Here is a 144,179-nt window from a genome sequence, read left to right as displayed (position 1 = left end):
AAAATTTCACTCCATGATCAAATTATTATCTTAGGTGGCAAAATGACGATTTTGCCCCTAAACATCAAAATTTTAAATTTTTTCCTAAATGAGCCCTCGAACTCCGAACAATCATTTTTAGTCATTCTTGGACTATAAAATATTAAATTTCATCCTACGATTCCTATTTAAACTAGTTCGAGGTTAAATCAACTCAAGTGTACCGTTAAGTACAATACCAAGTTTCGTCTATTCTTAGGTGCTTTCCTAGCTTAATAACATGCTACTCAGTGCATGTATGTCATGACATGTGTTTATAGGGTCGGGTTTTACAATAAGTCTTGTGTGGTCTGCATTAAGGAGAAGAACACGTTAGCATATGTGGTGTTGCTACTAACTTTGGACTTTAATGTGATATTGGGAATGGACTGGTTAACATCCTATTTTTCTAAGGTTGACTGCTACATAAGATTGTGAAGTTTAAGTTCCTAAGGGAACCCTCATTTGTGATTTATGGACATGATAGTCCGATGTCTGGAAGAATTGTGTCGAATATGGCCACTACACAAATGCTAGGGTAAGAAGGCCTAAGATTTCTAGCTATGGCAAGAGATGCTTCTATGGATGATGGGGGTGTGGAATATGTACTGGTAGTAAGTGAGTATTCAAATGTATTCCCAGAAGAATTGCTTGGATTGCCTTCCTAGAGAGAGATTGAATTTTGTATTGATTTGATTCTGGATACGAAGCCAATTTCCATACCTCCTTATTGAATGGCACCAACTGAATTAAGGGAGTTTAAAAAGCAATTGGAGGATTTATTGAACAAGGACTTTATATGCCCAAGTGTTTCACCATAGGGAGCTTTGGTGTTATTCGTAAGGAAGAAGGATGGTAGCCTTCGGTTATGTATTGACTATCGATAGCTTAATAAAGTGACAAATAAATATCCACTTTCGAGGATTGATGACTTGTTTGATCATTTGCAAGGTGCAGTGTGCTTCTCATAAATTGATCTACTCTCAAGATATCATCAATTGAGAATAAGGGAAAGCGATATACCCAAGATAGCGTTTCGCACACGCTATGGGCATTATGAATTTTTATGATGTCCTTTAGATTCAATAATACCCCTACTGTGTTTATGGATTTGATGAGCAAAGTGTTTCGAGCATATTTGGATGAATTTGTGGTTCTATTCATAGACAACACATTGGTGTATTCTATGGGCTCAAAAGAACTTGCACAGCATTTGAGAATCGTGTGCAGACACTAAGGGAGCATAGATTGTACGCTAAATTTTTGAAGTGTGAATTTTGGCTGAATAAAGTTAGTATTTTAGGGCACATTGTGTCTAAACTAAGGGTGCAAGTCAATCCAAGTAAATTAGAAGTTGTGGAGAGTTGGCCGAGGCTCGTCTGTAACGGAAGTTAGAAGTTTTCTACACTTAGCTGGTTATTACAAACGGTTTGTGCAAGACTTTTTTAAGAATGCATCCCCTTTGACAAGATTCACTTAGAAATAAGTAAAATTTGATTGGTCCAATGCATGTAAGGCTTGTTTTTAGAGGCTTAAGGCCTGTCTCACTTCTACACCTGTGTTAAGCCTGTCGTGTGGGTCCGGAGGATATACCGTGTATTGCGATGCATCAGGGGTTGGATTGGGTTACACGTTGATGTAACGTGAAAGAGTTATAGTGTGAGACCTTAACCTCTATAGGCTTGTAACTAGGCATAGACACAATAACACAAGCCAGGGGTAGTCTCGTCATTTTCTCTAATAAGCTCCCATAAGAAAGTTTGATGATATTTTAAGGTCTAAATAGGCATAAGACCGCATAAATGATGTGTAATGATGAAAACACGAAGAAAACTAGAAATGACAATAATTTTCACGATAGGGGCAAAATGGTCATTTTTCACCTCGAGTTAGAATTTTAAGTTTTCATGAACCCGAGCATGTCTAGACCATTATGGACCTTGTCCCAGTGTCAAAAGAACAAAAAGAGTGCATAAAAGATTGGAGGAGAATAAGCTAATTTGTGGAGGGGTAATTTAGTAATTTTAAGGGAATGGATAAGCTTGGGCTATAAATATCTTCTCCTTCCAGCAGCTTCTTGAATTTCCAGCAGCTTGTCTTTTTCTTCTTCTTCCAGCTCACGTTGCTTCCAACCTCCATGGAAGCTTGATATGGAGCTTGCATAATTTTCTCTCTCTAGCTCTAGTTTTCATACCTTTGAGCCCTTTTGACTAGAACCCTTGTATTCTTTCACTCTCTAACTTTAAAACCCTTGAAAAATTCTACTTCCATACTTTCTCTCACTAGCCAAGTGTTTAGAGAGAGAAAAAGAAAGAAAAGCCTTATAATAAGCTTGGTAATTGTTGGAAAGAATTTCAAAGTTACAAAGCTATCAAGGTGAGTAGTAAATTAGAATTGAGTTTTAAGTATTGATAATGTTTAGTGATTGATTTGTGAGTTTATTGTTGAGATTGTGTATTGACTCTAATGTGATTAGGTAGTGAACATAGATAGCCATTTAAAATGGCAATTGAAAGCTAGTTAAGATATAGCTTTTAGGGTTTATAGTGTGTGAATTAACATAATGCTGATGCTAATGTGATTTTAGGTTCTAACGAAGCCCCATTACCCTAATTGAATCATTAAGAGAATTAGAGTCAGCTAAAGGCTCAACAATAAATCGGTGAGTGGACTTGCATTTCAAACTTGTTTTGGGGAATGTGAATGATTTTATCCAACTTGTCTTTGAAAATGTACCTTGGGAACAAGCCTTTGGTGAAATGATTTTATATTGTGAAAATGTGCTATACAATGGGCTATGTGTTATCAAAATATGATAATATGCATGATATGCATTGGGTACTTTTTTGTATGTTGATGTGGACCCGGCTATGTGCGAGTAAGAGTGCACATAAGCTGTTGCTGACCCGGCTATATGCAAGTGGGAGTGCGCATAAGCCGTTGCATATGAGATGATGATGATGGAAAGGTGTATATGATGATTGATATATATATATATATATATATATATATATATATATATATATACATATATGGTATATGGTTGTAAATGCAAAAATGTGAACATTTGATTTATTGAAATTTGGGAATTTGCATGTGTTACATGTTGCTTTTGTTATTTTAGTAGGATGGCTTTGATTTAAGGGGAAAAGGAAACTTTTTTCTTGATGTTTTGATTCTCGCTGCAGTGAGAAACTCTCGGGTTTGGAGGGGTGGTGCTAGCCGGGAATCTCGCTGCAGCGAGAATGTTACTGTAGCTTCTCGCTACTACGAGATTCATTCTCGCTGTAGCAAGAAACTTTCTGTTTTGAAACCTAGAATTTCGTTGCAGTGAGATTGAATCTCGCTGCAACGAAAAACTTTTTGTTTTTCTCCTCATTTGGCTGGGTTGCTACCCTATTTTCCATTTCTTTGGTACCATAGTTGAGCATGGACTTCCAACATTAAGGAATAAATGAATTAAGTTTAAAATGAGGAGGTTTGGTGAGAAACCCTCGGCCAGTTAAGAAACCCTCGGTTAGATGATAATTAAAGTCAAGTGTCGCTCTTTTCGCTGCAATGAGGACCCGTCGTTTATTTGACTTGATTCGCATGAATGCTATCAAAGTTTTCACTCCCCAAACCCTTTGTTGAGCATGGACTCTTTTCATTAAGAGATTTACTCATGTGGGATTTACATGAGGGGTTTTAATAAGATCAAAAACAAATTGCATTGTTTTGAAAAAGAATATATCATGATTTCTTTAAACATTCCTTATGGTATGCTTGTTCCCTTCCTTGTTCACTCACTAGGTTTATACTCACCATTTTCAACTTCATGTTTTCAGATCATGAGGCAGCCGGTAACTAGGACGAGGTGTCCTCATAGACTTGTATCCATCTTTTGGTAGGTGTCTCGGCATTCAGTAGCTGTACATTCGTCCGAGTCCCTCCGCTGGAAGATGAGTATTCTTTTGTTGTGTATAGACAAACCTAATGTAAATTATTAAGATACATATTATAGACGATGTATATACACTTGTTTGGTATGCCAGTATGAGGTGGCAATGTTTAATATTATTTTGATCCTAAGTTATGAAATGTGACTTAGCAGTTTATGATGGAATGATGAACATGTCAGATTAATAGGCTTGCTTGGGCTTAGTGGACTACGTCCATTAGGCCCATGAACCGGTCATGGCCTGAAATTTGGGTCGTGACACATAGCATACGCCTCCTAATAATTAAAAAGGCATCAACAAAACTACCCTAAGCACAACCCAAAGCTAGCAGTAATTATATTTACCTTGAAAATTTGGCGCCATTATCTCTATGGTGAAACCTACAAAATATATACCAATCACAAGAGTCAAAAGTATATATTTCACCAAAAAGATTTGAATTTGAGACAGCATAGGTGATTAAAGTTATTGAAAGACTATGACTACACCATCTTTTACCATCTTGATAAAGCAAATGTGGTGGCAGATGCCCTGAGTTGGAAGTCAATGGGGAGTTGGAAGACAATAGAGAAAAGATCTTTGGTGCAAAGCTTGTATGATCCTACAAAATATATACCAATCACAAGAGTCAAAAGTATATATTTCACCAAAGAGATTTGAATTTGAGACAGCATAGGTGATTAAAGTTATTGAAAGACTATGACCGCACCATCCTTTACCATCTTGATAAAGCAAATGTGGTGGCAGATGCCCTGAGTTGGAAGTCAATGGGGAGTTGGAAGACAATAGAGAAAAGATCTTTGGTGCAAAGCTTGTATGATCTAGGCAATATGGGAGTACACTTTGAGGTTAATAATTCGAATGGCTTGTTGGCGCATTTTAGAGTCCAACCAATGATATTAGATCATATTAAAGCTGCCCAAGATTAAAATGAATATATGATGAAAATATTTGAGGACATGAGTGACGATAGAGCTTGAGACTTTGTGTACAGCACTGATGGTTTAATAAAATATCGATCATGAGTTTATGTGTTGAATATGGATGGCTTAAGAAATGAGATTTTGGAAGAGGCTCACATTGCAGCCTATACGATACACCTTGGAGCCACCAAAATGTATCATGATCTGAAGTTTGTTTACTGGTGGCTAGGATTAAAGAGAGATGTGGCCAAATAAGTCTCTAAGTGTTTGACGTGTCAATAAGAAAAGGCTAAACATCAAAGACCATCGAGACTGCTTCAACCATTACCAATACCCGAATGGAAGCAAGAACATGTAGCAATGGCCTTTGTGGTAGCTTTACCACGAGTTAGGGGTGGTTATGATGCCATTTGGGTGATAATCGATCAGCTAACTAAGTCAGCTCACTTTCTGCCAGTTAAGACTAAGTATGTAGCAACTCGGTATGCCCAAATTTACATTAATGAGACTGTAAGAGTACATGGTGTTCCGATAACAATAGTGTCTAATAGAGGACCATTGTTCACGAGTCAGTGTTGGAGGAAACTACAACAAGCCTTAAGCACAAGATTGGATTCTGGTAAGGCCTTTAAACCACAGATGGACAGCCAATCCGAGCACACCATTCAGACACTCAAGGATATGTTAAGAGCGATCACACTCAATTTTGGAGTCTCATGGAACTATTATCTGCCTTTGGCCAAGTTCTCTTATAATAATAACTACCAAGCCACAATTGGTATGGCACCCTATGAAGCATTGTATGGGCGAAGATGTAGATCACCTATTGGTCGGCTTGAAGTCAAGGAATAAAAACTCTTAGGATCGAAAATGGTCCAAGAAGTTGAGCAATGTGACCATGTGATACGAGAAAAAATGCTAACAACTTAAAGTAGCCAAAAGGCCTACATCGATAATAGGTGCAAACCTTTAGAGTTCGAGGTTGGCGACTATGTGATTTTGAAAATCTTGCCAACCAAGGGAGTTAAGAGATTTGGAAAGAAAAAAAAACTAAGCCCTAGGTACATCGGACTTTTTAAGGTACTAAAGCTCGTTGGCCCATGCGCCTATCACTTGGCATTACTGCCAAATTTGTTTAATGTTCATTCAATTTTTCATGTATCCATGCTTAGGAAATACGTTCCTAACCCTTCACATGTGATATGATGTGATGAAGTCTAGTTATAAGACAAATTTAGTTTTGAGGAGCAACCTGTAGCCATATTAGATTGGTAAGTAAGACGGCTTCGCTCTAATGACATTACTGTGGTAAAAGTGTTGTGGCAAAGCCATTTGATTGAGGAAGCCACATGGGAACTTGAAGAGGAAATGCAAGAAAAGTATCCCCATCTTTTTGAGGTTTAGAATATTTGCGACATGTGGTGTATGATATAAATTCGAGGGCAAATTTCCTATAAGGAAAAGATAATGTAATACCCCTGATTTACGTATGGCCTATATGTGATGTTGGCCAAGTGATTCAATGAATAAATTTCAAATTTGATGTGTATAAGTATGTATATGAGTATATTTGAGGATTTGTATGAAGGATTTTAGGTTATATGAATGATTTGAAGTGTGTTGATTGATGGAAGTGAATCGAGTGCCCACATGAATGAGATTAGAGACTTAAACAAGTGGACAATGTGCATTCTAGGCATGATCTATTGATAGATGTTCTACATCTATCGATAGATGCAAAATAGAAGGCTTAGGAAAATAAGTTGGATGAACATTTATCGATTGATCTTCTTAACTATCAATAGATGTCCACCCGAGAGCCTTGCAAAGCAAAAAAAGGCCTAGAAACTATCGATAGATCCATAAAATCTATCAATAGATAGCCACACGGAATTGAATGGGAAACAAGTTGACGAGCATCTATCGATAGATCCACAAAATCTATCAATAGATAGCCAAATGGAAAAATTGATAAAGGGTCTAGCACACCATCTATTGATAGATTCGAAGAATCTATCGAAAGATAAAGGTCAATGCTAACATAATTTAGTGGGCTTCAATTTAATCGAGTAATAATCTAAATATCTAATTTTCCAGATTTGGTGAATCCCCCTTGATTTTTGCTGGAATTTGGAGCTTAGATTGGTGCAATCTAGCTTCTAAGGTATACGTTTAGCTCATTAGTGAAGGATTCGAGCTTGAATGTTGGATTACTAAGAATTTAGTTATTTTTGGAAAAGCTAGGTATTTTTTAAAGCCAAGAATTTAACTATATTTGGATGTCTTATGTATCTTAAGGGGAAAGTTGAGCTATTTAACTCGTTAGTGAGCTAAAAGGCAATTGAAGATTGAAGTTGAATGATTTTCAGAGTATTTGAATAGTTGATACCATAGAGACTAAAGGCACTTAGAACTATATTGAGCTTATAAACAATTTGAAGCTCGTAAAAATGTGATTCGTGAATTTATGTGGATATAAGGAATGTTAAAGGCATGATGGCCTTATTTGTGCACTTGTATTCCGTCCAATTGATGAATTCTAGACGTTGATTTGATTTGAGGTTGAGTGGAGTTTTTACCCCTTGTGACTTTGCTTTGTGCCTACAAGGATGATCATAAGCAAGGACGGTGGTATTAATCTTGCCTGAGATTCCCACTTGTGGTGCATTGATGCCATTCCTTTGATAATACTCCAAGTGATGCCGTCCGTTGAGAGCTTACTGCGAACGATGATTCTGATTCTTCGCCTGTTGCTTCAGCACGTTTGTGATTAGTTTCTTCGTTAATAGCTTTGCCTTAAATGTTATTTAATTTCATAGGTTGGCCATCGTGCATGATTTGTTTGTGTCCAGGGAAGGACCACTCTAAGATCTGATTCTAGTTGTAAATGATATGATATAGACTCAAAGAGGTAGAGATGGCTTTGATTTGATGTGATGCTCTAGCAATTAGAGTATGCCTATGGAGAATGATTTGAAATGGCTAAAGGATAAGCATAAAGATATATATATATATATATATTATTTATGGATACTCTTTGGGGATGATGATTTATCCCTAAACTTGGAGATGTGTGATAAAATATTTGGTTGCATTGATAGTGCATTACATATATATATATATATATATATATATATATATATATATGTATGTATGTACGTTATTTTGGAAGAGAAAACTCTGCATTTTTCATTCATAATACATCATTTATATGTACAGCCTAAACATCTCTAAAATAGGAAAAGAATAAAGAAAATAAAGAAAAAAATCCTTATAATTATGGTGATTCATAATCCTTATAATAACGATGATTCCTAATTCCTATAATTACGTTAATTAATAAAGGAATATTTATAGATTTCCTATTCTATAACACTCCCCCCTCAAGCTGGAGCATAGATGTTAATCATGCCTAGCTTACTACGAATATAATCAACTCGAGTTCCATTCAACGCTTTTGTGAAGATATCTCCTAGTTGGTCTTTAGTTTTAACATATCTTGTAGAGAAAAACTTCCGCTGAATCTTTTCATGAACAAAATGACAATCAATTTCAATATGCTTAGTTCGTTCATAAAACACGAGATTGGAGGCAATATGGAAAAGAGTTTGATTATCACACCATAGCTTTGCGGGCAAAGAAGACTTAAGACCAACTTCACTTAATAGCTTATACATCCATACTACCTCACACAGTTTGTGCCATAGCTCTGTATTCTGATTCTACATTACACCAAGAAATTACATTCTACTTCTTACTTTTCCATGAGACCAGACTCCTTCTAATAAAAACACAATATCCCGTAGTAGATCTCTTATCAATCTTGGAAATTGCCCAATCTACGTCTAAAAAAACATTCAATATTAGTGAGCCCATTATTTCCATAAAATAGACCACATCTTGAACCCCTTTTCAAATAACATAGGATTTGTTCCAAAGCTACCCAATGGTTAATTGTTGGAGCAGACATAAACTAACTTACAATTGTAGTACCCTGTATTTTGATACGGTAGCTAATAAAGTTTACGGATGCCAATTGAGGTTGATTATTGAGTTAAAAGGGTAATTCAGAAGTGAACCTGTGAAATCTCGATCTCCATAGGCACATAATTAGAAGTAGACGCGATAATGCTGATCAAAGGTAATTTTGTAATTTCTCTTGGTGAGCTCCTACAAGTGGGTTTTTTTTTATGCTATTAAGGTCTAAATAGGCCTAAGGAATGAATGAATGATGTTTATGATGGTAAATAAATGAGGAAGATAAAAATAATGATAATTTCCACGGTAGGGGTAAAACGGTCATTTTGCATCTTGGGTCTAAATTTTTTTAGTTTCGTGAACCTGAGTACCTTTAGACTATTATGGACTTTGTTTCGGTGTCAAAAGAGTAAAAAGGTTGCACAAAGGATGGGAGGAAGACAAAACCACCATGTTAAGGGCATTTTGGTAATTTCGGTGGAAATTTGGATTAACGTGAAGCATAAATATCTGAGCTCGAACAGCTTTTCCTTCTTCTTCTTCCTCCCCTTTCACGCTCCTTTTATCCTCCATGGAAGCTTGCTTTGCAACTTCCATAACTTTCTCTCTCTAGCTCCAATTTTCATGCTTTTGTGCACTTTTTCATAAAACCTTTGTGCTCTTTCACTCTCTCACTTTAAAACCCTTCAAAAGTCTTTGTCCATCACTTTCTCTCACTAGTTGAAAGTTTTAGAGAGAGAAAGAGAGACTTGCTATAGTAGCTTGGAAGCTTTTGAAAAGGAATTCAACTACAAAAAACCACCAAGGTGAGTAATGAATTAGGTTAAATTTTTAAGTTGTTGACAATGGTTGATGATTAGAGTGGTGAGTTAATCTATTGTTGAGATTTTTTTATTCATTTTTAAGGTGACTAGAGTAGTGAGATAAATAGCCACCTAATGGTGTTTGAAAGCTAGTTAGGAATAACAAGTAGAGCTTGATTTAAGAAATAGCTTTTAGAAATGCATTTATGCAAATTAGGTTGGTAGTGATGTTGTGTGTGTGTGATAGGTTCCAACGAGGCCTCACATGTCCGTTTGAAGCAATAATCGAAGTTAGAATCGATTAAAGATTCAACAAAACCAGTGAGTGAACTTGCATTTCAAAACTGTTTTGGGAATGTGAATCTATTTGCACAAAACATTGATTGATTTTATCCAACTTTTCTTAAAAACGTGTGCCTTGGGAACAAGCCCTTGATAAAATATTTTGATGTTGTGAAAATGTGAAATGTGTAACAGGACGGACCTATGTGCTCCTATATTGTGTTGATATATATATATATACGAATAATGTTGTGTAATGATATTGACCCGGCTATGTACGAGTAGAAGTGTGCATAAGCCGATGCCGACCAGGCTATGTGCGAGTGGGAGTGCGCATAAGCCGATGCTGACCCCAGCCATATGCTAGTGGGAATACATATGAGCTGATGATGATGGGAGGGTGTGCATGATGATGAATATATATATATATATATATATATATATATATATACATATATGGATATGTGTGTTATAGAAAGTTCATGAATATAGTATATGGTTGTAATGCATGTGAAATTTGGCATGATGAATTTTGAGAATTTTCCATTTTATTGCAAATTGATTTTTATTGCAACACCAAATGGATTTTTAGTGCAAATGAGGTCCTTTTTACACTCAGGTGACCTGCTTCTCGCTGTAGTGAGAAACATTCTATTTTGGCAGCCAGTAACTCGCTGCAGCGAGAAACTCTAGAGTTCTAATGCAGTGCTTTCACTTCAATAAAGATTTTGACCATCTTTCCGTCCAAACTGGGAAAAGTGGTAAATAAAAGTTTTATCCCTTCTCTTAGCTTTCTAATGGTTCAAAAATCAGGTCAATTGGACTTCTATAGAGGGAGATATGTTAGAAAAACTGAAACACATGCAAACTAACACTGTTTCTCACTGCAACGAGAAACTTTCTGTTTTGGCCTCCTGAATCTCGCTGCAACGAGAATGAACTTCGCTGCAGTGAGAAACTTGTTGCCATGCTTGTGTATACATATAAGGAATGTCGACCACTAAGATTCATGTTAAAAATCAAATATATATATTTGATTATTGATGCCACTATAAGGTGGCAAATGAGTGCTACTATGTTAGCATGATATTAGAATATGAATTTTGACTAAGAAAATCGACTTATAAAACACGTGGTGTTTGGAGATGGTGCCAATTAGTGGTTGACTCTTGTATGAGAATGGAATATTGAAATCAGCTTTGTGTATTCACCACAAATGATGAGCATGATCTAACCAAGCAAGAGAAGAAATGATTCTAAACTTGATTGTTGGTTATTTTGGTTTTACAGATGGCTTATTGAGCTTGATATGCCGAAGGTTATTCGAAATTAAAAATTTTGGGAAATATATATATGTTGCATATTGGTATAAAAGCTCGTGCAGAGTTAGTTATAATTTGATTCAATGATGATATTCTATCAATGGTTATAGTTCTAGACAATGATTAAGATAATTTATTGCTGATTTTGGTAGTGAACAAGTGGATTATAATGTTGTTAGCTTAAAAGTAAATGTTTATACTTTTGGTATGAGTTCATCAAATTCTATTATATCGTGATAAAACTTGGTGTTTTGATATAGCTTGAGAGGCTTGGCATATGAACTAGCTTAATTGTAAGCTAGAAATTGATAGGCTATTATGAAGTACACAAATAGAGAAGTTGCCATGGATTTAATTCCCTAAAGGCTAATGGAATAAAACGTACTAGTATTGGTATAGGCCCAATATAAAGTTTTGACTTATGAAGATTTGGAAAAAAAAAAATTTGCTTATGCATGAAGGTGGTGCATTTGAGTTTATGTAAGGAAGGTTTAAAATTTGCCTTGTTTGACATAAAGCCCATGATTGAGAATGAATGATTGTAGATTTAATTTTCGAAGGTAAAAAAGCTAAAAGGAGTTAATATCAAAAGGTCTTAATAAATGATTCTTAAATTTTAAAGTGCACTTAAGGAGAGATAAATGTTTAATTTGATCTTCAGATTGATAAACTAATGAGGCCATGAGATCTTATGTTTGGAGTAAATTTGAGAAATATCAAGTTAGATATGTTGTAGGTGATTGATGACGAGCAAATTAGCTATGACATTGAAAATATAGAAATGATTAGTAATCAAAATGAGACTTGGAAAGGAACTTTAAAGGGAAAATTTTGAGCAACTTTAGTTTTGAGAGGTTGAGTTATTGATTAAAAAGATTGGTTAAGATTATAAGGGGGTATGTGGAATGTCATGATTTATTGAAATGCCTTGTGGTATAAGCTGAGACTTAGCTAGTAAGCACTTGATCATGAAAGTATTGGAGTTTGTTTTTGGGAATATGATGACTAATGGTTACTAGATTTGAATCATCTTTGATATTAAAAAAAAATTATGAAATGAATAAAGAGTTTTTGATCCTTATGTATTATGAAATGCTTGAATGGAATTTGTATGGAGGTATGTAAAACGGAATAGAGGTTGGTTGACCATTTAGACCCATAGTCAATGGTGGAATAAATGCTTGAATGTTGGAAAGTTTGATAAAAGATCAAGGTAGAGGAATTGTGGATGGTTAAGTAAACATGCATGATTGATGATTTACGGATGATTTAATTGAGGTGTGACCAAAATTAATAGCATATTTGAATTCTCTTCATAAGATAAAGAATTATATTGTTTTGATCCAACAAGAGTAGTATACATAATTATATATTATGACGTCGTCGACTTTTCTATAAAGATTGGAAGTTGATATGATGCATAAATCGAGATCTTATGTTAAGAATAGCCAACGAAAGTGATATAGAAGAATTTTAGAACTTTGGTTGTTCACCTTACTCCGATTTGAATTCGAGGACGAATTCATTTTAAGTGGGAGAGACTATAGTACCCTGTATTTTGATACGATAGCTAATAAAGTTTACGGATGCCAATTGAGCTTGATTACTGAGTTAAAAGGGTAATTCAGAAGTGAACCTGTGAAATGTCGATCTCCATAGGCACATAACTAGAAGTAGACGCGATAATGCGAACCAAAGGTAATTTCGTAATTTATCTTGGTGAGCTCCTACGAGTGGGTTTTTTCTTTTGATGCTATTAAGGTCTAAATAGGCCTAAGGAATGAATGAATGATGTTTATGATGGTAAATAAATGAGGAAGATAAAAATAATGATAATTTTCACGGTAGGGGCAAAATGGTCATTTTGCATCTCGGGTCTAAATTTTTTTAGTTTCATGAACTCGAGTACCTTTAGACTATAATGGACTTTGTTTCGGTGTCAAAAGAGCAAAAAGGTTGCACAAAGGATGGGAGGAAGACAAAACCACCATGTTAAGGGCATTTTGGTAATTTCGGTGGAAATTAGGATTAACTTGAAGCATAAATATCTGAGCTCCAGTGGCTTTCAATAGCTTCTCCTTCTTCTTCTTCCTCCCCTTTCACGCTCCTTTTATCCTCCATGGAAGCTTGCTTTGCAACTTCCATAACTTTCTCTCTTTAGCTCCAATTTTCATGCTTTTATGCACTTTTTCATAAAACCTTTGTGCTTTTTCACTCTCTCACTTTAAAACCCTTGAAAAGTCTTTGTTCATCACTTTCTCTCACTAGTTGAAAGGTTTAGAGAGAGAAAGAGAGACTTGCTATAGTAGCTTGGAAGCTTTTGAAAAGGAATTCAACTACAAAAAACCACCACGGTGAGTACCGAATTAGGTTAAATTTTCAAGTTGTTGATAATGGTTGATGATTAGAGTGGTGAGTTAATCTATTGTTGAGATTTTTTTATTCATTTTTAAGGTGACTAGAGTAATGAAATAAATAGCCACCTAATGGTGATTGAAAGCTAGTTAGGAATAACAAGTAGAGCTTGATTTAAGAAATAGCTTTTAGAAATGTATTTATGCAAATTGGGTTGGTAGTGATGTTGTGTGTGTGTGATAGGTTCCAACGCGGCCTCACATGTCCGTTTGAAGCAATAATCGAAGTTAGAATTGATTAAAGAATCAACAAGACCGGTGAGTGAACTTGCATTTCAAAACTGTTTTGGGAATGTGAATCTATTTGCACAAAACATTGATTGATTTTATCCAACTTTTCTTAAAAATGTGTGCCTTGGGAACAAGCCCTTGATAAAATATTTTGATGTTGTGAAAATGTGAAATGTGTAAAAAGATGGACCTATGTGCTCCTATACTGTGTTGATATATATATATATATACAAATAATGATGTGTAATGATATTGACCTAGCTATGTGTGAGTAGGAGTGCGCATAAGCCGATGCTGACCCGGCTATGTGCGAGTGGGAGTGCGCATAAGCCAATGCTAACCCGGCTATGTGCGAGTGGGAGTGCGTATAAGCCAATGTTGACCCGGCCATATGCTAGTGGGAGTGCATATGAGCTGATGATGATGGGAGGGTGTGCATGATGATGGATATATATATATATATATATACATATATGGATATGTGTGTTATAGAAAGTTCATGAATATGGTATATGGTTGTAATGCATGTGAAATTTGGCATGATGAATCTTGAGAATTTCCCATTTTCTTGCAAATTGATTTTATTGCAACACCAAATGGATTTTTAGTGCAAAGGAGGTCCTTTTTACACTCAGGTGCCTTGCTTCTCGCTGCAGGGAGAAACATTCTGTTTTGGCAGCCAACAACTCGCCGCAGCGAGAATAAATCTCGCTGCAGCTAGAAACTCTCAGGTTTTTATGCAATGCTTTCAATTCGATGAATATTTTGACCATCTTCCGGTCCAAACTGGGAAAAGTGGTAAACATCAAAGTTGTACCTTGTCGCTTAGCTTTCTAATGGTCTAAAAATAAAGTCAATTGGACTTCTGTAACGGTATATATGCTAGAAAAACTGAAATACATGCAAACTAACACTGTTTCTCGATGCAGCGAGAAACTTTCTGTTTTGGCTGCTTGAATCTCATTGCAGCAAGAATGAACTTCACTGCAGCAAAAAACTTGCTGCCATGCTTGCTACCTTGTTTATTTTGACATATTTTTCACCTATTTAACTTCATGGATTGATTTTGGGTTTTTGCAACACCATGAGGTTATTAATCAAAGTTTGAAATAAGGGGCTTTTAGTAAGAAACTAAATTAATTGCATTGTTTTCGAAACAAGTGCATCATGATTACCAAATTCTTCCTATTGATTGTTTGTTCCCTTCTTATGTTCACTCACTGAGTTTTATACTCACGTTTTTTTAAACTTCATGTTTTCAGATTTGGAGGCAGTTGGGACCTAGATTGAGTCGCACACATATGCTCGGCCTTCTTGGTAGGTACTATGACATCTCAGTAGCTGTACCTTCACCCACGGTCACTCCGCTGACGGTCAAGAGTCGTATGCTTGTGTATACATATAAGTAATGTAGACCACTAAGATTCATGTTAAAAATCAAATATGTATATTTGATTACTGATGCCACTATAAGGTGGCAAATAAGTGATACTATATTAGCATAATACAAATGTGAATATTGGATTGCTATAAAACGTTACTGAAATATATATAATTGAGAATTGTAATATGTGGTTTTAGAAATGACGGTTGAGAATGATGATCAAAATTGCATAAAGAGGTTTGCTTGGGCTTAGTGGGCTATGCCCATTGAGCCCATGCGTCGGTCATAGCCCGGAATTTGGGCTGTGACAACAACATTAACAAAGTATGCAATATTAGGATGAGTCATTGTAAGATAATTCAATTTTTTGACTAACCTTCTATACTTTCAAGGTCTTCAAACAATTCACCATATTCTTTATTAAGTTGCAAATTAGGAGTCATTGGTGCACTACACAGCTTAGCGCCTGATTTTCCTACCTCCATCAACAAGTCAAAACATAGTTTCTTGGAGACAAGAATATACCTTTCTTACTCCTTGTCACCTTAACACCTAATAAATACTTCAAAAGCCCTAAATCTTTTGTCTGAAATTGGATATGAAGAAAAGATTTGAGAGATGAAAAACTTGCAGTGTCACTCTTAGTAATGACAATATCATCACAATACATTACTAGTAAGATTATGCCAACCTCATACTGTTTATAGAACATTGAGTGATCACACTTACTGTACTTCATCCTAAACTCCTAGATTGCCTTACTAAATCTACCAAACCAAGCACGTGGGCTTTGTTTCAGACTATACAAAGATTTTTGAAGATGACAGACTTTTGAAGATGACAGACTTTCCTATACTCCCTTTAAGCAACAAACCCAAATGGTTACTTCATATACACTTCCACCTAGAGGTCACCATGTAAAAAACATTCTTGATATCTAATTGATGTAAAAGCCAGTCATAGGTAGCAGCCAAAGAGATGATTAAATGAACAAAGGTAAGTTTAGCTACTAAAGATAAAGTATCAGAATAATCAACACCATAAGTTTGGGCATACCCTTTAGCAACAAGATGGGCTTTAAGGTGAGCCATTGATCCATCAAGATTTACCTTTACAACAAATACCCATTTGCACCTAATAGCTCTCTTTTCAGTAGGCAAATCACCAATCCCAAGTACCATTACCATATAAGGCCACCATTTCCTCCACCATAGCAGCACGCCAGCTAAGATAAGACAAGGATTCATGAACAGTTTTAGGAATTGAAATAGAATCTAGAGATGCAACAAACGCACTAAAAGATGAGGATAAGTGATCATAAGAAACAAAAGGATGAAATAGGATAAATACACTAATGTTTACCTTTTCGAAGAGTAATAGAGAGATGAAGACTAGGATCACAATCACTGAAGACTAGATCCGACGACAATGGGACTGGTAAATGGCATATGCTCTGAGTCTCTAGTCTTCTGACTAGACATGGACAATAAGTGGCCAAGCAAGTGTAGGAATAGGTTACAGTATCATAAACTAATAGCATAAACTAATAGATCATCTTCCTCCCCCTAACTATCATAACTAGAAGATGAGGAAAAACAATGAGTATTTTCAAGGAAAGTGAAATCTAAATAGACAAGATAGCAGTTAAAAATAGGAGAATAACATTTGTACCCTTTCTAAAAATGAGAATACCCAAGGAAAACACACCTGAGAGATTTTGGATCTAATTTGGTGACTTAGGGACGAACATCATGAACAAAACACGTACTACCAAATATCTTACGTTCAATAAGAAACAAAAACTTGGAAAGAAAGAGGACAGTATTGGGAATATCACCATGAAGGATAGAGGAGGGCATTCGATTAATCAAAAAACAAGTTGTGGAGATAGCATCAACCCAAAATTGTTTAAGAACTTTCAATTGAATAAGAAATGCTTGGGCTACCTCAAGGAGATGTTTATTTCTCTTTCAATAACTCCATTTTGGGAAAGTGTGTCAATACATGAAGATTGATGGAGAATGCCATTCTGAATCATATAAGACTGAAATTTACCGAAAAAATATTTTTTGGCATTATTATTTTGTAATGTGCGCACAAAAATATTAAATTGTGTTTTTACTTTAGCACAAAAGGCACAACATAGAGAATAACTTGGTATGATTTTTCGTAAGTATACACGAGAATAGTCGTCAACAAAAGTAACAAAGTATTTACAACTAGACTTAGACAGAATAGGACAAAGACCTCAAACATCAAAATGGACTAACTCAAAAGTGGACACAGCTCGCTTATTGACTCCAAAAACTGAAAGGAGACAATGATGTTTGGCAAACTAATATGACTCACAATCCAACAATGATACATTTTGAAATTGAGGACATAATTTCTTTAAAAAAGACCAACAAGGATGTCCCAACTGAAAATGTACCTCGAAGAAGGTCAATACACTTGAACAAGCAATGGATCTCGACATTTGTGTGTCAAGATAGTAGAGACCTCCAAACTCATGACCTCTATCAATAATCCACTTTGTCGTGAGATCTTGAAATAAACAAAGATTGGGAAAGAATGAGATACAATAATTCAAGGCACAAGTGAGTTTACTAACAGAGATTAGATTAAAAGAAAACTCAGGTAGATTTAAGACATTAGACAGCAAAATTGATGGAGTTGGATTAACAGTTCTAGAACTAAGAAACAAAAGGTCGACCTATCTACTAAAGTAACATTAAAAGAGGTTGTATGTGATTGAAAATTAGAAAATAGATTTGAATTACTTGTCATGTGATCTGAGGCACCAAAATCAATAACCCATTTGGATGACGAGGAAATAAGACATGTAGTGGAGTTACCTAACTCAGTAATAGCAATGATAAAAGAAGTAGTGGATTTAATGAATCTCGGTATTGAAAGAATTAGGCAAATTCATCTGTAGAAACTAGAATAGTCTTCTCAGAAGATGAAGTATTAGAAGTTGCATGATAACTCTATGATATAGAGCTATTTGGACTTAATTTTGATAGTAATTTAGCTTAGTTCTTCGAGTAATGCATAGAAATTAGTAAGTTTTATTTAAATTATTTTAGGTAGTTAATTTAAGAGAGTTAATCTAAGTTTAGTTAATTTTATGCTTAATTTGGTGTTAATTGATTAAGATAGGTTGTTGATAATTTATTTACGCTTTTTTAGGTGTTTAATGAATGAAGAATTTTAATGGATGAAGGAGAGTAATTTTGAGGTGCAAACGTCCACTGCACATGTTTTGGTATTTTGATCATAACTTTCTCTACAAATATCCAAATAAAATAATTCTTCAACCATTGTAAAGCTAAGAAAAACAACTACAAATTTTATGTTTACCACTTCACCCAGTTCAGCCTGGAAGGTGGTTAAAAATCTTGTCAAATTTGGAGCATTGCAGTAGTCCTAGAACAAGTATGATTTATGCTATTTAAATGGTCAAGGCTGCAGCTTTAGAGGGGCTAGGCCACAACCCACGTAGTCTGATGAGGAAATCTTTATTGGAATTGACTTCTTTCTTCACCCAACTTGGCCTAACTTCAAAACCCTATAAAAACAACCTTTCGGAGGACTTTTAGGATTTAACGAAACACCGGAAAGCTAAGAATCAAGCCGTAAAGTCATTGAAGCTAAGAAAAATTTGAAGGATTCAAGGAGATTTAGAGATCAAGATTACATTCTTGGTTTTTTCTATCTTTTTGTTATTCTCTTATTTTCTTGGTTTTGTTTTTAATGTTTAAACTTTATTTGATGATGATGTGTGACTTGATGGAGAACTAATTCATTTATCTAAGACTATGATTGAACTCAATACGTAGTTTGATTTATTTATCTCTCTTTTACTTATGTTTTATGGATTTAAGTTGTGTATTTAATTTCATTCTTAATGCTTCTAGTTGACTGGCCACCAATTAGATTGAATTGGAAACCTAGGTTAAACCTTGACAAAAGAGATTTAGGTAGACCTTGAATATAATAGCTTATGATCGAATTCACTTAGTTGATTAAGTGTGTTGAGAGGTGAGCTTACCTTTTCAGATAAATATTCCACTCTCATTCTAATCAAAAGAAGCTTGCCTTACAAATCCTCTTTCTTGCACACAATGATTTCTTCACTCGTTGTTATGGAGCAGCTACTAGAGTCCTCCACAAGGAAATACACATTCCAAAACCCTCTGGCCTTTGATGGTGTCTCAAGAATGAAGAAAAAACAGAGAAAAGAGTTTTTGGTTTTTCTGACTTACAGAACAACTCATGTTCACTCTTTGTTTTGTGTAGAAACCAATACATCTGTTCATTATTTATAGACATATTTAAAGATATAGAGATAGGATATTGCTTTTAAATTTAAACAAATTAAATTTAAATGTAATTAATCCTTATTTAAATTTAAAAAAATTAAATTTAAATATAATGGATTGATAATTCTTATTTACATTTAAATAATTTAAATTTAAATTTATATCCTATCTCAAAAGTTTTTTTTTAATTATTCAATTAAAAAACATCATAATAATATCCAACATTAATTAATTGAATATTTGTTAATTATCTATAAATAATTAATAAAGTTGCATGCTATGTGGACGGATCACATTTGAATGTAACATCTCCCACTCGTACACATTGGCATCAACTTATACGATTCTCAATTAAACTTATTCTCCATTCATTGTCATATAGGAAAAATGGAACGTGTAACCAATGAGAAAATAAAGGTACCAGTGAGTAGTGAGATATTAAGTTACCATCCTACTAACATAATATTGCTCAAGTTCCTATCATACCCTAAATCATTTTAAGCACACAAGATTTTGCATCTCTAATCCCTCTTACATGTAAGAGCTATGCAGAATCACTTTATGTGTCTAAGCTAATGGTTATATGCAACAACTAATGTTTTTATAACTACTCGGGCAATGAGTTATAGACCATGTATGTGAGATGTATAATGACTCTTCCTTGGATACTTATGTCAATCCATTAAGATCTAACTACTTTCCTAGTCATGTTCTACTAGATCACATCCTTTTTTACCTTTGGAAATTATGCTAAAGTAGCAACACCAACTCTCAACTTCATATCATAGATCCAAGTCCCAAAAGGTATATAATTTGGACTACATAAGTCCTTAGGGCTCACACAGTGATGAAGCAGGGATATATTCAATCACTGCTTTCCATCGGTAGACTAATAGTGCATACTGTTGGGATGAGCCCTGTAGCTAATTGGGATTAGTTAAGGCTTGATTCCAATCATGTAACAATATCATTCATGTTGAATGATTAGAGGTTTTCATTAATCAATAAGATGTTAATTATAATGGTTATAAGTCTAATTAGATGAAGTCTATGAGATTAATATGCCTTGCAAGGGAACTGTAATGGGTTGCAGTTATGAGATCCCTATGCATCAGAGCATAATCTCTAAATGTTCTTGGTCGATGTATCATTGAGACTAGACATGTCACGACTCGAAACTCCCCATCGGGCTCGTGACAATCGTCGTGAAGCCTCGACAAACATTCTTTACCCCGAATGCCGATCGAAATCTCACAAGGCTCTCGTATCAGCTTTCGCACTTCCCCGGTGAGCAATAGTTATCAAATATCATAATTTGAAGGATTACGAGTCATTTCCAAATCAGAACATAACATTTTCTTTTCTGGCTCACAGGGGCATTTTCGTCATTTTTCGTCGAAAATCTCAAAACTTGCTAAAAATGTAGTAAGTAAGCAAAAAATATATATTTAGTGATTTAAAAACAAATTAAGTATCTAAAACATTCATTTGAAGTGAAAATTTGACCATTTGAATATAATAAAAATATTCAATAAAATAAACTATTTTCTTGTAAACTAATTTTTTATAAAGCTATCGGTAAATAATTCTTATAGCATAAAAGTTAATTATATTCATATATACTATAAAGCAAATAACCAAAGCATAAAATTACTATTACAGTGACACGTGAGCCCACATCTAACCAAAATGTATCGAAAGCTGAAAACCTATAGCTTTTGCCGATTCAAGTCCAAATAAAGGTCTTTGTCAAAGTCAGCTAACTATGGAATTCTCCGAGCTTGAAATGTGAGGAAATGAGGGTGGTGAGTTTATAAAATCCCAGTGAGTAAACAGACACCATATAAACTATCTACAGGCGAGTAAATGGAGACAAATTAAAATAAGTCATCATATTGTAATTTCATTACCTTTCAACTTATTTCACCTAAATAAACAAATAGGCTTATGATTTCCTGAAAAGCTTGGCTCGTGCCAAAAATCATTCTCATACTCAGTTATCAAGGATACCTTGATCGAGGGTTATCCCAACTGAGTCCGCCAAGGCTGTTAAATGTCTTTACATCCGAAATTTTAGCCATGCCTTGGCGTTGGCTGAGTCTCACTCTCACGCGGTGGTCCACATGAAGTGCACTCAAATCTTTACCTCAAGAGATACTTCATCCAACATCTCCCCCCGGAGGTAAATTATTGGGTTACCGTGCCCCTCTCATCGGCAGTCCACGAAAACCCCCACCACTGCAGTGACTATGGATTATTTTATCTACCACTTGATTTATAAATCTTTTTTTGCATGACATGGCAATTTATCGCAACCTAACCTCTCAAGGCTGAATACACAATACAAATAATTCTAACACTAAAAATCAGTTTAGCCATTCATGCTCATTTATTGTCATAAGCCATTTAATTTAAAACCATAAATTTACAACACAAGCAGGCAGTCTCCAATTACTCTATTTTCAAAACCAGTATTCAATTTTTCAGAAAATTTATAAAATCATTTTATAAAATCACAATTTCTCCTAAAACATAGCAATTTACCATTTAAACCCATTTTCTATAAAATCAAACAATTGTATAAAACTACTCTAGATAATAAGCTTACTCACAGTTCTAGGAGTCGATGTACTCCTAATCTCAGTCTCCAAGCACAATCTCTGTACTTTTACCAGTGTAATTTACTCACCACCTATCCACAATGTACAATACATAATTCACCACATCAATGCTTGACTATTATAAAATCAATTCAGGCTCGGTGTATATGCATGATATGATATGCAACTTATCCGACTATCGCTTAAATGCGGTGCTGACCTAATTTGACCTATTACCCGATTAAATGACAATTGTGTCCGATTTGGCTCCAAATTGCTCCATTTCATTTCTAATATTTCAATTCACTAAATACAATTCCAATAATCTAAAATTCAGCCTAACAACCCTCACAATTCTTCTTGAAATTTTCGGCCATTGTGGTGCACTATCACTAAAAATTTTTCCATTCCATTTTCTCACCATAAATCATCATTTCATCAATTTTTCAACCAATTTACTTGATCACAAAATCAATTCATTACTTCTACACTTCACATAGGGTTCTGCCATTGAAGGTTCATGGGAAAAATGGATTCTTTTCTTGTTGTTTTGTTTCTAAACATGCTTAACTAACTAAAAACACTAACATAACTTAGAATCAAATCAATCTAACATCATTCTCTCTCCATACCCATTCCAACCAGCCATGAATTCATCATGAAAACATATAATTTAACCATGAAAAATGAGGAGAAATGCATGGGAAAGGTAGATCACAAGTCAAAATCAAGAAATTTTACCTTTTGTCACTTGTTTCCTTGAATTTTCACCAATTTTCCCTTGAATTTCTCCACCTAGGGTTTTTTTTTTCTTTTCTCCCTTTGTTCTTCTTTGCTCTTGGTTTGGCCGGCCATATGAAAGAAATGGGCTGATTTTTATGCCTTTTTTATAAAGAAACAATAAAATAATAAAAGCATGACACATGGCATTTCCTTATTGGTTCAAATTTTAAATATTTGACTTTTAATTCTTTAATTCTCCACCACACATCTCTCATGTTTATCCATTTTCATGATGAATAAAATCCCTTGGTCTTGACAAGTGTCGGGGGTGAAAATTTATCGATTTGCCCCCGGGGTGGCAAAATTACCATTTCACCCATGTACTCCAAATTATACAGAAATTAAAATTTTTCACTTCTAAACGTCAAATCATACTCCAATACTCAAATCATACTCCAATAAGTCAAATGGGGCCAAAAAAATCTTTTCTAAAATTCTCATTTTGTCCCCAGGTGGCAAATGACCATTTTGCCTCTAGATAGTGAAAATTTCAGTTTAACTCCAAATTGATCATCGAACTCCGAATTACCATTTTGAGTCATCCCTGGACTGTGAAACTCTTAATTTCACCTTAAAATCCCTATTTTAATTAGTTCGACGTATAAATCGACTTACTTGTACTTCTAAGCACAATATCGACTTTTAAATATTCTTCCGGGGCTGTTCAAATATACAATCACTCTATCAGTCTCATGTGTAACATGGTAGATAATTTAGGGCTGGGCTTGACAAGACATCAATAATACCTAGAGACTAGTACATTCTATGTTTCTTACTTAAAAAGTAAGCGATCGATCTCATAGGTTGATGTATAGAGATACTTGGAACTAGAATGTAGGTGCTTGCCCAGAAAAGCAAGTTCACCGATCATGACCCGTCATGAGAAGTGCATTTAGTATTTCACTCAAGTGTCTATGCAATACTTCTCATGTATCAGTTGTGTAAATACTCCCTAAACTTGAGACACCAGGTTGTCTTATGTGTGGAGTGCTATGCTTTGATTTCATCCCTACGGGTGCCTAACCAAGGATGCCAAAATAGGGTGCTTCCGGGTATAGCATGAAGCATGTGAAGGCAAATGAGTGGTCAAGAAAGGTGTCACGACCCGGTACTCTCATCAAGCCCGTGACAACCGTCGTGATGTCCCCGATAGATATTCATTACCCTGAATGCCAATCGAAACCTCATAAGGCTTAATATCAATTTTCGCACCTCCCTTGTGAGCAATAATTACTAAATATCATATTTTAAAAGATTATAAGCTATTTCCAAATCAAAACAATAATAAAAAAATATTTTCTATCTCACAAGGGCATTTTGGTCATTTTTTTCAAAAATTTTGAAACTTGCTAAAAATATAATATATAGGGAAAAATACACATTTCATAACTAAAAACAAGTTTTTATGTCTAAAACATTCATTTAGGGTGAAATTGTAGCTAATAGAATAAAATAAAAATATTAAATGAAATATTCCATTTTCTTATAAAACAATATTTATAGAACTCTGCGTAAATAATTTTTATAGCCTAAAAGCGAAATAAATCCATACATACAGTAACACAGATAACCAGAGTATGTAGTTTAATTTACAATGACGTGTGGGCCCCCGAATGACCAAAGGTAACAAAAGCTGTGACCTATAATTTCTGAGAAGGCAAGTCCAATAATAACCCTCGACGTAATCAGCTATTTACGGACTGTCCTGATCCTGGAATGAGTGGAAATGAGGGTGGTGAGTTTATATAAACTCAGTGAGTAAACAAACATCATCTAAAATATCTAAAGTCGAGTAAATAGAGACAACTTAAAATAGTTCATCGTACTATGATTCATAACGTTTCAAACTCATTTCAACTAAATAAAATAATTTCATTTCACTCAAATAATCAACATGGCTTATGAATTTCTTAAAATTTGGCTCGTGCCAAAACTCATTATCAGGGATACCTTGGCCAGGGCATCCAACCGAGTCTACCAAGGCTGTTAAAGAAAAGTTCATACACGCAAAAAACACATTTTTACGTTTAAAAGCATAGTCGTTTCTTGGCGTTGGCTGAGTTCACCCTCACGTGGTGGTAGAAGTAATGAATTGATTTTGTGATCAAGTGAATTGGTGTAGTGAACTCTAAAGATTTATCTCAGGAGATACCCTTCACGCCTCTCGTACCGAGGTAAAATATAACCAAGTTTATCGTGCCACTCTCTAACAGACTGGTCTACGAAAACCCGTCACTGCAGTGACTAATCAATATCCCACCAAATCAATAAAAGTTTCGACAACATGACATAGCAATTATATCACTACCCAGCTTGTTAAGGCAAAACAAACAGTTCATACAATTTCAACACAATTTCCAATTTAGCCATTCATGCCAATATCACCATAAGCCATTCAATTCAAACCATCAATTTACAACATAAACAAACAGTCTCCAATTACTCAATTTCTAAAATCATCATTCAATTTCAAAATGATTTATAAACTCATTTCATTTAATCACATTTTACTTATAAAACATAAGGATTTACCATTTAAACTCATTTTTCTATAAAATCACAAAAACGAATAAAAACTACTTTAGATAATTAAGATGATAATAAGGTTACTCACAATATCGGGAGTCGAAGTACTCCTAGTCCCGATCTTCGGGTACAATCTTCTTACCCTTATCAAAAGTTTCACCACCTAAACATAATGCACAACAAGCAATTTACTATATTTGTACTAAACCGTTATAAAACTAATTTAGGCTCTATATGAATGCATGAAATGGGATGCGAAATGTTCAGATTATTAGCTAAATATGGTGTTCTACGTAGCTTCAATTATGTATCGAAATAAAATGGTATTGGCCTAATTCGATCTATACACCGGTTAATTGGCCAACACATCCAATTTAACTCCAATTAACTTGATTCCACTTCCAACACTCCAAGTCATCAATTACAAGTTATATAATATGTAATATCACAAAAATCCATCATCAATATCTTCCTTGTAAAATTCGGCCATTGAAGGTTTAGTGTAGAACATGTAATTTTCATGCTTGATTTTTACACCTTACATCATAAAATAACTAAAAACACCTAAATAGCATGAAATTCATCAAAGTCCATTATCCAATTTCTCGCTTGAAAATTTCAGCCAAGGAGTGTGGGTGAAGGGCATGAAATTTCTTGCTTGTTTTTCATGCTAAACATCACTAAACAACTATAAACACTAAGATACCTTGAAATATAACCAAATAAATCATCAAAGCTTCTCTCCCTAAATTCAGTCAGCCATGAATCCTTCATGAGATCTTGAATTTTAACCATGGTAATTGAAAAAGAATGCATAGGAAAGATAGATCACAAGCTAGAATTAAGAAATTTTACCTTTACTTGCTTAATTCCTTGAAATCCAATGAATTTTCTCTTGATTTTCTTCTCTAGGGTTTGTTCTATACTTTTTCCCTTTTGTTCTTGCCTTGGCCGGCCAAAAGAAATGAGATGGGAGAGTTTTAGTTGTGTTTATAAAGGAAAATATAATAATATTAAAGCTTGACACTTGTCACCATGTGATTGGTCCATGCATAAAACTTAATAATTAAGCATTTCTTCTCCACCACATAAAATCCCTCAATTATCCAAAGTATAAAATGAATTTCATGGGTTTGACAAGTGTCAAGGTGGTGTAAAATTCCAAAAATTCTAATTTCGTCCTTGTGGACACGTGAAATGACCTTTTTGCCCTTATGTTCAAAAAATTGTCGAAATTAAAATTTTTCACTTATCAAGCTCAAATTATGTTCCAAATAGTCAAACTTGATCAAAATTTCATCCACCATCCCAAATTTGCCCTCGGGGGGAAAAATGACCATTTTACCCCTACATTATGAAAATTTCAATTTAACTCCAAATCAATCCCCGAACTTCGAATCACCATATTAAGTCATTATAAGATTCAATAACTCTCAATTACATCTTAAAATCTTTATTTGAACTAGTTCGAGGCTTAAATCAACTTAGTTGTACCATTAGATACACTATCAACTTTTGATGATTTTTTCGAGGTATTCAAGTATGCAAGCATGTTGTCAAATACATGAATGACATGGCAAGTATATTATAGGGCTGGGCTTACAAAAGGAATCATCACTCCAAGTGATTTAGGAGACATATCCTAACAATTCTCGGTTGATATTAGCTTATTGAAGTCCTTGGCCAAGGCGACTTAAAGATTATGAAAAAAGTTTCATAAGTCTCTAGAAAGCTAATGATCTAATTACAGGAACGAATATGGAGGTCAATAAGAGTAGACACTGAACCATGCTCTTATCATCTCTTGGATATATGATGAGGGAATGAATTACACTGATAGACTGTACACTGAAAGGTTGTTGAACAATCCTTTGACTCTCTCAACAATTGGGTGGCCATGATGCATTGTTAGATGCCAATCTTGGCCTATGGAATTGAATTAATTGATTAATATTACAATTTAATACCATTTCCAACTTGTTAGGAACCTAATGGGTCACACACAAAAGTTGTACTATGAATTAAATTGGGAGTATGATGATTTAAGTTAGACTTAAATCATAGTCTAGGTTTTAACTTCTAATGACTGAATTAAAATAGTTTAATTAAGTTTAAGGTTAATATTATAAATAGTTATAATATTAGAACCTTAATTGCAAACATGACAAAAGGAAATTAATTTGATTTTAATTTCCAATGACTAAATTAAAGGGGTTTAAGTGTTGGACCAATATTATAATGGGTTATAATATTAGGCCCTTAGTTACAATTATGGGAGTTGTTTAACCTAAGTATAAATATCACCTTTAACTACTCACATATGACTATGAAAACCTAGTTGTCAAAAACAATAAAAAAATTCTTTAGCCGCCTCTTATGGTTGAGAGAAAAATCTTGTGATAAATTTCTCTAGAGTGATCTAGCTTATAGTTTGTGTGAAGAAAAGGACAACTGTTGTCCACTCTGCTAGCACAAAGAGTAGTTAAAAGCTTCTACCTTGCTGAAGGTTCAAGTGCAATTGTGTGGATACCATTGGAGGCCAAACGCTTGGGTAGCTTGGGTTATTCTCCTTTTATGGTGTAAACAGCCTTGAGTCGAAATAAGAGCAGTGTCGTATCTTCTCTCAATCAAGAAGATTTTCCATCGTGATTACGACATCACTTGGCTAGGTAATATTTTGTTTACACCTCTTAAATTTGTTTGTATTAAAACCATCAAGGTGATTCCTGGGTGGTGGCATGGCATGGTATGTTTAAATTTTATTTTTCACTACATATGATAATTGTTATCTCTGATTTTCATGCCATTCTAGCACATACAGTATGAAATGTACATTATGGTGGATCTTCCATTTAAGGCTTGTTACGTCAAAACCACCATACGGATCTTAGTCCAATCCTTGTAAAAAGGATTGACTTGAATCCCTTAAGGTTCAAATCCGACTACTAGCTCCATGGAGTGTGGATAATCTCCATGTTTGACTCTTACAAGCCTCATCTTGACTCTAAGTCAAGGTGGCATTGCTAAAATCCTTGCTCACAACTCATGTGACAAGGAGATCACAAAACACTTTGTACCTTGTGATTATTTAAGTCTCATCCCACACACTACCAAAGCATTAGGGCTATTATCCCATGTGAGAGGAATAATCTATAAAGCCAAGTGACAATAATTACCTTAGATAAGTGCCTTAATTAATTAACAACATTTGATCAAATGAGTCAAAATAGACTTAATTTATTAATTGTTCAAAAACAATACTACATGAATATCAAATGCGTAATACCTTAAACCCCTAATATGCTTTTGGAAAGAATCTCTAACAATAGGTTTAGTGAATGGGTCTGCTAACATATCAGTTGTGAAAATGTACTTCACCTCAAGAAGACTTTGTGCAATGATGTCACGAATGTAGTGATAACAAGTATCAATGTGTTTGGTTTTACCATGATACTTAAGATCTTTTGTATAAGCTATGGCAGTTGTGTTGTCGCAACAAAGTACAACAACTTTACTAAGATGTGAAGCAATGTTCAAGCTTTGCAAGAACCTCTTTAACCAAACCACCTCCTGCACTACAGCACAACATGCTACATACTCTGCTTCCATAGTATATAGAGCAATACAAAACTGCTTCTTGCTACTCCAAGAGATAGCTCTGTCTCCAAGTATAAAAGCATATCCTGAAGTAGACTTTCGATCATCTTTGTCACCGGCATGATTAGTATCACTATATCCAACCAATTTTAGACTTCCACCTTGATAACACAAAGCCAAATTAGTGGTTCCTCTTAGATACAGTAGTATCCTTTTTACTACAGCCCAATGGGCAATCCCAAGATTACTTTGGCACCTACTAACCATACCAAACTGCAAAACATATGTTTGATCGAGCACACATCATAACGTACATCAGACTTTCAATAACACTTGCGTATGGCACGTTCGCCACTTGTTTCTTTTCTTTTTAAGTTTTAAGACATTGTTCCATGCTGAGATATAAATCTTTCTTCATTTGAGTATTTATAGGCTTGGAGTTTTGCATACGGAATCGTTCTAAAACCTTTTGAATGTAATTTTCTTAAGACAAACTCAAGAACTTCTTAAAACGATTTCTTAAGATCTTAACCCCGAGGATGTATTCAGCTTGTCCCTTGTCTTTCATCTCGAAAGTGGAGGACAACCATTTTCGAGTGGTGACAATTAACTCCATGTCATTCCCGACTAATAGGATATTATCCACATATAATGAAAGAATAAGGAACTTATTCCTTAATCTTTACATATACACAATGGTCCTGTTCAATCATCACAAAGCCTATGGAAATGATGGCTTGATGAAAACGAAGATACCATTGTTGGTATGATTGTTTCAAGCTATAGATAGAACATTTCAAGCAACACACCTTATGTTCTTTTCCTTTGGCTTAAAAACCAATAAGTTGATTCATGTAAATCTTCTCATTGATTTCTCCATTTAGAAATGCAGTTTTCGCATCCATTTGGAACAATTCCAAATCTAGATGTGCCATTATAGCCAATATAAGGTGAATTGACGCAAACCTCACCACAGGAGAAAACATCTCTTTATAATCCACACCTTCTTTTTTGGTACAACCTTTTGCCATTAAAAAAGCCTTATATTTTTCAATTGATCCATCTGCTTTGCACTTTACCTTCAGAACCCATTTGTTTCTAATGGCCTTACGCTCAGGTGGAAGGTCAACTAACTCCCATACTTGGTTTTCAGTCATGGATTTCATTTCATCTTCCATAACAGTAAGCCATTTGTCTGATGATGGTGAGTTTAAAGTTCCTCATAGAAAGATGGTTCATCAACATCCCCAAGAATGCCTAAAAAAAACTAACCTTTTATCTCGAATTGTTTACGGGGTATTGGCCTACGTTCACTTCTGCGCAACTGTGAATCTTGGTGGAGCTCAAGTGGTGTACTCCCATTAACCTCAATAGTCTCTTGGATAGGATGTGTTTCCATATTCATTTCTTCATGTTGGTTTACACTTTCTTGAGGCTCCTTCATCTCATAAAGCTCAAGGCTTCCTTTAACCTTACTTGTGCTTGGGAAGTCATCTTCTAGAAACTCAACATCACAAGATTCCATCTCAATTAGCCTTCCATCAAGTGTTCTCCATACATCAAATAGCCCTTATAATGTTTTGAATATCTAATAAATACACACTTATTAGCTTTGGGGCCAAGTTTCCCATACTTATGAGATGAGTGATGTACATACCCTGTTGATCCCCAAGGATGTAAGCCTTCCAAATTGGGATTAGTTTCATTCCATAACTTATATGGAGTTGTGGAGACAGATTTTGAGGTCACGCGATTGAAGATGTATGCTGTAATCAAAAGGGCATCCCCCCAAAAACTTATTGAAAAGTTTGCTTGTGCCATCATTGACCTAACCATGTCTAACAAGGTACAATTCCTTCTCTCTGCAACATTGTTTTGTTGCAGAGTTTTAGGTATCATTAATTGTCGACGTATTTCTTTTTCCTCACATAATTCTTTGAACTGATTAGATAAATATTCATGACCTCTATTAGTGCAAAAAACCTTAAGTTTCCTTTCTTTCTAATTCTCAACCTCTACCATAAAGCATTTGAAACAATTCAAAGCTTCAGAATGGTGAAACAAAAGAAATATAGATTCACATTGTGAGTAATCATTTATGAATGTAATGAAATAAGATGCGCTATTGCATGCCTTTACATTCATAGGCCCACAAATGTTCGAATGGACAAATTCTAGAAGATAGGTGGCCTTTTTAGCCTTCAAAAAGCTTTTTGCTGAACTTACCAGCAAGACATGGCTCACATATAGGAAGTTTAACTTTGGTGAGTGAGCCCAATAGCTTTTCTCTAGCCAATCTGAACATTCTATTTTGCCCACTATGTTCTAATCTAGCATGTCATTTCACATAATCATTTATAACATCAGAAAAAGAATTTAAAACAAAAGCAACATCATTATTAGAATCCAAATCTAACATAATCAAACCGTCTTTAAAATAACCATGACCAAAAAACGTGTTTTCAAGAAAAATAGACAAACTATAACTCTCGAATATAAAATTAAATTCTAAAAGCATCAATGCTAAAATTGAAAGTAGGTTACATTGTACGGACAGAGTATGAAACACATCAAGTAGGAGCCATTTTCGTCCATTGTGCATTGTGAGTTGGTAAGTTCCTACTCTTAAGACCTCTTCCTGTTCTCTATTCCCCATCATGACAAGGTGTCTACCCATTGGTAAACAATAGTAATCTACATATCCTACACAATTGCAGGTTATGTGCTTGGTTGCCCTTGAATCTACAATCTAACCAAAGAGAGAATAGGCTATAAACACGTGAGAACATACATAAGTTCTAAAGTGGTTTAGAAGATGAACCTTCCTAGGCTCAGTGCACTCTTGAGCAAAATGTCCCTTTTTACTATTAGGTGAGGGCTGATCATGTTTCAAATACAAATAAAATTATAGCGAAAATAAATTTAAAAAATTAAATTACACCTCACCTTTCTAAAATCTCTTTCATGCCAAATTGAGTACATAATTAAATTAAAATAAAAATATATGATCATATCACTTTACCTAAATAACAAAGGTTGATGAATCCTTTGTTAAACCGCCAAATCAGCCTTCAAAAAGCTTAACCACCTCAGCCCGGTTGCTACAAACCAAAGCTATCCAAGGAATTTGTAATACCCCGTACTTTGATAAGGTGGCTAATAAAACTTATCGGAGGCCAATTGAGGTTAATTAGAATGTTTAAAAGTGATGAAAGGTGAAAGGAATAGTTTGGAGAAAAATATTCCGCGTGAAGAAGTAATAATAAAATAATAATATTTTTGTCGGGGAAAAACTTGTGAGATAAAATGTGATTCGGATGTGAATCGAGGCAAAGTAAGATGTTTTGGAGCCCTAGAAGGCTAGTGAAAATTTTGAAATAAAATAATATTTTATTAATAAAATAATATTAAAATATTAATATTTTATTTAATGTCAAAATTTTCCATTAAGGAGAAATATATGGTCAATCTAAGTGGGGGAGAAGAAGGACAAGGAAATTTTAGAGGAAAATAATGTTAATGGGGCCCCTAGCGCGAGTAAGTAAATATTTAAATATTACGGTGTTACCACTTTGAATCATAAATTTGATTTTATTAGTACAAGCGTTAAGGAAGAAAAATGGAAAGAAATTGGAATTAAAAGATTGTGGGAGGATACAATTAGAAAGGGTGAAAACCTTGGAGGGCAAAACTGTAATTTCTCATAAAGCTTGGTCAAAACTTCCCATGGCCGGCCATTGTGTCCAAGGCATCATCTTCCTCCTTCATCTCCTCCCAACGCCATTTTTATTCCTCCTCCATAAAATTCAAGATTTTCATTTTTTTTCCTTGTTTTCTTTCTTTGCTTTTCTTTTCTTGCTCCTTCCTTCTCCTAACTTCTTGGGCATCAAACTTGCAGCTTCTAACCCCAATTTCTAGCACATCTAAACCCTAAGAGAAAGAAAGAAAAATTTCTCTTCCTTTCTTTTGTTTTCTATTTCTACTCCACTTTCAACAACACTTGGGTTTTTGGCTTCAAATTTTCATTTTTAAGGCTAAAAGGTATATATTTTCAACCCTTGAATTTTTGAATTTGTGGTTTTGTAATTTTTAGACTTTATTTTCTAAGTTTCTTCAAATTTCCTTTCCTTGAAATTTGCTAGGTTTGGTTGATCTTTATACCTTCAAGCACCAAGGTAAAGAAACTTCAACTTGAACAATTAGTTTAAAGGGTTTGTGAATTAGACTAGAATTCTAGGTTAAAAGTTGGGTTAGAGTGTAGATTGTATAGTGTATATTTATTAGAATTATTAAATTCAAATTATGACTTGATGGAGGTTGTTATGGCTTATTGGTAAATATAGGTTTTAACGGTATTTCGGGACTACCTGGATTGAGACTTTATGGGCACTAGTTTTGTAAGGTGGCATTAAGGTGAGTGAACTTGCATTAAAATGTTTTGGAATAAATGATTATATGCTTGATTGAACCACTTAAAATATTTTATTGGTTTTTCTTTAAAATTTGCATGGGAACAAGCCCTTGATGAAACGTTTGTATGTTGTGAAATATGAATGTGATGCATTCATGTGTTTTTACATTATGTTGATGTGTATGTTATGCATTGAATGGCACTATTGGGTGATAATTATGACCGTGCGTGTGCGGTGTGGAAGTGCACATGGCGGTGATAGTGGTGTGCTGTGTGAGTGCACACACTGATGATGATATTGGCTGTGCGCGATGTGGGGGTGCACACGATGGCATTAGCTGTGCGTGATGTGGGGGAGCACATGATTGTATTAGTTGTACGCGATGTGGGGTAGCACACGATGGTATTAGCTGTGCGCGATATAAGGGTGCACACGATGACTCCGGCTATGTACGATGTGGGAGTGCACATGAGCTGGGTGAGGCGGTGGTGGCATATGTGTATATATATATATATATATATATATATATATATATATATATTACCATATAGAGAGGTTTGGAATTAATATGTGATTGCATTGACTGTTGAAACTTGATTATTGTCAAATGTGTTTAATCTGATTTTCGTTGCAACAGGATTGGATTTTTATAGCAGTGGAAATTCCCCTAATTTCATCTGCCCAGAAATTTCGTTGCAGCAAAAATGCCTTCTTGCTGCAGCGAGAAACTCTCGGGTCAATGGCCTTAACCCTTGCTCTGGATTTCATTGCAGCGAAAATGCATTCTTGCTACAGCGAGAAACTCTCGATTGGTTGGGTAAAATGCCTGCTTGAATTTTCGCTGCAGCTAAAATGCATTCTCGCTGCAGCGAGAAACTCTCAAGTTGTTGGTTCAAAATTTGCCCTGAAGTTCGCTGCAGCGAAAATTCATTCTCACTGCAGCGAGATTTGCTCTAGTATGCTTGCCTTGCTTGAACTTCCTAAAAGTTTTAAAATGAGTTGAAAAAAACAGCATGGCATTGAGTTTTGTTCATAATATACAAAATTGCATTGTTTTTAAACAAGTGCATCATGTTTTCAAAAAGCTTTTCGTATCATTTGCTTGTTCCCTTCCTATGTTCATTCACTGGGTTTATACTCATCCTTTTCAACTTCATTGCTTAGTTTTCAGGTTCATAGATAGTTGGATCTAAGGTAGAGCGCTTCCTCATGTTCATCTTATGGTAGGTTTGCCAGAACACTTCATGATAGTATTCACGCCAGAGTCACTCCGCTGATAGTCAAGGTCTTTTATATATGTATAAGATTATTTAAATGTAATTCATTGGATTTGTTGTAAACATTGTATGCTTGGTTTACATGATAATGTTGCCACAAGTTGGCAAATAGTAATATTATTTTGTGAATAGTATTATTCAGTTGCCATGACTTATTTTCAAAAGGAAATTATTTTTGAAAACAATGAATTAAGAACCGTAGAGGTAAAAGAGGGATAGATGGTTTAATGAACAAGTTTTCATAGAAAGGCTTGCTTGGGCCTAGTGGGCCACGCCTATTGGGTCCTTGCAACGGTCATGGCTCGAGAATTGGGTTGTGACAGAATCCTTGTGCAGCCTCTAATAGTGATCCACACCAATGAATGAGAAAATCCTTCTTTAAGGATTGAGAGTGTTATGCCTTGACAATGTGCTAGTAAAGATGAGTTTCATAAACTCATAATCCACATAAAATTGTGGGGCTGAACACACAAAAAAATGAAGTGAATGAAAGACTATTTTTCTTCACACAAGGAACGGCAAGACAAAAGAATTTCTAATATGCCGTTCACCCTTTTTTTTCAGCCATTTTCCACACTTTTGTTTAGAGGATATAGCAAGCTATTTATACCTTGGATTACTTTTAAACCCTAATTACAAAACTATTTTGTAATTGCCAATTAATCCAATAATTTGAATAAATAATTTAATTAAGTCCTATAGAAGCCCAATTAACTTAATTATTTAATTTATCAATTAGGCCCAATAATTAAGCCCAACAATTTAATTAAACAATTTTAATCAATTAAGCCTAATGACTTAATTAAACAAATTTAATCAATTAGGCCCAATAACTTAATTGTTTAATTTAACTAATTAGGCCTAATGACTTAATTAAACAATTTAATTAATTAGGCCCAATGATTTAATTAAATAATTTAATTAATTAGGCACAACTTAATAAAACAATTTTAATCAAGTGCTTGAGAAGCTCATAACTTCTAATTTGATTAAGTCCAACTTAATCACCTCTCCCATTTTATTTTCAACATTCAATTTAGGTGTGTGAGCCATTAGGCTTCTAACATGTTGGTAATTAACTTAACATATAATTCTTAAGTTAAACTTAGAATTAGATAAATTTAAACTACTTTAAATTTATCATTAATCAAGTTAACTACCTAGAGTTCATAGACTAAGATTGGGATCTAGAAATCCATCATGGCCACCCAAATGTTAGAAGAGTCAAGATGGTTTAACTCAACCTTTCAGTGATCAGCCTTTTAGTGTAATTCTTTCCCACATCATATATCTCGAAGATGATAACAACATGGTGCAATGTCTACTCTTATTGATCTCCATATTCGTTCTTAAAGTTTGATCATCAGCTTTATAAAGACTTATGAAACTCTTTTCATAATCTTCAAGTCGCCTTGGCCAAGGACTTCAATAAGCTAATATCAATCAAGAATAACTAGAATATGTCCCCTGCATCACTTGGGGTGATGATTCCTATCTTGAGCACTCATTTGCCTTCACATGTTTCATGCTATACCCAAAAGCATCATGTTTTGGCATCCTTAATTATGCACTCGTAGGGATGAAATCAAAGCATAGCACTCCACACATAAGACAACCTAGCGTCTCAAGTCTAGAGAGTATTTACACAACTGACACATGAGAAGTATTGCATAGACACTTGAGTGAAATACCAAATGCACTTCTCATGGCAGGTCATGTTCAGTGAACTTGCTCTCCTTGGCAAGCACCTACATTCTAGTTTCAAGTATCTTTATACTTCAACCTATGAGATCGGTTGCTTACTTCTCAAGTAAGGAACATAGAATGTACCAGTCTCTAGGTATCATTGATGTCCAGTCTCAATGATACATTGACCAGGAACATTTTGAGATTATGCTTTGATGCATAAGGATCTCATAACTGCAACCCATTACAGTTCCCTTACAAGGCATATTAATCTCATTGACTTCATCCAATTAGACTTATAACTTTTTTATAATTGATGTCTTATTGATGAAGGAAAACCTTTAATCATTCAACATGAATGATGTTGTTGCATGATTGGAAACCAATCCCAATTGGCTGCAGAGCTCATTCCAACACTTACCACAATTAAAGCATTATCCTTTTTTCCACCACACTTTCTTCTTTAGTGCTTGGTGACTTCATCACTTTTGGGCCTTAGATTTCCAGTCTTTCCTTTTTTTTATTGTCTCTTTCATAAGGGAACATACCTTGTACGATTTCCAGCTTGATCTATCAGGGCAGTGCTACGAATAGCTTCTCTACTTTCTGCCTCAAGCTCTAGATGGTGGGAAATGTCATCAAAAGTCTTTATCCCTTCATTGTGTGTTAATACAAGTTTAGCATGTCCCCATAAAGACTCAAGAAGTGACCTGATGACAACTGAGACCTACTGCTCATCTGTGAAATCATAGCCAACTGCTTTCATCTCTCTTATCATGGCTGACATAGCCCTTAAGTGTTCAGCCATAATATGCTTAGAGTCCATGAAATACCCCATACTTTGATATGGTGATAAATAAAATTGATCGAATTCATATTGAGGTCAATTAAAATGTTTAGAAGTGATAAAAGACGAAATGAGTAGTTTAGGATAAAATGTTTCGCAAGTGAGAAAATAATAATAAAATAATAATAATTTTATCAGAGGAGAATTTGTGAGATAAAAGGCGATTTGGAAGTCAAGTGAGGCATAATAAGGTATTTTGGGTACCAAGGAGACAAGATAAAATTTTTAGAATAAAATAATATTTTATTAATAAAATATTATTAAAATATTAATATTTAGCCGGATGTCGAAGTCAATCAAGAAGAAAGATCATATGGTTGACCCAAGTGGGGGAGAAGATGACAAGCTCGACTCTATAAAAATATTTATCATGACATACATGTGATGGATAGCATGTTTGCATGCTAGGAGAGTTCCAAAAAATTTATAAAAGTCGGTATTGTACCTAGAGGTACAATAAAGTTGATTTAAGCCTCGACTAGATCAAATAGAGAATTTACGATGAAATTAAGAATTTTACAGTCTTAGAATGGTTTAATATGGTGATTCGGAGTTCGAGGATCAATTTGGAGTCAAACCGAAATTTTCGCTATCTAGGGGCAAAATGGTCATTTGCCACTTGGGGACAAAATGGGAACTTTAGAAAAGATTTTTTTGGCCCCATTTGACTTATTGGAGTATAATTTGACTCATTGGAGTAAGATTTGAGGTTTAAAAGTGAAAAATTTTAATTACGGTATAATTTAGAGTAAAAGGGTAAAATGGTAATTTTACCACCCCAGGGGCAAAATTGTAATTTTCCACCACCAGGACATTTTCCAGCACATGGTCTTCATTTATCCTCATTTTGACCATTGACTAATTGTGTGGTGGAGATAAAAATGATTAAAATTTTAAAATTTTAAAAACGGGCCAATGACATGATCCCATGTGTCATACCTTTATTAATTTATTATTTTCCTTTTTAAAAGGCATAAAATCAGCCCATCTTCCACCCCATGGCCGGCCAAACCAGCAAGAAGAGAGAGAAAACAAAAACAAAACCCTAGAGAGAGAAAATCAAAGAAAAAGTGTGAATTTTCAAGGAAATTAAGTGAAAAAGGTGAGATTTTTTCTATTAAGCTTGAGTTTTCTTATTCCCAAGCATTTCTCTTTATTTTCCATGATTAAATTACATGTTTTCATGATGAATTCAATTCTGAAAAAATGGGTTAGGAGAGAGAAAGTTGTTGGATTTATTTGATTTTAATTTATGTTAGTGTTTTTAGTTAGTTTAGCATATTTAGAAACAAAACAACAAGAAAAGAATTTATTTTCTCCCCCAACCATTAATGGCTGAATTTACCATGTAGTGAGTGAGGATGAGTTTGATTTTATTCTAGGAGAATTGGTTAAGGAATAATGAATTATGAGCCTAGAAAAATAATGAGAATTTTCGGAGCAAAAATACGAATTTTTACCCACTAGGGGTATTTTCGTAATTTGCTGTTGGGACTGATAATTTGCATCACACTGAGGGACATTAAGTTAATTTGGGTGCAATTGAGGTATAGAAACTGAAAAGAATTAAATTGGAGTTTAAACGAACCCGTTAGGAATTTAATCGGGTGATAAGACGAATTAGGCTAATACCGGATTTAGATAGTTACCAGTGCATTTTTGCATTCCATATCATGCATTGGTAGTCCAAATTAGTTTAATTTTGATTTAGTACCAACTTAGTGAAATTCTTGATTTTGTACTGTGTCAAGGTGGTGAGTCCTCCAATAAAGGCAAGGAAATTGCATCCGATGACCAGTAGACAGAGTGCTTCGAAAGTCTGCATTCTAGACATAGTGAGTGAACTTATTATCGTCTTAATTATCTAGAGTAGTTTTATAAAATTATGTGATTTTATGAAAAATGGGTTTAAATGGTAAATTGCTATGTTTTAGGAGAAATTGTAATTTTATAAAATGATTTTATAAATTTTCTAGAAAATCGAATATTGGTTTTGAAAATAGAGTAATTGGAGACTGCTAGTTTGTGTTTCAAATTTATGGTTTTGAATTGAATGGCTTATGATAATAAATGAGCATGAATGGCTAAACTGATTTTGGTGTTAAAATTATTTATACTGTGTTTTCAGCCTTGAGAGGCTAGATTGCGATAAATTGCCATGTCATGCTAGAATGAATTTTATTAAATTGGTGGAGTATATATTAATTATTTACTGCAGAGGGGGTTCCGTGGACCAGCCTATTAGAGGGGCACGGTAAACTCCATTATATTATTACCTCGAACGGAGAGGCGCGTAGGGTATCTCCTGGGGTATAGCTTAGGGTTCACTTCACGCCAAACCACCACGTGAAGGGGAACTCAGCCAACGCCAAGGAACGGCTGTATTTGTTTCAAACAAAAATATATTTTAAGTGTACACAAAATTTTAACAGCCTTGGCGGACTCGGTTGGATGCCCTGCGCAAGGTATCACCGAGTATGAGTTTTGGCACGAGCCAAAGTTTTAAGAAATTCATAACCCAAGTTGATTACTCGATTTATATGGATTGATTTTATTTGGTTGAAATGAACTGAAAGGTAATGAAATTACAGTATGATGACTTGTTTTAATTGTCTCCATTTACTCGACTTTAGATACTTTAGATGGTATCTGTCTACTCACTGGGATTATAAAATCTCACCCTTTCTTCCTATACATTTTTCAGGCTCAAGACAGTTTGTAGATAGTCGAGTAGGACGAGAACTAAGCTCGGAATTGCATTATAGAAAGTAAGAGTTCACAGTCTTACATCCTCTTAGTCAATTGAGGCCCATGTGCCACTGCAGATCAAAACTTATATTTTGGTTATCTGTATTTCTATTCATACAATTTTTACTTTACTTTCATGTGCGAAAAATTATTTACGAATATTTCTATAAAAATTTATTTTATGAGAAAATAGAATATTTTATTTATTATTTTTGAATAGTACTAGTTGTCAACAATTTGCTTTCAAATGAACGTTTTAGATACTTAATTGTTTTTAAATCATTAAATATATATTTTCTGCTTACCTACTACATTTTTAGCAAGTTTTGAGATTTTTGACGAAAAATTACGAAAATACCCCTGTGAGCCAGAAAATAATATTTTATTGTTCTTATTTGAAAATGACTTATGATTTTTTTGAAATGCGAGATTTAATAACTGTTGCTCACCGGGGAGATGCGAAAGTTGATGCTAAGCCTTGCGGGGTTTCAATCGGCATTCGGGGTGAAGAATGTCTGTCGAGGCCTTGCGGTGGTTATCACGGGCCCGATGGGGAGTTCCGGGTCGTGACAGTCCATCACATATTGATTAAACCCAAGTGTCAAGGTACAAAGCGTTGTAGCTGTGGTTCCACCATACTTCAATTTTAGTTGTTCCCACAACTGTTTGGCAACTGAGAAGTTCTCAAACTCCCTAATGAGATCATGTGCATGCAGCTTAACATGACAAAATGCGCACTACGGTTTCTCTTATACCAAGTGTCATAAGCTTCTTGGTCACGGTGATGCTGAGCAATGTTTCCAACTATAGGTGGGTTCATCTCTTTGGTCAAATGATCGAGCAACTCTTACTCATTGAGAAGATATTAAACCTTCTTATGCCAAATACCATAGTTTTTGCCATCAAGTTTAACACCTTTGGTCAAATCAGCAATAATTTGTTTTGAAGCCATATCACTACATCATTGCATAAGATTTAATTAGGCACATATCTAATTTTCTAATCAATTAAGATTAGACATATTTAATTTTTACCTATATTATTAATTTGAAAATTTCGCATGCATGCTAGTAATCATCACCAACAGTATAAGTATCAAGTAAAATGTCTAATTTAGTTTAACCTTAGATTATGGGAACAACTCCCACTATCCTTAAGCATGGGAACAACTCCCACTTACCACATAATATAATAAGTTTTACTAAAGAACCCTATTGATATTTATAGGTGCCCATATATAAAATAATATTATGCGTAAAGTAAGCTCAAAATTACATCCCTTTACATGACCTCAAGAATTAATATAAACCTAAAATAAATTACATCATAAGGAACCTACTACATCAATCTACACAAAAATAGGGATGTTGTGCTTGCTTATACGTATTTATTATTTTGGATGATCAAAAACTTCCATATAAATATTATGCATACAAAAATAGTACTAAGTAGATCACATTTTCATACGCTTCCAAGAAAGCCTATAATAGTCTCCTCGATAAAGCACTTTACTTCTGCAATAATTTTCAAGAAAAGCTAGAAGAGTCACAAACGGTCTCTCTTAAAACCCAATCTCCTTTGACAAAACAACTGAGACATATAATTATTGTAGTGTCTTGTTAAATACAATTTTACTTAATGAATAAGTTAAAATAATTACATCATGCATTTTATAAATTTTACCTAACAAATAAGTAAAATAATTACATCATGTGTTTTATAAATTTTACCTAAATCATACAAAATATACTTATATGGCACATAGCATTTTACAAAATATGTAAAATAATTGAATTAACAGACATTTGCTAAATTTACTCAAACCATATATATGTTTTAAAAGAAAAATAATTTCTAATACACAACATATAAAAAAATGTGGTTAATGAACATATTAATTAACTATATTTATAATGCATGTGAATTTAATAGTAACATGCCAAAAACATAAACAATATTTTGATTTTTTTTGTGAAATTTTAATTATAAAAAAATTTTGGGGTCATTTCATAAAAATAGAAACTTGGGGGGTCAAAATGCATTTAAGAAAAATATATCCATTGGTGCCATGTGGCTACCAGATCAAGCTCTTTATGGCTGTATTTGAACCCTTTTGGTCTTTATTATTTGCAGCACTTTTATTTCAAGGATACTTCTTTGGTGTAATGGTTAAAGGATATTTTTTTAAAATCTCAATGACTTTATTAGTGCAGGTTCGAATCCTGCTAGTTGCATTTTCTATTCCCATTGACCTTTTTGTTTTGTTTTTGCTACCATCTATAAGGTACCATGTGGCCTTAGACCAATATACCTGTTTGCACTGGATTAAAGCTTACTCCTTCTGCATATCAATTTCAACAACTATCATAGATTTATACATAATAAATCAGTACCAATAATTTAAATTAAATAAAATCATGATCAAAACACGCTTTTAAAATATACAAAAATTAAAAGAATGAAAGCAAGCCAAAACCTACTCTGATACCATTGTTGGGAGGTGAGCTTACCTTTCCATGTAAATATTCTACTCCCTTTCTGATCGAAGAAGATTGCTTTACAAATTCTCCTTCGTGCACACAATGATTTCTTCACTCTCGTTGTTACGGAGCAGCTACTAAAGTCCTTCATAAGGCAATACACATTCCAAAACCTTCTAGCCTTTGATGGTGCCGCAAGAATCAAGAAAAAAGAGAAAAAAAGTTTTGATTTTTCTGACTTACAGAACAACTCACGTTCACCCTTTGTTGTGTGTAGAAACCAATATGTCTGTTCACTATTTATAGACGTATTTAGGGATATAGAGATAGGATATTACTTTTAAATTTAAACAAACTAAATTTAAATGTAATTAATCCTTATTTAAATTTAAACAAATTAAATTTAAATATAATGGATTGATAATTCTTATTTAAATTTAAACAATTAAATTTAAATTTATATCCTGTCTCAAAAGTTTTTTTTTAATTATTCAATTAAGAAATGTTAGAATAATATCCAACATTAATTAATTGAATATTTGTTAATTATCCCCAAATAATTAATAAAGTTGCATGCTATGTGGAAGCACCACATTTAAATACAACAAGGTGGTTTGATTTATATATAAGGTAGACATATACCTATAAGCTATATGTAGCCAAAATTAGAGCACGAACTTAATAAATTTGTCTTTAATTTAATTTGTATAGACATACAGTAAATTAATTAGGAGAGATACTTTATAAGAAACTCGACAAAAACTTGTAAATAATTTAAGACTCTAGGTTAACAACTTAATCCATTAAACTAAGTTAAGAGAGAGAAATAGTATTCAGATGAAGTATTGAGGGACATCATAATCTTAGGTCTAAAAGTCAATCAAGTTTAGAAAAGTAATTTTGTTGAGTAAATTTAGATTAGTTTTAGTTTTTAAGTTGTGCTTTTTAATTCAATTTTTAATGTTTAAATAAAATTAGAGTGTGTAATTTTAATAATTAATAGTAAGAATTAATTCAATTCCCTATGGGATCAATACTCTACTCATCATTATATTATCTTCGCGATACGTATATTTACGTGGGTAGAAAATTGAACAACATTGCAACATTTGCTGACTAACCTTGTTGAGACTTATTTTAGAGTTTCCTACAAAAACGCTTTTTATGGCCTAACTCATGACAATAATAGCACATAATTCCTCCTAACTCTTAACTACGACTATCAACATCTAGGTTACAATTTCCCGTTTTCCCTCCTCTATTACCACTCTTATTATTCTGACAACTTACAAAAGCACTATTATTAGTCTAAGCTAACATGGAACTAGAGCTTTCTATACGAAGTACTCTTGTAAAGGTGTCATGCATGGAAGAGATCCCAGAATCATAAAGAATCTAAGATTTGACAGTCTCAAGCCTCGTAGAGAGACTCGCAAGAAAACTCATAACCGCCATTTGCTCTTGTTGAGCTTGCAGAACCTTAACATCAAGACTAAAAGGCAATTGAACATTAAGTTCCTCATAAATTCTTTTAAAATCCATAAAATAGAATCTGAGAAACCTATCTTGTTTCTCTGCACGATAAAATGCTTTACATACCTCATTAATACGATAGATATTCACTTTACCAGAATATAAAAAATCTAAATAATCCACAAACTCTTTAACAAACTCAGAATGATTAATCAGGCTAATAATCTCACCATTAATAGAATTTTGAATCTACAGGAACAACCATGCCTCGTCCCTCATCCAGGTTTGCCTTGTATTATTAGTAGGAGGATTATTAGTAATATGATGATCCTTATCAATGCTTCTTAAATAAACCCAAACAATTTTTCTCTAATTCAAATAATTGGAACCATTAAGCTTATGCTCTATGACCTTTGTTATCAAAGGAATCACATCAATCACTACCACTGATTTTTTCTCTAACACAGAGTCTGCCATCTTGAAAATCCAGTAACAAAACCTAACAAGAGTACCAAACTTTCTTGTTGAAACCTTTCGGCGTCAAGAGAAGAAAAGAGGATTATAGTGAAAATCTTTGACAGATGGCCACCACGTGCCAGTGTGTGGAACAGAACCAGATATTAAAAGTGGTGCGTGACAACCCCTTGTGGGGACTTGTGGCAAGATTCTGGGACGAAGACGATCGGCAAGTGGGTCTTCTCTTAGTGCTGACTATGAGATTAGATTGTCACCCTATGTGGGTGACCTAGGTTTTGGTGCAAAAGAGAAAATAAAAACTCTGTTTCAAAGGAAATAGATCTACTAAAACAGCTCTAATACCACGTTATTTTGGAAAAGAAAACTCAACATTTTTTATTCATAATACATCATCTATATGTACAACCTAAACATCTCTAAAATAGAAAAGAATAAAGAAAATAAAATCCCTATAATTATGGTGATTCTTTATCCTTATAATTAGAGTTGTTCCTAATTCCTATAATTATGTTAACTAATAAAGGAATATTTACAGATTTCCTATCCTATAACAATGTATATGTTTGTCAAATATTTATGTGTGTTATTTATCCACACCCCTTGCTGAATGTTAGATGACTCACTTACTTTTGTGCCATGTGTAGATAAATAGGGCAGAGGACTGCATGGCAAAGATCGTTCAGTGACAGACCAAATTTTGGCATCCGATAAGTCCTCGTTTTGGTCACTTCATTGAGTTTGTCATGAGTTTCCACTCTACCTTCGGTTTAGTTTGATGTTTATGTAAGCACAACATACCAATTGAATTTGTATTAAGGGTTGTTAAGTACGAAGCTACTTGACAATCGATGTATGGCTTTATGAAATCTTATGTACGAATTATGTGCTCGGGATAATGTTAATATTTGAATTTAAATACTATTTATGAATATTTGGCTATGAAATCCCTTGGTTGTGTGTTATGTGAATTGAAGTTATGAGGCTTGCTCAGGTCTCGTGGACTTTACTTGCCAGGCTTATGCATCAGTCACGTCATGACACCTTAAGGAAACTTTTTTTCGTCCATTCTACTCTGGCTAAAGACTTTGTCAAGTCGACACAAGCTTAACCAATACGTTGGATACTTCCCCATTAACGATTTTCACTTGGTGATTCTTCTCTAGACAATTCATATATCTCCATATAATTCATGCTATACCCAACGACATCTTTTTTGGACATCTGTGGTTAGGATCAGTAGAAATGGAATCAAAGTATAACACTCCTCATACAAGATAACAATGATGTCTTAAGTCTAAGTATTATTTACACGACTAACACATGAGAATTGGATCCATAGACACTTGAGTGAAATACCAAATGGAATTCTTATAGCAAGTCAAGTTCAGCGAACTTGTTCTTGCTTGAACAAGCACCCACATGTTTGTTCTAAGTCTCCCTATACTACCAATATATGAGATCAATTGCCCACTCATAATGAGAAACATAACATGTGTCGACCTTTAAGCATTATTGATGCCCCGTCTCAATAATAACATTGGCTAGGAACATTTAGGATGTGTGCTTTGATGCATTAAAATCTCATAATTGTAACTCTTTGCAATTTCTATGCAGAGAGCACCAAATATCCAAAGGCTTCATCAAAATTAGTTTTATGATAATATATTATCCATAAAACTTATTCGATGAAGTGAAACCTTTTAAGGTTTTATGCATTTTTTCATATGTATCCTTTGCTCAACCAATGGGCTCTAAGGCATACACTTACAGGATATTGTTACTTCAAGCGATTTCATGGTACTAATATATAAATTTATTGCTTCACTTTTTTTTCTTAATTAGAATTAGTATTATTTAGTTATTATTTGATGTAAGTTTAATGAATTTCATTTATCATGGTGTAATTAGTTTGATGCAATGCATCATTCAATCATTGATCGATGATGCTTCATGCATGAAATTTTAGTTCACTTGATCACTTAAATTGTGTATAATTTTCTTTTTTAATATTAATTGAATTAAAATAAATAAATATAATACAAATTACCTAGGTAACTTTTGGTTAAGTTCAAACATGCAATGACGTTTCTTGTTAAAACCTTTTTTCTTTTAAATAATGGGGGAAATAAGAGGAGAAATGGAACAAAGACGGAGCAAAAGAAAAAAGGTTTTTTTTTGTAGAAATTTTCTTTTTTGGGATGGTTTTCTTTTTTAGATTTAGGAAAATTGAGATAGATTTTGAAAAATTATCCCAATTAAGAGAAAAAAAGGTGAAAAATGGAGTTTTATGGTTTTCTTTTCTAGAATTTTCAACCACTAAAAATCGATGATTGCTGCCAGTGTCAACGGTGACATGTTAGCTTTAAAATGATTATAGTTTTGATCATGAAAAAATGATCCAAATTTGCATCTGTATTACTAGAGTGATTCTTGATATATTCCTAAAAAGATTTAACTTTCATGCACTTGTTCGTCCATAATTACAAGCTTGTTCATTAAACTTTCACTTATCTAACAAATGTCTACAAGCTTTAATGATAATTGTATGAGTATTAAACTTACTTGAACAAGGTTTCATAAATTCCTTTACTGCTCATTCTTGAGATGTCTAAGTTGCACAATAGGTGCATTAGATGAGAAGTTTGTTGATCTACACAACAACAAGGTTGTCTCAAGCCAAAAAGCTCTTTCTCAACTTAATATTTGATCACAAGGAAGTTATAGCCGTTGAAAGTCAAGAAATCTTGGAAAAACAAAGCTCCAATCGATCTTAGAGAAGCGTCAGTTGATCCTATGGTAGAATAAGTGTGAAAACTCAAAAAGAAACAACCCTGGTCAATCCCATTAAAGTGCCAATCAATCCTTAGGCAATGAAAATGTGAACATTCAAATTTTAAAAAGCCATAGTCAAGGGTTCCCAGTTGATCTTAAGGCAGAAAGCATAAGTCTGATGAAGAAAAACAAGCCCTAGTCGATCATTGAAGACATATAATTGACAACTAATGATCGTTAGATGAAAAAATCAAATGATAAATGACTAGTTTCTTGCTAGAATGATCCCCAATAGCTTCAAACTTTTTTTTGAGTATAAATAGGACTTCTCCAACACATTTTTTAGGTTTGAAGAGTGGAGAAAAACATCAAATACTCAAGCATCAAATCCTATGAAGAAAAAGAAAAGAAAGAAAGAAAAAGTAAGCTACAGCAAGCAATACACATTCCTCCACTTAGCTTTTAAGCTATCTTTGAGCTCCAAATTCTTTATGCTTTCACTCATATTCTTTATATACATCTTTGAACCCATCACACTCTTCGTACATTGTACTTACTTAGCAAAACCCAACTTCTAGAGGTATCCTTGCCATTCAAATTGTACAAGAGAAAAGGTTGTGCCTTAGCTTTCAAAAAGTAGCATTGTATGGGTTATGTTTGCTCTTGGTAAAAGGCATTGTATAGGTTATGCTTGCTCATAGTAAAAGGCATTGTGTAGGTTGTGCTTACTCTCATAAAAAGGCATTATAAGAGTTGTGGTTAAGCCCAGAAAAAGCCATTGTAAAGGTTTAATGCTTGATCTCATTTAAAAAACACATTTTCTTGGGAGGATTTGAAACTCCTTAGTGAGCCAAGGGAGAAGACGTGGGCATTTGAGAAAGCTGAACCTCTATAAAAATACTTGTGTCTTGTTTTTCATTACTGCTTTGATTTTCATATTTTTCACTTCTTTAGCTTGTGCATTTCTTGTTGAGAAAATTTTTGAAAATAGTCTTAAATTGTCACAGCCCAAATTTCGGGCTATGATCGACGCATGGGCTCAGTGGGCATAGCCCACTAGGCCTAAGCAAGCCTCTTTATGAGATCATGTTCCTTATTACATCCATCATCTTTAAAACCATGTATTGTAATTCTCAACAATGAATGTTTCAGTAATATTTTATAGCAATCGATTATTCATATTTGTATTATCTCAAAGTACTGTCATCCATTGCCGTCTCATAAAGGCATCATCATCAATCCAACATATACATACTGATGGGTTTAGCTATGGATGGCATGCTCAAAATACGCAGCGGAAAGAAAATTAAAAACTTTATAACAAAACAACAAAACATGCCTCCACCCATGGATCACCTTGGTGATATTTAACACATAAAAGCACAAAATAAATTATTGTTTAGAAAGTTACCTTGCCATGTAATTTGGTAATCACGATGGCACTTTTCGAAGCAATCCCACAAACACCACAAGGAGCAAAAACCCTAGCCAATCAAGTGCTTAGCCTCTAATGGTAGTACACACGATTGCACTTGAACCTTCAACAAAGGAAGGAGTTTTTAACTATACTTTGTGCTAGCAAAGAGGACAACAATTGTCCTTTTCTTCTTTTTCACAATCTTAGCCGAACCTTTCTTGAAAATTACTTCATAAGAAATTTTCTCTTTCACACAAAGGGAGTGGTGGCAAAGAAAAAAAACGTTTTTCTTTTTCTGACAAAAACTACGTTTTCTTCAATTGTGAAAAACTCTCATATGGAAAATAGTTAAAAGGTGACTTATATAGTTAGGTTAAAATAACTTCAATTTTGCAATTAAGCCCTCAATATTATAACACATTATAATATTGGGCCTATTACTTAATTAAACTCTTTTAATTAAGTCCTTGGAAATTAAAATCAAAATTAATTTCCTTTATACTTTGCAATCAAGGCCTTATAGTTATAACTATTTATAATTATGCCAAAAACTTAATTAAACTCTTTTAATTAAGTTTATAAAAGTTAATTACCTAGCATGTGATTTAAGTTTAACTTAAATCGTCACTCTCCCAATTTAATTCAAATGCAATCATTGTGTGTGACCCATTAGGTTCCCAACATGTTGGCAATGGAATTGATTAATGACTTAATTAATTAATATAAATTTCAATCAATTAGTTTATAATCAATTCCATATACCAAGATTGGCATCTAGCAATGCATCATGGCCACCCAATTGTTGGGAGAGTTAAAGGGTTCTTTGACAACCTTTCAGTGTACAGTCTATCAGTATAATTCATTCCCTCATCATATATCCTGGAGATGATAAAAGCTTGGTACAGTGTCTACTCTTATTGACCTCCATATTTGTTCCTACAATTATAGCATTAGCATCTTGTTTTGGAATCCTTAGTTAGACACCCATAGGGATGAAATCAAAGCATAGCACTCCACACATAAGACAACCTGATGTCTCAAGTCTAGGGAGTATTTACACAACTGACACATGAGAAGTGTTGCATAGACACTAGAGTGTATTACCAAATGCACTTCTCATGACGGGTCATGTTTAGTGAACTTGCTCTCCTAGGCAGGCACTTATATTCTAGTTCCAAGTATCTCTATACTTCAATTTATGAGATCGATTACTTACTTCCAAAGTAAGGAACATAGAATATACCAGTCTCTAAGCATCATTGATGTTCAGTCTCAATGATACATTGACCAGGAACATTTTGAGATTATGCTTTGATACATAGGAATCTCATAACTGTAACCCATTATAGTTTCCTTGCAAGGCATGTTAATCTCATGGACTTCATCCAATTAGAGTTATAACTCATTATAAATAATGTCTTATTGATGAAGGAAAACCTCTAATCATTCAACATGAATGATACTGTTGCATGATTGAAATCAAGCCTCAACCAATCCCAATTGACTGCAAGGCTTATCCCATTGGCTCATCCCATGAATGATCAATCCATGAAGTTAAATGGGTGAAACATATGTCAAAATCAAGCAAGGTAGCAAGCATAATAGCAAGTTTCTCGCTGCAATAAGAAACATTCTTGGTTTGCATATGTTTTGATTTTTCAAGAATATCTCCCACTACAGTAGTCCAATTGACATGATTTTTAGATCATTAGAAAGCTAAGAGACTGGGCTACAACTTTTATGTTTACCACTTTGCCTAGTTCTGAATGGAAGTTGGTCAAAAATCATTGTCAAAGTGAAAGCACTACACTAGGAATTTGGAACTACAGGAGAGTTTCTCGCTGCAGCGAGAATCAGGTCAATGCAACCCCCCTCCAACCCGAGAGTTTCTCATTGCAGCGAGAAACAGAGCAACTTTGTTAAAAAATGTCTTGTTACATCAAAAGCCATTTTCTTACTGAAATGAAAAGCAATTTGGGAGCAATTAACAATGCCAACATACAACACAATCACAATTATTTTCATAAACTTTCTATAACATATATATATTTGTATATACATGCATCATCATGCATACCATCCCACCACACGCAGCTCATGTGCAACCCCCACATCGCGCACATAGTTAGAGTCATTGTGTGCATCCCCCACATTGTGCACAACTAATACCGCCATGTGCATCCCCCATATCACGCACAAGTAATATCATCATCCACACTCCCACACCCGTCATCACCGGCATGTGCTCCCCCACATCGCGCACATGCTCGGTTATAATTACAAACAATATTACTATCAATACATATCATATATTTTTAGATATATATATCAACATAACACAGGGCACATGGATTCATCACAGTCACATTTCACAATGCAAAATGTTTCTTTAAAAGCTTGTTCCCATATACATTTTAAAGAAAAAGACAACTAAAACCTTTCAAGCAATTCACTCAAACATTTACACATTTACCCCAAATCATTTTAATACAAGTTCACTCACCGGTATTTGTTGAATCTTTACTTGACTCCAACTTCAACTATTGCTCCAAATGAAGATGTGAGGTCTTGTTGGAACCTATCACACACCAACATCACAACCAACCCAATTTGCATAAATACAATTCTAAAAGCTATTTCTTAAATCAAGCCCCACTAGTTATTCCTAACTAGCTTCCAATTACCATTCGACTAGCTATCTATTCTCTCTACTCTAGTAACACTTGAAATAAATAAACAAACCTCAACAATAAAACAACTCAAAACTCCAATTACTAGCCATTATCAACAACCTAAAATCAATCCTCATTCATTACTCACCTTGGTGGATTTGTAGTTGAATTCCTTCTCAAGAATACTCAAGCTATCATGGAAAGTCTCTCTCTCTCTCTCTCTCTCTCTCTCTCTCTCTCTCTCTCTTTGTCTCTCTAAAATGTCCAACTAGTGAGAGAAAGTGTTGAGGAAAGACTTTTGAGGGTTTTAAGGTGAGAGAGTGAAAGAGCACAAAAGGTTCTATGAAAAAATGCTTAAAAGCATGAAAATTGAAGCTAGAGAAAGAGAGTTATGGAAGCTTTAAAAGAGGCTTCCATGGAAGATGAAGAAACGTGAGATGGGAGGAAGAAAAACAAGAAGCTGCTGGAAAAATGAGGAAGCTGCTAGAGAAATGAGATATTTATAGCCTAAGCTTATCCAAACTTCACTTAAATTAAGAAAATGCCCTTAACAAGTTGGCTTTGTCTTCCTCTAATCCTTTATGCAATCTTTTTACTCTTTCCACACTGAGGTAAAGTCCATAATAGTCTAGAAATGCTCGAGTTCACGAAAACTTAAAAATTTCGACTTGAGATGAAAATGGCCATTTTGCCCCTACCTTGGAAATCATCATTATTTCTATTTCCTTTGTCATTTTATCCTTATTTTCATCATTCATTTATTTCTTAGCGTACTTAGGCCTTAATAACAATCGAAAGCTACTTCCAAGAGCTCACCATGAGAAATGACAAAATTACCCCTAGTCAGTAATATCGTGTCCACTTTTAGCTATGAGTCTATAAAATCAAGGTCTCACATAAACTTACTTATTCTTGATTCAAACTTGAAAACATTTGTAGCATTTTCAAAAGATTTTCCATCCTTTTTCAATTGTGCATCTTAAGTTAAAAAAGACTTGACTACCATAATTTTCAAGTAGTTCACTAACTTCCATTTGCATCTTTTTTGCCAAAGGGAAGCTTGAAAAACAACTTGAGAAAATCCTCTTCATCTCCTTAAGGCCTTTGAGCTTCTTAAAATTTTTTTTGAAGTCTAATTCACCCTTTTTTGGACATTCTTATTATTTATTTTTTGAGCTAATGTTTCTAATATGGTTGAAATCTAAGTTTAGGGGGTCGATCTTAAGGAAAAAAGGATCGGGCAAGGAAGGAAACAGAGAATAAAAATAAAAAAAAAAGAACTAAATGTGCTTAAAAAAGCTCCAAAAAAACAGCATAGTTTTGGGTAAAAAGACAAAAGAAAGAAAGAAGAAGAAAAGCCATGTGATTTATTTCTATTTTATCCATTTTTTTATTTCTAACATGTTAGCGTCATGTCAGCGTCTCTAATGGTCAATTTCGATAAAGTTACTAATAAGGACCCAATTACATATAATGTCCAAAGTACAGGAACTAAAATAACAAAATTTTAGATAAGTGGACAAAATTGAGAAAAAAGCTATAGTACAAGGACTTTCTATATGCTTTAACCGTTTTTTATTTCAAAGTTTGATTAGCTATACAATAACATAGTCTTTTCTTGTCCCATAACCATCATCCACTCATCTTAAGTTTTGAAATCTGTAAGTTTTCTGTTTCAATCTTCTTGTTTTTTTTGTACTCAAAAACTAATTTCAATTTTCTTTTTTAACACCTAAAATCTTTTTTTATAATAATACTTCAAATGTATTTTTCGTAATTTTTATATTTAATATTAAAAAATATAAAAAATCCAATTTGTAAAAAATTAAAATTTTAATCTAAAATACATTAAATCTTGTGTTTCCATTTAAACAAGACATGTACTAGTGCTTTGCACACGAATACAGCAATATATATTGTAATAGTTGTGCTTATCATATTTTTCATTCTATAACTTTTTTGTAAGTGAGACTAAAGCAAGTCCATATACTAAAAATTACATATATAAAATGTTATAGTTGGTAGTAGAAAATATAAAATAATATTACGATAATTTGTAATTTTATATATTGATTGTTAGCTTAGTTACAAAAAACGGTGTCTGTAAACAAAAGTTAGTATAAGGTTTTGGCAAATTTGCACAAAATATGGATTGTTTTGTGTCTTTTTGAGATAGTGTGTTAAGGTTCTGCCAGTACTTTAAGCATATATAAAAAATACAATAAGTCTAATAAAACATGAAACTTTGTGACTAGACAATTATTTAAAACTAATAGTAGATGATATTGGGCTAGGAACCATAGAACTTCAGATCAAGGATATTGGGCATTTTGCTTAGAATCATAACACTACAAATTAAGGATAATTAATTAAGCAGTAGATATCACGACATATCAAACATTATAATTGGAACTATAACACCTCAAATCAAGGACATCAAGCATTATGCTTAGAAATATAACACTACAAATCAAGAATATAGTTAAACAATATCAAAGATATCATCTATTATGCTTACAAACATAATACCTCAGATAAAGGATGTCAAATATTATGCTTGGTACCATAAGATCCTAGATCAAAGATATTGGGCATTATGCTTGGAATCATAGCACTACAAATCAAGGATAATTAAGCAGTGGATATCAAGTAAATATCATGACATATTAAAGATATTAAGTATTATAATTGGAACTGTAGCACCTCAGATCAAGGATATTAAACATTATGCTTGAAAATGTAGCACTACAAATCAATGATATACTTAAGTAGTATCAATGAAATCATCTATTATGCGTAGAACCATAGTACCCTAGTTCAAGGATATCAAGTATTATACTTGGTACCATAAGACCCCATATCAAGTATCAAGCATTAAGCTTGGAAGCGTAGCATTACAAATTAAGAATATCAAGTACAATGATTTCAAAAGTATCACAATAGATCAAGGATATCAAATATTATGCTTGGTACCATAACACTCTATATCAAGGATATCATCTATTATACTTGGAATTGTAGCACTAATTATCAAGGATATTTAGTAGAAAAAGCTTGTAAATATGATAATAATAGTAAAAAAGAATAATTTTAAATTAAAAAATTATAAATAATAATAGTAATTAAATCAAAGATAATATTTTAAAGTATTGATAATTTCTAAAAAAAAATTATTGGTGTTTCAATTTTATTAAAAAAATTTCATCTTATATTTGATTTTTTATTATTTTATTATTTTGGTATGATTATAATGTTTGTTATTATTTTGTTTTATTTTTTAATTGTCTATTTGTTTCTTGAGTTGTTTATGCTTGGTACCATAACATCATATATCAAGCATATCATTTATTATACTTGGAATTGTAGTACTACAGATCAAGGATATTTTGTGGATATCAAGTATATATCATAACATAGCAACAATATCATCTATTATGTTGGTATCATAGGACCCCAAATCAAGGATATTGGGTATTATGTTTGGAATCATAGCACTACAAATCAAGCATATTAAGCATTATAATTAAAATTATAGTACCCCAAATCAAGGGTATCAAGTATAATGATGTGAACTATATCATTATAGATCAAGGATATCAAGTGTTATGCTTGGTACTATAACATCCTATATCAAAGATATCATCTGTTATGTTTAGAATTGTAACACTACAGATCAAAGATATTTAGTAGAAAATTCTTGTAAATAATGATAATAATATTAATAAAGAATAACTTTAAATTAAAAAATTATATATAACAATAGTAAAAATAAGTCAAAGAAAATTATTTTAAAGTATTGATAATTTTAAAAAAAATTATCTTTGTGTTTCAATTTTATTAACAAATTTTCATATATATTATTTTTTAATTTTTATTATTTTGGGATGATTATAATGTTTGTTATCATTTTGTTTTATTTTTTAAGTCTCTTCATTTCTTAGCCTTTGGGTTTAAAACAATTAAGTCAAGAGAAAAAACAAATTTAGGCTGAACCTAATTAACTTAAAGCTTCAGCAGCCCATTCCTTCTCCTTCTTCCTTTCTATTTTTTTCTTTTTTTTCTTCTTTTTTTCAAACGAAAACACATCATTTCAACTAAGTGTAAAGACCTAAACTTCGCATTCTCTTTTTTTTCTCTCTCTAGACACTTTTCCCTTTTTTCTCTCTTCTCTCTAAACTAACCTTTCCCACTCTAATCCCTCCTTCCTTTCATCTCACTAATTTTTCTTTTCTTTCTTTTTCATTTGATAGCCATCTCTCTCCTCTCACTTTAACCCTTAATGTCTTCTTTTCCCTAAAAACCCACAGAGTCTCTCAAAATTGATTAACCTACATTTTCTTCATTTTTGGTTTTTACGCTTTTGCTATTTTTTTTAATTGCTTTTGTGTTTGATTTTTTAAGTTTTTTTGTCGATTGATTTTTGTTATCAGTGATTTGTAATTTTTATTTGGATCACTTGTTTGTGACTTGATAATGTTGATTGATTTTTGTGTTAATGGTGGTTATCTCTAAGCAGAAAAAGGCCTCCTCTTACATTTTGTTGCCCTCTTTTTCTTACACTCTGAATCTTTTTTATTTTCTAACCACCTCAAAATTCAAAAAATTTCGACAAATCTCTTATTTTTCTAAAACTTCGAAAAGTTCCAAATATGTTTTATATAAAAAAATCTAGATGATAAAATATAAAAAAAAAAAACTCATGTTTAAATATAGCAAATGACTTCAATACTCTGTATAATGTGATCAAGCATAAAAATAGTTTTGGATCTACCTTTTATATATGTTATAAAATATAAAACATGACTTTAAGACATGGTCAAGCATGAAAATAGTTTTAGATCTTCTTTTTATATATGTTACGGATTTGTAAAATAATAATTAAAAAAAACAAAAAGAGTAATATAAAGCACATAACCCAACAAAAGCGCAAACGGGTCAAGTTCAAACCCGACTTGTGGGAATCACACGCCTGTGCTTCATTTTAGTTTTGAACCCAACATTTCCACATCTCTGGCCACTCTTCACAGCTCCAACAAAGTAAGCTTAGAGATCTCTGCGGAGATACGTGGAACCAAAAAAATGGGTTTAGGCTTATTAGCTTCAAGAACCCTAAAATCGTCTAGAATCCTCTCTTCTCAATTCTCTAGATTCCGACCCATCGTCACCAAACCCGAGCTCCAATCTCCCGATGCCTCAGCAGCCGCAGCAGCACCACAGCCGGAGCCCACTCCGCCTGCACCGAAGAAACCCGTTGCCGGTGCCCGTGTCCACTTCACTAACCCGGATGATGCCATCGAGGTGTTCGTCGATGGGTACCCGGTGAAAATCCCTAAAGGCATGACTGTTCTTCAGGCCTGCGAGATCGCTGGAGTTGACATTCCGAGGTTTTGTTATCACAGTCGACTTTCGATTGCTGGGAACTGCCGTATGTGCCTTGTCGAGGTCGAGAAATCCCCCAAACCCGTCGCCTCTTGCGCCATGCCCGCCCTCCCTGGTTAGCTTTTCAATTTCATAATTTTCTTTTGTATTTTTTTTTCAATTTATTCATTTTTTGGATTAAGATTGTTTAGATGAACGACTTTGAAGTTTTATGCCGATACATGATTTTTTTTTTAATGATTTGTATCAGGGCCCTGAAATTAGTTATATACGAGTTGATTTGCTTCAATGTTTCCGTGTTATTTTTGACGATCCTATTTGTTCTGTTTAATTTTCTGAAAAATACAGCTTTATGGTTCATTGGTGTATGATTAATTTGCAGGGCCAACTAATTTTCTTTTCCATTAAGCTTAATTCTTCATAAAAGATGTTTACTTTCATTAATACCTTTTAATTCTTTTAGTAATTGTTGCTTGGAAGTAAGCTAGACCTTTTGTGCGTCAAGTTCATTTACCTTTAGGTATTGATGTGCGCATAAATGTAAGAGTTCTTGGCTGCTCTTTCAAACGAAGTGCTTGTGAATTTTCCTTTTTGTTTTTTCTGCATGTTAAACAATTTAACATTTGGGGTGTCATGCTGTGTCTTCTCTAACCTCTCATTAGTCATTTGTTGGTTTGGTTCTGCAATTTCGGAATACTTTTTTTTTTTTTTGGTCTTTGGATTATTTTTTCTAATTATGCTTGGGAACTATAATATAGGAATGAAGATTAAGACGGATACACCATTGGCAAAGAAGGCACGTGAAGGGGTAATGGAATTTTTGCTGATGAACCATCCACTGGATTGTCCAATTTGTGATCAGGGTGGGGAATGTGATCTCCAGGATCAGTCTATGGCATTTGGATCTGATCGTGGCCGTTTTACTGAAGTTAAGAGATCTGTTGTTGACAAGAATCTTGGTCCTTTAGTAAAGACTGTCATGACTCGTTGCATTCAGTGTACAAGGTCAGAAATCAACGTAACAACCCAATGCCCTTCTTCCCTCCTTTACTTCTCTTTCTCTAAATTTTACTCTGGCTGTAAAACTGAAAAGTTGAAATTGAAAGAGTGTCTGCTGCCACTCGAAACTTTATTCTTCTGAGCAATCAAATGTAAGGGGCATTTTTACCTTTAGGCATTTGTGGCTACACATAGGAAAGAGAACGCAAATTGTGTTAAATCCCTCTTTTGAATGAATGGATATTTCATAGTCACAATAATTGCTGATATTGCCAATTGGTAGGTTGATGCTTTTTGATTCACTAGTTGTCCTACACCCACAATGGTTATGTAAGATTGCGATTAAGTTGGTGTAATCAATTTGCAGAGGAAACTTTGTTTTACTTAATTAGCTTAGAGATTAGACAGATTATGGTTCTTCTACATTTACACAACTCAGTCCAAGTTCTAAAGCATTTCACAGAATTCATGCCATTGGTATGGGATGTCACCTGGAAACATTTAATGATGTTGCTTGTAGGAAACACCTCAATTAATCGTAGATGAAATTTTGTTTGAAACTATTTAAGTCAAAGTACCGACCTGGCTCCTCTACTATAGGAAAAAGTGTAATTTAGCCCCTCTATTCGAATTTTGAGTAATTTAATCCCTCTATTTTTAAATATGGAAGCAAAGGAGGACAATTACTAACATGTCCCTTCATTATGCTAACATGATGCACACGTGCCATTATGTGGAATTAAAATATTATTATTAACTGATGTGGAATTCTTTTGAAAAATATATAAAAAGTTGGAAAATGGGTGATATGTGGCATGCAAAATGACACATGTCAACATTCACCTTGGGCAGTTTAAAGTCTTGCCCTTTAAGCCATCTCTTTCACCCTAACCCTTTTTTCAATTTGTTTTTCATAGAATTTGATTCATGATCAAAAAAAATATTTTGATTCCGCATCATTGCTTTGTCAAAAAAAGTTACATGTCAGTGCTATGTGTGCCATGTCAGCATAGTTAACAGATTTGGTAGACAGTGTTAGCAATGGTCCTTTGCTTTCAGATTTAAAAGTACAGGGATTAAATTACTCAATATTGAGATAGAGAGACCAAATTACATTCTTTCCTATAGTAGAGAGACCTGATAGGTACTTTGACCACCAAGTTTATGTAAAATCTCTAGCCTCATTAGTGTTCTTTTCTTTTTGAATTTCAAGCCAAAATTTGTATACTCCTCTATAAGCAGTTTTTGGGGCTAGAGCAAGCCTTGTGATCTTTTGAGAATTTGATTATTTGAGCAATATCTACGGGCAACTTCTTGTAGTTCTATGATCCAAAGGTTTGAGTTTGAGGCTAACAACTTCTGGTGTCTCATCAGGTGTGTTAGGTTTGCAACAGAAGTTGCTGGTGTTCAGGATCTTGGCATGTTAGGTCGTGGTAGTGGAGAAGAAATTGGAACTTATGTTGAAAAGCTTATGACAAGTGAACTCTCTGGAAATGTAATTGATATTTGCCCTGTTGGAGCCCTTACCTCTAAACCCTTTGCATTTAAGGCCCGAAACTGGGAGTTGAAGGGAACTGAGACCATTGATGTAACTGATGCGGTTGGTTCCAACATTCGGATTGATAGCAGAGGTCCAGAGGTTATGCGTATCATTCCACGTTTAAATGAGGTAAACTTTCATAAGATGCTTATAGTACGCTCATTTCTAGGAATGTTTAGTCTGATGCCTATCACTTAATGCTATCTATTGACTGCTTTTGCACTTTTCTTAAATTGTTTTGATCTCATCATGTCAGCAACTCAAAGACCGGTGTTGTTTCTGTTAGGAGATAAGCAGCCTTTATATTAGTTCTTGGAAGGGATATGACAAATAACTTAAGATGTGATTTATGTTAGCATTATATTGTCATTGTGATTAATGCGGTTTGTAGGTTTTCACAATAGTTTTTAGCAAGATAATTTTTGTTTTGGTTAATTTAGCAAGATAAGTTTGTGATTGCTGATAGGTAAAACTGTCGCATGGGCTGTGTGTAATAGAATTATTACAGTCCACTAGGAGTATTTTCATTCGTTTGCTTTGTCAGGTGCAAGCACTTTCTCTGTCGGTGCAAATTTATGTGAGTAAAATCAAATGAGAGTGTCTTGGTGCCTTATCATTCTTGTATTGCCTAGTCTCACAAGTTAAAATGGTCATGGCAGGCAATTTGTTTCGCACTCCTATGACTTGGACCCAATTGCTAATTGCTTGAATTTATTATTAACAACGTGAAAATTGTGAATTGTGGACTGCTTGAATATTTATTTCATTTAGGTACTAATTATTAAATGCTCTCCTCCAATTTGTGCAAGGATTTGAAGTAACTAAATTTTATTATCATAAAGTACTGAAGTTTCAATCTTTAAATTGTGAAGGAGGGACTTTGTACTTTCAAAGCTGATTATATTTTCCAACTGGTGCTTTCCTTTTTATCTGCTGAACATGCTTGATTTATTGAAATGTTTGTAACTATGAGTAAAAAATTAAGGGGAAGGAAAAATAAAACTATGGTCAGTAATGTTCTGTTTGCCTCTCCAAATTAGATTTAACAAAAAGAAACCTATATTTCTTCTGCTAATTGCCAGAGGGTTGATCTGTTTGGACAAGATAACTTCACCTGTTCTCTGCTTCGCTGTCCTTTGCAGGATATAAATGAAGAATGGATATCAGATAAGACTCGTTTCTGTTATGATGGATTGAAGAGACAGAGGCTAAATGACCCCATGATTCGTGGGGCTGATGGACGCTTCAAGGCTGTAAGCTGGCGCGATGCATTGGCTGTGGTTGCTGAGGTTGCCCTTCAGGTTAAACCAGAGGAAATTGTTGGGGTTGCCGGTCAACTTTCTGATGCTGAATCCATGATGGCACTGAAAGATTTGTTAAACAACATGGGATCAAACAATGTGTGGTCTGAAGGAACTGGCACGAGCCCTAATGCTGATCTAAGATACAGATATCTTATGAATAGCAGTATTGCTGGCCTTGAGAAGGCAGATGTTTTCCTTTTGGTTGGTACCCAGGTAATGCACATGCAACCTGAATTCCTGTATTTATACTTGTTGCCTGTGCTCTTGCTCGATGTCACAATGTCTTTATCCACATCCATTGTGCATAGTTAGCAATTACTTATTTGAATCTCTCTCATGGGAGGTGTTGCATTTTTCTTCTAAATTGAATGAATATATCAGTTGTGTACTTTTGCTTCATTCTCTGAATTATTTCCATAATCTTGTCTCTGAAGTGTCTTCTGTGTGAATTAACTGTATATGTTGGGGTGGGAGTGTTATTTTTGGCCTTAGGTTGTAGGTTAGGTTCTTTGTTTGGTAATAGTAACATTATCTTATATCTCAATGTTAATTTTCAGCCAAGGGTTGAAGCTGCTATGGTAAATGCCAGAATTCGCAAGACAGTTCGGGCAACAAATGCTAAAGTTGGCTACATTGGTCCTCCAACAGAATTTAACTATGATTGCCAGCATCTTGGCACTGGCCCTCAAACACTTCTTGAGATTGCTGAGGGTCGTCATTCTTTTTGTTCAGTCATCCTATATGCCAAAAACCCAGCTATCATTGTTGGGGCTGGGCTATTTGAGAGGAAGGACAAAGATGCAATTTTTTCTGCTGTTGAAGCCATTGCAAAGTATGGGAAGGTCATCAGACCTGACTGGAACGGACTCAATGTTTTACTTCTCAATGCTGCCCAGGCTGCAGCCCTCGACCTTGGACTTGTGCCGGAATCCAACGACAGCATTGCTTCTGCAAAGTTCTTGTATCTAATGGGTGCTGATGATGTAAACTTGGACAAAGTTCCAGCAGATGCTTTTGTGGTGTATCAGGGGCACCATGGGGACCGTAGTGTGTATCGTGCCAATGTAATTCTTCCTTCAGCAGCATACACTGAGAAGGAAGGTACATATGAAAATACAGAAGGGTGCACTCAGCAAACATTGCCTGCTGTCCCCACAGTAGGTGATGCAAGGGACGATTGGAAGATCATTCGAGCACTCTCTGAGGTTGCAGGTATTCGTTTACCTTATGATACACTAAGGGGCATACGATCCAGGATGAGAACTGTGGCACCAAACCTACTGTGCATGGATGAGATAGAGCCAGCCACTTTTGGACCTTCATTGAGTCCTGACATCACTCAGGAGATAAGCTTGACGCCCTTCAGGCCTGCTGTGGAAAATTTCTACATGACTGATTCGATTACCAGGGCATCAAAAATAATGGCACAATGCAGCGCGATGCTACTAAAGGAGTGAGTGGTGGATTTCAGTATTTAATAAACATTGAGATTCACTTTTTTTTTTGTTTTGTTTTGTTTAATCCTGTCATACCTTAATTTTAGCCATGAACTGGCTGAGCTTCTTGAACAGTGGACAATGTGTCAATAAAGGAAGTTTAGGTCCTTCTGTTTCAATGTAGTATGTTTTGCAATGTAAAAGCATTTCCTTGTAAAACACTGCCTGTAAGACACAGGGTTTCTGAATTCTTTCCCTTTGAGATTGACCAGAGCTGTCCTGATGCCACCGTATAATATGAAACGTGATTCTCTTATCATTAGTGTTTCTAAGAGCCTTGAAGCTCTATTCATATGGGTGGCTTCAAACTTCTGTTGGAACAGGACACATGCACCATACGAGTATCCCTTGGATGTCTATTTTTTTTTTTTTTTTAATTTAAGGAAATAAGAATGGGAAAATTCGGATATTATAAGCAGTTATCACGTGCTAGAGGGGACATGATTTTATTGCATTTCTTTAAATTGCAATTTTCTTCATGAAGATCTACCAAAATATTATTTTAACCAGCTTTATCAGTATGAAAATTTCCATTACGCTTTGTGCTCATCTTAAATCACCAAGGATGCTGGAAAGCTAAATAGATGAATAAAATAAACATGGATTATTAATATGGCAATTTGACTTTCAAATAAAAATATTTATTTTATATTATATTATATAATTCAAATAAAAATATAAAAACTTGATTGAGCAAACTAAAGAAAAAATTTATTTGAAACTTTTAAATATTATTTCAAATTTTTTAAAATACCGTAACCCCTCAAATGCTAATACAGTCATCTACACGCAAGGATTCTTAGTTTTGCATCGAAGGGCTCCCAGCAAATTATCAAAGCCAAAGTTTGTCATCCTGCCACTTTGAATCTTAACTCTACTCCTTTTCTCAATAACTTCCTCTCTCTTTCTTCATACTAAGTCCACAAATGAGAGGATCTTTTGGCTACAAAACATCGTCTTTTGTTGATAATCATAGCAATGATCAACTAAAGTCCACAAAGTTCTTTCTCTTAACTTGTCTCCATTTCAGCATTGCTTTCCAAAGCTGTACTTCCCATTGCTTTTTCCCAGAGGTTACCAAATTCCAATCTCAATTCTTTAAGTTTTCAGGAAAATCAAATTGTAAGAAACAAATTACTCTCTAATCATTTATTATTATACAACTATTGCATAGAATCCATTAGAAACATCAAGGTGGCTTCCAGTCCAGATTATAGATTATAAAGTCTACATCAGTCTTCAAAGCTATCTTCTTACAGTGCGACTTAAGGTTCTGCACTCTTCTTTTCTTCACTCTCTAAAGTGCTTCTCGGAGTTTTCCTTTCAATTCTGCATTCATTCTTTAATTAGATTCCTGCAATATGTAATTTCCAACTCCACAATGATCCATTTTTTCACTCTCTGAAGTGCTTCAGAAATAAATAAATAATAAATGAAGAGAGCAGAAACACTCTTCAAAAGAACAATTATGTTAGTGATAGAACAATAAATTTGGATGTAAACTAGTTCTGTTGAAAATTTTTCTTCCCCCCTATAAGTGATTCATTCTTGCAGAAGCTACTCAAGGAATTGATTATGTGCACTAAATTGCAGAAAATAACTTAAAAGATACCTGCTGCTGGGTGGAATCAATTGCGGATTGCTCCTTTGAACACAATGAAATGCCAGTCTGATTGTAGGAGTTCTCCCAGTTCTTCCCATCATAATGCCGAATCTCAACATCGGAGAGCGTTCCAGGGTCTAAACATCTGAGTGTAACTGCAATGCCATCTGGGTTTGATCGTGGGGTATAGAATGAAGCTATTCCACAAACCTTACAAAATGTATGTTTTGCTGTGTGAGTTCCAAAAGTGTACGTGGTAAGGTACCCTTTGGAATCTCCCAGCAGCTCAAACCTTTCATGCGGTACAACGAAGTTAGTGTTTCCCCTCATGGAGCAGTCGGAACAGTTGCATTTCCAAGCAACAACACTAGTAGGTGCTAGGACATGCCATCTTACTTTCCTGCAGTGGCAACCACCATTGTGCACTACTAGCTTTGGTTCCATGCAAACAACCAGGGCAAAAGCAAGTTTCTCCTAGGTTAATCCTTCTTAGTTTGTAACTGCAATTATTAATCAACTCCATTAAACAATCTGAGTAACAACAACAGCAATAATTGTGATAACGGCAACAACAAGAAGGAACAACAATGTGTTATGTAACAATATTACAAAACTTAGAGCAACAAGAATAATTCCACTAACAGCAATGGAAATAATAGAATTGATAATAATAAGAAAAGCATACCCTAGCTCCATGAGCTATCAACAAATTTATTTATATATACTATATGCATAAATTGCTTTATTTGAACTATATAAGGGTCTTTTTTTTTTTTTCTTTGGACTTATTTAGATTCAAAATATGGGCTCTCACATTTTGCACTTTAAGAACAAAGGATAATTGTACATAGATTTTCCTTTTTAATGTTTATATTTCTCAATGGCAAATCCAAAATACAAATCCTAAACGAAATGAGGAAGAGGAACTAAAGCAAGCCTATTGAATTTGATTTTTCATATGTTAAAGAAAATTACACCAAAAATGGGAGATTTTTCGTACAATCCAATACAGACTAAAATTGACCCATGGATTCAGCCAGGTGTTCTGGGTTTCTTTTCCATTGCCTAGTATTCAGTACCATTCCAATTCAAGAACAGAGTAAGCCACATGTAAAAGTTCATACATCCAACAAAGTCAAACAAAAATATTTGAACCATAACTAAATTAAGCCAACCATCCAATCAAAAACATAGTAAGCTTATAACTAATTTTGATTCAAAGTAAGAAGCCACAATAGTAATACTAATTTCATCTAATTAAGTTGAAAGAACATCAGTAATGTTACTCAAAATCAAATTCTTTCTGCAGTTATAGAGGAAAAACAAAAAAAAAAAAAAAAAAAGCAATTTCAAAACCCAAAAGGAGAAAATATATACGCAGAAATGGGTGTTTGCTTCCTCTTCTTCTTGCTTCAAGGCGGCAACCCTGACTGCTGAGATTCACTAGTAGACGATAGAGAAAGAAACGTATACTTGGGAACTGCTATTTACATTTATAATTGAAAATAACTTTTAATAGGGATAGAGTTTATTCTATTATAATCTAATTTGAATACCAATAAATAAAAATTTATTTAATTACAATCATAGCATAACTATTACTATTATTTTATTTTGGTTTGTCAAAATATTTTACTTTCTTTAATGAGAGTTATTACTACTACTACTATTATTATAAAATAAACATTCTCAATGTTTAACTAATAAAATAAACAAATTAACAAATCAACGTAAAATTAACATTCCCATGTATTATTAGTCTAACACGTGTTAAAGTCCCCTCAAGTAAAATTGCTCTTTGGATGGATTAAATAACTAATCAGTGGTTGATAATTCTATTTTATAAAATTATTTTATTTTTAAATATTAACTAAATTTTTAATTTTTAATTATAATTTATTTATTTATAATTATTTTTATAATTAATTTAATTTTAAGTGAGTTATTTTAATTTTATATTATTTTTTTAATTTAGTTGTTATTTATTAATTTTTATATCTTTTTGTAAGAATTAAAAAGAATTTTTCTTAACTTTGAAAAGTGAGATGTTGATAGATTCGAAAGTCTGTTTATATATACTTTAGTGTTTTGACCATAATTGGAGCTACAGAACTCCAAATGATACAAGTCTTGGACCATTGGAAAACTAAGAGATAGAGCTACAACTTTCATGAAGATCATTTTACCAGTTCTGCTTTGAAGATAGAGAAAATTGCATCGAAAAATGGCTAGATGTATTGTACCGAGAATGAAAATTTGTAAAGATTCACAATTGATTTTTGGGCCTCTCATTACACTTTTAAGTCCAATTAAATCCTAGGTCAACTTGAGGAAGTATAGGTTAAGTTATTAGTATAAATAGGCTAGTTTGAAGAACATTAGGGAAGAAAACTTTTAAGAGATTAAAGAAGTTAGGAGTTGAGGTTGAAACTTGGAGATCAAGCGGTAAATATTTGTTTTGTTTTCTTCCTTGGCTTTTATTTTTCTTGTTACTCTCAATGGTTGAATTTTATACAATGTTATTTGTTTTTACAATCATGAGTAGCTAATTTTCATTTTCTAAGATTACAATTGAACTCACATGTAATCTAAATTTTTAATCTCTTTCTTACTTATCTTCAATGGGAATTGAATTGTTTATTCCAATTTGTTCTTAATGCTTTTAATTGTTTGGCCATCAATTAAATTGATTTAGGAACATAAACAAACTTGAGAGAGGAGTTTAGAGTATACTAAAATTGGGATAGCATATGATCATATTAACTGATTTGTGCATAGGATAGGGATATGCCTATAGGCCATATGTAGCCAAATTAGATCCTGAATTTAATGAGTCTATTTTAATTTCAATTCACATAGGGATATAGTGTTTTGGTTAAAATATATATTTTTATAAGATGAGTCGGGAAACCCTTATAGATAATTTAAGACTCTATGTTAGCAATTCAACCCATTGAAATAAGTTAATGAAGAGAGGTAAGATTTAGATGATGTGTTTGGGATACTGTAATCCTACGCTTGTTTGATTTGATCTTTTCTCAAGTTAATATTATTTTGATTTTTCTTGTTGGTTTAAAGTTTAGTTAATTAGTTTTAGTTAATCAATTAATTTTGAGTGTTTGGATAAGATTAATATGTTCTAATTTTAGTACTTAGTAAAATTTTAGATCAATTCCTTGGTGGATCGATACTTTGCTTGTTTATATACTATCTATTCGATACGTATACTTGCGTAGTAAAATTTTAACTGATAAGTTTTTGTCGCCATTGCTGGGGAATTGTTTCTATAATTTTTATTAGTACTAATACTAAGTAATTTAGTCTTACTTCAAAATTTATTTTTCTTGTTTAATATTAGATTTTGTTTGTTTGCAGATATCTTTGGTCATTGTATGCAAAGAAGAAACAACTTGAATCTTGTTCCTTTTGATTCTGAGATAGAAAGAACTTTCAAAAGATGTCGAAGGGAGAATTTGCAAGTTGCAGCTTTAAACCAGTCAATGGCTGAGGATAACAATAACAATGGCAATAATGCCATTAATCTGGTTCCCGAAGCAAATAGAGCACTGCAGGATTATGCTGTTCCTCTTTTGCAAGGTTTGCACCAAAGCATTAGGAGACCTTCCATCAATGCAAATAATTTTGAAATTAAATCAGCTTACATTTAGATGATTCAGTCTTCAGTCTAATTTGGTGGGTTACCCAGTGATGATCCTAATTCTCATTTGGTAAATTTCCTGGAGATTTGCAATACCTTTAAATATAATGGAGTAACTGATGATGCTATTAGATTGAGACTATTTTCGTTTTCTCTAAAGGATAAAGCAAAAAGTTGGCTTAATTCACTGCCTAGTGGATCTATCACTACATGGGAGGACTTGGGTCAAAAGTTTCTCGCAAAGTTCTTTCCGCCTGCAAAGACTGCAAAGATGAGGAATGATATCACCTCATTCACACAATTTGATGGTGAGTCTTTGTATGAAGCTTGGGAGAGATTTAAAGAACTACTGAGAAGATGTCCACATCATGGGATTCCTGATTGGTTGCAAGTTCAGACATTCTACAATGGACTGGTTAGGTCAATTAAAACCATAATTGATGCTGTTGCTGGTGGGGCATTAATGAGTAAGAATGCTGCAGATGCTTATAATTTATTGGAAGAGATGGCTTCAAATAATTATCAATGGCCTTCAGAAAGGTCGGTCCTAGAAAAGCTGTTGAAGCTTATGAAATTGATGCACTTGGCAACTTAACTGCTCAAGTAGCTGTGCAAGTGGCTGCACTGTCTAAGAAGTTTGACACATTGGGAGTTCATGCAGTTCAAAATTCATTTACAGTTTGTGAGATGTGTGGAGATGGCCATTCAAATATCAATGTTCATACAATTCTGAATTAGTCCAGTTTGTGGGAAATTTCAATAGATAGCAGAATAACCCATACTTTGATACTTATAATCCCGGTTGGAGAAACCATCCCAACTTCTCATGGAATAACAATGCAGGGCCTTCCAATCTAAAACCCAACATGCTTTCTGGTTTTCAACAACAAGCTAGACCACCAATTCCTAAAAAGAAGTCCCAAGTGGAAGAACTTCTCTTGCAATATATAGCAAAAAATGATGATATAATTCAAAGCTATGGAGCATCCTTGAGAAATCTTGAGACCCAAGTGGGACAGCTTGCAAATTCCATTAATAATAGACCTCAAGGTTCTTTACCTAGTGACACACAAATCAATCTTAAAGGTAAGGAACAATGCCAAGCAATCACTTTAGGGAGTGGAAAAGAGATTGAAGGGGTGAATGAAAAAATAGTTGAAATTGAGAATAAACAAGTTGATAAGGAAGGAATGTGTGAGAATGAGATTGAAATTGAACAAAAAGAAAATGACAAGGCTGAAAATCAAGGAACTTCTCAAGTCATCCATCTTCCACAACCTTTTCCCCAAAGGCTCCAAAAGCAAAAGCTTGAAAAGCAATTTCCAAAGTTCCTCAATGTCTTCAAGAAATTACACATAAATATTCCTTTTGCTAAAGCTTTGGAACAAATGCCCAGTTATGTCAAGTTCTTAAAGGACATCCTTTCCAAAAAGATAAAGCTAGGTAAGTTTAAAACTGTCTCCTTTATAGAAGAGTGTAGTGCAATTCTTTAAAATAAACTGCCACCAAAACTCAAAGATCCAAGTAGTTTTACAATCCCTTGTACTATTGTAATTTATTTTTTGCAAAAGCTTTGAATGATTTCGGTGCAAATATCAATTTAATGCCTTGGTCAATTTTTGAGAAACTTGGTTTTGGAGAATGCAAACCCACTTCTGTTACTTTGCAATTGGTTGATCGTTCTTATGTGTACCCAAGGGGAATTATTGAAGATGTTCTTGTCAAGGTAGATAAATTTATTTTTTCAGTTGATTTTATAATTCTTGACATGACAGAAGATAGGCAAATTCCAATCATCCTTGGGAGGCCATTCTTAGCAACTGCTAGAGCTTTGATTGATGTTGAAAAAGGTAAGCTCACTTTGAGAGTTCAAGACCAACAGGTAAGATTTAATATTTTCAAAGCTTTAAAATTGTTTGTGACATCTGAAGACTGCTTTTCTGTGAGTATGGTAAATAACTTTACACATGATGTTTTCTTAGAAGAAAATCCCAATGATCCTCTTGAAGCATGTTTAGTTGCTAATTCTGATAGGGATGATGATGAATTTATCGAATATTCAAATTTGTTAAATGCTCACTCCAGATTTAGAACTAATCATCAATATGAGTCTTTAGATATTTCAGCTTCTTTGATGCCAGTTCTAAGCCTTCCATTGAGGAACCACCTATTTTGGAACTCAAACCTTTGCCTGCACACTTGAGGTATGCTTTTTTTGGAAAATCTTCTACTCTTCCAGTTATTATTTATGTTGTACTTACTAACATGCAAGAGGAGAAGTCATTGAAGACACTTAGAGAATTCAAGACAGCAATAGGGTGGACCATAGTTGATATTAAGGGAATTAGCCCTTCAGTTTGCATGCACAAAATTCTCTTTGAGGAAATTCACAAAACCACAATTGAACAGCAAAGAAGATTGAATCCCATCATGAAGAAGTAGTTAAGAAAGAAATCATCAAGTGGTTGGATGCTGGAATAATTTATCATATCTCCGATAGCTCATGGGTAAGTCTAGTTTAATGTGTTTTTAAGGAAGGCGGAATGACTGTGGTTGCTAATGACAATAATGAGCTCATTCCAACAAGAACTGTGACTGGATGGAGAGTGTGCATAGACCATCGCAAGCTCAACAAAGCTACCAGGAAAAATCACTTCCCTCTTCCATTCATTGATCAAATGTTGGATCGTTTGGCTAGTAAAGAATATTATTGCTTTCTAGATGGTTATTCTGGTTATAACCAAATTGCAATTGCCCCTGAAGATCAAGAAAAGACTACATTTACATGTCTTTATGGCACCTTTGCTTTTAGAAGAATGCCATTTGGATTATGTAATGCACCTGCCACCTTTCAGAGATGTATGATGGCCATATTCACAAACATGGTGGAGAAATGTTTGGAGGTATTTATGGATGATTTTTCTATCTTTGGAAATAATTTTGATGATTGTCTCTTAAATCTTGCTAGGGGACTCAAGAGATGTGAAGAAACAAATTTGGTGCTTAACTCGTAGAAATGTCACTACATGGTGTGAGAAAGTATTATTCTTGGGCACAAGATCTCTAGTAGCGACATTGAGGTAGATAAAGCAAAAATTGAAACAATTGAGAAATTACCACCTCCAATAAATGTCAAAGGTATTATAAGTTTTCTTGGTCATTTTGGTTTTTATAGAAAATTTATTAAAGACTTTTCAAAAATTTCTAAACCACTTTGCAATTTGTTGGAGAAAGATGTGCCATTTAAGTTTGATAATGAATGACTTGTTGTTTTTGATGAATTGAAGAAAAGATTAATATTTGCACGAATCATAATTAGTCCCGATTAGACTCTTCCTTTTAAACTAATGTGTGATGCGAGTGATTATGCGGTGGGAGCTGTTTTGGGACAAAAGAAGGATAAAATCTTCCATTCCATTTATTACGCAAGCAAGACTTTGAATGAGGCCCAGAAAAATTATACCGCAATTGAAAAGGAGCTCTTGGTTATAGTTTTTGCTTTTGACAAATTTCGCTCCTATCTCATGGGGACAAAGGTGATAGTGTACACTGACCATTCAACTATCAAATATTTGATTGCCAAGAAGGATGCTAAACCAAGATTGATAAGGTGGATTCTCTTCCTACAAGAGTTTGATCTAGAGATTCATGACAGAAAAGGAATAGAAAATCAAGTGGCAGACCATCTCTCAAGATTGGAGATTGAAGCTTAAGGTAAGGATTCAACCTTAATCAAGGAGACTTTTCCTGATGAACAAATCCTTCAAGTTGGTAAGAAATCACTTCCTTGGTATGCTGATTTCGTGAATTATCTGGTAAGCAACATTTTTCCCTCTGATTTAAATTTTCATCAGAAAAAGAAATTTTTGCATGATGTTGAATTTTATTTTTGGGATGGGCCTCACTTGTTCAAGTAGTGTAAAAACCAGATTTTCAAAAAATGTGTCTTGAAAGAAGAAATTCAAAGTGTGCTTCATCATTGCCATTCTATGGAGGACACTTTGGAGGAATAAGGACTACTGATAAAGTCCTCCAATCAGGTTTGAATTGGCCTACATTATTTAAGGATGCTCACAATTTTGTTTGGCATTGTGACAGGTGCCAAAGAGTGGGAAATATCTCAAGGCGACATGAGATGCCTCTCAACAACATCATGGACATAGAAATTTTTTATGTATGTGGTATTGACTTCATAGGTCCGTTCATATCTTCATACAACAACAAATACATTTTACTTGCTGTTGATTATGTCTCCAAGTGGGTTGAAGCGTCAGCTTTTCCTCATTATGATTAAAAGGTGGTGATGAATTTCATTAAGAAGAATATTTTCACTCGATTTGGCACTCCAAGGGTAATTATTAGTGATGAAAGAAGTCACTTTTCAACAAGTATTTTGATGCACTTCTGGCAAAATATGGAGTTAAACACAAGGTTGCAACTGCGTATCATCCTCAAACTAGTGGCCAAGCAAAAGTATTGAATAAAGAAATCAAGAGGATTTTGGAGAAAACAATATGTCCCACAAGAAAAAATTGGGCAGGAAGATTGGATGATGCACTGTGGGCATATAAGATTGCTTACAAGACCCCAATTGGCATGTCTCCATATAAGCTGGTCTTTGGCAAAGCTTGTCACTTATCGGTAGAACTTGAACACAATGCTTATTGGGCCGTGAAGAAGTTAAATTTTGATTTACAAGTAGTAGGTGAGCAAAGGTTGTTGCAATTAAATGAACTTGATGAATTTCGCCTTCAAGCTTATGAAAATGCCAAACTCTATGAAGAGAAAACAAAGCAATGGCATGATAAAAAGATAGTGGAAATAAGCTTTGAGCCAGGACAATTAGTGTTGCTCTATAATTCTCGCTTGAAATTATTTTCAAGAAAGCTTAAATCAAGGTGGTCTGGTATTTTCATTGTCAATGAAGTATTTCCACATGGAGCAATCGAAGTTAGAGGGACAGATGGTCGAAAATTTAAAATCAATGGACAAAGATTGAAGCATTATTGGGGAGGCAAAATTAATCATCAAAAGTCCTCAATTCACTTGCTTGACACGGCCTAAAGTCCAAGTCAGTTTAACCGAAGACTATAAATGAAGCGCGTCTTAGGAGGCAACCCCAGCTCCTTAACCTTACTTATTTTCATCCTTATTTTATTTAATGCTTTTTAATTTATTTCTTTTAATTTAATTTTTTTGTGTCCTTTTGTAGGTAGTTAAATCAAAAAAATAAAAAAAATCAAATCAAAAATATAAAAATATAAATATTTCAAAAAAAAGAGATCAACGTCGCGGCGCTACAAATGAGTGCCGCAGCCTTGAAAAGAAGAAAAAGTGGCTGAAACAGAAGGTTTCAACACTGTGGCTCTCAAAAGGAGCGTCGTGACGTTGGACGAAGCAAGGAATGCAGCTGAAACAGAATGTTTCAACACTGCAGCCCTCAATGGGAGAACCACGGCGCTAAACAAAGGCATTAAAAATAGAAAAATTGAGCACCGTGGTGCTGAAACCCGAAGCGTAAAGCTTCGGGTTTGAGAAAGTGAAAGTCGCGGCCCTCCCTCGAGGCCCAGCCCCAACCCTATATAAACCCTCATTTTTTTTATCTTTTTCATTCTTTCTTTTTCTTCAGCCGCGAACCCACTCCCCAAACTTCTTTCTCTTACACCTCTCTTACCTCTCTCTTTCATTTTCACTCCAAAATTCTGCATTTGATTTCTACTTAGATTTTTTTATTTTCACTTTGAAATCCTGCACTCATTGCACTCCTAGGGTAAGTACTCCTTTTTGTTTCCTCCAAACACTTGGTTTTCAATTATTTTGTAGAGAGATGATGAGGCTGGTGTTCATAGTAAATTTTATAATTTTTGCACCTTGAATGATCCATTGTGCATGTTTGTTCATGGGTTTTCCTAATTCCTCATGATTTATGCTTGGAGTATAGAAAATTGTTATGATTAGTGCTTAATTCTTGTTACTCATCTAATGGATTCATGGATTTTTTATTTGATGCCAATATAATTGATAAATGCTTTGTTGATGTGGGTAAATGATGGGTTTGTTTAATTTTTGATGCTTGGTTGAGCAAGTAGAAATAAATTCTGGAATTATTGGTGTAACACATGCCATATCTAATAATTCTGGATGAATACATTGTTATAGAGTTATTTTTATTTTTAATTTTTATAATTAGACTGTGGCATTGTGAAAATTATGATTATGAGAAGGCTGTCTTAATGTTGTGAGGAATAGAGAATTTATGCTGCATCTTAAGAAGTGAGATGGTTAATGGAAATCTTGAATTTGGATTGTTGAATTGGATAGGAATTAATTAAATTTGTGCTTGTAGATTTTTCATATTTTCATGCTTGTTCATGCATTACTACTTGCATATTTTTCCTCTGGATTTGTTTTGATAATTAAATTTCTTTTGTAGGAATGGCACCAAAACGATCCAAACCAAGCTCCAGTGGTGCTTTTGATAGATCGAAGTTCATCTCAGCCGAAGCCTCTGCACGATATCATACGTCCTTGATCAACAAAGTGCCAATTCCCGAACGAGGAATAGAGATCCCCATCTTGTCTTACAAAGAGATTCATGACACGCTTCGAGACAGACATTAGTAGCTTTTTAGTGACCAACCTAAAGCTGCAGTGGTGCCTGTAGTCCGGGAGTTTTGTGCAAATACAGTTGAGCATGTTGATGGTGTGGCATTTGTCTGTGGCAAACAAGTCCCTTTTCACAGCCAAGCTATCAACGCATTTTTTGGAACTCCCAATATAGAGAATGATGAACACAGGCAGTACTTGGGTGATCATCAGGATTGTAATGAGATTATATCGACGCTGTGTGTTAAGGGAGCCCAATGGAAGATATCGCATGGTGAGCTAGTTTCATTCAAATGAAATGTCATGAAAAAGGAACTGAAAGTGTTGTTACACTTTGTAACGGCATGGTTACTCCCTTCCACTCATATCAGTGATGCCACGGGGATCGTGCAGTGCTTATTTATGCCATTGTCACACATAAATCCATTGATGTTGGTAAGGTTATCTTTCATGCCATCTTACATACGGGCCGCACTAAATGAGATGGTATCGATTTTCTTTCCTTGATTACTGCCTTATGTGCGAGAGCTGGTGTGCAATGGAGCAATAAAGAGGAGCTGCAGCAACCAAAAATTCCCATCACCATGGGCATTCTTAAGAGATTAAAGGAATCTGCACCTGTCGCTGGTAGTTCTTCCCAAGTCGCTCCCCCACCTTCACAAGCGGCTCCCACACGTAGTGTTGCTCAATGGATGGAGCACATCGATCGTAGATTAAACCGTCACGAACACTAAAATCGGGCGATCGAACAAATGATGAGAGCCTATGCCGAACACATTGGGATGGATATGACTACTTTTTCTTCGTTGCCTACAGATTCTGACTTTGAGGACGATTTTGGTGGTGACGATGCGGACAACGTGTAGATTGCAGCTTCAAAGTTAGGGGAGTATTCTTGTCCTTTTTCTTTTATTTTCTTTTATTACATTGAGGACAATGTTTATTCCAAGTTTGGGGGAGTGGTTTAGAATTTTGTTAGTTTATTCTTTTTTAGCTTTATTTTAAAATATGTCTTGCATATTTATTTATGTTTTGCATGCTTTATTGTGTTTCAAAAAAAAATTTCAGATAGTTGCACCTCATTCATAATTGTCCCAATCCTAGGATGATGTTTTAATTATCTTTTGGTTCTTAGCTTTTGGGAAGTATATAGTTATGATTTAATTTTATGTGATATTCTTGTGATAGCTTTATTTTAGAATGTGACTTCCAATAATTTGATCACTATACTCTTTTACTTAGAACTTTTGTGTGATTTAGAAAAAGTTTATGTTGATGAAAAAGTATAGCGAAGTCAAGAATTACAGAATTTGTTTGATTCTATTTTAAGGCGAAATCTTAGATAACACTTAGGATAGGAAGTGATTTAGGCCATATTTGGATCGTTTGAGCCTTTTTGTGCTTACCTTGTTATATTTATCCTTAGTCACCCATTTTGAGCCTAATTTACCTTTTCTTTGTAATTACACAATTATGTTAGCCTTGGCCTATCTATTTAAATCTTACAATTTGAACCTTTCACCCTCTAAGTATTTTAATCTTTCTAAAGAATGATTTGAGCCTAAGAATAAATTGAGGGAGAAAGGTGAAAAAAAAAGTGATGGTTGTTAGGAAAATGACCCCTAGTTTATAATTGTCAAAAATAAGTTTGGGGGTTGAAAAAAAAAAAGAGAAAAGAAAAGAAAAGAAATAAAGTGTGTTGTACAAAGAAAAGTTTACTTCAAGTTTGGGGGTGCTATTAAAAAAAATTGAGTTCTTTATATGTCTTAGATTGATTAAGTGCTTAGGGTGAATTTGAGCCTAAATATATACTTTATCATACCTTGACCTTAGCCTTACATTACAAGCTTGATAAAGACCTATTGATCCTTGAATAAGCGTTAAACTACATTAGTGGAGAGAGAGATGAAAAGCAAACTTATGGGATCCTAGTACTAATCTATGCTTAGATTTGACATAAGCTAATCCGAATTGCATGATATTCTTTGTAAGAGAACATTCACACACACACGGGAAGTCCATTCGAAAAATAAGTTTTCACTTGAATTGATGCATGAATTTAAGGATTAGTTGTACGTTACTTTAAGTTGGAATTTGAGTTAATTTATGAGGAAACATTGAGAAATCATGATTTAGTATTTCTATTTCTTGTTCAAGGATTTTTATGTTTAGTTTTCTTTTTGTGATTCTCTTTTTGCTCGAGGACTAGCAAAATCTTAAATTTGGAGGTACGATAATTCTATTTTATAGAATTATTTTATCCCAATTTTGTTATTAAATATTAGCTAAGTCCTCAATTTTCAATTATAATTTATTTATTTTTAGTTTTTTTTTTATAATTAATTTATTTTTAAGTGAGTTATTTTAATTTTATGTTATTCTTTTTAATTTGGTTATTATTTATTAGTTTTTATATTTTTTGTAGGAACTAAAAGAAATTGAGTTTAATTTTGGAAAGTGAGATGTTGAAATATCAGAAAGTCTGCTTGCATATACTTCAGTTTTTTGGCTATAACTCGATCTACAAAACTCCAAATGATGCGATTCTTAGACTATTGGAAAGCTAAGAGATAGAGCTACAACTTTTATGAAGATCATTTTATCCAGTTCTACTTTGAAGATAGAGAAAATCGCATCGAAAAATGATTGGATGTACTATACTGAGAATGGAAATTTGTAAAGATTCACAATTGATTTTTAGGCCTCTCATTACAATTTTAAGCCCAATTAAACCCTAGGTCAACTTAAAGAAGTGTAGGTTAAGTTATTAGTATAAATAGGATACTTTGAAGAACATTAAGAGAGACAATTTTTGAGAGATTCAAGAAGCTAGGAGTTGAGGCTGAAACTTGGAGATCAAACGGAAAATATTTATTTTGTTTTCTTCCTTGGCTTTTATTTTCTTGTTACTCTCAATGGTTGAATTTTATACAATGTTATTTATTTTCGCAATCATAATTTTCTTTTTCTAATATTGCAATTGAACTCACATATAATCTAAATTTTTAATCTCTTTCTTACTTATTTTCAAAGGACATTGAATTGTTTATTCCAATTTGTTCTTAATACTTTTAATTGTTTGGCCACCAATTAAATTGATTTAGGAATCTAAACAAACTTGGGAGAAAGAGTTTAGAGTAGACTAAAATTGAGATAGCATATGATCATATTAATTGATTTGCGTATAAGATAGGAATATACCTATAGGTCATATGTAGCCAGATTAGATCTTGAATTTAATGAGTCTATTTTAATTTCAATTCACATAGGGATATAGTATTTTGATTAAAATATTTATTTTTATAAGATGAGTCGAGAGACCTTTATAAATAATTTAGGATTCTAGGTTAGCAATTCAACTCATTGAAATAAGTTAAGGAAGAGAGGTAAAATTTAGATGAAGTGTGTGAGATATTGTAATCCTAGGTTTGTTTGATTTGATATTTTCTCAAGTTAATATTATTTTGATTTTTCTTATTGGTTTAAAGTTTAGTTAATTAGTTTTAGTTAATCAATTAATTTTGAGTGTTTGGATAAGATTAATTTGTTCTAATTTTAGTATTTAGTAAAATTTTAAATCAATTTCCTGTGAGATCAATACTTTGCTTATTTATATACTATCTATTCAATACGTATATTTACGTAATAAAATTTTAACTGACACTGGTTAATCAATTATAAATTTTAAGTCGGCGAGCATTCTTTGAGATCCAAACTAAGGTAAGCCCTCAATGTTTACAGGCTTCCAGACACATCCATCACTAATTATCTAATGGCTTTACCAGAAACCTTCATTTGCATGACCATACTCTCAAATTTGAGCCCCTCTTTTGTCCCCTAGATTCCTTCATTTATGAAGAGAGTATTGCGTTTAGTTGACATAACTCTTGACGTCTGATGCCGGAGGGGTAGAACTATTCTTTGTTTTTTGTTTCCAAATTCCAGGAAGGCGGAAGCAGCCCAGTCAAACAGGGCTTGCAAGTACTTTTTTGCCAGTTTGGAGAGAAGAATGAATGAATGCCTATTGGCTATTTCTATGCTTGAAATGGAGAATGCAAAGCCTCCCCTCCAAGAAAATGCATAACCAATATCATTAACTGTGACATTTGTTATTGGGTTCATATAAATTTAACCAGTTGGCCATGTAAAATGCCAATAACAGCTTATGCATATACCCAAACTGGCTTTGCTTATTATAGAGTTTACAACTTTCTGCCCTATACTCAACATCATTTCAAATGTCATCTAAAGCTTTGCAATGGCATATAGTGGCAATTTGTGCTTAGATCTAGTGGGAAGCTTTAGATCTTCCCATTCTTCAGTGTTCATCTTGGAGAAATACCGGTCAACCCTACTATCAGTAACAAGCTCCAATTTGGATGGCTCCCACTGGCAAAACACAAGGGGAGGGGAGGGGAGGGGGAGGGAATTCATCAGTTTACTAAAAAAACTTCATATAATGCAAATAAGTGATCTAAGATTCAGGAATGGAAATACCACCTTTGGGTTCTTATCCTTATCCAGTAGTATAGCCCTGCAACCCTGCATTAAGAAATTAAGATCTTAATTATTTCAAGAAGCAATAAGAAATAAAGCAAATTAAATAACACCCAACAGAAGCAGAAATTTGAGTCAGCTGAAACCTCAAAAAAGTCTTTGCTGACTTCTCCCCGCATGACATGACAAACCATTCTATACTCACGAACAAGGGATTGACCTACACCTTGGAGCCTCCCTTCTCTAATCTGATATCATAAGAGCAGAGTCAACATTAAGATGAAACTATTGATAAAGCTTACAACAACCTCCAAATTAGATAATCCATGATCCTTTATTCACTAACATAGAAGGAAATCAATTTGCTTTCAAGGAAAAAATAAGCCCTTATTTAATTTGAATCTTTCTTGTTTCAGCTGTGCCCCTAGCAGTATAAGATAAAAATATTCTTATACTGACATTGATAAGTGCCACATCTTTTGGATGGTTACATAATTCAAGGTGAATTTCGAAATGAGCTAAACTCAAAAATAATGATAAATAGTGCACACTGTATATCAGAGCTGTTGGGTGGTAAAATCTACTAAAAGGAAAAACCCTAAAGCAACCTCAATGCATGATCTTGTTGGCATGTCTCAGTCAATATAAATATGTTAACTTACTGATCTAAGAGAAATTTTAAGACTTGTTGGTGAAGCCTTTTTCAATGTTTGAATTGTTGTAGAGATCCAAACATCCATTTTGTGAACAAGCTCCCTCTCCTGTGTAAGCGGGTTCATCAGATTGTTGTCTTAGGTGGCATATACTGATGGTATAGTAAATAGCAGGGAACTTTAAAACACATGCAAGAAAGACCAAATGAGAGAATCCAATCAATGTTTCTGAAAATTAACAAAATCACAGCATCAACTTACGAGAGCAGATATAATTTCTTCAACCGTTTTTTGAGAGAAGCATCTATCAATGACATCTAATCTGTAGCCACATCACCAATGATAATGAGAATTTAGGAAAGACATGGCTACCTAATATTCCACGAACAGAGAATCATATACAAGGGCAGATATTAAATAAATTTTATATTCACTGTTAATATGTAAGATCCCTCCCTCTTTCTCTCTCTCTCTCTCTCTCTCTCTCTCTCTCTCTCAATGGGCTGCAGGGATCAAACCATGTGCAGGAAATTGAATTATTAATAGAAAACTAACCGTTTGTACACACTCTGCTCTTTCAATGAGGGTTGCTCACAGTATTGATCAACAATTGAGGAAATGATTACTGGATCACTGGAATCTACAATGCACAGTGCAGCTTCTAACATGGCTAACTTCTGTTGGGTAAGTGAACAGATATGAACAAATAACATAGATACTCAAATTATCAAAAGAAAGAAAGTAAAATGTCTAAGCCACTGTTCACACTGCCCATTTTGGATTATAAATTCAGCAGAGATTTTTAAGGATTCCAATAAGACACTGCGTATGATAAAATGCTTTCTTAGTGCAGGAAAAACAATTCCACACATGGCAACTTGAATGGATGTTGACATTCTTCTGGAATTAAAAGATATTGACATGGTTTCAAATCTCCAAAGTCATGTACAGTTCAAGTGCAAGAAATGTGCAATTAAGCCCTTACAAAATATGCATATATAGTCTAGCGTTTTATAAACATTAACAAGCATCATGCACTTCTTAGATTACTTAAACTTGATACCCAAGACAGAAGCAGAGATTATCCTAACTAGAAGCTATAACTTTACTCTTTTGAAGTATTACACAGTGATTTGGGTCATGTAATTCAACACAGTTAAGCCTGTTCTTAAACCTGTTAGGTTAAATATATGAATTTTTACTTGTGTACCTAAAATACTCACAGTGCAGCTTTTCCTCAGTTCACGCAGCATAGATAAATAGAACAATGTATTTTCAGTTTTAGTTGCTTCAATAAGTGCAAACACATCAGGTTTTAGTTTCCCCAACCAAAAGGAAAGATTTGGTTTTAGTTACAAAAGTAGCTCTCTATGAAAAAGTTCATTTCTAAAACCTCAAAAGCTAAATCTGGTTACTGTTATAAAATTAGCTTCACACAATATAGAAAGCATACATTTATTTAAACTCTACACTTTAACTTTCAAAGATTAATGTTAAGATAGAAGATGAAGAAGAAGTATTCATGCTAATTTTACTTGCAAAAGAAAAAATGAAGCTAAAACTTGTTATGTGTTCCCTCTGATCACGTTGTCTCAACGAACTGAATGTATCTACTTTTCCCCAAATATATTCAAACTCAACTATGTTTGTAATCCAGAGAGTATTTTAGGCTGAAAAGCATACAGCTGAAGGGACAAAGTGTGTTGCGAGGCCACAGGCAAGCATTTCTGCACCATCCAACCTTGAACCAGTAAGACCAACGTACTCTCCTGCCAGAATTTGTCAAAGAAATGTGAAGCTAGATACAAAGCAAATTCACGTGTACAAGTTTCTGGCTAGGTAGAACAATCAGCACAACCACGAAACAGCTCTATGAACCAAAATAGAGCCAACAAACGGAAAAGATAACTATTGTACTATCATAAAGCAATATAATGTCAAGAACCCAATTTATGGTGTCTTACTGCCTTTGCGTTTTTCCTTGCAGCTGTAAAAGGCATCAGGCAAAATCCTGGGTGCTAATGAAGAGGTGACACAAAGGTTCATCTTATTTTAAATGATTTAGCATACGACATCTTAATAATACTAGTAATTATTAAGGGCATATATAAAGATATTCAAGGATATAAGTGGGGTTACCGAAAAATCCAGGGAGTCTTGACAAGAAATATGATGCACCGACATCTGGGAAGAGTCCCAAAGCTGTTTCAGGCATTGCAAAAACCTGCAAAACATCCAATATATAGTCATATAACTACAGAAAAGCAAAACTGCCATTGACAGGATCAGATTGTCTGATCAATTTATAGAAAAAGTAAAAACTCGACAAGATCTGTGGTAGACATGAACTTGTTTTAATTGGGGACTTATTGTTATTGATTAACAATAGAGAAAATATTGGCTAAGAATGCTAATATAGACATTTTTTTTCTTCTAATACATGCAAGAAAATTGAAAAATACTTCAAAAAGCAACATAAAGACAATTACCGAGTTCTCAGTTGCAACACGGAATCTACCATGCACTGAAGCACCAGCCCCACCTCCCATAACAATTCCATTAAGAATTGAAACCTTGAATGAGATTTGAATTTTCACAGTTAGAAGAAACATACATATACATGATATAGGCTAAAGCCAGCTCTTATGTGAGATTTTACTTAATGCCAATTGGGTTACCTGCGGTTTGCTATAGGTTGCCATCAAATAATTTAAGGTGAACTCCTTCAAAAAAAATTTGGCTCCTGCTCTCCAATCATCTAGAGCATATAAATGGATAACAAATAATCATTGACTTTAAATTTATCCAACAAAAAAGTGAAGAAACTTTTGACTCAGCACTTCAAATGCGGTCAACTGTGCTACCAAAAGATCAATCATAAATGGTAGCAAATCTGAGGTAGACAAAGAGAAAATGAAGATGATTGCAAACTAATAATGTAACTTATTCACCTTTCAAACCTAAAGGATTGAAAGAGGTATCCATAAACAATGAAAGAATCCATACCTCCTCTAATATCACGTACCACAGCTGCAACATCTCCACCAGCACAAAATGCTCTTCCTTTACCCTACAGACAAATTGCCAGCCATCAGGTGCATTCTCTTTAATGCTAAAAAATTTGGTTGCATAACCGATGAAAGAAATTAGTCTTATAGAAGGCATTTGTCAAATTTACTAACTTCTTAGCCAGCAAATCTTCCACAGTTAAACAAAAAAAACTTCAAAATGCATGCAAATTAACTAATGCTTTCGACAATTTGATTACAGTAAGGACTATCAGTAATCAAAACTCAGCTGACAATGCCCCTTTCAAGTGTATTACGCCAATCAAGTGGCAACAATGAGAACTATATCCTATCTGGCCTTTACCTAAGAACCAGATATGATTACTATGCTAATATGGAAGGGCCCATTGTACTTTCGAAAGGAATCAATTTGATGGAGATTGAGACAAAACATAGTTCTGACCATGCTGATGTTCTAAGATAAATGCAAAAAATAGATAGCCTTTTCCATTGCACACTTTAGGTGTAAGCAAGCTGAAGGGCTAACCCCAAAATGTGCCGTCAAACAAATCTGATTGGCTTGACATGAGAGCAGAGACAACACATGCTCGTATACAACCAATGAAACCCAAAAATGTCATCAGACTCAAATTTCTACAATTTAATGTTCCTCTCAGCTTTTTTGTTGTCACATTTTTCGTTTAATGAACTACAAGAAAATGGGTACTAAGCTGTCTTTTCAAAGGACAGTACCTTCAATATTACCAGCTTGACATTAGGATCCTCCTCATAGGCAAGAAAAAGCTCCAATAAGCGAGAAATCTGCAGTAAAGAGGAAAAATATTAAATTTGCTATTTTGATGTTTCAAAGAATTCTTGTGACCAAAAGGTTGTTGATGAAATATGTGCAACAGTCATGCAGATAATGTAGAAATGGAGAAGAAAAGCATGATAATAAAAGTGCATGCTACAGAGCTGAACACACGATCCTATTGGAAGGACAAAACTTTGTAGGCATTTATATGCAGTTGACATAGAAAGGCATGCAACAGAAATTACACGAACTAGCAGTTACTAGAACAACTAGAGCAAAGAAAGTTGTTTGACCCACCCATATATTCAATATTATACTCTGACAAGTGATCAATGAATTCTCAAACCATAAAAGAATAAATGAGGTACAAGCATAATTGATAGCAGATAGAATTACATATTACGGCAACCAAGGCCAGAGAGATAAGGTTAACTGACGTTAAAGCATATTCATATGGTAATTAAACAAAGGAAAATTACAACATAAAGCATTTGATTAAAAAACTAATTGTATGAAATAAAGGTAACTCCCAAATACTGAACAGTTGAAGCATCCTATTAGCAACTGATCATACCATCTGAAATGAAAGAGCATTAAGCTGCTTAGGCCTGTTCAAGCTTAGAATTCTTGCGGAGGAGTTTGCTTCTACTAGAACCTGCAGAGCTAATGAAGAAGCATGAGTGAATTTTCCAAACATGTCAAACTTATATAAGCTGCGAAGCCAGGAGAAATGCTGGGAACTCGTAATCAGCCAGACACATTGACATGTATGTAAATTGGAATGAGAATCAACATGACATAAACTTCAATTACGAAGCGTTTGAATTGCTAGAACGAGTTAAGTCAATTAAAACTCTATCTAGAATCAAACAGACACCGAGAGGAGAGGAATGTTTTCTGGGTTCTGTCTGCTATACAACACGATTAAGATTTCAAGTCAAGTCTTTTGAACAAAGAAAAAAGTTAGAGAATAAGAGAGAAACAAACCCAAGATTCTTTTCCAGGAATAGAGAGAGAAACAAAGAAGGAGAGAAAAGAGACCAGAAAAATCATACTAATTCGGAGAGACTTTTTTTCCGAAGATATAAAAATGAGCATAACATGAAGCAAGGGAAAGTGAAAGCAAGAAAAAGAAGAAGCACCTGATGATCCTGTTGGGAAGAAACGGATGAAGCCATGGCTAATGTCTTCTAGTCGCAAGCTCTAATGTCTCTTCTCAGTATGAAAAGCAACCACCGAGAAATGAGTGCGAAGGCAGAGGTACGGTTTCAAGCGTGCTTATCAGGTACTCTGGGCCTGATGCGAGGTGACTACTTACCGCTGGAACACGCAACAATGCTATACAACATTAGGCAATTGTGCCTAGACAAAAGTAATATTGTATATTTGTTGCACTATAATAGTGAATGCTCTCTTAAGCTGTTAGAGCATAAAAATGATGTCATATCGTTAAAATATAAATTTTAAATTTTAAAAGATTTAAAAATAAATATTATTATATGAAAAAATAAAAATATATTTTTTCTCTGTTCAACTCCATCTCACCCATTCTTTTTTTCTTCTCGTACTCTTCTTTTTTTGTTTTAAAGGGTCTGCCAAGCGAGCCAACCCTATTAGGGTTCCACAAATTACGTCGGTCATATGTCTTGATAGCCATACAGCACCTACCGAACGAGGGTGAGCGTGGTATATTTAGCCAACCGACCCTTTTTCAGTCTTCTTTTCTTATTATAATTTTAAAACTTTAAATTTTTAATTTTGATTCTTAAAATTATATTTATTTCGATCTTCTTTTTAGTTTACCATTTTCTATATATTATAATTGTTTATTTATCACTTTTATTTTAATTAACAAAAGAGGCTTTTCAAACACTTTTGAAACTCACACATTATTTTAAAATTTTAACGTGATAATCTTTGTGGCACTCACGCAAAGAATAAATTAAATTTTTGTTTAGGACTGTTTTCTGGATTCATCTGTTCATAGATCTAAAAAGAGGTTATGCTGGGTATATTTTTGTTTGGTCTCCAGTAAACTTGGAATATGTGGACTTGTTGGGAATTAAAAGAAAGCCTAAATTCTGTGGATTTTTTATGTGTTGCAGGTCGGGTAATTTTTGTAAACCACTCACTGCGCTTATATTCCTAGAAGGCAATTATATTTCTTTAGTGTTGATGTTTTGCTTTTCACCTTTTCCAATTGCTTTATACATTTCACTCAAACCAACTTTAAGGAAAGTCAGCCATTGTTGATCAAATCAAAGATTTTACCTTATTATCTATTAATATTTGTTTAAAAGTAATTTCAAAATAGAAGAGTGATATAAATATTAAGAATTAAATTAATAAGGAGAGTATAATAAATATCACTTTGAAGAATCAAAATTAAGAATTAAGAATTTAGGATTTTATTGTTCAAAAACAAGATCTATTGTTGTAGAGAAGAGAAAGGAAGAGATTGAGTAAGAGAGAGTTCTTAAGATTTAGTTTATGAATTAGATATTTTTATATATTTGTCTTAATTTAGTAAATCATGTTGGGTGATTTAATTTAAGATATTTTACATTAGTTTGATGATAATTTGCTTTTAGTTTAGTTATTATTGAGTTCATTTGTTGCTTTTGTAGATGTGCAATTGAAAGAGGCTTTAAATTGTTAAAGAAAAGTGCTTAAAAGGTTCATATTTCCCCTACACATATTCTGGTATTTTGAGTATAACTTTCATTCTAGAATCCAATTGGCATGATTCTTAAGCCATTAGAAAGTTGGGAGCGAGAATTACAACTTTCATGTCTATCACTTTGTCCAGTTCAGCCTAGAAGAAAGAGGAAATTGTATCACAAGTTGAAGTACTGCAGCAAGGCAAAGCAGAGAAGACAGATCGTTGGGCACCACGACACTATGAAGAAGAGTATACGGGCCAAGACAAAAAGCTCAACGTCTTAGTGCTAACATGATACCTCGGGTTTCAAAAAATTTGGACTTTCAATTCAAGTAGAATTCTGAGCTTTATTTAAAAACCCTTTTAGAGCACTCGAGAACAACCATTAAGGTAGGTTTTCTCTAAACAAAAAGAGCTATCAAGCAAGCAAGAAAGTGAGGAAAAACTCTTAAAGATTAAAGATTGAAGACCAAATGAATCTTTGTTTTCTTTTTACTTTTATTTGTTTTGTGTTTATGGTTATATTTTTTTGGATAATGTTTTTAGTAGTTATGATAATCTAAATTCTTTATCTAGGATTGCAATTAAAGCCAATATGTAGTTTGAATTTTTTATGCTCTCATTTGCTTGTGATTGATAATGTTTGAGTTGTTTATTTCAATCTTGTGTTTAATATGTTTGATTGCCTAATCACCAATTAGATAGATAGGGTAATCTAAATGGAGTTGAAAGAGAGAGTTTAATGTAAGCCTTGGATGAAATAGCATATGTTCAATATCAATTGCATGAGATGATTGATTTGATTCATGTGTAAGGTAGAAATACACTTGCATGTCATATGTTGCCATAATTAAAGTCTTAGCTTAATGAGTCTTTCTTAATTGCAATTTGCATAAGAATATTGTAGATTGGTTAAGAGAAATATTTTTATAAAAGCATCGAAAGAGGCTTATAAATACATTAAAACTCTAGGTTAACAACTTAGTTGTCAAGTAAGTAAAGAAAGAGTAGAAGATATTCAAAGGAAGTGTTGAGGGGATATTGTGATTCTAGACTTTTATTTGATTGAGTTTATCAATTTAAATTGTGATTTTTGTTATTAAGTTTAGTTGCTTTAGTTTTCAGTAGTTTTAAAAATTGGTTGTTTGGATAAAATTGAGTTATGTTAAGTTTACTACTTAACAAAATTTTGGTACAATTCCTTGTTGGAATGATACTCCACTCTTCATTATATTACTTGTTAATGATACGTGCACTTGTGTGGTAAATCCGACAACATTAAGATAGATGAATGAAGATTAAAGGTAGAGAAGGCTTAATGAAGATCAAAGGCAGAGAGTTGTTTGAAGTCTGGATTAAAAGGCATAGCATAATACTAAAGAAAAAAAGGTTACGTGTTGTCCATATGGTTTGCTTATAAAAGAAAAAAGTATAGCAACGCATGTATATTTATTTTTAATAAGTTACTTTTCTGATTTACATTGTACTAATTGTAAATATTAGTTAGTTAGGAATTAACTAACTTGAAACCACTTTTTCCTTTTATTCAGTTAGTTGGAAATAAACTATAATAGTCTTGCTTGTATTCATTTTTCTCCTAATGAAAGATACTAGAAAATTTCCAGCAATAGCTTGTTTCCTCTTTGATTTTCCTCAAATTCTCACATGGTATTAAAGCATGAACTAAGGTTACTGGTATGATTTTTCCTTTACTTTTCCTTCGTTTTATGTTGAAGATTCACTGCTATACAATATGTTTTAGTTACATATATTAGAATTCTTGTTTGGCATTGTTTCTTGTTAATATCTTGTTGAATCTTGCATCATTTTTGTGAGTTTCTTGGGTTTTTTTATGGTTGATAACGAAAAACACATCAGTTCAAAAAGTTTCTACAACTTCAATTATGGATTCACAATCACTTTATTTTCTACATCACACTGATCATTATGAATCAGTTGTGATCAATCATAAACTCACTTTTAGCAATTATGTAGCTTGGAGTAGGGCTTTTATGCTAGCTTTATTAAGCTGGAATAAGGTTGGATTCATAGATAGAACCGTACTTAAACCAGCTAGCATAGATCTTTTATTTGGACCGTGGATTCAATGTAATAACTTGATTTTGGCTTGGCTTATGGAATCCATTACACCTCCTACTACATCTACTATTTTCTACATGGATTCTATAGCTGATATTTGGAGCAATCTGAAGCAAAATTTTGGTCAACTAGATTATATTTAAGTATGTAATCTTCAATATAATCTTGGTAATATTTCTCAAAGAAATAGGTCTGTGGATTCATATTTCATTGAGTTTAAAGGTGGAAGGTGGTCAAAAATCTTATCAAAGTTGACGCACTGCAGTAGTCCTAGAGCAATTACGATTTCTGTTAATTAATTGGGTCAGGTTACGGCCCACATAGTCAGATGAGGAAAATCCTAGCTGAAATTGACTTCTTTCTTCACCTAACTTGTCATAACTTCAAAGCCTTGTAAAAACAACTTTTCAGAGGACTTAAAAAAAAAAAAAGAACGAAACACCAGATTAACAGTTAAGAGTCAAACCACAAAGTTATTGAAGAAAAAAATAATTTGAAGGATTCAAAAAGATTTGGAGATCAAGAATACAATTCTTGAGTTTTTCTATCTTTTTGTTATGTTCTTATTTTTCTTAGTTTGATTTGAATGTTTAAATTTTATTTGATGATGATGTGTGACTTGATGAAGAACTAATTCATTAATTTAAGATTATGATTGAACTCAATATGTAGTATGAATTATTTATCTCTCTTTTACTTATGTTTGATGAATTTAAGTTGTTTATTTTATTTTGTTCTTAATGCTTCTAGTTGACTGGCCACCAATTAAATTGAATTGGAAATCTAGGTTAAACATTGACGAAAAAAATTTAGGTAGACCTTGAATAGAATAACGTATGATCGAATACACATAGATGGTTTGATTTGCATATAAGATAGACATACACCTATAAGCTATACGTAACCAAAATTAGAGCACAAACTTAATGAATATTTCTTCAATTTATTTTGCATAGACATATAGTAAATTAATTGGGAGAGGTATTTTTATGAAAAACTCGACATAGACTTGTAAATAATTTAGGACTCTAGGTTAGCAACTTAATCCATTAAATTGAGTTAAGAGAGAGAGAGAGAGAGAGACAATAATCAGATGAAGTATTGAAGGACATTATAATCTTAGGTCTAGTAGTCACTCGAATTTAATAAAGTAAATTTGCTAATAGATTTTAGATTAATTTTATTTTTAGTTTATTAGTTTTAATTATAATTTTAATTGTTTGGATAAGATTATGGTATGTCAATTTTAGTACTTAATAATAAAAATTAAAACAATTCTCTGTGAGAATGATACTCTACTCATCATTATATTATCTTTTCGATACGTATAATTGCGTGGATAGAAAATTGAACAACAATATGCTTAGGATCAACCCCTGAGGAAGGGAAGGTTGATCCCCACAGCACAAGGAACTTGGAATAGCTTTTAGTATGGTTTAAGATCAACCCTCATGGAAGAAAAGGTCGACCCTTACAAGAAAAAACACTTAAAAAACCTTTTTAGACGCTCTAGGATCAACCGTTAAAGAATAAAAGGCTGATCCCTACAAGTTAGAACATGAAATCAGCTTTTGGAAATGTCTAAGGCCAACCTCAATGGCTAAAAGGTCAATCCCTACAAGTTGGAATTCAAAATAAGCTACTAGAATTCACTAAGATCAACCCCCTAAGGTTAAAGGGTCGATCCTAGCCACCTTAGGTAGAAAAAATAAGCCTAAAGATTAACCGCTAAGGTTTAAAGGGTCAACCCAAGGGCTTCAAGTTAAAAATAAAAAATAAAAGATCTAGCATAATTTTTCTCTCATTTCTCACTTCTCACAGCCTTCAAACACTTTCTTTCACTCATCAAACCTTCCTTTAGCCTTTGTGGACTCCATATAGCAAAGATTAAGCTTCCAACTTGATTTTTAGGTAAGATTTAGTCATTTTTGAAGCTAATTACCATGGTTATAACCTAACTTCCATTATCCACGAATTTCAACAAATACACCTCCATTAAGCTAAGATGGGATGTATTCTCACATATTTTGCAATCGTGGCTACATTTGAATATTGGTCTTGAAGCTTGCTTGGGTTGAGAGGGTTTGCCTACTAGGCCCGTGCATCGGTTATGGCTAAGGATTGGGTCATGAAAAAATTTCTATTATGTTTTGTAACTTAATTGCACGTCTTTTTCCAATATTGGTAAGATATAGAGTATGATTTAGTGTCTACTCTATATATGTCTTAACCATGTTGTTATCTTTTAAAACTAGTCATTAACTCTTTAATGAAATTTAAAAAAATCTTTTTTCGGAATCTTCATTCCACATTGACCGAAGATTTCCTTGTGTTAATACATGTCAAAAAGAAATGTAATATTCCTCTTAGAACAACTTAGAGTGATGATACCTTTGTTGATCATTTATTGTCTCCGTATGCTTTATGCTATACCCATCCCATTGTACATCTCTAGGACTACATAAGATGGTATTAAAGTATAACACTCCACATACAAGATAATCTAATCATCTTAAAGATAAATTATTCAATTATCGCATGAGAATTTGTTTTCATGGACACTTGAGTGAGATAGCATGTGAAATTATTTTGATAGTTCATATTTAGTGAACTTGTTCATTTAACTAGCACTCACATGTTTATTTAAGTATTTCCATATTTCAACTTATGGTATAGGTTGCTTAGTTTATAAGAACTATTACATATGCTGGTCTCGTGACTTTATCAATATTCTATCTTGATAAAACATAGACTATGGACAATTTAAGAACAATGCTTTAAAGCAATAAAGATCTTATAATTATAAAACTATATTAATTTCTTTGCAAAGCATGTTTATTCCATAGACTTTATCTCTAAAATTAAATAATAATAATTAATATATAAACTCGTAAATAAAGAAAGTCTTTATTGGTTAAATGTACTGCAAAATATAACAAGAACGTACCTCTATACTCTACCAATTGGCTATAAGGCATATATTAATCCTAACAGAAACAAGGTAATGAATCTGACAGGCAGAAATTGCATCAAATTCTCTAATGAAAGAGGCTTCCGAACTTGAGATTTGAACAATTTTGATAGCCAATGTGTTGTGATTGATTGACTTGATTGAAGGAAATACTCATGGAACTTATAAATATCATCAAGTCTACTACCACATCAATATTTATAGAACTCTTGGTTCCGTAGGATCATATCACATGTTTTTGCTTTCACTTTTGCCATTAGATCTGCCACGTCTGTCGACACCACCATTTTTGTCACTTGCCCACGTTTTTTTGACGCAAGAAAACACCTCCCTCCTATAAGGCAGTAACAGCTCCCATTCCTTCACATTTCCAATTGAATTTTAAGTTCACATGGGCTTGACTCGATCTTCCTTTCGTTTATTGCAATTAAGAACGGCAACTGGTCTGCCACATTTGTCTGAACCACATCTACCACTTGCTATTATTATCTTACTAAACTTAGGGACAAAGCCAACAATCACTGAACATTAGCAATTGATTTTAAGGAGAATACCATAGGTAGAGGCTAAGTTCACTTACTAATTTTGGAACTCCAAGCCACCATGTTGACACTTGTACTTTGATCTGAGGTCTTCTATCTTTCCACTTTCCCTTGATGCTGAAAACTGACCAACTAAATCCAAAGTGTAGTTACAAGAATATTATTATAAAATTAATAATCTCGATCTGATATGATACATATTAACTCGAGAAAAACAAATAAGTAGAAATAAATTGTTAAATCCGACAAATGATGTGTTAAAATATTGATTGTACTTGGAAGTTATAGAAGTGTATAAAAGGAATATGTAAAACTTCATTATTTGACAAACCAGCAATAATGGTAAGGCTGGGTGGCTACAAAAGGCATGATGCTATTTTCCAAGTAAAGGCGCCACAACTTGGGGGCGAACTCTATTCATCTGAACATTGACAAATCCACCATCAAATAATACAAAATAAATGGAGAATTTAGTTCAGTGCTTTCTTCATGACCTAAACAAAACAAATGATTTTTTATAATCAAATAGAAAATCCAAATCCGAAGGGCACAGCAGCACTCTGTTTCTCACCAACAAGCATGCATTGTCTTTGAATGGCCAATTGAAAATCCTTGGAACGGACATGCAAATCACAACCTTCTCTGTATATTTTATTTTGTCAAGGTTTCTCGCATTAATTCACTGTACCAGATAATGCTAGAAGCAGACAATGAAGCTCTTCCTATCACTCTCTGCATTCTCCAACAATCACTTGAAAACCCCAAATCCATCTTTTGCCCTAGCAACTGTAGCCACCTCCAGGGAACTCAATCCCAAGGTTTTGCTGCACTCCTTTTATTTACTGAAAAATATCAGAAATATCTGCACCAAGTTCCATCACCAGCTACACTTTGTTGCCATCTAACACCCTTCAAAAATCTAGCTCAATGTCAAAATTCTCAGCACCTAGTTCCTTGAGCCCTCAATTTTCCAAGGATTCAAAGAGTCAACCTGACCACCAGCTCTTTATGGATTTACGTTGCACTCACTTAGAAATTGATCTTCTTGGTTCAGAAACTTCTTCCAGTAGGCCTTGTATTTGGGAATTCCCAGGTCAAGCCAAGGTTTCATATTTCCATTATAGTGCAACACTGCGGCTTTCTCGATGCCTTCAATATTAAGCCCATAGTCATGACCAAGGCCCGATAAAACCCACACACTATCAAGAGCATATACTAGATCCTGAAAAGTAAGCAAGCTTGCAAGCAAAGCTGATCCCTCTTTCATGCTGACCTTCTGTTCACGTAAGAAATGCAGTCGAAATGGTCAGAAAATTTTAATATTTTACACAGCAGTAGCTCTTCATTATTCTAATCATAGGTTCAATGCCACTAACTGCTCAATTAACTGATATATTCATAATTTCTCTACATTTTATTGGAGTACGAAAACTGTTGCCAAAAGTGCTGTAGCAAAATATACAGACACCAATCTAAATTGGAGTTATGTTAAAGGTTCATTTCATATCAAGTCATGCAACTAATGCCATTTTCAAACAGTGTTTTGCATGTTAATTGAACTGATAAGAGAGATTATCAAACATAAGCAATCACGCACCTCTTTCACCAACTTCCAGTAAGTTTCAGAAATGCCTAGCTCTCTCCACATTACAAGATCAATTACATTCAATCCAGACATCCAGGAACATGAATTTTTGTCGAAGCTGCTTCCGCCCAAATAACTCCGCAGCTGACCCAACCTCACTGAACAAATTTGGACAGCACCAATCACTTTCCCTGCCATGTCAAGGCTCCGTAAAGCTGACAAGTCTTGCTGGACAACGACATCATCATCCAGAACCACAACTTTTTCCAAGTTTCTAAAAATCTCAGGAAGAAGATAATGAGAATGAGAGAAAATAGATAGGTATTGCGTTCTATCATGGATTGCCGGTGCATTATCACTGCTGTGAAAGGAAACTCGAAACTCCACAGGTAAGGTGAGGTGAGATAGAGTTGCTTTATCGTAGTATTCTGAATTAAGATGTTCAATATTCAACACCTGAATTACAGCATCCTTAAAAGTATTCTTGAGAAACCACAGTTTCATCGCAAAGTAATTCTGTCCATCAGTCAGCACATGAAAAACCAGGTTCATACTCTCCTGAAATATTGCAGAATAACCAGTCAGTGTCACCAACAGAATTGAGAAATAAAACAATGAAATGACATCAAAGAATAACTATGACATACCCTTGCATGCATAACAGTTGAGTTTATAACAACTGATGATGCAATGACATTATTAGAGAATATAACATAGTGTTGCAATGTGGGATCGGAAAATTTCTCAGGCAGCTCCTTATCAAATGAATGGTCTTTGAAATATTCAACAGTTAGTCTCATAGACAGGCAGTGCAGACTCTTGGGCATTGTCTGCACTGCAAGTTGGTAAAGAAAGGCACTCTGCTTCATGTGAAAGTTAGCTTCATCCTCAGTCAGGTCAAATATTTGTCTCAATTTCTTGTCAACATTATTACAATCCACAGAGACTGATTTCGCTCTGGCTATTGCAGCTTCCATCCTTCGTGACTTCTTCTCAATCCTGAAACAAACCAGTAAAATACACTTCATGCTTAGGCAAGTGACATGAACATTTCTAGGTAGCTAAAACAATACACGATCTGTGAGCACTATTTATCTGACCAATCTGCCAAATAGACAGAATTTGAGAGAGAGAGAAGCCAAGAAAACTGGTGGATCCATGCTGTAAGCATTATAAGCATGCAGGCCCACAGAGATGTTGAGCCTTCTCTGAGATATCTTTAGGATCTAGAATACGCAATGCTAGTTTTAGTTAAATTGCTGTAACAGGCAGTGGGAAAGTGGGGAAAAACTATCTAAATTGTCACAGCAGCCTGACTTAATACTCAATAAATGAATACAAAGTATCAGGTTATATCATACCATCAGGAACACTTATGACAGGAGTTTAAAAAGCATACAGGCAAGATATAGTTCTACTAGATGCAACAGATTAGCATATCAAGTGCAAGACAAACACCAAACATGGCATAGTCTTTCAGGCAAACAAATAGCAAGCAATTTTAGAAGAATGATCTAAATTAACTCAAAAGATAATGTCCCTACTCTATTTGGACAAACTAGCACAAATGAGGGAAAATGAACCAACATATCTGACAAAGACCTACCAAGTGCAAAAGAACAAACTGTCCATATATTACTCACTCCGTTTCAAATTGAATGTCCATTTTCTCTTTAGGATGTTTCAATATAATGTACAGTTTTCCCAAAATAGAATACATTTTTCCAATCTTGCCCTTTACTGAATTATTAATTTTAGATGGGCCCCTCTAGCTTTTATGACCCTTGAAGGATAAAAGTTATATGGTAAGGGACAAAATATCCCATTCATAAAGGTTTTTACCACAGTGGACATTCCATTTGGAAAAAATGAAGTGCAAAATTTTATGTTTAAACTAACATTTCTAGTCAGTAAATGGGTCACTATGCTCATGGTATTAAAACTGTAATAATTAACCTTATACAAGGAATTTTATGAAGTCATGAAAAAAGAACCATAACTTACTCTGGTGGAAGATCAGCATCTGTCGTACTTTCACTAAGGACACGCTCTAGTTCTTGAATATTTTGTCTCAGTTCACGAGACAACTTGCTCTGGGCTGGGACTTTTGCAATACTAGGAAAATATGCCCTGGCTACGAAAAGCTGGTCCTTCAATTTCTTCACTTTGGAATCTTTCATTTCTTCCCTATTTTCTTCATGCCAAATGCAGTAGCTACCATATTTCAACTCACATAATCCCTCACTTTCATCAACATGACCTTTCATTCCAGCTTTATCACTAATGCTACTAATCTGTGAGAGAAAATCAAATTAATTTGAGATGTTATATCTAGGCACTAAAATGTAATCACATAGCATGTAACAAACTTTTCAGCAATATGCATACATTTATGGTTAATGGTTGCAGCAAAACTTGAGGCGGAACTGGAATACCTGTTGAATATTAGAAAAACAAAAGAGTGGGTTCAAACTGAAATCTAATAAAAGGGCCCGGAAAATTATTTGAAAACAGTCAAGAAAAACGAGTCCAACCAGACCTTTTCTCTGCTGATTTTTAGGTGTGACATTTGTACTGCTGGTTTCGTTTTTAGCTTCATTTATAAAGCCTTTAAGAATATCCTAAAAAAAAAGAAAGATAGAATGGTTAAATGCAAACATGTATATAATCATAGACTCCTGAATGATGGCTGTAACAACTATGAGCAAACTACACACAAGTAAGAGGAATCTTTTATAAGCCTAATCAGGAGTCATTGGACACTTGAGATGTCTGTCCCTTAATAACATAACACATAAAAGTTCAGCACTAATGATTACAGTGATAACTGCTAACTGCATAAGAAGTCAAGTTAAACATTAGATCACACATTACTGGACTTCATATAATAGAAAGAGATGCTGCTGCATTCAAGGATCAACCACTTAAATGATAGAGACTACAAAACCAGAGCTGTTCATCCAATCTCTTAATCCCTAATTATTAGTGAACTAAGATCTAACCACAAGTTTCTAATAGAATACCAATCAAAGCTAGATAATATCTTTAGGGAAAGGATCCTCCTTATTTAAAAGTAGTTGAGATCTCCACTATTTTACCCATTGAATGACACATGTTCAACAATATCAATGTAAGATTGATAGTTCTCCATATCATCCTTCTTCCTTTTTATAACCAAAACACATGCATTTAATTAAATTAACACCATATGCTCTAATAAGCAAACAGAAGTTGATTTGAATGATAAAACAGTTTCCCTTAAATAACATATATGAGTTGAATGATGAAATTTTTTCAAGTTTTGCTCCCTCCAGGAGAATTGATGAGCAAAAACAATTTCAAATGGATCAGGACACATTTTCAAAGTAATTGAATAAGATTTGGATCTTAAAACGTGGGGCAACTTTAGCTAATAAATCTACTAGAATACTGAATGATTAGTTAAATACCGAATATTAAAATCCCAATAAATCCAGCAAGCTCCAAGGTACAAACTTTTTTTCTACATTTGGTTTTCTTTAGTCCAAGCTGTAGTTGTACATTATAAACCCATTCTATCGGTCCTAATTCAACAGTAATCCTTTGTATCAAAACATAACACATTGATGGCTAATGCATCTATATTTGATTAGGAGAATAAATCAACTCGCCAATTAAGAGAGAATCCTAAGCCCTACATCAATATGAGAACAAAAGCAAACATTTGGAGTGCTCACAAAGAGATGAAGACTAATACATTCATTACCAGGTTGGGATGGTGAGCTATAGAGAGACAAAGGGTAACTTTGAACTATATACAGAAAAAGGGCAAGTCAAGGTTTGGAAGTTTGAAGCATTAAAGAAAAAGTTCTCAGGATTCAGATAAGGAAAAAAAAAAATTGAGGCAGATTTGAGAGAAAAAAGTCTAACGGAGAGTAGAAGACTTGTGATATCAATGAAACAGCTGTGTTTAGATAATAAAAAGGAAGAGGATGATGTGGAGAATTATTAGCCCTAGATTGATATTGTTGTATGTATAATTCAATGAAAAATTAGTGGGGATGATCCTCTCCCATAGAATTTTTTTCAGCACCCAACAGATGCAGAATGTGGCAGGCGCTGTTACTAGTATCTTTTAATTTCTCCAAATTATGAAAACCATCAAAAAACAAGAGAAAGGACTAAAGAGATGGGGGAGATTGGAGGTTGGAGCTGAAGCCACCTAAAGCTATCATGCTAGAAGAAAATTACAAAACCTATTCTCCAACATTATATGCCAAATTATAATTATTGCTCATTACTACCCTTTAAGTAGGAAACTTAACTTTTGATTTCCTGTCCTATGGGTAAAAGGCTTTGACCCTGTATTATTAGGTCCTAAGAAGGTTGGGTGGGGCCTAACCTATGCTTGATGCATAAGGAAGTCTGACAGGAAATGATAAAAGTACATTTCTGTCTTTCGGCATTCCATTCATGGTTGTCAGTACTCTTTTGGCACCGTTGGTACTGGCCGGTATGTCTAGTTTTTGCCCCAAACCAGTATATTTAACTGTTTGTTAAATTCCGGTTTCTAACAGATTACCATCTGTACCGGCACATTTTGAGCATTTTCACATAACAAGTTATCTTGGTACAGAAAAGTTTCACTATTTGTTTCCATCTGACTGGAAGAAGAGTTTTGCACAAAGTTTTTTGCATTCATATGTTCTGATGGGCTTCCTTTTTATGCCTACGCATGAATTTCTTCAAATAAAAGACAAACAAGAAAAAAGCAAAGGAAAAGATATAAGAAAATAAAGAAGGTGCTGTAAGTTGTAAAGGCTGCCGGAGAGACAAGGAAATGCTAAGGTTGAAGAAGAGTAGAGTGGTGCTAATAAAGAATCAACTGTTTTCAAAAAGGTCCTTTTACTTGGTTGCTAGGGTTACAGATGGTTAAGTGTGGTGATGGATCTGGGTCAACAAAATCAATGATACGCAGATCATTTTAAAGCGCTATTTTCATGCAAAGCCCATTAGAATTATGTCCAAAAAAAAAGCAGTAGAAAAACTAAAATAAGAAAATATTGATAAAACTCTTAGGCACTATTCATTATAAAGAACAGATACACACACAAAATAAACTCATACATTATTTTTTAATTTATTTTATAAACTTATATAAGTACATAAACTAAATTTAATGAATAGTAAAGTGATATGAAAATTCTCCATGCAACTATAAGATTAAAAGTATTTCATAATTACATCAAGTTCTAGTGTGAATTAAATAAGGCTCCATTTGGTTGATATTGTTGCTATTTGTCTGTTATTTTCTACTTATTGTTTATTTTTTGCATTTTTCTTTCTACTCATTTTTTGTTAAAAAAAATAGCAAATAGCAAAAGCATCAACCAAATAGAGCCTAAAAGTTGTCATGCTTGAGAAATTATAAGCCTAGAAAAGTTAGGTCTTTTTATACTTATGTTTTTCATAGCATAAATTTTGGATGATCATGACATGTAATACCAATAAATCTGAAACAGTACACTGAAACATAGAGGTACCAGTATATACCATGTGTAAAGAAAACAGAAACATTGAATGAAACAATACTAACAACCTCAATCCCATTAGCTCATGGAATATAACTTGTTTGGCATTGTCTTAAATGCATTGAGAAAAATTAGAGGAAAGGGAACTGATTTAGAGTTGAAGACACATGAAAGAAATCCAAGAACAAAACTTTTCAATGAAGGGCTCTAGCCGAATTTGCCTGCTACAAAAAGGGTATAAATATCTTCCACTAATTTTCAAGATGCCATCAAACAATAAAATAATAAGTTATGTTTAGTTGCTCTCCAAAAAAAAAATTTATGTTTAGTTGAATTTTGTTCATGAAGGGAACCAAGACTAATCAACTTTCTAACTCAATTTATCCAGTGATTTTGATTTCGAAGAAATGTTCAGGCATCTATTTTGCTCATATAACACATACGAATAATCAAAGAAAACCTCAAATTTTAATTTCTTATTTTCACAAAAAAGAGAGATAGGAAAGATCACTTAAATACCAAGATAGCATTAATGATTTTATTTCACTAACTTGGTCAGTAAAAAATTGCATCTATGGATCAAAGCTACCGCCAATGTCCAGAAAATTTGACTTGAGACAACTACAAAGGAGAAAAGACAAGGAGCCAGTATATTAAGAAGCTTGTATGGGGTTTACTAATAGTTCAGAATTTGTCATTAAACATAAAAGCAACAGGATCTAATATTATTACTTTCTAGGACTAGCATTAAACTTTAATGAATTCTCAGTTGAACTTACCATCAGCTTGAGGGCATTTTTAGTAATTAAAATGTACAGAATCCCAGTAAATATTCTAAAGATCTCAGTGTGTTTCTTAGTGTTTGTTTTCCAGTTTGTGCTTAAGTAGTTATATCAGATAAGTCTCCAAAAGATATGGACCAACAAGGTAAACGGTGAGAGGGACCCACAAGGCATAACAACCTCTGAATCACCTAAGACATGGGTGCCAAAAATGGCTCACCCAAGTAAAACAACAAGCCATACAGATATATATCTACACACTTACATATCAGGGGGAAAACATATGTGTATATCTAGAGAGGGATGCAGAAAACTTGTTTAGTAGGGGCATTCATATTAAAGGGACAATTATGCAAAATTTCACAAAAATACAAAAACAACTTAGACAAATTTGATCAACCCATAAGCATCTAAAAATCCATCTACATTATATGAATCTCTTTTAATGACATACAGAGGATATTAAGTATTTGTTCAAATGTACAAATTTTGTTTAGTTGTCAATTTTACCATTTGACTTTGCTTTCAAAAGGAAAGAAAGAAAATTAAAAATTAAAAATTGTTTGGATACAATAAAAAATGATATAAAAACTAAAATGTCAAACTTTATTTTCATGAATAACATTCTATATATCTCTATATTGATATAGGTATATGCATCAAAGAAATATTCATACCACTGTTGCGTTTAATTTATCTACTTGTGCTTTTATTACATGTTAAACCTCGAAAGTAATAAGTAAATTTTCAAAAGGTAACTATTATTTTAAACTGGTGACTCATGAAACTTTAATTTTTTATTAAAATGAATACGGAGCAAACACTTATTTGTTGGTGAATAAACATAATTGTTGGACTCTCACCCAATAATTCAAGTCTTTTGCTTGAGTGGTTTTTGAAAAGGTACCAAGTGATCTAGAAATCAAATGCTAACCACTGCTAGCTACTAAATCTGAATTTTTCAATAAGGTGAATAAGCAGTAAGCCTTTTTTGCCTGCATGTTTCCATAACACAATGCGCTTGCACAAGTGAGTCCCATACTACAAATAATATCACCCAATGATTTAAACTTTTGAGTAGAGCGATTATTGACATTGATTATTTTGAATATTTTCTGTTTCTTAAAATATAAAAAACGACACTTTTACCAAATTTACCAGGGCAAAACTAAGAGGCAACCAAAACTATCACTGTATTGATAACATGTTAAAAACAGTTTACAATTTGAGTCAGGGCAGCTGCCCCACCCTACATCTGTCCCTTTTTATATCTGATAGACATGCATCTGTGACCCTTAACATTTTGGCACCATAATTCTATACTATCTTCATGGTAGTGAAAAAACCCCTATAATACCCAGAACATGTCATCAGGAATGAAATCAAAGAAGCAAGGATAATCCACTTATATCCAGAGGTGTGTGCTCAAAGGAACTTTGCTGGTATATCTAGAAAACAAGGACAACGGAAATCAGATTGCTATTCAACGGCTTGTCATTCTATATGATAGGATCTCTCCATCCAATTTCTTTCTTCTTTTTGATAAAAAAAACATCAAATTTCTTTGTTTAGGTATTCATAGTCCAGTTCTTGGTTCAAAATTAAACGAGCAATAAGTACACGAATATGAAAGACTCTGCATAGAATTTCGGCATCTGAAATTTATACTCAAGGAAGTTAGACCTTGAAAGGACTAGAAAACACTAACACAAGGAAGAAGAATAATAAGAACTGAAGTTGCAACATCTTAAAACAAGATACAAGCTCTCACAAAAATTAAAAAAAAAAAATCTCTGAAACAATTCCAGGACAGCATATCATCTTTCATCTTCATTTAATTCCCTGATTTTCTTATCTTCTTTTCTCAAACAGAAAACCAAACATAATTTTATTCTATTTAAAGTATGATGAATAATTTAGCTTCTTACTCACACAGTTAAAAAGTTAGTTCATTTTCATTTTTTCTGATACACTATTAAATAACAAAAGAGAGGTGAAAAGAAAGTTCTATCCTCCCCTATCTTATCTGTCTCCAATCACCTAAACAAGGATTTTCGTTTATTTTCCAGTCTCACTTCCCCTGATATTGTTCATGCATTACTATCTATTATAAGATGCATCTTATTGACCACAGTGTAATATATCTTAAATATTATTCTTCTGTCAATTCCTTAAATATATCATCTACGGATCTATAAAGAAATTGTCTTGGGACAGATAAACTTTGAAACAAGGTGTGTTTAGTTGCCCACGTGAATTCGTTGTTTTATGTCTCAGTAATTGGTAAGAAACTAATTATTCAGTCTACAGCCAAACAAAGCATATCCAAATTACTCTACTGGATATCCAATGTATTAACATACCGCATTTGGGAGTCCCATTCCCATATCAGATGGTCAGAGGTGTGAAACAGTCTCCTTTAACTCTATCAAAAAGAACCCTAAGTACACTTTATCCGTATAAGTCATCTGGCATAGTTAACAAAAGGATATAGCAAACTGATTATCAATTGGCAATTTTGTTGCAATAACTTGAGCATTATCAACACCAATCATAACATTATAGGGCAAGTGAAGGGGGGAAGGAAAAGGAAAGATGCATCATATTCCAGAAGCTACACAGGCACACACACCAAAAGGAGCATTAGGAAAAACAAACCTTTTGTAGAGTAGGTCCTAATTTTCTCACAAGGCTATCTATATGGCTTGAACGATCCCCCTGTCAGAAAATTCAAAGCATAAATTGATCATTATATTTGTTTTTTACTTTAACTTGAGGTTTTCTTTTTTTTTTTGGATGAAGTACATTTTTTCATTTGAGAATTAAGAAAGAAACTGATTTAAGCAGCAGAATAATGTTTTACATTCACATTTTAGCTGCCAGAACAATCCTCACAGTGACTCTTAAAAGTTTTTGGTTCAAAATGGATCATAATCTCAAAGACCATAAATCCTACAAGAGTGTAATGGAAAAATGCTGCGTGAAAGTAATTGAGTGAAACCCAGTCAATGGAATGGACAAGTAATGAAAAAACAAAACTTACTGGAGATGAAGTGTGTTGAAGAGGCATGATTCCTGCTGATGAGGCAAGACGGATGGTGTGAGAAACAGATACAGTTAAAGCACATATGAGATGAGAAAAGGTAAAAGAGCATAGATGAGTTGAATCAGAGATCTGGTTCATATTGCAAATAGACAGGCGTGCGTTAAAGTAGAATGCAGAGTGCAAGCAGCGAAAAAGCAAAAGAAAACTATAGAAAAGACTGAGTGAAATCTAGATCTAGGACTAGGACTCCGATCGGATACAATGACAGCAGCAGCAGCAGATGCCCTAATCGAAATAGAAGAAAAGAAAAAACAGATCTGTAGGATTGATAGAGGCGCACCTGCGGAGTGAAAGCCATTGTGTAGACCAAGCAAGAATCCAAGGGGAACAAGCATTGAGAGAACCACAAGGAAGAGGACGCCAATGGCCAGACCTCTCCATCGGCGCTTCGCGGGAGCTACTCCTCCACCCCCACCGCCACCCCCACCTTTCATTTCCTCACTTCTCCACCTTCCTTCCTCCTCCCCCTCACCCTCACGTTTAACAATAGAATTTTTTTTTATTGATTATTATTATTAAAGATTTTGAAGGATTACTCGTTAGGTTGTTCGCAGTGTGAAACTACTTAGGCCGTGGGAGCCCAATATATCTATAATTATTTCAGTATCTGGCTACCTGCAAATGCGTATAACACAGAGAGATGCAAGCTCACCAGTAAACCGCTCTTTTTGCTTTCCCCGTGTCTCTGGCTGGCTTCGCTTTTCTTTTGATTTCTGTCTTTCTTATTAAGCCGCTACGGTTGCTCATGTACGCGTCGTATTCCTACTAAGACACTGTCACTGCAGAGAGAGAGAGCGCCAAGGAAACTCGTTGCACGTGAGGGATTGACATCACCGAACCACCAATTCCCTCTCCCTCTAGTCTTCTATCTCACGCATGCCAAATAAAAATTCACTAGTCTATATCTATCTATATATATTTAATAATATAATATAATATTTTCAGATCCCTTTTGTAATTAATATGGATAATCCTTAAAAGATGGGGTAAATTCTGTTGGATTATTCTTACTTTTCTTTTACATTAAATCTGTTTGTTTATTATTATAGAATTGATTATATCCGCTATGTATTTAATATAAATACTCTTTTTTTTTTTTGGAAAATTGTATTAGGGGTGTAATATATACGGACTTACCCACCTCTATTTACATCCACACAGTCAGGAGCCTTCGGAGGGAATTCTTGTCACTCCAATGACATCTTCGGGGTTTCATTACCATGGGAGTTCTTTTCATCGGAATTGATTATAAGTTGTTAAAGCATGTTTGATTTGATTTTTTTTTAACTTACAAGCTATTATGAAACTCTTGCAAAAAATAATAGTTTTTAAAATTAAGTTGATAAATTTACTTTTTTATAAACTCTTTTTTATAGATAAACTGTTTGGCAAACAATTTATCTAAATTTTAATTTTGATTAAAATTACTATAAAAGGTATTTAATAAATTAAGAAAAAAAATTGAATCAAATAAAAAAAAGATGAGTGTGAAAAAAATATAATTTCTACTATAATATTACGAATTGTTGAAAAATAAAAAAATATAAAAAATATTTATTATTATTTTTTAAAGATTGATTTGAACTTTATGACCTTTGGAGCTGAACAAAATTGATGTTACATACAAAGAAGAGAACCCGATGTGATATTAATAATGGATCCAACTAAGTTAGGAAAATCACGTTTAGTCATTAATTTGACAACCTATTTTCCTATTGAAATCATCAACACTAATTCCATGCAAGTCTATCAAGGTCTTAATATCCTCACCAACAAAGCTTTCCTCCATGAACAAAAAGGTTTTGGCTTTTATATTTTTTTCTCATTTTTTAATGAGTTATTTATTTTGTCAAGGAGTGTCACACCATCTATTGGGTACTGTTAGCTCAAATGTGAAATTCACTGTTAAAAGTTCAGGGATTCTACAATTCTTATTGCTAAAGGAATTAAAGTCTGTTTCAATTTTCTTGTAGTGCAGCTTATTGTTATACCTAAAAAAAAATTCTTTAAAATTGAGTTACCACAAACGAGTACAAATATTTACTTTTTAATTTTCATTTATCTCAACAACCATGGATATATTTGACTAATTATTTCAATCATAATCAACAAATATTATGTATATCAGAAAAAAGCAAAGAATAAATAAACATAACATAATTGTCATATCAAACAATAAATTAAGAAATATCAAACAATAAAGAGAGTTTTCAAAGCAAAAAAAAATGATAGAAAATAAAATGAAAAACAAAACAAAAAGGAAAAGAAGAAATAACACCTTAATACAATTTTGAATTTTGAGTTTTCTTTTTCCTTAATTTTTGTTATAACAAAAAAAAACCCAGGAAGTATGATTTACAGAAAAAGGGAAAGAAGAGGGAGATCCATAAGGAAAGAATGAGGGGGTATTTTTTGAGAGAGGATCTTTTTGGAAAATAAATAACTCTCATAAAAAACTGACATGTTTAAAAAAAAAAAGAGAAAAGAAAACTCCTATTATGAGCTTTTTTTCAAGCTTGTTTTTTAATTTTATTTTTTAAAAAAACTACTTTTTTTAAGAGCTTCTCATAAAATACTATTTGGCTCAACTTTTGCTTTTAAGAAGTAGATAAGTTAAAAATAAGTTAGGCCAAACATGCACTTAATGCACCTCTCAATTGATAAGAGTTAATGTGTCTCATGCAAACCGATGGATATATTTTGTAAAAAAAAAAAAAAACATTGTTTTGATTATTTGCATTGCAATTATAAAAGGTTTTTTTGTTTAAAAGTTTACATATTTTGATTTGTCTATTATTTATAAATAGTGACAGATTGAAGATTTTGTATGAGGGTGGTTAAAGAATAATCATATAAGATCATAGATCAGGTCAATAGGATTTTATATGAGAGTTAACTTACATTTCTTACCACTACTCCAAATCAAATAATTTGATTTATGTAGGGATGGCAAAACTAGATATTTTGAATTTTATACACACAAAAATAAAAAAAATTAAAAACTAAGGGGTGACACTGCCTTTGTTTATAAAATAAAATTTTTGGAGTGAATATGCTTTGCATAGGAATTATAAAGTGTTATATGTTAAAATTTTCTATTATGTGAGCTACTATTAATTGGTAATTTCAATTTAATAAAACAGATTGATAAATTAGTTTTGTTGTGAGACAAAGCATGAGAACCCAATTAATATTAAAGTGATCTGTTGATGATGAGCTTTGCACGTCTTACTAGGTTAGTGTGGTTTGAAGGTTGTGTAAGCCTTGGCTCAAAAAGCCTTTAATAAGAGGCTTCTACTAGGGTTTATGTAAAACCCGACCCTATAAATACATGTCATAACATACATGCACTGAGTAGCATGTTATTATGTTAAGAAAGTCCCTAAGAATAGACAAAACCCGGTATTGTACCTAACGGTACACTTGAATTGATTTAACCTCGAACTAGTTCAAACAAGAATCGTAGGATGAAATTTAATATTTTATAGTCAAGGAATGACTAAAAATGATTGTTCGGAGTTCGAGGGTTCATTTAGGGAAAATTAAAAATTTTAATGTTTAGGGGCAAAATCGTAATTTTTCCACCCGTGTATAAAATTTGAGATTTTGAGAGAATTTAGATCACATTTGACGAATTGGAGGATGGTATGAGTATAAGGGATGAAAAATATGTCTATGGGCAATTTTTCAGTTTTTGGGGTAAAAATGTAATTTTTGACTTTTACGGGGCAAAAGTGTAAATGTTAAAAATTACTCCACCAAGACTTTGGATAAGTCTGATAATTTTATCTAAGCTATGGATATGTGGGACAAGTGCATGGTGAAAATTTGGAAACAAATGGATGAAATTTTAAAAACGAACCAATGGAAAAGTGACACATGACATTTTTTTAATGGTTTAATATTATTTTAATGAAAGATCAACCCATTTAAACCCCATTTTAAGTGATGGCCGGCCATAAGGAAGAACAAGAGAGGAAACGAAGAAAAGAAAGAAAACAAAGGGAAACTAGAAAAATTCAAAGGGGAATTCGTGTTTTTCGCCCGTTTACACGTCTAACGGTAAGATTTTTCGACTTTAGCTTGATTTCTACCTTTCCTATGCCTTTGTTTCCATTTAGCATGCTTGAGGAGAGAGATCTAAAAGTGACATCAAGGGCTGGCTGAATTTCAAGGGGGGAGAAATTGAAATTTTTAGGTTTTGATTTTTAGTTAAATTGATAGTTTTAGTTAGTTAAATGTGTTTAGAAATTAAATTGGGCAAGAAAGCATTAAATTTTCACAATACCCACCCTTAGCCGAATTTGCAAGGAGGTACAATGATGATAATCTGATTTTTATTCTAAGAGAAATGAAAAGAAAATGATGAAAAATGGTTAAATGTGATAGAAAAATAAAGTGGAAAATTAACCGAGTTAATGTCCCATTTTTGGCCGAATTTTCCAAGGAAGAGAGTGAGCTGATTTTGGTGATTTTAGAGGAATATTGGCTGATAATTAATGGTTAGAAATGTTGGAGAGAGAATGGGACAATTTAGAGCTAAAATGGTGCGTGTTAGTAATTTATCGGGTAAAATGCCAAAAATAGGTTAATACTGCGTTTAAGTCATTTTTGGCTATTGCATTTCATACCATGCATTAGTATAGGATTTAAATCAAATATATAGTGATTTAGCATTAATGTGATGAATTGAGTAAATTTTTGCAATGTGTCTAGGAGGAGAGCCTTCCGGTAAAGGCAAAGAAATCGTACACGACGAGTAATTATCAGGGCACCTAGAAAGCTTTTAGTTTGTACAAACGGTGAGTAAACTTATTATTATTGTAAATTATCTAGAGTTTATTTTTAAATGCTCTTTATGTATTTTATGAAATGAAAACGAGATTAAAACGAGATTTTTGATGTTTTAGAAATAAATGTGATAAATAAAGATATATTGTGTTGATTATGAAATTGAGTAATTGGAAGCTGTTAATTGTCTTGAAAATTATATATTTTCTTATGAATGGCTTATGAGATATGAGTATATGTGGCTATATTTTGTAAGTGTATTGGGAAATTTATGTAAGTTGTTTTTACTATGCAAGTTGGATAAATAAATAAAAGCCACGTTATACTCTCGAAATTTTATTAAAATTGGTGGGTTAGTCACTGCAGTGACGAGTTTCCGTAGACTGCCTATTAGAGGGGCACGGTAAACTCAGTTATATAGTTACTCCAATTGTAGAGGTGATGAGGGTAACTCTTGGGGTAGTATTAGAGCTCACTTCACGTCGAACCCCCACGTGAATGTGTAACTCGGCCAACGCCAAGGAACGGCTTGTTTTAAAAATAAAAATGTGTTTCATATGTAAATGTTATAACAACCTTGGCGGACTCGTTTAGATGCCTCGGCCAAGGTATCCCCGAGGATTAGTTTTGGCTTGAGCCTTGTTTTTAATAAAAGACATAAGCCTTAACAATTGTTTTGGTAAATTATAAATATTTTATGGTTTAAGAAATAAATTGAAAACATTATGAAATGGTTCGTAATTTGTTGTTTAAACTTGCCTCCATTTTACTCACCTTTAGATATTTATGATAATGTCTGTTTACTCATTGGGTTTGCAAAAATCTCACCCACCTCCTTTCCAAACATTTCAGGTCTGTGGTAGCTTGTAGATACCCTATTTTGTCGAGGATTCTAGTTGACATCTCTACCACACAGACAGTAGGTTTCTAGCACCAACACTAGGTGTATTTTGGGCCACTTGTCATTGTAACCATTATTGTACATTATAACTTAGTAAAATTTTGTATGTATGAATTTATTTTACTTACACATTATAAAAGATTTTTTACACGTGTTTCTATAAATATTGTTTTATATAAAAATGCTATATTTTAATCAATATTTTGAATAGTGATATTTATCTATAAATCCTTTAAAAAAAATTATCTTTGGATTTATTTGAGCCAGAAACGACCGGTAATTGTTTAAAATGGAATGTTTAACAACGATTGCTCACAGGAAAGGAAAGAAACTGATATGTAAGCCTTGCGGGGTTCCGGTTGGCATTTCGGGTAATGAGTGTCAATCGGGACGTCGTGGCGGTTGTCATGGGCCCGAGAGAGGTTTCGGGTCGTGACAGTTTATCATTTATATATTTGACTAGGTTCTCTCTTCATTTCTAATGAATAGTCTCTGTGTTAGCTTTAAAATTATTATAGTTTTGATAATGACAAAACGATTAAATTTGCTTGAACATTATTTGAGTAGTCATTGACAATTTCTTGAAATGATTTAACTCTCATACATTTGTTCTTGCATAGACACAAGCTTGACTCTTAATGTTATTAAACTATATTTATAAGCTTGTATGACTTAGGTGTATGAGTGCTTATGATTCTCATTCATTAAAGGTCGATTTAAAGATTTAAAGGAAAATCTTGATGCACTCATTAAGGGGGAGTTTTGAATATCTTGTTTAATGATGAAAAAGAAAAAGGAAAGAAGAAAGACTCAGTTAAATAGAGTTTAATGGACTTCATGTTTAATTTATATGTGTGATGCATAGTTTTGGTTTTGTTGAAAATTATGTAAAGAAAACTAGATGCATTGACTAAGGGGCAGCAACTCATAACGCATAAAGATTTGAAGCATTTATATTGAACATAGACATTGCATTCTTAACCTAGGAGTGTTTTGTGATCATCAAAAATAAAATATAGAGAATGTTGACTCTATATGATTTTTGATGATAACAAAATATTCTAATTTATTAATATCTAATTATATTGTTTAAGTGTGCAGGAGAAAGCTTAAATTCACTAATATATTTGGTATTTGAAAGCAAATCAAGATGCTTGTTTAGTTGCAAGATAGATTAATTAGTTAAACAAGCAAAGAATAAGGAGCCACACTTGATCAACAGAATAGAAGCCCCTTAGTCAAATAATGAAAGGTTGGTCAGCTGAAAATTCAAATTAGATGTTGGCGGGCTCATGAGCATTGAGAGACAGAACCAACTTAGTCGACCAAGAAGTGGGTTAGCCAACTAAGTAGCTACTGCCAAAAATCTGGACTTCAAGACAGAACCAACTTAGTTGAAAAAGAAGTAAGTTATTCGACTAAGTGCTCACTGCCAGAAACTGAAAGTTGAAAATAGAGACGACTTAGTTGACTAAGACATAAGTTAGTCGACTAAGAGCATTCTGTTTGAAAATTTGAACTGAGCAGAAAAGGATAACATAACAACCAGAAATGGCTAGTTTTTGTCTCCAACGGCCAAAATTGATTTTGCAAGTATTTAAAGCCTCTCCAACAGTCAAAAAGAAGAGAGAGAGAAGCCATCCATAGTGATTTTGAGCTTAGAAGACCAAAAACCTTCTCTTTACACTTGTATTTCACTCCCATCCTTTGAAAAAGTGTTTGAGCTTAGCTTTGTACATCTTAGATCAGCTAGGTGATCAATTGTACTTCATTTTTTCTTCATTTCTTGATTACTTAGAGTGTGCAAGGCACTCTAAGGGATTTATTCAAGCTTGGATTGCTTGATTGAGTGTATAAGTTCTAACTTAGCCTTAAAAAGTTAGTTGTTGGGTTTTGGTTGATCCCATGAAAAACCATTGTTGTAGGTTGTGGTTGAGCCTTTGAAAAACCACTTTGGGTTTTGGTTGAGCCCGTGAAAAACCATTGTGAAATGTTGTGGTTAAGCCTTTGAAAAACTACTTTGGGTTTTGGTTGATCCCGATAAAAACCATTGTGAAAGGTTTTGGCTAAGCCTGGTAAAAGCCATTGTAAAGCTTGGTGAAAGCTTGTGAATTTCACCTTTTATAGTGGATTGTTTTGAAAAATCCTTGGTTGAATAATCAAGGTAGTGGATGTAGGTCTTGGACCGAACCACTATAAATAGCTGTGTGTTTGTCTGTTATGTTTTCAGTTTGTATTCATCTTTAAGTTCTTTCTTTTATTGTGCATTTGTCTCCAATTAGAGGTCAATTTTTGAAAGAGCCAAAAAGTGCTATTCACCCCCCTCTAGCACATTTATTTGGGATTAACACTCTGCCCATTGTAAGTCGTAAAAAAGGAGAAAAACGAAGAAAAAGATCTAACATTTTACCACAAGTTCTCTAGTATTCCACAACAAGAAATAACTACCTTAACAAATCAAATAAGTATGCAATTATAATTATCTGACTCTTGTCATTTTAATCTTCACATATGGATATAGGGATTTGTAGCTATGTGTGGATCCGAGAATTGGTTCGCCTTAACATGAAAAATTTGGGAGTCTCCACCAATCATTTTTATAAGGTGTGATTGGCCACTTATTACATTTGTTTTATTCGATAAAATCCTAAATTAATTTTAAGTTCGTCTAAAGAACAAAAACTTGGTCTACGAATTTTAGAGTTAGACTTTGGAGTATATAGTTACTCACAAGGAAGGATTAGTACCCTCGTGATGCCTGTTTCACGAATGATATCATTTAATCATATGTTATCCTATTTTAACGCTAATTTTTAACTTTATTCTTATATTTCTTTAATCATTATTTGTTACTTTATTCTTGCTTTTATATATCTTATTTTTTTTCTCCTTTTTAATTGATTTTTTATTACTTATTTATTTTATTGATTATTATTTTTATTATTATTGGTACGGAAATGAAATCTTTATCTTGAGAAATGTCCTAAAACCGTCCCAACTCTTTGGTGAAGTCTAGGAATTTCTCCTCACCTAGAGAATTTTTCGAGAAAGCTCATCTTTACAAGCTTATTTAAGAAAATCCCATCGTCGGAGATTGTCACTCACAAATCAAACTTCTTATTAATGCACATAATGCAATCATAAAATGATGATGTGATTTTTCAATTTTAAATAATGGGAAACAAAAACCTTGTATTGAAAAAATAATTCATACATCATCCCAATGCTTGGGTAAAGTCCAAAAGTTTTTCCTCACCTAAAGAAATTTCAAAGAACTTTTTAGAAGAAGAAAAATTATGATCCAATTACACGATGCCACATGTTCAAAATTAATGGAAGGAAAAAATTTTAATAGACAAATCATGTGCTGCCACATGGACTTGATGACATCATTAAAGATAACTATATAATTAATTTATTGGTTATATTATTTCAAAGACACATAGTTGGATCAATTAAAATTCACTTATGTGTCATATATTGCAATGACTTCTCCCTGATCGCTGCCGACGTCCAAGACTTCCGAAAAAAACCCGCCAAGTCTCGAACAAGCCTGTCTAGAATTTACTCGTTAATCCACTACATTCAATCACCATTTAATATTGATACTTTTATATACTAAAGTGAACCATAAATATAAAAATCAATACAAATTTTTTTCCTTTTATTCGTAAATATATGCATTAAAATCTACAATCTCCAAATTAATGCTTATATAAAAATTTAGAATTCGTTTACAACTTAATAAATAAAATGCTACGACTTGACCTCTAACAGTGGAGCGACTCGAAATAAAATGCTAGGAGATGCCTTTACCTATTCACGGTGGACCGAACCGTCACTGACTACACGCTAAGCTGATCCCTATCTGCAAAAGGAGAAATAAAGGGGTGTGAGTCTATAGACTCAGTGATAATCATCGACTCAGCGAGTAGGGCATAGATGGGAAAACAAGCAAACAACAGATCAATTGAATATAAAAATGCAAGATTATAAAAGCAACTCGTTTCAAAAGAGGGTTTGTACCTTGTATAAAAATCGAAAATTTCTTATAAAGTATAAATAATCGAGGTAATAAAATTTTTCGCATCAAAATATATTAATAATCATTTTCGAATCAAATCAATAAAATTTAGCAAGCTCTCGCGAAACCAAATAATATTTAAAATCATGCACAAATCATAACTCGCCTCATATGCGAGAAATTATAGATTCATTTCACAGATAAACAAATAGAGGAGCTGCGAAAAACCGTTTAATTCCTTTTTCACCATGCAGAGAAATATAATTCATACTATTAAACTTATTTCAACTCATATAAAACCATTACATTTTTGTCAAAAATAAATAACATGGCTTATGACTTTCTTAAAAACTTGGCTTATGCCAAAATCGTTCTCATACTTGGTTGTCAGGGATATCTTGGCTTGGGGCTATCCCAACCGAGTCTGCTAAGGTTGTTAAAAGGTCATGTATTTATAAATCATATTTTTATTTTGAAAATATAGTCGTTCCTTAACGTTGGCTGAGTCCACCCTCACGTGGTGGTTTGGCGTGAAGTGAACTCTAAAGTTGTACCTCAGGAGTTACCCTACTCGCCTCTCCAACCGAGGTAAGAATATAATGGGGTTATCGTGCCCCTTTAATAGGCTGGTTCACGGAACTCGCCCACTGCAGCAAGCTAAACCCACCATACAATAAAATTTGCAATAGCATGACATGACAATTATTTTACAACCCAGCCTATCAAGGCAAATAACAGTTTATACATTTTCAACACATTTACCAATCCAGCCAATCATGTCCACATTATCATAAGCCATTCGATTCAAAATACAATTTATAACACAATAAGTAGCAGTCTCCAATTACTCTTGAATTTCTTGGTTAAAATGAAATCACTTTTTAAAAGAATTCAAATTTGATCTTCAAGGGGATATTTTAAATCTTTCTCAAAATATCGGTCCCCACATCACGTTAAAACTCTCTTTTCGTAAAATGTTCATTGTAAATATTTGCATGATATTTTGTATCAAAATAGCATGGTGAATATGTAATAAATTTCATGAATGCACACCACACAAACAATAAGACACAATTTCCTTTGATGTAAATCTTTTCGAAAAGCTTGTTTCCCGGTTTAAAACACTTTACGTCTAATATATAAATATATATATATATCAAATAATTTCTAAAAATAACTTACACCTATAATTCCTTAAAATTCTATCAACACATGATTTCCATTAATTTTGCACTTCACGTAAAATACACGTACATGTATATATATATGAAATTTTTAAAATTGACACCCCCTACTCAACTCATAATAGTGGGATATTACTTCACTATTGATTCGTACGGGTATATAATTATTCTTATTTGTCGGTCACATACTTCGTTTGGCACGCCTCCACGACAAACTTTCCTAGCAACAATTTAAACTCAGTATACTTAATCATACATTTGTATGGGTAGCAACTTAATTAAAAATTCCTTAAGCAACTTGCATATTTTTCATTCAAAATATGCACAATATTAAACTACCCATAAATCTTAAAATATAACATTAACTTACCATTGGGCCTTTTCATTTCTTTATGACCTTTGGGCTCTCTCCATGGGCTTCTCCATTTTTCTTATTTGGGCTAAGCCCATTTATTTTTATTTCCTATTGGGCCATGCCCACTTATTTTCTATTGGGTCATGCCCATTTATTTTCTATTTATTTTCTTTCTTTTTTTTTCTTCTCCTTGGCTCGTTTTCTTCCTCCTCTGGTGGCAGCACTTTCAGCTCTCTTTTCCTCAAAAAATTGGCAGCACCAAGCTGCCTTTTCTCCCTCAAATTGGTAGCACAGTGTTGTCCAATTTTCCTGCACAAATTGGCAGCAAAAAGCTCCAATTTTTCTGCATAAATTGGTAGCAAATAGCTCCAATTTTTCTGCACAAATTGGCAGCAAATAGCTCCAATTTTTAGCAGTGAAAATCAACTATAAAAACCTCAAAAATTCCAGCAATTAACCTAAAAAAAAATTAGCTTTCTTACCTCAAAATTTTTAGCTTTTTTCTTCCTCCAAAAATTACAGCAAAAAGCTCTTTTTTCCTCCCTCAAAGTGTAGCAAAACCGTGCCAAGAAAAGAGCAAAATTTTCGTTCCTTTTCTCTTCCTCTCCCATGGTTTTTCTGTCACTACCCGGAACCTCCATCGGGCCTATGACAATCGTCGCGACGTCCCGATTGACACTCATTATTCGGAATGCCAATCGGAACCCTGCAAGGCTAACGAATCAGTTTCTTGCCTTTCCTGTGAGCAATCGTTGTTAAATATCGAGTTTTAAGAAAATATAAACTATTTTAGATCGAAAATAATCAAAATAAAATTTTCGCCACATATGGGTATTTTGGTCATTTTTACCAAAAAATTTCGAAACCTGATAAAGATACAACGTATGGTAGAAAAATATCCACTGCCGATTAAAAATAAATTTTTATAATCTAAATCATTCATTTAGAGTGAAAAGTTGGCTAATTAAACTAAATAAAAATATTTGATAATATATTTCATTTTCTTATAAAACAATTTTTATAGAACTATTCATAAATAATTTTTGTAGCGTGAGAATAAAATAAATTCATACATACAATAATTTACAAAGTTATAATGTACAATAATAATTACAATGACAAGTGGCCCATGAATACACCTAGTATTGATGATAGTAACCTATTGTTTGTGGGATAGAGGGGTCAACAGAAATCCTCGACAAAATCGGATATCTACAAACTACCACAGGCCTGAAATGTTTGGAAAGGAGGTGGGTGAGATTTTGCAATCCCAATGAGTAAACAGATATTATCATAAATATCTAAAGGCGAGTAAAATGGAGACAAGTTTAAACAACAAATCACAAACCATTTCATAAGGTTTTCAATTTCTCTCTTAAACCATAAAACATTTGTAATTTACCAAAACAGTTGTCAACGCTTATAACCTTTATTAAAAACATGGCTCAAGCCAAAATCTAGTCCTCGAGGATACCTTGGCCGAGGCATGTAACCGAGTCTGCCAAGGTTGTTAAGATATTTACATGTTAAACACATTCAAGTTTTGAAAACAAGCCGTTCCTTGGCGTTGGCCGAGTTACACATTCACGAGAGGGTTCGACGTGAAGTGAACTCTAACACTACCCCGAGAATTACCCTCTTCGCCTCTATAATCTAAGTAACTATGAAACTGGGTTTACCGTGCCCCTCTAATAGGCAGTCCACGGAAACCCGTCACTGCAGTTACTAAACCCACCAATTTTAATAAAATTTCGACAGTATAACGTGACTTTTATTTATTTATCTAGCCTGCATAGTAAAAGACAGTTTACATTCTATTCCGAATGCAATTATAAAATATAGCCACATATACTCATATATCATAAGCCATTCATAAGAAAATATATTTTTCAAGACAATTGGTAGCCTCCAATTACTCAATTTCATAATCAACACAATATATTTTTATTTGTCACATTTATTTCTAAAACATCAAAAATCCCGTTTTAATCTCATTTTCGTTTCATAAAATATATAAAGAACATTTAAAAATAAACTCTAGATAATTTACAATAATAATAGGTTTACTCACCATTTGTACAGATGAAATGCTTCCTAGGTGCCCCGACACTGTTAGTCGGGTATGACTTCCTTGCCTTTACCGGAAGGCTCTCCTCCTAGACACATTGCAAAATTTACCCAATTCACCACATTGATGCTAAATCACTATATAATTGACCTAAATCCTATACTAATGCATGGTATGAAATGCAATAGCCTAAAACGGCTTAAACGCGGTATTAACCTATTTTTGGCACTTTACCCGATAAATTGCTAACGCGCTCCATTTTAGCTCTAAATCGTCCCATTCTCTCTCCAACATTTCTAACCATTAAATATCAGCCAATAACCTTCTAAAATCACCAAAATCAGTTCACTTTCCTCCTCAGAAAATTCGGCCAAAAATGAGACATTAACTCTGTAAATTTTCTACTTTGTTTTTCTATCACATTTAACCATATTTCATCATTTTCTCTTCATTTCTCTTAGAATAAAAATCAGATCATCATCATTGTACCTCATTGCAGATTCGGCCAAGGGTGGGTATTGTGAAAATTTAATGCTTTCTTGCCCAATTTAATTTCTAAACACATTTAACTAACTAAAACTATCAATTTAACTAAAAATCAAAACTTAAAAATTTCAATTTCTCCCCCCTTGAAATTCGGCCAGCCCTTGATGTCACTTTTAAATCTCTCTCCTCAAGCATGGTAAATGGAAACAAAGGCATAGGAAAGGTAGAAATCAAGCTAAAGTTGAAAAATCTTACCGTTAGATGCGTAAACGGGCGAAAAACGCGAATTCCCCTTTGAATTTTCTTGTTTCTCTTTGGTTTTTCTCTTTTCTTCCTTTCCTCTCTATTTTCTCTCTTGTTCTTTCCTTATGGCCGGCCAGCACTTAGAATGGGGTTTAAATGGGCTGATTTTCCATTAAAATAATATTAAACCATTAAAAAAATGCCATGTGTCACTTTCCCATTGGTCCGTTTTTAAAATTTAATCCTTTAAACTTCAATTTTTCACCACTTAACATACCATAGTTATTCATACCAAAAATAAATAAATCCTATGATTTTGACAAGTTTTGGGTGGTGAAAATTACGATTTTGACCCCAAGACGATAAAATTACCGTTTTGCCCCAATGTTCCGAAAATTATCGGAATTGAAAATTTTCACTTCCTATCATTAAATTATACTCCAAATAGTTAATCTTGATAAACAATTTCACTCCATGATCAAATTATTATCTTAGGTGGCAAAATGACGATTTTTGCCCTTGAACATCAAAATTTCCAATTTTACCTTAAATGAACTCTCGAACTCCGAACAATCATTTTTAGTCATTCCTGGACTATAAAATATTAAATTTCATCATACAATTCCTATTTGAACTAGTTCGAGGTTAAATCAACTCAAGTGTACTGTTAGGTACGATACCGGGTTTTGTCTATTCTGAAGTGCTTTCCTAGCGTAATAACATGCTACTCAGTGCATGTATGTCATGACATGTGTTTATAAGGTCAGGTTTTACATTTTCTTTCCTTTTTCCTTTGCTTTTCTTTTGCTTTCCCTCACAACCGACTTCTCTCTTTTCTTTTTCTTCTTCTATCATTTCTTTCATCTCACATAGCCGGCCCCACCATCATTTCTACATTCTTCTTTTTTGTCTTTCTTCCTTTGATTTTTGTATGGCCGGCAATTCACCTTAGAATTCTTTGGTTTGACTTTTCAACATCTTTTCTTCATTCCCATCCAAACCACATCATTCCCATCCTTTTTATTTCCTTATTATTTTATTCTCTCCAAATAATGCAATTTACATGTAATTCCTCAACTTCATTTTATTTGGTACTTAATCTTCCAATTTTCGTATCTTAAAATTTAATCATTCCAACAAGTTTAAAAATTCTAATTTCCTTCTATCTTTCTTTTCTTACACGTGTATAATCAAAATATCGAGATTGCAATTCAACGCGGTGTTACCATAATATTTAAATATTTACTTACCCGTATTAGCTCGATTTAATAAAATCACGATGACACAATTATCATCGTTTTCCTTCAAAATTCTTCTTTACTTCTTCTCCCCCACTTAAATTAGTCATATTCCCTTTTTCATGACGAATTCCGACAACATATAAAATATTAATATTTTAATATTATTTTATTGAATAAAATATTATTTTATTTCAAAATTTTTCACTTGCCTTCTTTGGTTTCGAAACACATCATTACATCTTGGTTTACTTCCGAATCATCCTTTAGCTTACTAATTCCTCTCCAATGAAAATATTATTATTTAATTATTATTTCTACACGCGCGAAGCATTTTATTCTTGAACGCTCATTTCATCCTTTGTCGCTCTCTAGCACGCCAATTCACATCAAACGATCATTCGTTTGATCAATAAGGTCTTATTTGTGTCCAACGAGGGTGCGAGGTATTACATATATATTTATCCTTTGAGATAATTTAAATTGTACCAATTAATATTTAATTATTGGTCATCCAATATTTCTATAAATAAATCAAGGTAATTTAGAGATAATATTCATATTTTTGACTAATCAAAATTTAATTATTGATCATTTAATTTATCTCTAAAAATTATGATAATTTGGAGTTAAAAATCAAATTTTATCATTTAATTTATCTCTAAATAAATTAAGATAATATAGAAATAAAACTTAACTTCGACCAATTAAAATTCAAAAACTCAAAGTTTGGCCAAGCAAAAGACTTTGAATGAGTTATCATGATTAGTCTCTAATTAAATTAAGATAATTTAGAGATAATTCAAAGAGACTACATCCTCATCAAGGTCTCTCATCTAACACTATAAATACGATGCTCTTCCAAGCCATTTGCATCATTCGGAAGCATTCAAAGATTCAGAGATTGAGAGGTAAATTTATGAAGTTTTAATTCATGATCAAGATCAAGTTGCCAAGACCTATATTAAGTATAGTTCGTGATCAAGATCAAGTCGCCAAGACTCTTGAAGCGAAGATATCAAATTTAATTCGTGATCAAGATTAGACCCTTGAAGTGAAAATATCAAGTTTAGTTCATGATGCTAAGACTCTTAAAGTGAAGATATTAAATTTAATTCATGATTTTTGAAGACGAAGTGAAGAAATTAATTAGAGGAATTCCAGAGATCGTAGATCGCATCAAAATTTTTTTATTTGTCTCATAATTTTCAAGTCAAGAAATTTCGAAGAGAAATTTGTGTATACAAATTTCTGACATGCCTAGTGAGACAGTCTCTACCTCTCATATTCTTTGTTCAGACAAATCTTCAAATTCCAAATGGCTCCAAAAAAGAACTTTGCCAACAAACTAACCATCAAGCTTGCTCAACAGAAGCTTGTAGTCTTTCCAACTTCATCATCAAGCACAGATATTCCAACACATCCATATGGCACTTAAAAAAAAAAACAAAAGCTTTTACTAAATTGTATGAGCAAACTTTCTTAGTCCTCAACCAAAATTCTCTATATGATGTTTCTTCCCCAAGTTTTGAAGAAGTCACTGCTATGCAACTCGCTTCCTTCAAAGGATCAAGTAACAAATCAACTAAAGGAACATTATGGCTATTCAAGTAGTAACTCTATTCCCTCATCCCCTTTCCAAAGTTCTTCATCAAAAGCAAATTTTGGAGTCATGGCTGTCATGACAACTGGAACAACATCTCTAGAAGAATAAGTTGCTCTTCTTGCGAAAACTGTGAAATCTCTAATGACAAGCACTAGGGAAAACTATGAGCAAATTGCCTTAATGATGGCAAAATTAATAGCCTTACTGGAAAGGCACCAATTGATCTTGGCCAAAATCAACATCAAAATGTTCAAGATAATTAGGAGAATTCCATTACTAAAGTGGAAAATAATCTCCAACAAAAATCCAATGAAGTGGTCACCACTAACTAATTGAAGGAATCCATCAAAAAAGATATCAAGGTGTTGGGAATAGCATGATCAAATTAAATGGAAAGGAATGAAACAAAAAAAAATTATAAATGAATTACAAAACATGTCTCACTTGATAACTCTATTATATAAAGTTATTTAATTGCATTTGGATGTTAAAATAGCTAAGTCCTTGCGTTTTAAGTCGATTTTAGATAGTTTTTATGCTTTTAGTTAAGGGTAAAATACTCTTTCCCTCTAACTTTTAGTCATAATTCCACACAAGTCCATTAATTTTTAACATGGACAATTCACCTCAAAAGTGTAAACACTGTTAATAAAAAATATGAAAGGATTAAAATGCCCTTTGTTCTTTCTCTCATTTTTTCTCTCAAACAATGTGGCCAGCTGACGGTGCTCCCTTTCGCCTGCTGATCACCCCATGGCAAGTGCTCCTCAAAGGAAAATAACACCAATTAGGTGCTTTCCAAAGGGGAGCACCCTTGCGATTTGGAACAAATCAGTGCTCCCAAAAAGAATGGAGCACCTCTTGGGGAACACTAGATCTAGTGCTCCTCTCTCTTAAAGAGCATTGATCGGTGCTCCTTGAATTTTTTTTGTAAAAAGAATTATATAATAGTAATTTTTAAAATTAATAAAGGGTAAAATTATCCTTTCAATATTGCCACGCCATCAAACTTACAAAAACACTAACTGTTGACTAATGGTTGGACTTATGTGTCTAGCAGAAGATATTTCATAGAGCAGAGTGTTCATTTTGAAAACTAATAGGCCCATCTGGAATTTCGACTAAAACTTAAGGGGGTTTAGGTATTTTACTCTTTTAGTTTATTAGTTTAAATCATGATAACTTATTTCAATTCAAATAATTCTAGTTCATTTTCATGTTGAAAGTCATAATTTAAGCCAATATTGATTTAGTCCTTGTTTTTGTAAGTTTTCAAATGCATAAAGTTAAATGGTGATAAACTATGCAATGGAGACTAAGTATAGATTTTCACTAAACATGCTACGGTACTTCTCGCATAACTCAAGCTACATAGATTCTATCAATATGGTTCTTAGACCATGGAGAAGCTGAGAGGCAAACCTACAATGTTTAGGTTTACCATTTTGCCTTGATCAGCCTCAAGGTAGGAGAAAATCATGTTGTAAGATGAGGTACTATAATAATTTCTACACCAAGGCAACATAGGGAAGTAGCACCGAAGCCTTGAAGGACCCAAGGCCACAGCGCCAAAAGGAGCAGCATTGCTCCCATACAAATTCCCAAGACTTCAGTGTCGCAGAGTTCAATAAGGAAGGCCTCAGTGCTAGGTGAAAGGCTGAAAAGGAAAGAAAGAGAAGTGTAGAGTGCCACGAAGCTTTAGGAAGAAGGCTGCGACACTCTGACATGTTTCACTAGAATACAATTATTTGGGATTTTATTTTTGAGGGCTTTTTAGTTGCTATAAATATGTGATTTTCAACAGTTGAAAGAAGAGGTTTGAGAAGGAAACAAACAGTAGTTCAAAGAGAAAGAAAAAGGTTCTATAAATGAGGGAACAAGAAGAAAATGAAGATAAGTGAAGATTGAGAATCAACGGCAACCTTGTTCTTCATTCTAGTTTTTCATTTCTTTCTTATTCTTTTGCTGTAGAAATGATTTGTTCTCTTGAAATTGTGATGTTTGATGAAGAAATGATGATGAACTAAATTCTTTTTCTAAGATTATGGTTTATTTCAATATGTTGTTTAAATATATGATTTTTTTTTGTTTAATATTAATGGGTATTGTATGGTTGATTCAAATCCATGTTTAATTCTTTTCACTACTTGATCACTAGTTGAAATGATTAGGGTCTCTAAATGCAACTTGACAAAGGGAGTTTAGAATATACCATTGATTAAAATAACTTATGTTTGATTCACTTAAAGGTTAGGTGATAGATTTGTATTTAGGATAGACATATCCCTAAATATTATAGGCAGCCATATTAGAACATAAACTTAATAAACTTTTCTTAATTACTTTGCATAGGCATATGGAATTAATTTTAAAGAGTATGTGTGAAAGAATCTCGACGGAGACTTATGCATAAAATTGGATTCTAAGTTAACCATTCACCCTATTAAGTTAAGTTTAAAGGAAAAGATTAAATACGAATGAAATATTGAAAGACACCATGATCTTAGGTTTTTAAAGTAATAGTTTCATTAGTAAAATTAAAATTCATATCCTTAGCTTAGTTTCAGTAGTAAATTTTATGTTAATTAAGTATTCAAAATCAAGTTGCTTCGATAAGAAAATTTTTGTTAAAAATTTAATACTTAGCAAAGGTTTAGAAGCAAATCTTTATGAGAAACGATAATTGACTTACCTCTATATCACTTGAGCGTTACGTATATTTGCATGTACAAAAATCGACAATAAGTTTTTGACGTCGTTACTGAGGATTTGCATTTCTTATTTATTTTGCTGATATTAAATTAAACAAAATTGTCTTACTTCAAGCTTTTTTTTTTTCTTTCTGTTTTTTAGGTACGTCTTGGGCATTGTATGAAAAGAACAAGAAACTTGGAAATTATCTCTTGCGACCTAGAAATTGAAAGAACATTTTGAAGACTTGGAAAAATTTATAAAGTTTTACTTCTTTTAAATAATGGCTGAACAACAGAGAGAATGACAAGTCCAAGAGAGAGTAATGGAAGAAAATCATCATTGAAAGACTATGTTGTTCCATTGGTGCAAGTATTCCATTAAGCATTAGAAGACCAACCATTCAAGCACATAATTTCGAGATCAAGTCGACCATCATCACGATGATTCAAACATCAATTCAATTTAAAGGTCTTCCAAATGATGATCTGAACGCACATATTTCAAACTTCCTTGAAATATATGATACATTTAAGCACAGCGGAGTCACATAAACCATTTTCCTCAAAAACGATAACATGAAATCAATTTTACAAAACATGAGGAAATTTTATTAAAACAATTTTCCACAATCAAGCAAAATCAATAAAGAAAATGATTATATATTCAAGTTCAAATATAAGTGCATAGTTTTAATCCTATAGGTTCATGCTTTCTTTAAGATTATGCAATTTGTAACATTTATCACATTTAAATCAATTTTGCATAATCAAGAGTTGTCAATAAAGCTCAAGAAGAATTATGCGCTCAATATTCAAGCAAGAATAGGCAACCAAAACTTTCAATTGAGAGAGGCAAACAACTTTATAAACCAATCTAAGCACATCAATCTTAAGAAACCAAGCAAAATCCTTAAAAAACACAAGAAGATTTTTGTTATAGAATTCACCCATATTCATTGTGTGCCTAAATTGCATCCAATCTTCAAGTTGTTCCTCCTTACTCAAGCACACTTGATTCCTCAACTCTTTTTGCCTTGGTACTAAGAATTGCTGGAATGAAGTTTATAGCCATGTCTTGGTGCTAACAAGGATCTATACTCAAGGTGTTTAAACTTGCAAATTGAGACTAAAGCTCTGATATTAATTGTTAGAAATGTTAGCTCAATGAATCAAGTAACAAGAATGTCCAAGAGAAAGCTAAATTAGACTTTAAAATTGTGGAGATATAAACTGCTATTGTTGATTACAGAGAAGGTCTAGTTGACTATGGTTGTACTTTTCCCTGTTAAAACCTTTTCAAAATTTGTTTATATATATATATATATATATATATATAGTAGAGTATGAAGACTTGATAGTCGATCTTAGACGAGAAAGTCATTTTGAAAGCTTGTAAGAATAATTCTAAGGAAAACCTTGATGAATATATAAATTTTAATCAAGTCTACTCAAACAAACATAGGCAAATAACAAACATAGGCAAATAATCACTTTGAAATACATAAAACGTTTTTCAAGTATAAGTCAAATAAAAGCAACTTAAAAGGAATATTTCAAAAAATACATAAGTAATGATGGTAGAAAAAGATCTAATCAAAGAAGTAAACCAAGATCTAAAAAATATAAGCTATTTGTGAAATGAGTTTTCTTGACGTAAAATGCAACAAATCAAAGTAAAGAAGAAAATGAAAACACAATAATTTTATAGAGGTAAAAATTAAACGTTCTTCAAAATAAATTTCCTACTTGAGTCAAAAACAAAATAAGTGATTTTTCTAACATAGGTTTTCAACAATAAATCAGAAGGCATAAAAGTAATCAAGACACAAGGATTTTATAGTGGTTTGACTTTCTTAAGTGCCTACATCCACTCCCTTGGCTCACCTAGAAATTTTCAATCCACTAAAATGATTCTTGCTTTTTAATAGGATTAAGCAATAACCCTTACAACGACTTTTTCACAGGATCAAGCAATTGCCTTTATACTAGCTTTTTAATAGGATTAAGCAATAACCCATACAATGCCTTTTATGAAGAGCTAGAACAACCCATACAATGCCCTTTACCAAAAGCAAGCACAACCCATACACAAACGTTTCAACCCATACACTAAAAGGTAGATTTTGCTAAATGGGTACAATGGACGAAGAATGTAAAACCCGACCCTATAAATACATGTCATGACATACATGCATTGAGTAGCATGTTATTACGCTAGAAAAGCACCTAAGAATAGACGAAACCTGATATTGTACCTAACGCTACACTTAAATTGATTTAACCTCGAACTAGTTCAAATAGGAATTGTAGGATGAAATTTAATATTTTATAGTCCAGGAATGACTAAAAATGATTGTTCGGAGTTCGAGGGTTCATTTGGGGTAAAATTAGAAATTTTGATATTCAAGGGTAAAATCGTCATTTTGCCACCTAAGATAATAATTTGATCATGGAGTGAAATTTTTGACCAAGATTAACTATTTGGAGTATAATTTAATGATAGGAAGTGAAAAAGTTTAATTCTGGTGATTTTTGGAGTGTAGGGGCAAAATCGTAATTTTACCATCCACGGATAAAATTTGAGATTTTAAGAGAATTTAGATCAAATTTGACAAATTGGAGAATCGTATGAGTATAAGGGATGAAAAATATGTCTATGGGCAATTTTTCAATTTTTGGGGCAAAAATGTAATTTTTGACTTTTATGGGGGTAAAAGTGTAAATTTCAAAAATTACTCCACCGAGACTTTGGATGAGTCTGAGAATTTTATCTAAGCTATGAATATATGAGACAAGTGTATGGTGAAAATTTGGAAACAAATGGATGAAATTTTAAAAATGGACCAATGGGAAAGTGACATGTGGCATTTTTAATGATATAATATTATTTTAATGAAAAGTCAGCCCATTTAAACCCAAATTTTAAGTGCTGGCCAGCCATAAGGAAGAACAAGAGAGGAAATAGAGAGGAAAGGAAGAAAAAAAGAAAAACCAAAGAGAAACAAGAAAATTCAAAGGGAAATTCGCGGTTTTCGACCGTTTACGCGTCTAATGGTAAGATTTTTCGATTTTAGCTTGATTTCTACCTTTCCTATGCCTTTATTTCCATTTAGCATGCTTGAGGAGAGAGATCAAAAAGTGATATCAAGGGCTGGACGAAATTCTAGGGGAGAGAAATTGAAATTTTTAGGTTTTGATTTTTAGTTAAATTGATAGTTTTAGTCAGTTAAATGTGTTTAGAAATTAAATTGGGCAAGAAATCATTAAATTTTCACAATACCCACTCTTGGCTGGATGCTCAATGCTGTACAATGATGATGAATTGATTTTATTCTAAGGAAAATGAAGAGAAAATGATGAAAAACGATTAAACGTGATAGAAAAACAAAGTAGAAAATTAACCGACTTAATGTCCCATTTTTGGCCGAATTTTCCAAGGAAGGGAGTGAGCTGATTTTGTTGTTTTTAGAAGGTTATTGGCTGATATTTAATGGTTAGAAATGTTGGAGAGAGAATGGGATGATTTAGAGCTAAAATGGAGCGCGTTAGCAATTTATTGAGCAAAGTGCCAAAAATAGGTTAATACCGCGTTTAAGCCGTTTTAGGCTATTACATTTCATACCATGCATTAGTATAGGATTTAAGTTAATTATATAGTGATTTAGCATCAATGTGATGAATTGTGTAAATTTTTGTAATGTGTCTAGGAGGAGAGCTTCCGGAAAAGGCAAAGAAGTCGTACCCGACGAGTAGTGATCGGGGCGCTTAGAAAGCTTTTAGTTTGTACAAACGGTGAGTAAACTTATTATTATTGTAAATTATCTAGAGTTTATTTTTAAATGCCCTTTATGTATTTTATGAAATGAAAACGGGATTTTTGATGTTTTAGGATAAATGTGATAAATAAAAATATATTGTATTGATTATGAAATTGAGTAATTGGAGGCTGCAAACTGACTTGAAAAATATATATTTTCCTAGGAATGGCTTATGAGAAATGAGTATATGTGGCTATATTTTGTGAGTGCATTTGGGAAATTTATGTAAGTTGATTTTACTATGCAGGCTGGATAAATAAATAAAAGCCACATTATACTGTCGAAATTTTATTAAAATTGGTGGGTTAGTCACTGCAGTGACGGGTTTCCGTGGGGTAGTATTAGAGCTCACTTCACGTCGAACCCCCACGTGAATGTGTAACTCGGCCAACGCCAAGGAACGGCTGGTTTTAAAAATAAAAATGTGTTTCACGTGTGAATATTTTAAAACCCTTGGCGGACTCGGTTAGATGCCTCGACCAAGGTATCCCCGAGGATTAGTTTTGGCTTGAGCCTTGTTTTAATAAAAGACATAAGTCTTAACAACTGTTTTGGTAAATTACAAATATTTTATGGTTTAAGAAACAAATTGAAAACATTATGAAATGTGTTAAAATTTGTTGTTTAAACTTGCCTCCATTTTACTCGCCTTTAGATATTTATGATAATGTCTGTTTACTCATTGGGATTTTATAATCTCACCACCCTCCTTTCCACCCATTTCAGGTTCAGTATAGACTGTAGATAGCTGATCTCATCGAGGACTACCATTGGATCTGCATTTTCCAAACCGTAGGTTCACAGTCCTCTTTACTTTTGTTTATTCGGGGGCCCTCTTGTTATTGTAAATTAAATTAAATATTTTGGCTTACTGTATTTCAGTATGTATAAATTTATTTAGCTTTTACGCTATAAAAAAATTATTCACGTATAACTCTATAAATATTGTTTTGTAAGAAAATAGAATATTTTTCTTAATATTTCTTTTATTTTCTTATTATATTCAAATAACCGTAATTTCGTTTTAAATGAAGATTTTAGACTTTTAAACTCATTTTGAATATGAATTATGTGTTTTGTACTTGTACATTACGTTTTAGCCAGTTTCAAAATTTTTGAGAAAAAAATGACCAAAATACCCCTGTGTGGCGAAAATTTTATTTTGATTGTTTTTGATCTAAAATAGTATATATTCTCTAAAAACTCGATATTTAACAATGATTGCTCATAGGAAAGGAAAGAAACTAATATGTAAGCCTTGCGGGGTTCCGGTTGGCATTCCGGATAATGAGTGTCAATTAGGACGTCGCGGCGATTGTCATGGGCCTGAGGCAGGTTCCGGGTCGTGACAAAGAATGCCTAGCAATAAGTATAAAGATAACATATAAAGATCGGAGTGAAAACACAAAGAAATTTCAAATCATGTAGAGAATGCTTGGTTTGCTTGGCTTGTATCTCTTTTCTTTTCAAGAGTTTGACCTTTTTATAGTTGGAGGATTCTTAAAGCAGTTGAAGATGATTAAAGCAAGAAACTAGCCATTTTCCTTTTGAATTTTGTGTCTAACGGTTATCTATAATCAAGTATGAAAGTTCTCTAGTTGATCCATTTCTAGAAAGCTTGTATTTTTGAAGTCTAGCTTTGTATAGTTCATTATAAGGGCTTGAGGGTCGACTATGGCTTCTCAAATCCTTGATTTTTACAAGAATTCTATCTCAAGGTCAAGGTCAACTATGGCTTCATATCATGGCTTTGTATCTTCGTGATTTGTAATCCATCTTGCCACAGGGTTGATTGTGGAGCTTATAGGGTTGCCTATGCCTTATATACTTCATAATTTTCAACCATTCTTTGATCATTCTACCATTGGATTGACTCGTTTTGCTTTAGGATCGATTCTCGCCTTTAGACTTTCAATTTCTCCATCAATTCAGCATGTTACTTTGGCCATATCTTTCTTGTGATTGAATGTTGAGTTAGGAATGAATTTCATAGCTTAAAACAACCTTGGTGAAGATTAAACACATTTGAATATATTGAGATAAACTCCACCACTTGTGAACATAATTTTCACTTTCAAATGTCTCAAGGGTAATTGTCAAGGAGATCATAAGGAGAACTCATTCAAGTATGTTTAACACTTATACAACTAAGTCATTCAAGCTTGTAGATATTTTTGAAGTGAGTGTGTGAAAGTTTAATAACTTCAAGAATTCACACAACTAAAACAATTAACCTTGTAATCATGTGAGAACAAATGTATGAGAGTTAATTATTTCAAGAACTTGTCAAGTATCATTTTAGTCAAGTAAATGCAAATTTGAATCATTTTGTCATAATCAAAACTATACTCATTTTCAAGCTAACACTGAGAACTTCATCAAATGGATGTGAAGACAACATTCTTGAATGGTAACCTTAAAGTGAACGTTTATATGGTACAACTTGAGGGATTTCAGGAATCAAGAAGTGAAAGCTTCGTGTGTAGACTTCGAAAGTCCATTTACAGCCTCAAGCAAGCTTCTAAACATTGTTATTTAAAGTTTGATGAGGTACTTACTTCCTTGGGTTTTGAGGAAAACAAGGTTGATCAATGTATATACCTTACGATTAGTGGGAGTAAGTTCATTTTTCTTGTGTTATATGTGGATGATATCTTACTAGCCGGTAATGATGTTAGATTGCTGCATGAAACTAAACAATCTAACCTACTTGTGCCTTTCCCCATATTCACTTACGGAGTATTTGTGACTCACATGTTATTTTCTCCTATTTTGTTTCAAATTAGTAGCTTGCTTGATTAGACTACTTGCAGAGTAATGGAGCAACTCATTCGTGGTAAGTGTGGTAGAGCCTTCTCTTTAGTCTTTTAGTGTCGTACACTTTGCAATGTGTCTATTCTAGTTTTGAACTGTCTTATTATTATGTAAATAACATTGATAAACTTGTTTACATTTCCACATATTATGTTAAGCCTCAGATATGGGTGCATAAATTGATAAAACTATGGTGGATGTCCATAGCATAATAGGCATGGGGTGCATGCTGAACCATAGTTGTTTTATTTACATGTGAATATTTATATGCAATGTAAAAGAAACCACTCTTTACACTGAAAAGTTCCATAATTTGCTGGCCTTGATGAATTATTGCATATTTTGATTATGGATGAACTTATGTTAGTGGATATGATGGATGACTAACCCATGCATTTATGGATTTAAGCTTGCTTGGGCCTAATGGGCCATTGTAATACCCCGTACTTTGATATGGTGACTAATAAAGCTTATTGGATGCCAATTGAGGTTAATTATAATGTTTAAAAGTGATGAAAGATGAAAAAAATAGTTTGAGATAAAATATTCCTCATGTGAGGAAATAATAATAAAATAATAATATTTTTATCGAGAAAAAATTTGTGAGATAAAAGGTGATTCAGAAGTGAATTGAGGCATAATAAGGTATTTTGGGTACCAAGGATACAAGAGGAAATTTTTGGAATAAAATAATATTAAAATATTAATATTTTATTCAGTGTAAAAATTTTCCACGAAGGAAGAGTATATGGTCTATCTAAGTGGGGGAAAGGAAGAACGAGAAAATTTCATAGAAAAATGATGTTAATGGGGCTCGCATGTCTTTATTAAATAAAGCTAGTGCGAGGTAAGTGAATATTTAAATATTCCAGTGATATCGCGTTGGAGTATAAACTTGATATGTTATTGGTACAAGTGTTAAGGAAGAAAAATGGAAAGAAATTGGAATTAAAAAATTGTGGGAGGATACAATTAAAAAGGTAAAAATCTTGGAGGGTAAAAAGGTAATTTTGCCATTTACTTGGTCAAAGCTTCCCAAGGAAGCTTTGACTCCTTTTTTTTTCAGCCATGACCGTCCTTATCCTCTTCCACTAGATTTGTCTTCTTCTTCCTCCATTCCAACGCCATTTTCATAGTGAAGTGAAAAACTAAATTTTTCTTCATTTTGTTTTCCTTGTTTTCTTTTCCTTTCCTTTCTTTTCTTTACTTACTCCTTTCTTCTCCAAACCTCTTGGGCATCAAATCTACAGCTTCTAACCCCAATTTTCAACATTTCTAAACCCTAGGAGAGAAAAAAGAAATCTCTATTTCTTTCCTTTATTTTCTATTTCCACTCCACTTTCAACAATACTTGGATTTTTGGCTTCAAATCTTCATTTTTAAGGCTAAAAGGTTTTTTGGTTGATCTTCATGCCTCCAAGCTCACCAAGGTTTTAATGGTATTTCGGGACTGTCAGGATTAAGACTTTGTGGACATTAGTCTTGTGAGTTGCCATTATTGAGGTGAGTGAACTTGCATTAAAATACTTTAGAGTAAATGCACATATGTTTGAATGATTTACTTGAAAAGTTTTAATTGTCTTTTTCTTTAAAATGCATACTAGAACAAGCTCTTGGTGAAATTTTTGTGTTGTGAAAATGTGACTGCGATGAGTCCACGTACTTCTTTATTCTGTTGATATACATATATATGTGTGTTGTGCCTTGATAGGTAATATCGTGTAATAAATATAACCGTGCATGTGTAGGGAGGGAGAGCACATGCTGATAATGATGTGGGCGGGAGTGCATGTGATGATATTGAAGTGTGCGAGTAGGGAGTGCACACGATGATATTGAAGTGTGCTTGAAGTGTGTGAGTAAGGAGTGCCCACGATGATATAGAAATGTGCGAGTAGGGAGTGCACATGATGATATTGCCTTGTGTGTGTAAGGAGTGCACATTGGCTGAGTGAAGTGGTGGTATTTATGTTTATATATGCATATATGCATGTGTAAGAAAAGTTATAAATATAGTATGTGGTTGTAATGTATGTGGAATCTTGCATGTTGAACTTTGAAATTTTGCTAAGTATTTTCAAATTGAATTGTATTGTAGCAAATGGCCTCTTTTTGTTATGAAAATAAACTCTTCCTTGGTTGTTCTAATTCTCGCTGTAGCCAGAAACTCTCAACTTTGTGAGGTTGGCCACAGTTCTACTTCTCGCTGCAGCGAGAAACCTCCTATCAAGCATGCTACCTTGCTTGGTTTCTACCATATTTTCTACTTCTTTAACATCACTGTTGATCATGGATTTTCAACATCAAGGGATTAATTAATCAAGTTTGAAATGAGGTGTTTTAACAAGAGCTTAAACTAAATTGCATTGTTTTTTAATTTAAGTGCATCATGATTTCTAAACCTTCCTTAATGTTGCTTGTTTCCTTCTTATGTTCACTCATTGGGTTTATACTCATGTTTTTAAACTTTATGTTTTAAGTTTTCTGAGTTAAAGGTGATTGGATCCTAGGACGAGGTGCTCCTCCCTATCCATTGCTTGGTAGGTTTAACATGACACTAAATGTTAGCAACCGTGCCCAGAGTCACCTCGCTGATGGTCAAGGTCTAATTATGTGTATATGAATACTTGATGTGAAATACTAAGATTCATTGTCAAGCTATATATGTATGTTATGGTTGATGATGCCATTATGAGTGCATAATTGGGTTTTATGAATTGTTTTCAAAGAAACTATATTTGAACATTATGAATTTTAGATTTTAAAGAAATATGGATTAATGTATAAGATTATATAAATAAGCTTGCTTGGGCTTAGTGGGTTGAGTCCATTGGGCCTTCGCGTCGTTCATGGCCTGAAAATTGGGCTGTGACAGCCATTCCCATGTAGGTCCATGCGTCAATCACGATCCCTCTTGAAATGGGATATGACATACAGGCATATTGTTAAATGCCATATAAATTTCTCATAAAGTTTAAAGAAATCAACATGAGGAATGACAATGAAAATTGCACATTAGGAACTCATTTGGGTCCTATTTTCTTGCTACAAAACCACATTGAGATCCATTGTCGATAGAATTGCTTAGACATAACTATGGATTGGTTTTATATCAATAAGGGGCATAATGGTTGCCATAATTCAGTATTAGATGTTTTTGTTGGACAAAATCAGTAAAACGTTGTCTCTAAGAGTTAAATATTTTTTAAATTATGGCCATATTTAAATTAAGCAAATTTGTCTTGAGTCTTGTTTTCTGAAGTGTTTTCTTAAACTTAAAACAAACACCAATTAATATTACCCAAGTGCGAGAATGTTAGAATTTTCTATTATGTGGGCTATTATTAATTGGTAATTCGGTTTAACAAAACAAACTAATAACTTAGTCATGTTTTGAGACTATAATTTTCGCTATAATTACTTTTATCCTTACTATTATTCATTTATAAATTAAAATTTTTAAACCATTAAATACTTTAAACTCAAGAATAAAAATTTAAATGTTTAATTTTTCAAAAAAATTATGTTTATTTGATATAATTGACTTGTTACATTAAATCTCACACGTTCACATCAATATTTTGACAATACTCGTTTCACTTTTATAATTTCTTACGTAATTTCTTACTGCTTTACATCAAAGTTTTTCAGTTGTAAATTGTCACTATAATTATTTTTATCTTTACTATTATTCCTTTATAAATTAAAATTTGTAAACCATTAAATACTTTAAACTCGAGAATATAGATTTAAATGTTTATTTTTCAAAAAATTATGCTTATTTGGCATCATAGACATGTTATGTTAAATCTAACATGTTTACATCAATATTTTGATAATACTTTTTTCACTTTTATAATTTTTTACATTAATTCAAATATATTTACATCAAGGTTTTTCAATTACTATTTTAACTATAATTATTTTTATCATTATTATTATTTGTTTATAAATTAAAATTTGTAAACTATCAAATACATTAAACTCAAGAATATAAATTTAAACATTTATTAATTCCAAAAATTATATTTATTTGACATAATTGACTTGTTACGTTAAATTTCACACGTTTACATCAATATTTTGACAATGCTTTTTCGACCTTTTTTATTTTTTATATTAATTCTTATAGGTTTATATCAAGATTTTTTAGTTATTAAATTTTACTATAATTATTTTTATCATTATTATTATTCATTTATAAATTAAAATTTGTAAATCGTTAAATACTTTAAACTAGAGAATGTAAATTTAAATATTTGTTTGAAAAAATTAAGTTTTTTTTTACATAATTGACTTGTTACATTAAATCTCACACGTTAATATTAATATTTTGACTTTGTTTATTCGACCTTTATAATTTTTTACATTAATTCTTACAGGTTTACTTCAAGATTTTTCAATTACTAATTTTAACTATAATTATTTTTATCCTTACTATTATTCATTTATAAATTTAAATTTATAAACCATTAAATATTTTAAACTCGAGAATATAAATATAAATATTTAATTTTTCAAAAAATTATGTTTATTAAATATAATTGACTTGTTATATCAAATCTCACGCATTTACGTCAATATTTTGACAATGTTTATTTCACCTTTATAATTTTTTATGTTAATTCTTACTGCTTTAGATCAAGGTTTTTCAACTACTAATTTTTACTATAATTATTTTTATTCTTATTTGTCATATCTCATTTTTGGAGAGATCATGACTGGCGCATGAACCTACGTAGATATGGCCCATTAGGCCCAAACAAGCTTAATTCGATAAATGCATGGACTAGTCATCCATCGCATTTACAAACATAAATTCATACATAGTCCAAATAAAGAGGATTCAAATCATGCTAAGGTGATTATACGCAGTGGAATATTATTAAAATTTTAATCCCTTAAACTATAAATCATTTTAATTGAAACTAATCTAGAAAAACCACAAGAGAAAGATTTTGACATGCCTAAAACTTTGATGTCTGCTTTCTTTGGGGGAGTCTTTTTTGGCCTTTTGTTTTTGACTTTTGTACACCAACTAGGACTTATCAAACCATAGTATACAATTGTCCTAACTCTAATGGTGATCCACACAATGATTTGCCGAAATCTCTTCACTAAGAGTGTGTGAAGCTGTGAGACCCTGTCAAGCTCGATTAAAAGACGGTATTGTATCGAGTGGTACAACTAAGTTAAATTGAGCCTTGAACTAGTTCAAATAGAAATTCTAAGAGGAATTTGAAAATTTTAAAACCAACAAAATGGCTTAGAATAGTGATTTGGAGTTCAAGGTCCAGTTTGGAGTCCATTAGAAAATTGACCAATTAGGGGCAAAACGGTCATTTTACCATTTGATGAGAAAATGGAGATTTTTAGCCAAGATTTGATCACATTTGACCAAGAATAATTATATGAAATATAATTATGATTATTGGAGTATAAAATGATGTTTAGCAGTGAAAAATTGTGATTCTCGATATTTGTGGAGCACAAGGGCAAAATGGTAATTTTGCCACTAGAGGACTAAACGAAAATTTTTTAAACAATTTTTGCCCCATTTGGTTAATATTGATCAATATTACTGTTATTTTAAGTTGAAAAGTAGAAATAATGAGATTCCGGTACATTTCGGAGTATAGGGGCAAAATCGTAATTTTTTTGTCTCGGGGGCAAATCAGTAAAAGTTTTGCCCCAGCACTTGTCAAGACCAAGGGATTTTAATTGAGGTAGGATTGGATAAATACCAGAATATTTGTGGTGGAAAATTAAGAAGAAAAAGTCAAAAAGTTAAAAATTTGGGCAAATAAGCATGTGACACATGGCATGCTTGATTATTTTATTATTTTCTATAGAAATCAGCCCATTAAATCCCCAATTCCCTCACCATATTCGGCCTAGACATCCAGCAACAAGAAAAAAGGAAGAACAAAAGGAAAAACAAGAAAACCTAGGTGGAAATTCAAAGAAAAAGTGAAGAAATCAAGGAAACAAGCTAGGTAAGTTAAAATTTCTTTAATTCTCCTTGATACCTAGCTTAACCATGCTTTTGTTCTTGATTTCCATGGTTGAATATTGAGTTATCATGATGAATTCAATTCTGAAAAATGGGTATGGAAGAGGAATTATTGTTGGAATAATTTGATTTTAGACTATGTTAGTGTTTAGGGATAGTTAAGCATGGTTATGAACCAAAACACAAAAGAAATATTCAATTTCTCTAGGGTTCCTTGTTGGCCGAACCATGAGGGCTGAATATCAATGGGGGATTGTTTTTATTTTAAGGAAAATGGCATGGAAAATGATGAAGTAAGGTGAAACGGTTATGTAGAAAAAAAATTCGATGCTAGTACACCAAATGACCAAATTTTTCTATAAGGAATTGTGAGGGTTCTAATGCTGAATTTGGCTTTATTTAAATGTGTGTGGTAAATTAAGGTATTAGAGGAGAAATGAATTAATTTGGAGGTTATTTGGACGCAATCGCCGATTAATCGGGTGATCGGTCGAATTTAATCGATATTGTGATTAAGCGGTAATCGGACATATTTTTGCATTTACATATCAAGCATTAGTAGTTTAAATTAAATTATATCAATTGAGGGACAATATAGTAAATTCCTCGACTTTGTTATTTGTCAAGGTGGTGAGACATCCGAAAAAGGCAAAGGAATTGCGCTTGAGGACTATTAGTCAGAGTTCACCCGAAATTCGAATTTTCGACCCTTGTGAATGGACTGCCTATCAAAATTGTTTTGGGAATATGACTGTTTTGAACAAAGTGTTTGAATGATTTTATGCAATTTTTCATGAAAATGAATGCCTTGGGAACAAGCTTTTGAAAAAAAAGTTTATGTTATGAAATGTGGTTATTATGGATTTCTATGTGGCTGCATTATGTTGATATACATATATGCTTGAATATAATGTTGTGTAATTATGTTGACTCGGCTATGTGCGAGTAGGGAGTGCGCATAAGCCGAGGATGACCTGGTTATGTGCGAGTAGGGAGTACGCATAACCCGGTGATGACCCGGTTATGTGCGAGTAGGGAGTGTGCATAACTCGGTGATGACCTAGCCATGTGCGAGTAGGGAGTGCGCATGAGCTGGTGATGATGATGACGAGTCGGTGATGATGGTAATGGGTTGGTGAGATGATGATGATGGGTATATACATATATATATATATATATATATATATATATATATATATACATATGTAAATATGTGTGATATAGCAAATTGATGGACAATGATTTATGGTTGTAATGTACATGAAAGTTGACACATTGTACTTTGAGAATTTTCATGAATTTTAGGTTGATTTTATTAGTTTAGCAGGATGGCTTTTTGTTGAGTGAGAAAAAATGTTTCTCTTGTTGCTCTGTTTTCACTGCAGCGAAATTCATGCTCGCTGTAGCGAGAAACTCTCGGGTTTGGAGGGGTTTTAAAAAGGAATGAACTAAATTGTATTGTTTTGAAACAAGTGCATCATGATTTTAAATACTCCCTAATTGTTGCTTGTTCCCTTCCTTGTTCACTCACTGAGTATTGTACTCACGTTTTATAAAAATTAATGTTTTCAGATCAGGTGACTGTTGGACCCTAGATCAAGGAGTCCTCGTAGTTCATCTCCTGGGTATGTGTCTGGCATTCGATAGTAATCCCTTTTATTGTAAATGTCTCCGCTGGAAGTCATGGGTCCTTTTGTATTATGAATACAATCTAACAATGTGAATATGTGTATGCAATGTAAATTGCTAAATACATGACTGGTATAGTGCATGTATATTATTATCTATAATGCCATTGTGTTTTGGCTATGTTCACACCCGAAAAAAAGTGTGTGTGTATGCATGATATGATAAATTTGTTAAGCAAAGGTAAATGGATAGGCTTGCTTGGGCTTAGTGAGCTATACTCATTAAGCTCATGCGCCGGTCATGGCCCGAGAAATTGGGTCGTGACAGAAGCCCTAAGCCAAAGTTTGTGCTAGCAAACTCTCAACTTTGAGCTCGCTTGTGTTGCTCTCTTTTTGGCTGTGATGCTATCTCAACACATAAGAAAACAAAATAAGACTCTTTTGTACTTTCAATAGTCGACTAAAAGATTATTTTATAGAGTGAATTGACCTACTTCATATCCAACAAAGATTAGAAAATGTCTTGGGCTAATTAGGCTTTTGTTTAATACTCCATTAAATCATATTTGATTTAGCTGAATACCTAATTGAATTATGATAATTCTATTTTATAAAATTATTTTAGTCCAATTTTGTTATAAAATATTAGCTAAGTCCTCAATTTTCAATTATAATTTACTTATTTTTAGTTGTTTTTATAATTAGGTTACTTTTAAGTTAGTTATTTTAATTTTATGTTATTCCTTTTAATTTGGTTATTATTTATTAGTTTTTTTATTTTTTGTCGGATTAAAAGTGATTAGGCTTAATTTTGGAAAGTAAGGTGTTGAAAGACCCAAAATCTGTTTGTATATACTTCAGTATTTTGGCTATATCTTAAGCTACAAAACTCAAAATGATGCGATTTTTGAACCATTGGAAAGCTAAGAGATATAGCTACAACTTTTCTGAAGATCACTTTGCCCAGTTCTGCCTTGAAGATAGAGAAAATCATATTATAAAATGGTTAGATGTACTGTACCGGGAATGGAAATTTGTAAAGATTGATAATTGATTTTTGGGCCTCTTATTACATTTTTAAACCCAATTAAACCCTAGGTCAACTGAAGGAAGTTTAGGTTAAGTTTATTAGTATAAATGGAATTGTTTGAAGAACTTTAAAGGGACAACTTTTGAGAGATTCAAGAAGCTAGAAGTTGAGGTTGAAACTTGGAGATCAAGACGGCAATTATTGTTTTATTTTCTTCCTTGGCTTTTAATTTTCTTGTTACTTTCAATGGTTAAATTTATTATAATGTTATTTGTTTTTGCAATTATGAGTGCCTAATTTTCTTTTTCTAGGATTGTAATTGAAATCACATGTAGTCTGAATTTTTAATCTCTTTCGTACTTATCTTTAATGGGATTTGAATTGTTTATTTCAATTTGTTCTTAATGCTTTTAATTGCCTGATTACCAATTAAATTTATTTAGAAACTTAAACAAACTTGGAAAAGGGAGTTTAGTGCAGACTAAAATTAGGATAGCATATGATCATATTAATTGATTTGCATATAGGATAGGTATATACCTATAGGCCATATGTAGTCAGATTAGAGCCTGAACTTAATGAGTCTGTTTTAATTTCAATTCACATAGGGATATAGTGTTTTAGTTAAAATAGATATTGTCACAACCCGGTACTCCCCTCGAGCCCGTGACAACCGCCGCGGTGTCCCGGTAGACACTTATTGCCCGGAATGTCAACCCGAAACCCCGCAAGGCTTTACTATCAGTTTCTCTGTTCCCTTGTGAGCAATCATTGTCAAATATCGTGTTCTAAAAGATTTTAAGCTGTTTCCAGCTTTAAACAAATAAAATATTAATTTTTCATCTCATAGGGTAATTTGGTCATTTTTCTCAAAAATTTCGAAACTGGCTAAAACGTAATATTCAAGTACAAAACACACAATTCATATTCAAAATGAGTTTAAAAGTCTAAAATCTTCATTTAAAACGAAATTATGGTTATTTGAATATAATAAGAAAATAAAAGAAATATTAAGTAAAATATTCTATTTTCTTATAAAACAATATTTATAGAGTTATACGTGAATAATTTTTTATAGGGTAAAAGCTAAATAAATTTATACATACTTAAATACAGTAAGCCAAAATATTTAATTTAATTTACAATAACATGAGTGCCCCCGAATAAACAAAAGTAAAGAGGACTGTGAACTTACGGTTTGAAAAATGCAGATCCCATTGTAGTCCTCGATGAGATCAGCTATCTACAGTCTATACTGAACCTGAAATGGGTGAAAATGAGGGTGGTGAGATTATAAAATCCCAATGAGTAAACAGACATCATCATAAACATCTAGAGTTGAGTACATGGAGACAATAAAGTAAATCGTCATAAACTGGGTTATACAATTAGAACACATCTCGTTCAAAATACGTAAAAAAGCTTATGAATCTCATAAAAATCTAGGCTTGTACCATAAATCCATTCTCGGGGACACCTTGGCCGAGGCATCCTACCGAGACCGCCAAGGCTATTAAAATTCACATTTCACATAAATCATGTTTTTGTTTTGAAAACATAGCCGTTCCTTGGCGTTGGCTGAGTTCCCCCTCACGTGGTGGTTTAGCGTGAAGTGAACCCTAAACTTTACCCCAGGAGATACCTTACGCGCCTCTCCGTTCGATGTAAGAATATAATGGGGTTTAACGTGCCCCTCTAAAAGGCTGGTCCACAGAAACCCCCTATTGCAGTGATTAATTAATATATAATCCACCATATAATAAAACTCAATAACATGATATGGCAATTTTGTAATTCGCAGTTTTTCAAGGCAACCAAACAATTCGCATTTCAATACAATTGTCAACTAGCCAATCATGCTCGATTTATCATAAGCCAGTTAATTTAAACAATCAAATTGCCACAATTAACAGTCTCCGTGTACTCTATTTTTCAAAATCACTATTAATTTCAAAACAATTTATAAATTAATTTCATTGAAACACATTTATTCATAAAACATGAAAATTTACCTTTTTAAATTTCTTTTTTCATAAAATTCATGAAAGCATCTAAAAACCACCATAGATAATTAAAATGACAGTAAGTTTACTCACAATGTTTAGAATGCAAACTTTCGAAGCACTCTGTCTACTGGTCCTCGGATGCAATTTCCTTGCCTTTATCGGAGGACTCACCACCTTGACACAGTACAAAATCGAGAGTTTCACAAAGTTGGTACTAAATCAAAATTAAACTAATTTAGACTACCAATGCCTGATATGGAATGCAAAAATGCACTGGTAACTATCTAAACCCGGTATTGGCCTAATTCGTCTTATCACCCGATTAAATTCCTAACGGGTCCGTTTAAACTCCAATTTAATTCTTTTCAGTTTCTATACCTCAATTGCACCCAAATTAACTTAATGTCCCTCAGTGTGGTGCAAATTATCAGTCCCAACAGCAAATTACGAAAATACCCCTAGTGGGTAAAAATTTATATTTTTGCTCCGAAAATTCTCATTATTTTTCTAGGCTCATAATTCATTATTCCTTAACCAATTCTCCTAGAATAAAATCAAACTCATCCTCACTCACTACCTGGTAAATTCAGCCATTAATGGTTGGGGGAAGAAAATAAATTCTTTTCTTGTTGTTTTGTTTCTAAATATGCTAAACTAACTAAAAACACTAACATAAATTAAAATCAAATAAATCCAACAACTTTCTCTCTCCTAACCCATTTTTTCAGAATTGAATTCATCATGAAAACATGTAATTTAATCATGGAAAATAAAGAGAAATGCTTGGGAATAAGAAAACTCAAGCTTAATAGAAAAAATCTCACCTTTTTCACTTAATTTCCTTGAAAATTCACACTTTTTCTTTGATTTTCTCTCTCTAGGGTTTTGTTTTTATTTTCTCTCTCTTCTTGCTGGTTTGGCCGGCCATGGGGTGGAAGATGGGCTGATTTTGTGCCTTTTAAAAAGGAAAATAATAAATTAATAAAGGCATGACACATGGTATCATGTCATTGGCCCGTTTTTAAAATTTTAAAAATTTAAACATTTTATCTCCACCACATGTTTAGTCAAGGGTCAAAGATGAAGACAAAGAAAGACCATGTGCTGGAAAAAATATCCTGGTGGTGGAAAATTACAATTTTGCCCTTGAGGTGACAAAATTACCATTTTACCCCTATACTCCAAATTATACCGAAATTAAAATTTTTCACTTTTAAACCTCAAATCATACTCCAATAAGTCAAATTATACTCCAATAAGTCAAATGGGGCCAAAAATTTTTTTTCTAAAATTTCCATTTTGTCCCCAAGTGGCAAATGACCATTTTGCCCCTAGTTAGTGAAAATTCCGATTTGACTCCAAATTGATCCTCAAACTCCAAATTACCATTTTAAGTCATCCATGAACTGTGAAACTCTTAATCTCACCTTAAAATTCCTATTTGATCTAGTTCGAGGATTAAATAAACTTTGTTGTACCTCTAGGTACAATACCGACTTTTGTAAATTTTTTGGGACTCTCCTAGCATGCAATCATGCTATCATCACATGTATGTCATGAATAGTATTTTATAAGGTCGGGCTTTACAGCACTACCCCCCTTAAAATAAAATTTTGACCTCAAAATTTCACTTACCTGATTCGAATAAAAGATGTGGATATTGGTTTCTCATCTGGCTCTCGACTTCCCACGTCATCTCCTCCATTCGAGCATTCTTCCACAATACTTTCACCATTGGAATGCTCTTGTTCCTTAGCACTCGATCCTTTCGATCTAGAATACGTACAGGCTTCACCTCGAACTTCAAATCCTCATGCAACTCAGTGGGAGGTGTCTCTAAAATGTAAGAGGGATCGGGAACATACTTTTTCAACATCGAGACGTGGAAGACATTATGAATCTGATCTAACTCTGGGGGTAATTCAAGTCTGTAAGCCACTGGCCCAATCCTTTCGATGATACGAAAGGGTCCAATGTATCTTGGATTGAGCTTTCCCCTCTTCGCGAATCGAATCACACCTTTCATCATTCAATAAATACCACAAATTATCACAATAGTATAATCAAATAAGATTTAATACTTGAAAATTTCAAATTATTACCTTTCCAAGGAGAAACCTTAAGAAAAACTTTATCGTCGACTTCAAACTCCAAATCTTTCCTTCGTTTATCCGAATAATTCTTCTGCCTATCTTGAGCTGTCTGTAATCGCTCTCGGATAACTTTGACCTTATCGTTTGTCAAATCAATCAATTCCACATTCACCAATTTCCTCTCACCTACTTCATCCCAACAGAGCGGAGTTCGGCATTTCCTTCTATACAAAGCCTCGTATGGTGCCATCCCAATACTAGACTGAAAACTGTTATTATAAGCAAACTCCACCAATGGCAAGTGTCTGTCCCAACTCCCGATAAAGTCAATGACACAAGCCCGTAACATATCCTCTAATGTCTGAATAGTTCTCTCAGATTGACCATCTGTCTGTGGATGAAAGGCAGTACTAAATCTCAATTTAGTTCCAAGAGCTTCCTGAAATTTCGGCCAAAATCGAGAAGTAAATCGAGGGTCTCGATCTAACACAATAGAAATTGGGACTCCGTGTAATCTCACAATCTCATCTATATAAAGTCTTGCCAGCCTCTCAATAGAATACGTGCTATGGATAGCCAAGAAATGGGCGGACTTAGTCAATCTATCCACAATCACCCAAATAGCATCCTTCCCACTTTGTGTCCGCGGTAAACCCAATACAAAGTCCATAGTCACATGTTCCCACTTCCATTCAGGAATCAGTAAAGGCTGAAGAGTACCTGACGATTTTTGATGCTCCGCCTTGATCTGTTGGCATGTCAGACATTTCGCTACAAACTCTGCTATGTCTCGTTTCATACCCGGCCACCAATAACTTTCTTTAATAGTCCGATACATCTTGGTGCTTCCGGGATGTAAAGCGTAGGCGGAAGAATGAGCTTCCTCCAAAATAGCTCATCTCAACTGATCATCCTTAGGGACACAAATTCGGTCTCTAAGCATCAAAGTACCATCATCGCTGAGTCTAAACTCACTAGCTTCTCCATCTTGCAGCTTTTGAACTTCCTGTTTCAACCAATCATCAGATTTCTGCAATTCTCTGATCTGATTCAACAATGAAGGTCTCACAACGAAACTAGCAAGTAGGGTTCCATCCTCACCATTATTCAACTGGATCCCTAGAGATTTCATCTCAAGTAACATCAGAAAATAAGAACTCCGAAGTGTTGCTAACGACGATGAGGATTTACGACTTAAAGCATTCGCTACAACATTTGCTTTTTCCGGATGATAATCAATCACTAAGTCATAATCCTTAATCAACTCCAACCATCGTCTCTGTCTCAAGTTAAGCTCTTTCTGGGTGAGCAAATACTTCAAACTTTTATGATTAGAAAAAATCCGACAATGCTCACCATATAAATAATGTCTCCAAATCTTCAATGCGAATACTACTGCTGCTAACTCCAAGTCATGAGTAGGGTAATTCGTCTCGTGTTTCTTCAACTGTCGGGAAGCATAAGCTATTACCTTCTCGTCCTGCATCAACACACACCCTAATCCCAACTTAGATGCATCGCTATATACCACAAATTCTTTTCCACTAACAGGAAGTGTTAAAACGGGAGCAGAGGTTAACCGGTTCTTTAGCTCCTGAAATCGATTCTCACAAACATCATCCCACTCAAACTTAACTCCTTTACGAGTCAAACGAGTCAGAGGAGCTGCTATCAAAGAAAATCCCTGAACAAATCTCCGATAATAACCGGCTAAGCTAAGGAAACTACGAATCTCTGTAACCGTTCTTGGTTGCTCCCATTGCAAGATTGCCTCTATCTTCTTAGGATCGACATAAATTCCAGCTCCGGACACCACATGTCCCAAAAAAACCACTTCCTTCAACCAGAATTCACATTTAGAGAACTTGGCATAGAGTTGTCTCTCGCACAAAGTTTGCAACACAATGCGCAAATGGGCAGCATGTTCATCATCATTCTTCGAATAAACCAGGATGTCATCGATGAATACTATCACAAACTTATCCAAGTATGGATGGAACACCCTGTTCATAAGATCCATAAAAACTGTCGGGGCATTAGTCAAACCAAACGGCATCACCAGAAACTCATAATGCCCATAACGCGTCCTGAAGGCAGTCTTAGGTACATCTTGCTCCTTAATCCTCAACTGATAGTACCCAGATCTCAAATCAATCTTAGAGAATACCATAGCACCTCGTAATTGATCAAAAAGATCATCTATCCGGGGTAAAGGGTATTTATTCTTGATGGTCACTCGATTCAGCTGACGGTAATCGATACACAATCGAAGAGTGCCATCCTTCTTCTTTACAAATAGGACTGGTGCTCCCCAAGGAGAAATGCTAGGGCGAATGAAACCTTTATCCACCAAATCTTGTAACTGGACTTTCAGTTCCTTCAACTCTGCTGGAGCCATTCTATATGGAGGAATAGAAATAGGTGCGGTACCCGGAAGTAAATCAATAGGGAACTCAAGCTCTCGATCAGGAGGTAGTCTTGGTAAATCATCAGGAAATACATCTGAAAACTCACTTACTATTGGGACATCCTCTAACTTAGGTTCCCCCTTTGAAGTATCGATCACGTATGCCAAATAAGCCGGATACCCTTTTTGCACTAATTTCGAAGCTTTGATGGTTGAGATTACACAATATGGTAATACTCGACGTTCCCCTACAAACACAATCTCTGCTCCCTCCGAATTTCGAAGAACAACTTCTTTTCGGAAACAATCCACGTTCGCCCGATGTGCAGTTAACCAGTCCATACCCAATATTAAATCAAAATCTAAGATTTCTAGAGGAATTAAGTCACCCCTAAATTCTTCCTCACCTACCCTTACCCCACGTCTCTATAACAAGTATTTCTAATCAACTGTTCTCCTAGAGGGGTATGCACTACAAATTCTCCCTCTAATGGTGACAGGTTTCTATCAGCAATTGATGCAAATTTCGTACTCACATAAGATCTATATGAGCCAGAATCTATCAAAACATAAGCATC

The 144,179-nt window shown here is 33.5% G+C and overlaps 5 protein-coding genes, 1 long non-coding RNA gene and 2 other non-coding genes across 16 annotated transcripts; 3 read left to right on the top strand and 5 right to left on the bottom strand.

The window, feature by feature from the left end:
• The first annotated feature begins 56,325 nt into the window (after positions 1–56,325).
• Positions 56,326–62,362, top strand: EMB1467 (NADH-ubiquinone dehydrogenase). The gene is made up of 5 exons (XM_007032218.3): positions 56,326–56,882; positions 57,526–57,772; positions 59,141–59,435; positions 60,449–60,823; positions 61,168–62,362. Exons 1-5 carry the CDS (start codon positions 56,468–56,470, stop codon positions 62,065–62,067), a joined length of 2,232 nt encoding a protein of 743 aa, XP_007032280.2. The 5' UTR covers positions 56,326–56,467; the 3' UTR covers positions 62,068–62,362.
• An 864-nt stretch (positions 62,363–63,226) lies between these two features.
• Positions 63,227–65,247, bottom strand: LOC18601305 (carbon-sulfur lyase). Of its 4 annotated transcripts, none has more exons than XM_018118725.2 (3): positions 65,087–65,247; positions 63,719–64,209; positions 63,227–63,558 (listed from the first exon to the last, which is right to left on the bottom strand). In XM_018118725.2, exons 2-3 carry the CDS (start codon positions 64,151–64,153, stop codon positions 63,442–63,444), a joined length of 552 nt encoding a protein of 183 aa, XP_017974214.1. In that variant the 5' UTR covers positions 64,154–64,209; positions 65,087–65,247; the 3' UTR covers positions 63,227–63,441. The 4 variants fall into 4 exon arrangements, with proteins under 4 accessions (XP_017974214.1, XP_017974215.1, XP_007032276.2 ...); XM_018118726.2 differs by having other exon boundaries at positions 63,227–63,515; XM_007032214.3 differs by having other exon boundaries at positions 63,227–63,460.
• A 1,962-nt stretch (positions 65,248–67,209) lies between these two features.
• On the top strand, positions 67,210–69,809 carry LOC108661558 (uncharacterized). Its single transcript, XM_088805739.1, has 6 exons — positions 67,210–67,306; positions 67,481–67,787; positions 67,904–68,045; positions 68,135–68,453; positions 68,939–69,217; positions 69,607–69,809. Exons 1-6 carry the CDS (start codon positions 67,210–67,212, stop codon positions 69,807–69,809), a joined length of 1,347 nt encoding a protein of 448 aa, XP_088661865.1.
• Positions 67,636–67,742, bottom strand: LOC148763114 (small nucleolar RNA R71). The gene has a single exon (XR_016026105.1). It is a non-coding gene; the product is annotated as a small nucleolar RNA R71 (small nucleolar RNA).
• An 8,231-nt stretch (positions 69,810–78,040) lies between the features above and the next one.
• Positions 78,041–84,315, bottom strand: LOC18601304 (3-hydroxyisobutyryl-CoA hydrolase 1-like). 2 transcript variants are annotated; one of them, XM_007032209.3, is made up of 14 exons: positions 84,088–84,315; positions 83,520–83,600; positions 82,885–82,953; positions 82,130–82,193; positions 81,802–81,881; positions 81,613–81,696; positions 81,263–81,347; positions 80,807–80,892; positions 79,679–79,800; positions 79,385–79,445; positions 79,133–79,231; positions 78,617–78,718; positions 78,474–78,515; positions 78,041–78,362 (listed from the first exon to the last, which is right to left on the bottom strand). In XM_007032209.3, the coding sequence occupies exons 1-14, from the start codon at positions 84,121–84,123 to the stop codon at positions 78,219–78,221; spliced, it is 1,155 nt and encodes a 384-aa protein (XP_007032271.2). In that variant the 5' UTR covers positions 84,124–84,315; the 3' UTR covers positions 78,041–78,218. The 2 variants fall into 2 exon arrangements, with proteins under 2 accessions (XP_007032271.2, XP_007032272.2); XM_007032210.3 differs by having other exon boundaries at positions 83,520–83,608; positions 84,088–84,314.
• A 191-nt stretch (positions 84,316–84,506) lies between these two features.
• On the top strand, positions 84,507–86,019 carry LOC148763112 (uncharacterized). Its single transcript, XR_016025996.1, has 2 exons — positions 84,507–84,631; positions 85,573–86,019. It is a non-coding gene; the product is annotated as an uncharacterized LOC148763112 (long non-coding RNA).
• LOC148763113 (U11 spliceosomal RNA) lies at positions 84,529–84,657 on the bottom strand. Its single transcript, XR_016026076.1, has one exon. It is a non-coding gene; the product is annotated as a U11 spliceosomal RNA (small nuclear RNA).
• Positions 86,020–91,515: 5,496 nt separating the features above from the next.
• On the bottom strand, positions 91,516–103,083 carry GAUT7 (galacturonosyltransferase 7). 5 transcript variants are annotated; one of them, XM_007032206.3, is made up of 9 exons: positions 102,484–103,083; positions 102,141–102,175; positions 101,756–101,815; positions 95,345–95,426; positions 95,194–95,240; positions 94,810–95,099; positions 93,453–93,804; positions 92,818–93,363; positions 91,516–92,496 (listed from the first exon to the last, which is right to left on the bottom strand). In XM_007032206.3, the coding sequence occupies exons 1-9, from the start codon at positions 102,635–102,637 to the stop codon at positions 92,227–92,229; spliced, it is 1,836 nt and encodes a 611-aa protein (XP_007032268.2). In that variant the 5' UTR covers positions 102,638–103,083; the 3' UTR covers positions 91,516–92,226. The 5 variants fall into 5 exon arrangements, with proteins under 5 accessions (XP_007032268.2, XP_007032269.2, XP_088661746.1 ...); XM_007032207.3 differs by having other exon boundaries at positions 102,141–102,172; XM_088805620.1 differs by lacking the exons at positions 102,141–102,175; positions 102,484–103,083 and adding an exon at positions 101,461–101,565 and having other exon boundaries at positions 101,756–101,774.
• Positions 103,084–144,179: the final 41,096 nt, after the last annotated feature.

Source organism: Theobroma cacao, chromosome 4 (genome assembly GCF_053813885.1).
Source record: "Theobroma cacao isolate CCN51 chromosome 4, ASM5381388v1, whole genome shotgun sequence".
Taxonomy (NCBI): Eukaryota; Viridiplantae; Streptophyta; class Magnoliopsida; order Malvales; family Malvaceae; genus Theobroma; species Theobroma cacao.
Note: the sequence above shows the minus strand (reverse complement) of the source record. Positions and strands in the feature narration are given on the sequence as shown.

Bases quoted from the DNA above. Each gene is read 5' to 3' on its own strand.
- EMB1467 (XM_007032218.3), top strand. From the start codon at position 56,468: ATGGGTTTAGGCTTATTAGCTTCAAGAACCCTAAAATCGTCTAGAATC. The intron at 57,773-59,140 runs GTCAGAAATCAA...GTGTCTCATCAG, and splicing joins CGTTGCATTCAGTGTACAAG to GTGTGTTAGGTTTGCAACAG. The intron at 60,824-61,167 runs GTAATGCACATG...GTTAATTTTCAG, and splicing joins TCCTTTTGGTTGGTACCCAG to CCAAGGGTTGAAGCTGCTAT.
- LOC18601305 (XM_018118725.2), bottom strand. From the start codon at position 64,153: ATGGAACCAAAGCTAGTAGTGCACAATGGTGGTTGCCACTGCAGGAAA. The intron at 63,559-63,718 runs GTATCTTTTAAG...GTTCTTTTGAAG, and splicing joins TTGATTCCACCCAGCAGCAG to AGTGTTTCTGCTCTCTTCAT.
- LOC108661558 (XM_088805739.1), top strand. From the start codon at position 67,210: ATGGCTGAGGATAACAATAACAATGGCAATAATGCCATTAATCTGGTT. The intron at 68,046-68,134 runs GTTTGTGAGATG...TTCAATAGATAG, and splicing joins CAGTTCAAAATTCATTTACA to CAGAATAACCCATACTTTGA. The intron at 69,218-69,606 runs GTAAGCTCACTT...CTACTCTTCCAG, and splicing joins TTTGATTGATGTTGAAAAAG to TTATTATTTATGTTGTACTT.
- LOC18601304 (XM_007032209.3), bottom strand. From the start codon at position 84,123: ATGGCTTCATCCGTTTCTTCCCAACAGGATCATCAG. The intron at 81,882-82,129 runs GTATGGATTCTT...TATATGCTCTAG, and splicing joins GGTACGTGATATTAGAGGAG to ATGATTGGAGAGCAGGAGCC. The intron at 78,516-78,616 runs GTTTCAGCTGAC...TTCTTAATGCAG, and splicing joins TCAGCAAAGACTTTTTTGAG to GGTTGCAGGGCTATACTACT.
- GAUT7 (XM_007032206.3), bottom strand. From the start codon at position 102,637: ATGAAAGGTGGGGGTGGCGGTGGGGGTGGAGGAGTAGCTCCCGCGAAG. The intron at 102,176-102,483 runs GTGCGCCTCTAT...TTGCCTCATCAG, and splicing joins CAATGGCTTTCACTCCGCAG to CAGGAATCATGCCTCTTCAA. The intron at 93,805-94,809 runs GTAAGTTATGGT...GGTTTGTTTCAG, and splicing joins GATGCTGATCTTCCACCAGA to GATTGAGAAGAAGTCACGAA.